Raw genomic sequence first — 134,338 nt, 5'->3', positions numbered from 1 at the left:
AAATACTTTAAGAAGGGAATTTACATAGTTTTTCTAATTTGGTTTAATATTCGATAACGTATTCTTATTTTTATTCTTATTCGTAACCGAATACGTTTTTACATTGTTTGAAACAAAATTTAATTTCTCTTAAGATACTATATTTGTTTAATTTTTATAATGACGAGAACGAGTTAAATGTTTATTAATTGTTCCTATCGTGGACAAACTGGGATTCGCGTAAAACGCTAACGGGCTATAGCTTTTATTGTATTAATTCTGATTTTAAAACGTTCCGGTTCCGGCGGACTTTCCCATTTCTCTTTTCTAATAATTTAGATATTTCCATTAAAATTGAGTCAACATTTTTTTATTTATTAACATTCTAATTTTAATAATTAATTTATAAATAGGATGTAGGTTAATAGTCTCTAATATGTATGGAATAATATATAATATAAAAATCCGTAAGATCTCAGGGCAAGTAAAATAATATAAAAATATCCATAATTATGCGAATTACTCCGTTTTTTTTTGGTATACACAAGACGATTCTGTTAATATTTTTGATGTTAAGCGCCAATCTGTATAAAATATATAAATATATATATATACATATATATATACATATATATATATATATATTTATACTATATTATATATTATTATATGTATATTTTATAATATATATATATATATATATATAATATAATATATATAATACGGTCAATGTGTATAATAAGCAAGTATTTTACAAATGGACCCGAATACGCGCGATACTTCATTGGTCAATGTATTGAACTCGTAGTTGACATTCATTTAACCTTTATCTTTTATCGCTAGCAATCTTCCTATCATTCCTAAACATTTTTCTACTCTGATATGATGTCTCCGTTGTCTTTGACTTTTCATAATCAGTCCTGGTTTATTTTACTTATAATAACTTGAGATCACTTTTTTAAACACTTTTTTTAACGACCGATAACGTTTGAATATTCTACGCGTTACTCACCGCTCATTTTGCCGTGAATACAATGTTGACACCATCTATGTTTGTACTTGACACTAAACTTATCGAACACTTCACGTATATGTACCTGTTTCTTCCGGTCCAAATAACCGCTCCACAAAATGAAATATATATCTTAAATATGGAATGAGATTTTAATTGAATAATGAACAAAATATTTTATTTTATTTAAAAATGAATAATGTATATTTTATAGGTTTTCACCGCATTATTTACAAAGTAGAGGATTTTTATAAATTACCAGATGCGGTCATTTGATCGCGCGTCCATAAAAAAAACCGGCGGTACACGCCGCTCGGAACTTGTTAAATTGTTCAATAAGATTAAGTTTGTAAATAATACGTTTCTATAATAATTATATACAAAACTACACACATATTTACGAATATAATTATTTTTCTGATTAATTAAAACGTGACAATCTGTCAGACATAAATTACAACTAATCGTAGATTATTCAGTTTACCTATCAGCAGCTCATATAACTATTTGTTTTCCAGGTAACTTTTGTCATCTTTGATATGCAAAAATATCTTCCGAAACAAAATAGAGATAATGCATGATTGTAAAGTTAGAGTCAGAGTCATTAAGTATAATATCCATATTACCTAACGTGAAAGATTAATCGTTAATTAAAAATCATCACGATAATTATAGGTCATTTGTATAGCAAACAAAATTAACTTCTTTGTATTCGAACGGCTACCTTAACCCTTAATCAATGTCCTAATTGATGAATTAAATTAGCATTTCAATTTTCAACAGGATCATTATCATCAAATAAAATTGGATTAATTTCGGAAGAATATATTAGCTTAATATCCACAAAAGTCCCATCAAATCTTCACCCAGACAATATATTACTTATATTGATTGTACATTTAACTTAAAAGTTATTATTAATGTAAGGTTTTTATTAAACATTAATTTGACTCTTTCAAAATTAACAGGTCTTTATACTTAATACGAATTTTTCTCGATCGTGTCAAGAATTTCAAAATGACCTAACAATAAGATTGGAACAGTTGCTATAAACCTGGACGTTAAATCTGTCTTTTAAAACTAAATAAAGGGCAGGAATAGACAGACGTTGAAAGTAAGGGTGGTGGAAGTGCAGAAGCAGCCAATACGTTTTTTCTGTTCCTTTTTAGTCTAACATGTTTGTAACACTCGTCTCCACTTACAATACAAAAAATCAAACAGTCTATTCTGGTATCTATAAAATTGGCAATTCACCGTAACTCACAATTTATAAGGGAGAACAACCACGGTTAGTTACAAGAGCAATACCAGGATTTATAGTAGGGCTTCTTTAAAATATTGTACTTTACAAGAGATCCCAATACCTAACCGTTTCCAATAAAAAAAGTTTTACAAACATTCTCTTTTTACCTGCTTCTTTTTCCTAAAAGACTGAGTTTTTGTTATTATAATTTTATGGAGAATATAATAGAAAAGAAATAAATTAAAACACACAATTCATTAAGCAAATAATATAATAAATAATTATAAATTAAATAACACCAGGTGTGCATATAAATTATATTATTACTCTCGTAGAGTGCAAAGCAATGTTCTAAACGATTTCTACAACCGCGTAAAATTTAAAAAAAATCAAGGACTAATATTTTTTTAAAGAGCTCTAATTGTAAGTATACGATAAACCACGACGCGCTGAAATTAAGTTCAAATTGTTCATTATATCTGTAGCTAACAAAAAGTACAAAAATTAGCTCATCGTTTGTCCCCGTTGAATATTTATCCGGGAAAAAAAATAACATTAGGTTAATAATTAGCGACCCCTAAAAGCGCTTAAATACCAATTTTCAAAAAGATTGAATCAATTTTTAAAAAAACACTCCGCCATTTTACGTCCGCTATTTTGTTTAAAAAAAAAAACATCAGATTGATAATCAGCGATCCCAAAAACACGCAAATACCAATTTTAAAAAACATTAAACTACATCTTCATATGCATGTACGAATCATGACTCCGTATGAAGTTTGCGTAACTGATAGTAGAAATCGCGAATTAACAATTAAAGATTTTTCGATAAAAAAGAAATAAAACTTTTTCGTACGTCAGTAATCGTCATAAGACAGTTTATCTCGAATTATATCTTTTTATCGCAACTATAATGCATATTTTGTATAAGAGAGTAATTAAAAATATACGAAACAAATAATTGATGTATATAGAAAATCGTTTAGAAAAATAAATATTAAAATTGAATTTAAACATATGTTTATATAACTTTGAAATCTATTATTATTTATGATTGTCACTAATATAAACTGATGATTGAGTTCATAAATCTTCAGTCACGTGGCTCAAATTTAAGGTGGGGAAATTCGTAGTTTATTGCTGGTATGATTAACATTTATAGACATTGTTTATGGCGTTCACCTATCTCATAATACGAAATTCCAACATTTATACTTGCAACGACATGCACATTACATAAGCTTACAACATACAATACTTTTGACTATTTCTTCAAATATGTACTTAAACCATAATACTATGATAAACAAATCTGACACAGAATCTTAAGACGATTAAATTCATTCTTACAATAAATCTATTAACTTGTTAATATTATCTCCTAATCGTTATTTGTTAATTGATTTGAAACATCATTTTTAAGATCAAATTATTTATATAATCAACTTTACAATAGAATAAAAAAGAAATTTTTAAAACAATTAAATTTTCACAGATTCCTCGCTTCTTTTTTCCTAATCTTATCTTTTATTTGTGTTGTTTTAACTAATTGTAAGAAAAGAAATATGTTTATAAAAGCAGTATGTTATTTGGGTTTAATTTATGCTACAAATTACAGAGATAATAAAAAATCATGTAATTTCTTGGACCGTAGATAATCTTTGAACGGAAAGGCAGCTGAGAAGATCAATGACAAAACTTTTCAGTCACAATATTAGGTTTTGGAAAATATAGCTACTCCTACAGACTAATTTTTCTTTTTTCCTATATTTGGAATTTATCCTTGAGTTCTTTATACCTTTTTTATCTCTTCCTTTTCTTTTGTAACTTTAAAAAGTAACGCTTCCTTTCCTTTCAACACATATCTTTCTTTCTTTATTCGAACGAAAACTTTATCCCAAAAGTTCTTGGGACCGTGCCTACCTAACCACAAGCAGTGCTAGTTCGTGATCCTATTATAGGTCTTCTACTATTATACTTCTGAATTTTGTATGCCGTGAACAAAATTTCTCCATATTTTTCTAATACATGCCTTTAAGTTCGCATAATTCTTGTAATAATTATCAAATTTATTAGTAATACTTCTATGCGATTGAATTAGTGTCCGAATGTTTTTGAAAATACGGCATAAACTTGAATAAAATATCAAAATTATGATAAAAATTAAACTAAACAATTATGATCGTCATCTATAAAACTATATACAGTTTAGTATAATTCAAAAATTATTTAAAAATAAGATTCACATTCTTCTTATTTGGTTATGATCAAAAAGATCAATAACTTTTCTTTTGATTTTTCTACAATATTGATATCAAAGAAAAAGTGAAATTACGTATCGAACAGTGGAACATTACACTAATATAACAATTCACATCTGACACATATGACTTACATATGTGTTTGCTCTTGTAACAATATGGTAACAGTGGCAAACACAAATGCTACTGGTATCCTTCGTTCTTTTAAGTATTACCCGATAGATTTTTATTCGTTTTTATAGAAAATAGGAAAATTGTATAGAACCGTCGAATAATAAAATTAAATTAAATACCGAAATATATATATATAACAAAAAATAATATAAGTAAAAAATAATATAAATAAAAATATATAAAAACCAGAATAATAAAAAATTAAATATTACTACCAACTACAAACCAAAGCAAAATAAAGAAATGAAAAAATAACTTACATTAATATATCGAGAAAAATTAGGATTGTCGTAATTCCTTTGGCAGCAGTGCCTGTACACGAGCCGTCCCTGTTGACCAGTCATCTTAATTAGCCGACAGACGATAATGAAGCAGTAACATAGCTTTTAATCTTTATGTCTTTGGGGTTCGGTTAAAGATTCGTTAAAAACGAACAACTTTTCTAAAGGTAAGTAAATATTTGCATGTGAAATCTTGTTTTAAATGAGCATCCTATAAAAGTACAAAATACTTTGCCGTTTTCATACTATCAAAGTAAGCCGAAGAAAACAAGTCTAACGTTTCGTTAGATATTGTATCTTATGCTAAATTGATTAACTCGTGATTGTTGCTTGGTTTTTTCAATGGTATGCGTGTATGTGTGCACGTGTGACGTTATTTCTTAATCCCTGTGAAAATTTTTAATAGGTATTGCTAAAAATTCTTTAAATAACTTTCTAAAAAAAAAAAAATTCTATCTTTTTAAATAAAACATATAAAACGAAAAAGTTAGTCAAAGTTTGAATAGTTTCTTCTCTCTAAAAGTTTTGTAAAATAACGTAAGATACCTGAGGATGTGTTATGGCATACCTAACAAATTATGGCAGAGTTTCTCTTTTTTTTTTCTATCTATCCTATTGTTATTATTTTCATTGCTAAAGTTTTTTTGCACCGTGTGAATGCGGCATGTGCTCTACAGCACCTCTCCTTCATTTCCCTTTTTTTTTTGGCTAAAATAAACATTGACCTGGTCGAATATAATGAAATACCTTGAAAAGGTTAGCAGAAAAAAAATCTTTGAGAATGTTTCTCTCATCAGTTTTAAATCTTGGACAAAACATTTCTATTTTTATTTAATTCTTTACAAATTGTTATATAATATGTTGAACAACATGGGGGGTCGGATTACAGCAAGTAGTGATGAGTAGTAAACGAACAATACATTTTTTTTAAATCAAGTAATAAAAAAAGATTAACTGTGAACTACTGGGGTCACTACCTATTGGTGGTCGGGAAGTATGTTCTCGAAATCTTTTTACAATAGAAATTTAAAATGTTTTGTCAAACTACAATGTTCTAAGTTTGTAAGGTATCTACCTCAGAAACTACTATATTCCGATTTTTCTTAAATTTTACGTTAATGTTAATGTAAAAATAATGTAATTCATTATTCCTGTTCTTGCTCCTTTGATCGACAATCAATTTCCCGCATAACCAATCAGAGAGCAAATAGCAACATACGCACAAGCAATGATTTCCGCAAACCAACTAATTACGCGCGTTTATATTCTTCCCCACAATTTCTGACTATGTATAATTCCCCTTTCGATTTGGAAACCATTTTTAAGTAATCTCTATACGCTGTGTGAAATTTAAAAGTAAAATTAATGATTTTTGCGAAATTCTAAAAGATTCATGGTATTGGTTAGTATTAATGGTCAGTTTAATGAGTTTTAGCTCGATATTTCTGTGGAATGCCGCTAGCTTACGCAATAAATATAAAAAATTAACACTTTTTCTAAAATCCGGATAAATCTCGGTAGCATTAATTACAAAAACTTGGTTTCAATCATCAATCATCCGATATTATAAGAAATATCGAACTATAAAATCGTTCGCAAGGACAAAACATCATTCAAAGGAGAAGAAAATATAAAAAAAAATCAAGTTGACCTTCAAAACTCTCTAAAAAAAGATCTTGAACAAAAATTCTTTCAACCATTGGATTCACACTTCACACTCCCCTTCCGTTAAAATAGTAGGACTTTTTCTTTTCCTTTGAAGTTTTTTCATAGAACAGTTAATGGAGAAGATATTTAGGTGTTTCCATTTATTTGGTCCAAACTTGTATATATTGAATATATGAAAGTATGTATGTATTGTATATAATGAAAGAACATTTCTTAAAATTCAGATAAATACAAAAGACATTAGAATATACACAAATTCGTAACTAACATCCAGACTTCTCTACGGAAGAGACAATGTCATATCTCTGCCATTTATAAATATTTTATAAACAATTGCTTAATTTTTAATCAATTAATAACGTTATTAGGAATTTGATTATTTCAAATTGATTATTGAAACGAATTGGTCTCTGAATTAATTTGAACAATAAATGCTCTACTGTATAAAAGAAAAAAAAAGGAACTCTTTTTATTATTAAAATTATTAAAAATTAAATTACATAAAAAGCATAACTTATGTTTATACTAATTTATTGAAAGAAGAATATTTTTACTTTAAAAAATATTTGTACAACGGTCTTAATACTGAAAATTTATGTTAATTTACATTCGTGGTTGTTTGACTACTCGATCATCGTATCACGTTTTAGACAATAAGAATGTTTTCCTTGCGGTATCCCTTCTACATAAAATTTTATTGCTGCAAATAAAATTAGTGATCTGTTAACAGGATTGTCTAAATAGTTTCCACCCACGAAATAGCCCATAGATTTACTGAGAAACAAGCTCATGAAATACGATTGTCACTCTGTGGCGTTGTTACCTATCAAAAAATATTTAAAAGTCTATCTATAAAGTAATTGCCCGCTATAAAATAATTATAAAACCGACCCTTACCTCTGACCTTAAACACAGAGTTTTATACTATGTGTATAAGCACAGTTCAAAGCTTTTCCTTAGATCCTTTTTCTTTTTTTTTCTATTTTATTCTCGAACGATGTGACATCTACGTTAAACGCGTATTTAACCTTAGGAGGAACATTTTTTTCAATATCTTCCGCTAATCCTTTCCTAAACCCTTTTCATTTTCCTCCCCAATAAACTCAACGTTTTCTTTTTCTTTTTATACACGGGAAATACGTTCCTCGGAAACTCGTAAAAATCTAAACCCGTGCTGAAAAAAAAAATCGTAAAATGAAAGATACGTTAACCGATATTCAAAGAAAAAAAAGTCAAAGACGAAACGCCTGTCTGTTAGAAATGGTTTTATAAATTATCAAAATTTTGAAAAAAGAACAAAAATTCGGAAATACTGTTGGAGGAAATAAGCCGTTAAAAAAAAAGTCAGTCTTTTCCTTCGATCGTGTTGTTCTTTTCAAAATCGTGAGAAAAAAAAAGTTAGACTCTTATACCTTCTATACCTTCTACAGCTAAAAATAATCCTACTTTCTAGTCCTTTCTTCTATTCAATGACTCGAGAAAGTTCGCAAACGATTTTATTTGGAATTAAAAAAAATTTTGATTAAATTTGGATTAAAAAAAAATTCATTTAATAAACGTAAATACGTTCCTATATTTAATGAAAAAAAATAAAATATTAGTATCGATAAATCGATTCGGGATTAATTTATGTGTTTCTATTTATTACACAATACAAACAAAATCATAAAGTATGATAATATTTAACACTTTATACTTTACATACATGAAGTAGAACTTTTGTTGAATATATTATATGTAAAAGCGAGGACCGCCATTTTTAATACGTAAGCATGCGTGAAAAAACTAGACGAAGGGTCTGGATAGATAAATAGATGGAGAAATGGCTCAAAAAAGAAAAAGGGATAATGGTTCCTCTAGCTCCGCCTATTCTCGGCCATTCATTTTATCAAAACATCCTAATTTATTTATTTCAAATCCTGCAAATTTAAACTTCATCTAAAATGAAAACTAACGTTATTTAAACACTGGAAAATCGTGCAACAACAGATAAAAAAATAAAATTAAAAATCAGGAATCATAATATTTTCAACAAGAGTGAAAAGAGCAACGAGAACGAAACGTGAAACTTGAATGAAACTGTAAACTTTTATAAATAAATGTGATTTTGTAAACTTTAAACTTTTAAATTATTTCTTTATTCCTTTTTAAATTAATTCTATACATTAACATTTGAGTTCAATTGTAAAATTTCAATTTAAACAGTTATTTTATATTTGATTAATAAAAATTTTGAAGAAACATTTGTTTCTTAACAGATATTTAAAAATAAAATATAAAAATTTAAATTATTTTCCACTTATTTTGCATTATCAGGAATTGAAAATGGATTAAATATAGATGAATAAGAAAGTCATGATTTTCATACAAATATTGTATTAGACTTTTACGTATTCTTAACATATGTAATACTAAACGATAAATTTGTTTGAAAGTATTTTAACCCTTTGAGTGCTATGAGCACATATATTCGTCCAACATCCATTTTTTCGAACTTCCTTGACTCGAGATTCTTTACCTTTTTTTCCTTTATTTTATCAAAATATTTAAACATTAACAAACAAATTATTCCGTTTTTGGTGATTGCAATCGTTAGGCGAGTTCCGCATTCCAACTGTTACGTCCAAGTACCAATTGAAAAATTGAAACAGTTTCCTTGAAGCCCTACACTACACGCGACACTTTCTAAAATAACCCTGGCTACTGCCACGCGACGGACTGTTGTCACTTTTATTGCAGGTCTCATAATTTTACATTAAATATAAGAAACAATGTAATAATACCTATCATAAACCTTAAGCCATAAACTTCAGCCACAATTGAACAAACCAAGATCAAATTCATCGTGAAAACCGTGACCAATCGAGAATAGTAAGAATTTGTAAAACATTTTTCGAATAAAGAGAAGATATTTGTTAGAAATAAATTGTCATTAAAATTTTTCAATTGTGGAAATAAATTTTCTAATAAGCAAGTATTGTAAAAGTTTGACCGAAAGACATACAGGTAGAATCGTAACAATAGTTTCCGGTAGTCGGGAAGTCGAAAATTCTGATTGAAAGATTCGTTTCGGTATTGACAACAATATTTGGGCAATTGTGTCCAAAAATGTCACAGGGATTTCACGACAAACACGGAACTTATCGTCCATTGATTTTCTGGATAGTAACTATTTAAGATTAATGTGGTTAGGCAAAAAGTGGACTTGCGAGCTTCTATGTATTTCTGTATTCTTTGATGAAGTGATTAATCCAATTTATCAATAAAATCAACTGAAAATGTTCTGCCGATAACGAAGAATTTAGTATCGACTACAGATGGCACTCGTATACGCATAATTTGGATGACGGATATATAAAGCGTCTGTACCCAGGGGTCGTCCCGTGAATAATTGCCTATAAGCGACGCTCGAAACGAAAGGGTTAATGTTTTTATTTGATAGATTGAACGTAAAGGCAGTAGGTTAAAAAAAAATAAAACAAAAAAAATACAAAAATCGATCTCATTGAAAAGAAAAACCGTATAATACAACATATAATAATCATAGAAATTGAATAAAGCAATCGAACCGAAACGTTTCAAAAAATTAATTATCGAAAAAGAATAGGAAAGAAAAGAAACAAGAAAAAAAAATAGTTTCAGAGCAATGTCTTCTAACGTTAAAAGAATCCTCTCTCTCGCACAAATAAAACAAGAATTTATTGACCCCCATAAAGAGTAACATCCGTCATCTATGGACAATAAAGAGTGTCGAATTATTATACGCTCATTATGTGAGATACTGGTTTACGAACTTCATAATTGAGAATCTACTTTGCTGATCATACTGTATCCATCGACTACCGATGAACTTATCTATTATCTAATAGATAACAAACAAAACAAAACAAAAAATCATTCTAATCAAAAATATCGACAAAGTGAACAATTAACGTTTCGTAATGAATATGCAGTATTGTAAAAGAATAATTATCTTCTTCTTCTTCTTCATTCTTTAGTTTAGGCAAGTTGCCTGTTTCGTAACGACGTTTTTCTGCCTATTGCACTGTTAAATTGTCGCGCCATCTTTTTTGTGGGCGCCCCGTACTTCTGCGGCCAATCGGTAACTTATCCCGTGCAATTCTGACGATTCTTCTGTTGTCCATTCTGCTAATATGTTCGTTCCATTCTTTTTTTTACTTATTCCGAGGCAGAGTGTCGTTTCTATGAGCCGCAATTTTTTTTTTTTACGTTGGATAGGGGGCTAACCTGATCCAACAACCTTCCTCCTTTTCCCGGGCTTAGGACCGGCAACATGATCGCTGATCTCGATCCGCTCAGCGATCATGCAGGCGGAGTTAAGAATAATTATAATTACTTATAATTGTAATAATTTTTTTCTTTTTTTTTTGTAATAATAATATAAAATATATAATATTATGTTTTAATAATAACATTTAAAGTAACATTTAATATACGTACGCCATTTTATACATCGCTGCGTTTCCTTCGTTTGTAAACTTCTTTTTGCTACGAATTAATGTAAAAAAAAAAAAGCAAAAAGGAAGAGGAAAAGAAAGGAAGAAAGAAAGAAAGACAAGAAAAAAATATATGTATAAAATGTGAAACATGCAAATCTATTAGATGGCGGCTCGCGACTCGAACGTACCCTTTTGTCTTTTTTTTACAATTTGCAAAAATCGTTGCTTGACTTATAAGTTGAGCGTGCAGATACATTAATGGGCAGACATCTTCTTCGTTCTCGGTTCGCCTTGAGTCGGACTTTAATGATCAACTCGTAAATATGTTTTCTATTTTTATTTTTTTTTTTATAGCCCCATAAACACTTCGTCCCGAAAGAAATGCTCACGCGTACTTTCAGCGTTGGTTGAATCGCCGCATTTTATACACGTTTCTCTCTTTCTCTCTCTCTCTCTCTCTCTCTCATTCTTACAGTTTTTTATTTTCTTTTTTTTCAAGTAGGTATCTAAATGATTATTTCGAAATAAAAGTCTTCATTTAAATTTAAATCTTTTTTTTAAGATATATTATTATTACGTAAGAATTATTAATATCGTCGATAAAAGAGAAAAAAAAGGAATCAAAAGTCTAAAGAATAGAATTAATTTATCGAGAAACAAATAAATTGTTTGTTTTTTTTTTAATATTCAATTATTTTCTTTGAACTTCAAGTAATTACGATTATTACGATTTAAGAAATTCTCGTAAAACTAAAATATATATTTTTATTTTTCTAATATTTAAAATACTTTTACTAGGAAGAAGAATATAAATAATAAGAGAAAAATGATTACGCTATATTTCCGCATGGAAAAGAGCGGAATCTAGTTTTATCAAAAGTCTCGAGGACGATTCGAAATTTCTCCCCGAACATTTTAGTTATACTGCGGGCATGCGACTACGAATCGCAAACCTTCTGATTATTGCACCTGCGGGAAGACGTGATAGCACATCGGGGCACCGCAACGTCTCATAACTTTACATAAAATTAGTACCTAAAAGCCCTTTGCCTTCATAGGCTCCATCAACCAACCGTACCATAAGTTAACACGATGTTATATAACACTATTTCGTCAGTATATTTTATCAATTTGCATTATTATTATTAATTCGTAAATAAATTTTGTAACAAAACGAAATCGATATATTGAATATAATATTTTATCAATAAATTAACACATTTATAATCGTGCAACATATTAATATTTAATGAAAATGATTTTATTCATTTCATGCAACTATCGCATTGTTTTTCTTATTTTATCAATTAAAAATAATGAAAATAAACGGAATCAATACTATGCAATTCTCAAATAAATTTCTTTACCAAATAACGTCGAAATTAATTAAATTTAATCAAAAAAATTCTCAATGAATAAACAAAAATTTATAATCGTATTATTTAAACCGTCAAAAATCGTACAATATAATTGAATTCATGCAACTATCGCAATTTTGTAGAATATTTTATTTATTAAGGAATGAATGTTAACAAATAAATAGAAAAATCGTAGCATGGAACGAATATTTATTAAATCTTCGTTATTGATCTTCGATAGCCATGTATTTCGTGATAAAGACGTCGAGTAGATGTATAACATTTGTACTGACTCACAGATAACGTTTGTAGTATTTACTTATAGTTAGACGTAATCATTATCTTATGAAATATTACTAAAGCAATCTGTTCGTATGGACCTATAAAAAAGCTTTGTATGTATGTATGTATGTATGAATGAATCAATGTATTATGAATCAAACTTCGATTACCGACATAAATCGATGATAGTGTTGTTAAATAATATTTGAGTACTAAACGCATAAACGGTAGCCGAAGGTGTGAATTACGGTGGACTTTTGGCAGCAATCTTTATATATGATCGTATACCTTCTCTTTTAATAATGTCATATATTGAGTAATTATTGTTTCATTATTAACTATTATTACGAATAAACATATTTATTTCTGAATGCTTGTTGAAAGTACTTAAAATGATTAGCAATAAATCAATATACTTTAGAAAGTACAAATTATTGGACTTGAGTTAAAAATTTCTTTGTATTTTAATACAAAGTTTCGTGCCAAGCAGTTTTTGCTCGACTTTTCATTCAAGTGATTTGATGTTTTGATGCATTAAATATGTCAATGTGTACAACCGATGGTACCCAAGCCTTGAATGAAAAGTTTAACGTGTACCACCGGTAGTAGTACACGTTGCACGGAACATGTTAACCCTTTGAGTGCGGAACGCGCCTAACAATTGCAATCGCTAAAAACGAAATGATTTCATTGCTAATGTAAACTATTTGGATAAAAATAAACGGAAAAAAAAGAAAAGAATTTCGAACCAAAGTGGTAGGTAGAAAAAAAATACATGCGTGCACCTAAAAAAAAAAATAATAATGCACCTAATTAATAAAATTTAAGATTATAACATTTTAATTTTAATATTCTTGTAATCTTTATGTAATTATTTAAACTGAAATATATTTGTTTTAATGTTCCTGCGCAGTAATGACTTCGAGGATAAAATTTTCATCTAATAAAACATAAGATCGAAATAAATTACTATTCAAAGTACGTTAATAGATTTGTAATGGTTAAGTCAATATATATGTGTTTAAACAATCTTAAATATAAGTAGAGTACAGTAGAGTACTAAAATAATTTTTAATTAATCGAAAAAAATGTGTATTGCAATTTAGAAGCACTGAGTATATGTTCGGAACACCGTCCTCCTCGAAATTCACCTTCAGACTGGCACGTTATCATCAATGAAAGTTCTTTTATTAAATATTATTTATATGACTTTCCGAATGTTGCGCATGTGTCTAAAGGAAATAATGCATCGAATTAATAAAATTGAATATTATAATGCTCTGATTTTAGCATTTTTAGCATTTTTATGTAATTATTTTAACGCTCCTGCGCAGTGATGACTTCGAGGGTGAAACTTTTAATGTAATGTAAGTAGAGTGTATTAGAGTATTAAAGAAATTGTTAATTAAACGAAGGAAATGTGCAGTGTTGTTTAAAAATACCGCACACCGTCCTTTTCGAAATTCACCTTCAGACTGGCACGTTGTCCTCTATCAAAGATCATTTACATTGTTTTTTAATCAATTCTCTTATTATCATATTTTATATGTTCTGCATTCCATTACAAGTAAAATTCAGCTAAAAGCCGCTTACAATAAACGTTATAATTGTAATTGGTTTCTTTCGTCTTTCTAATTAATTACTTATTACTTCTTTTCATTCTTTCATTTATTCCATGGAAAAAGAATATAAGTAAAGATTTATAATTATATGGTATTCTATTTTCTCTTCTAGGTTTCGAGATATTTTAAACATGGTATTAACTGTATTGATTTACTTTTTAGCAACTCTAATCATAAACATTCTTCCAGCCATTTTTGACGAGCAGTGCAATAGGTAGTCATATCGTGATAAAAAACTTGCTTATAAGCCGGAAATGCTCGGTCATTTTATAGAATGCCCGGTGTATAGGTCGGGCAATAAAGGTCGGCGATAAAAGTGAACAGTACATCTTGTATATATTTCACATTTATATTATAGTAATATTAATTTAAACAATGAGTGAAAATACATATAAGAATACAACAAAGTTTAATATAGCGGTATGCAAACCTACCATAAAAGTTGATGACAGTGTATACCAATAAAACATCATTTATATCATTAAAACACTTAAATAATTTACTTTACAATAAACTAGACATGTTAATAAGCCGTATTAATTATAATTTACTAGAATATGTGATTTGGAAAAAATTATTTCCATGTGAAAACGTATACGAAATAGTATAAATTGTTTTAATTATTTATATTGAAAAAAATGAGTTCACATTTTTGTAGGAACAAGTTTGTCGTTAAATCTGACAATCATATACTTGCCATATTTAACTACTTTGTTAACCTACTGACTTATCTTTGCTCATTTGAAAGCGTCACGTATACATTATTAGACAATTGTACAAATCATTGTCTTTTATAATAATAAATCATAATTTATTACACAAATTTGATATCATATTTACATCATTTTTATTCTTCCTTCCATATTAGAGAAGAAAATATTATCACGATAATGAACAAATTAATATAATTTATAACTCATACTATTAATTTATATTGATGACATACATCGATTAATTTTCATTAATTTTTAATGTTAAAATACGAAAAATTAAAAATATGTTATCTTCTAGAAATGAAATTTTCTCTAAATACATTTTCTATAAATGTTACTGCGTGTGTATATGGTTATGTATGTTTGTAGTAATGAAAAATATGAATGCGTTGAATACTCTATGTAGAAGACAGCCATGTGAAAATATTACCTTCAATGATTCGTTTTGTGTAGAATTACACAATTCGATTGTATATATGTACAATTACAAAGATAATTATTGATTATTAAAAAATATTATAAATAAATATTTGTGTAGAATTCATCTAAAAGAGCATCGTATAAATGTAGAGCTATCTTTCTTTAATATTTCCTGATAATAGTTAAAAAATCTACACGGCCTTTTTTTTCTTCTTTCTAATATTATCTAATCTTTACAAAATTCAATAATTAGATTCATTTATAAATACTATCTTTAAAAAACGTTCCATTCAATGATTAGAAAGTTTCAAATCATTTTCTGTTCAACTAGAATAATTTGATGAAATAATGTGTTTGCTGTATTTTTTTTCTTTTTTTTATACTTTAATATTAATATTAATTAGAATTTTTCGCGATATATGACGAGAGAAACGATTGATGAGTGCCTATTATATTATACTTCGTTGGTATAAATATTTTGATTAGAACATTAATCATCCTTAACCCCTTAGTCACGATAGCAGAATATTTTGAAAAAGCAACGCCTTGTTTTTGTGCGATATAAGATAATAGCATTTTGAATAATCCTATTAGTTATGAGCATTAAGATATATTATTAACACAGTCTTCCTATTTCCTTTTTACCGAACACTACCCAATGGAAACCATTCGATTATTTCGTTCGTTAAATCCAACCGATCGAGTGGTAATTTAATACCACCTAGAAATTCATTTTCTTGTAGAGTATCGTGATTCCAAATCGTTGCTTCTAAGGCCCTTTCTTTGATAACATCGAGTGGCATTCGATACTCGAGCTAATTAAAAAATAAACATTAAAAATATTCATGAAATTTAACAAACAATAATTGCATACTTCAGTGGTTCCGAAAGTGTGCCCCTCGACTTTTTCAAGGAGACGTTGCATTTTTTTAAAATCTGAAACGTATTTTACTTATTTTTATCTAACTATTGCAAAAAATGATTAGCCATTTCGCAAAATGTACTTGATAGAATTAGATATAGTGCGAAAATCTAGATTCAGCAATAGTGCAGAAATTTGAATAAGTTTGGAAACCACTGATATACTTATTTAAGTTGGCTTCACCTAATTAAGATTAAAGAAAGCAAGAGACACTAAAGAGCGCTTTGTAAACTTTTGATTAAATAGGTTGACCATCAAAATTTAGTTTAATAATAATTTAAAAAATTAATTGTTAATATAGAACCGTAGGTGGTTTACAAAATTTTTAGTTCAACAAAAGAAACTTTTATTTTTATATTTCTAAACAAAAGCGAATTTGACAGAAAAAAAATTGTTTCTATGTTAGGCTCAAAACTTCTCAATCCATCTGTGAGTTTTTGTTTAATAATTGTGATTATCAACTTATGAATTTTGATAAATAAGACAGATTTACGTAGAAAAGAAGAATATAAAATAGTTAGATTTGTAGAAAATAATTTTTAAAAGAAAAAAATTATGCTGTCGAGAAAATATATAAGATGATAAGATTTGAATATAAAATATAACTGTTATATTACGATGTGAAGCCACCTTAAATTATATATCATTATTTAAATTATTGAATATATATATACTATTTAAATAATATTATTACATGTAAAATTTACCATTTCCATGAATGAAGGATAACAACTCTTTTTAACAACCTTAGTTTTACGTTTAGTGGCTTTTGTAGGATCAGGTTTGAGATAAACTTTGACGTATGTATTTGGTTCTTGATTATTAGCAACTTTAGGCAAACCTCTAGCATGATAAACCATTACTGATAAAGTGCCACGGGTATAATGAAGGGATAATTTGATTTGCCCACATTGTATGTTCTCTCTAATTTTTTTCTCAGCCCACCAATTGCCGACTAAAATAAAGTACATTAATTTTGTATTATTTAACTCATTACAAATTTTAAACAAGACACATACGTATATAAACCTGTAGATATTATAGTACATGAGGTACTAAAGAAAAATTGATATACATGCTCAATTATATACATGCTCAAAATCAAATCATTTTCCCTTATTTAAACTTTAAAACTGATATTCTCAAAAACGAAACTTCACATGAGAAAATGTTCTATCAAATTGTTTTATTTTTTTTACACAGAATCATTCCCTTGCCTAGTTGTTCTAAAATGAGATTACTTGAAACTCATAAATACAGAATCATTCCCTTGCCTAATTGCTCTAAAATGATTACTTGAAACTCATAAATGATCTTAGCACATGAGTTTACAGTTTTTAAGCACATATAAAGAATGTCCTGTAAGTGTGGAGGTGGTGATTCTACGTCGAACAATTTTCAAACTTATTTTTTTTTCAGAAAAAAGTTCTTATATAAACAAATTATATTCTACAACTTTGACTTAGCTTTTCATGTAAAATCATGCCCTACTTGCTAGTACCACTAATTATGACACCCTGTATGAACCCCAATCGATACCCTTCCGAGTAAAAGGGTTAATTAAATAAGCAAAGAATTAATTATTAATGACCACTCAAATCAGTCTCCAATTATTAATAATCATAGATATTACCTTTTACTTTACGTAAATGAATATCTGCATTTTGTTGATCTCGTAACAAAGGATGGAAAAATGTATAAACCAAATCACTTTGTGATATTTCCGGAGCCATCTTGAATAAACTCAAAAGAAACTTTTCTATATCTGCTCGTCTTTTATCCGCAACTTGTTTTATGTTCGATCGACCAACACTTCTACCGCTTGGTAAACTAAAAAAAATTAATAAAAATAATAATTAAATACGTATAATATATTTTATGGAATATGTTAGTAACAATGTAGAAAAATTTTATCTTTGTACACACATATATATATGTAAAACTGTAATTAACACCAAATACGTCAGAAAGATTTTCGATTGATTAGATATAAAAGAATACAAGATAAGGATTTCTGGATAATACAGTCATTTCTGTCTACAGAAGAAAGGTGTTTCTTAAATTAAATTATCGATTCTATTAATTGATCCTATTCGAAAGTAAGTCACATTTACTTTAATTTACTAAGTATAAAAATAAGAGAATAAATAATAAATTTAAAAATAAGAGAAGATATATTATTAACAATAAGTGGATTTGAGATAAGTTAAGCATTAATTCAAATGACTTTTTTAAATTTCGTAGGTTAAAAAGAAGAAAATTACAAAATGGGTTTGAAAAAGTTTCGTGCTCATTTGAAGATAGAAAAAGCAATCTACAATACGTCTCATTATGAAACTTATCGTCCAATATCTCAATCAAATTTAATTGAAAAGCATGAATCAAATAACTCAAACCAATCTACGACAAAGAATGAAACAAATAAAACTTAAATTGACTCAAGTTCTAACAAAGCCTCTATCAGAACATAATCAAAACATCATATTGAAAGTATCATCTACAATATTTCCCATAAACAAGAGTAGAGAAATTAAAGGATGAGAATTTTAATAAGAGTATAATATTAATACTTATTACCTGGCTACTTTAGCTAGTGGAAAGTGTATACATAATTTTTGATAAAATTCACAAAACTCTTTATAAGAGCGAAAAAGATATGTAGGATCTGCTTGTCCCTTTCTTTGTATACGTAAAATATACATATAGTATTTTTCTGGATCATATCGTTTCTGATATCCATGTACTTGTACGCTTTTTAATTGACCTTCTTGCTGCATCCTATAAAAATAACGATATTAATATTTTTGTTTTAAATTTATATTGCATTTATTGTTAGATATTTTGTACAAAAAATTAATTCAAACTTACGTATATGTACGTGGAATAAAAGATAATAATGCTCCGTCATTATGATCGCCAGAAAATCTTAGTTGCGCTAAATTATGTAAAAAGAAATTAAACTGCGTAAACCAATTCTTAAGTGAGCTTTCTATCATCCGTGCAAATGTTGCTGCTGCTTCAGGATTAGTTTGTCCTGGAAGCAATGCTTTTTGCACATAACTAACAGCATCCATTGTAACACCAGAGATGCCAGATGAAGTCATCTGTAGAGTTGTATATTCATTCATCTTTGATTTATTCACCAATTCTTTGAGCTCAATATCGCTTAATTTTTGTTGTATAATATTTTGTTTATAAAGTTGCATTATAAACTCATTTTGTGATAATAGGTTTTCCATCGTGAATTACTGATTAATTTGAACGTGCATACGATATAAAATATATTTTGTCAAGATTTAAATTTTACTTAAAATTATTCATGATGAAATTTAAATTATTTTACGATAGAAACATTTTTACGATAGAAACAAATACCATTCAACGACTAAGAAATAAATTTAATGCTTCTTATAAATGAATTATTCAAACTGTTCTGGCGAGGCAACGTTATAACGGTTCGAACGATAAACGTTAATTAAGTACAATGCGGATAATTTAGTATGATAACGGGCTGCTTTCTGATAAAACATGTGGATAAATCTTTCCGTTGCGGTTTTGTTGTTTTCATAACAACGTATATAACTCATAAGAAATGCGGGAAAGAGTATATTATTATCACAAATAGAACATATCATTTATTTTTAACGAATTCGAAATCAAAATTAAACAGTAATTCATGTATGTGTACTTAAAAAAAAAAAATAAATAATTTATATATATAAACTAATAATAATATAAAATTTATTTCTACTTACTAATCCAAAAAGATGAAGGATAAGATTGCCATGTTTACGTACAACATTAAATGCTTGACAACATAGATCAACAAAATGATGAAATTTAGCAGATGGCTTGTCTCCACCATTTATAACATAAGCCATATCAGAAGTTAGAACAAATGGTGTTCGATCTCTAAGAAAATAACAAAATATATGTATGTATATATTAATTGCTATTGCTATTATTATTATTATTATTACTATTATTAATCTATACCTTTTGAAATTTCCAAACATTTGAGCATCTCCAAGAAATTTTCCAAAATCTATATGAAATAGATGACCAGATGTTTTTAACATAATATTATCATTATGCCTATCACAAATTCCTAAAATGTAAGTAGCAACGCTATAACCAGCACACGAGGCAGTAAAATTTTCTACCGCTCTTTCGTATTCTAATTCAGAAGGATTATGCTTTGCTAGCCATTCCGCGATAGGTCGATCTTTAAAAGATCCAGTCAAACCAAATTCAACTTGAATTTTTCTAAGCGTTTCTGCATTTGTGACCATTTCTATCATTCCACGTTTGTGGCCAGTGGGTACGCAAGCAAAAGTAACCATTTTTAAATCAAGACCTTCCTTTAACCACAATTTATCCATAATGCGCATCATTTGTAAGGTCAACATATCTTGTTGTAAATCATCACCAACCTGTGATAAAAAAAACATTATATTTTAACCAATTCAAAAATATTAGAAGAAAAGTACTATTGTATAAATAAAATACCTTAAAGATTGCAGGACTTAGTACATTATCACAGCTAATAAAGTTAATTTTCAATGGAAGTGTAAAAGATGGGAAATATGAGCAAATTTGTACATTTATACCATAAACTTGTTTACTAGGAGACAATGGTAAACATGTACCATTATCTTCCATTAATTGACAATGTATATTTTGTAAACCAACTCTGAGTGTATCCATTCTTAACGACTCTTTAGTAGTTTTAATATTTTCTGCCACCTCATTCAAATTCTGAAAAAATGATACATTCAATTGTATTTATAATGAATAACAATTGTTATATGAAGTAAAATATTTAACAAAAATAAACACCTTAACTAATAATTGTTGAGTAAGAAAACTATTTCTTAACGCATCCCCTATAACTGCTAGCAAAGCTCGCAACATTAATTGTAATCTCCTATGATATCTTGCAGAACTGATACCTTTCTCATCTTCTGGTACAATTTCTGCAGAATTCTAAAAAAAATATATTATATTAATTAATATGTTAGTGCATTTTTTGTTTTTATGGAGAGCATGAAATTGATGGGACAAGGTTTAAGCTTTTTGCTACCACATATGACTATAGAGGTAGAAATATATTAACTTCACAAGTGACATTAACCCTTTGATTGTTATGGACACATGTATGCATCTAACAATCTTTTTTATTTTATATACCCGATACACACAAGTTATGGGATTTTTAAACTTGAAACGTACCGAAAATTGATACTGCATAAATTGTACACTTCAACAGTGAAGTTTTATTGGCCAGCTCCATTACAGTGAAAAAGTTAAAAATAAATGATATATGATGATAACTTTCCAAACTGTACCTGAGGACTTTGTCCTGGTAATGCTTGCGTTAATAGCCAATAAATATGATGAGCTACTCTCGGTGATATCAAAGCTCGTTCCAATAAAAATTTAGCTAAAGGAGAAGCTTCATATGTTTCATGTTTCAATGCTTGAAGCAATTGCGGTAAGTAATCAACTAGTTCATCGTTACTTAATTCTTTGATCCATCCAACAGCCATTTCTCGAACTTTCATATCTGGAAAACTGAAATTAATATTAACTTACAATTAATGAAAAATATTTCTTAATACAAAAATTCAACTTACCATGGCAGAAGTAATTGTAAAGCTTGTACAGGTGGTAAAGAACTCCAAACTCTAAGAGATGCATGCAAATCTGGCAAACATGCCCAATCCCAACTATGCGCAGCTAATAATACTTTAGGTAAAGCTTCCGGTTTATCATGTAAATAATGTCTTTTTTCCCATAATATTTCTCTTTCATCTACAGGAGGCCTAAATTATAAAAATAGAATAGTAATCAACTCGAATATCATTATATCATATAGTTTATATATTTAAATTAGTACCTTGAAAATGTATCTTGCTGTGTAATATCCAATAACAATTCTTGTGTATTTTGATCCAACGAATTAAAATCTAATGATTTAACATCATGATCTCTTAATTCTGTTGGAAAAAAGACATTTCCGCCATAATCTGGTAACTCTATTCCTATGATAGGATGCGTATCACCATGAGGATGAGTTCCGGGTGCTGGTGCAGGACCTAATCTTTTATCAGCAATAGCAGGCCAAAGAGATAAAAAATAACTTCCTTGGCTTATAATACTAAAACAATATTAACAAATTTATATAATTATAGAATAGAGCAGCAACATATAGAATTAAATCTTGCAATATGTTTTCTCTCTCTCTCTCTCTCTCTCTCTCTCTCTCGCCTAAGATTTGATAAATTTATTTACCCGTCATAATTAAAGAATTGTATAGCAGCCCAACCAAGTTCTTCTTTTCTCATAGCACCTTCTGATACGGAATTTGATGATTCGTGTTCAGTAGGTTGTAACGTACGCCCATAAAGAACTAATACTAGCCTGGCTTCTCTCGGAACTTGGCATACACTAATCCCACGGAATTCCAACCTATGTTAATATTAAATAATACAATAATAATTGTATAAATAATTTTCGTATATATTAGAATACATAATTGCATTACTTACCAAGAATTAAATAAAATTCTGGAATAAAAACTCAAGCTTACTGTTGTGGGTTCTGATAAAACGGGATTACCAACGGGTCTTGTACCGTGAAATATTTGAGCTGCAATAATGTAATCGTTATGCTTCCAATGTCCTGGTAATCTGTGTAATGATCCAACTCGTACAAGCACAGTGTCTATAACTTCTGAAGATACTACCCTGTCTATTAAATTATAAATAAATAAATATAGTCATACGTATATAGAATTCGTGAAAAAAATTGAACCACTGGACTCTGACTGTACCAGGATTCAAACCTGGGCCTTTCGTCTTTTGAACGACTGCTCTATCCATTGAGCTATCCAGAGACCTCGGTCAACTTTCTCACGAATGCCTACTCTATTTAACATGGAGGTGCTCAATCCAACATGTATAATCTGTATAAATTAGTTAAATAATTAAAAAATTTGTATTTACTTGCAGAATTTTCTCCTCTACTGTTCAACTGAAAATCGACTCTAAAAGCGTGACAATAAGTTTCTACGAGATCTTGAATCGCATCACGAATTTTATGACAATAGGAAGTGATAACATCAGGAAACTTCGTTCGTAACGTTACAACCGAATAATCTCCATCTTCATGCACTATTTCAGGTTTCTTGCACTCTATATTCGTAGTATGAACTTGAGGCAAAAATTGGCAGCAAGCATTCACAAAATTATCTACTGCTTCTGTGATTTCAAAAGTTTCAATATTTCCCATCAATGCACAGACTGCTTTCACAGCTTGAACGACACCTTGTGGTTTGAGCTGAGGCAAAAGAATAGAACCGTGATTTGTTGTCACTAATTCCATTGCAGTAATTTCTACTCGCTCCATTTCCTTTTCTACTGTTTCTGTAATTTAAAAATAAAATATATTATAACTATTATCATCAAATGTAAATTCAATTAATTTAAATAAATTTCAAATGAGTATACCTAATAGAATAAGCAATGAATCATAAGAAATTGGTTGTAATGGTTCGTTAGGAAGTATATCTTCTAATTTAAGACATTGATCCTGATTATCATCTTGAAGCTGAAAATTTGTTAAAATTATATTTAATACAAGATATGTTGAATAGTACAGAAATAATATTGAAGTCAAAATATTTACTGTGCGAGCTATAGATTTTTTTATTTGTGCTCTTGTCATGATAGCTAATTCAATATCTTTTTCCAACTTAATACACTGATGAATATATTCGTATTGTGCTAACGTTGTATTGGGAGCTAAATATTCTGCTAAGCCCCAAACTCTTAAACAATATTTTTCTACGTTTACTGTATCTTCATTATCCAAAGAACAAGCAACATTTAAAATAACATGTTCGACGCTACAGTTTACTGCAAAACATATGACAATTAAAATTTTATTAAAACCTTAAAAGAATTTTGACGTTTCATAAATATCACGAAAATAAACACACCGTTACAAGTAAATGAAATGGACGGAATAGAATCTTTCTCATTATCTGATAATTGTGGATGCACAACTAACTTAATACTTGTGCCTTCGGGATATAAGTTTTCCATTGTTGGACTTATTACATGACCGATATTTGTACTAGGATTGTTAAATGGAAATTCACCTATAGAAATTAAAATAATTAATTTATAATAAATATAAAGTAGAAAATTAAATTTTTTCTTACTAACCTCGCACCGATTTAACCATTTGATGAAAAGCGCTCAGATCTCCATCGTTACTAGATGGTCTAGTTTTTATCACCGTTACATTTTCATATAAACGTGACTTCTTTTTCTGCTGTAAATGATAATACGATAATATAAAAATTAAAAATATAACAATTATATACATGTGTATTTATACGTATGTAAACTTACACGACGATCCAAGGAAGTTCTTCTTCTTTCAATAGTATTCCATGCAGATGAATTTCTAGGTGGCAGTGGTGGAGGTGCAGCTGGAGAAATAGCTGGAGATTTACCTGACTTTTCTACCGCTACATATACAGGATCCGAGTTTACGCTCTCATTTGTGCTATACATGTAATCGAAAGGATCAAAAGGATCATATACAGTTCCACTAATTTGTGATTGCGTATCTAAACAAAAAGAAAAACAATAAATTCATATAACATATTGATATAAAGAAATCAATTTAAATAGACAAAATTAATTACATACCATCCTTAATGTCATTCGAACATTCGCTGCTATCATCAGTCTTAACAAGTAAAGGGTCAAATGCTTCTAAAACACTGACTCTAACATTTGTTTTATCCTCTACTTCTTCGCATGTATTCAAATCTATAAGATTACTATTTGGCTTTTTTTCTATCACTTTCAATACATTTAACTGCTCAGCTGCACAAAATTTAGGTACTAATACATTACAGGAGGCTGGTGTTGCAATGCCAGGTCTGTAATTCAAAGGCAAGGGAGGAATCTGAAATAAATAATATAATTCATTATTTATCTATACATAATAATATCTTAATTATCTTCATTTTCTATCTATTTTTAATCCAATATATCAATATATTGTTAATTAAACACCTATGGTTCTAATGTAAGTAATTGTTAATATTCAATGTTATAACTAATAAATATATAATAAGCGATTCAATTTTGGAACATGCAAATGAATATACCTGTTGAAAGAAATAATTTCTAAAAGCAAGGAAATTCCATGCAGACTGTAATAAAAATAATGTATTAAAAACTTACATAATTTAAGAAGCTACCGAAATATATAAACATATCAAGTTCATTTAATACAAATAGTACGTATACAAAGTGTCTTGACTTGATATTCTATAAGTGAGAATAAGAAAAAAAGCATAATTGGTATGTGAATATAGTAGAAAAGGATAATTTTTTCCTATGAAAGATATTATGGACAAGTGAAGCGAATTTTATAAGATAAAGCATATTCAATTTTTATAATAATTATATCTACCTAACAAAGAAACTTTTAGCAAGAATGCTATTATTTATTTCAATTTCATTTGTTTATAACTATGTAATAATGTGTTTCTAACCAAACTTCAAATAGCATTTCTTATTTCCACTTGTAGAAAATATGCTTCCACAGATTGACCCGTAAATCCTAGAATACCCTGTATATACATATAAATATGTTAAGAAAAAAGTATAACAACAAATATTACTTGCCTGTGGTGTAATATCAGGTACATTGCTATTGCTACTACTGGCCCTTGACAAGATAGGACTGATTCCTGGTGTTCCAGGTGTGCAAGGTGCAGTAGAAGATCTAGGCCCAGGTGAAAGTGAATGATATCTAAAATCTCGAGATTGATAAGATCCTGCTGAACTATTACTTCTTGAAATCCTTGTCTGCTTTTTTAATAAAGCAGGATGAGTCTCCCATTTTGGTTCTACCAGTGTTTTTCTATTTATATCGAAAACATTAAATAATCATAGATGATTTTGTCATTTGAATTTTCAAATAAACATGCTGCATCTTACGGAGGTGGAGGAGGCGGTGTACAATATTCTGATAAGTTATCCTGCTTTATCGGGCTTGTAAAATTAATTAAATCGGTGGACGTTTCTTGACTCGATGGAGCAGTTGTCGAATTTCTCCTACATGGGATTGGTGGTGGTGGAGCCAACAGCGTAGCATTTTTTGATTGATTTTTATTAAAAGATCCAGGACGTGGGCGACTTCTAAATTGTAACCTATTAATAATCATAATTAATTAATTATGAATATTATATATTCTGTTCAGAAATAAAAAAGGTTTTACTCACATGCCACCTTGCAAAGCACCATCTGTCGTTGTTGATCCGCTACTTATGTCATGTGAATTATTTTGTGACGGATAAGACTGTTGTATATTACTATACTCCAATCGTTGCTTTTGTAACCTAAATTTTTCTAAAGCTAAACTTTCTAAGCTCAATGCTTGAGCACGTTCCAAATCTTCTTGAAATTGACGCTCATAGTCTATCACCGAAGATCTCTGCGCATGTGTATTTCTATTGCAATTTGACATCTACAAATAAAATATGAAATAATTAAAAACAATGACAAATAACAGTAACACAGATCTTTAATGCAATAAAAATAAAATTTCAATTAAATAATCAATGAGATAAAAATTTCTAGAAACATGAATATAACCTATATCTGAAAAGAATAAAAATAAGATAAAATTTATCAACAATCTAATTAACGCGATATAAAAACAAACGATTCAATATTCTACTATGCAAGAATATTAAATAATATAATAAATAAACAAACCTGTTTTTTATTCTCTTAAACTATATCTACAATTCATAAGTAAAAACTTAACCTTTAAAAATGAGAGGTAGAGGATAATAATAAAGTTTACGTTGGAGTATTTAGAACGTAGTGTTGATAAAGTTAAAATAGATGTGCACACAGATACACTTCCAAGGGTGTTTATCAGTGTTAGTACGTTTAAATGTCCTTATCGTGTGTCCGGACTAGTGCTATCCCGTAAAAATAAAAGTGACGGAGAGGTATATAAGAAGGGAATTATAAAGAATGAGAAAAAGAACGATATAGTTAAAAGTACAAATGACTAGTATAGGTAAGATATTTGGCAGATGCTCACCGTGGCATTATTTTAGTTGCAAGGTCTCGTTGACAATTGTAACACAGTGTAAATGGCCGTACGATTAGTTTAAATACGGGCAAGAAAATACGGATTCGAAGGCGGAAACACCGTTATGATCGGGGACGTGACACTCGTATATTTCTTTCTTCCTCTGCCCCACCGTTATCCTCATATAGTCCCCTCTCTCACTCTTTCACTCACTCACTTACTCACCACTCACTCACGCTCTCTCTCTCTTTCTCTCTCTCTATCTCTCTCTCTTTTACAGTTCACCCTACTTTGGTTCTTTCACAATGTTGTCGACAATATGTTGTGTGCCGTGTTGTGTCAGCACGTTCGCCTTTTACGATTCTCCTGCCTTTTCTTTGAAATATTTTTGATTCGAGGATGGAAATGAGTATTTCTATATCTACTTGAAGTTAGTTGTAAAAGGTAAGGATAATGGGGAAGAAGGAGAAGAAGAAGAAAAAGAAAAAGAAGAAAAAGAAGGAGAATGTTGATATGGAGAAGAAACAGTGGTGGAGGAACAGAAGGAGGAAGTCAATGACGACGGGAGAAACGCGGGTAAATGCCGCATGACCAATATTATCACGTTCCCGTACTTGTTGTAATACATGGTGCGTTGGTGGCGACTGGTAGCGGCCGTCGAGGAGAACGCCGACGCTTTAATAAAACTCGATCGGATGTGTGTGCGGCTTTGTAATTGAAAGCGGCTCAAAGCGGCTTCATGACGCTCGCGTTAACGCTTAATACTTTCCGGACGCGTTCACTGATCAGCTTCTTGATCTCGTTACTTCTATCACTGCCACATCCATAACTCTTTCTTTCTTTCTTTATTTATTTATCCTTCTTTTTTGAAAGTTTCATTTCCTTAATCGCATTAGGAGTGTTAAGTCTTGAAACACGAACTTGTCGTCACGATAACTGGGGAATACATGCGAAACACTGTAACCGTGGAAACATTTCGAAAAACGTAACTAAAAAGTTCATGCGATATTAATTTTATATTATACATCGTTGTTTGTTAATAAAACGATGTATTCTATGAACTATAAATCTCCGTTTCTTTTTTTTACTTATTACTAGTTTATTTTTTTTATTTATTATTAGTTTATTTTTTTCAAGTAAAATTTCTTTAGTCGGATTGGAAATATTATGTCTTGAAACTGAATTTTTGTTGTCAAGAAAACTGGGAAAATACATGCGAAAAATTGTAACCGTGGAAACGTTTTGCTAACTGTATTAAAGTTTCTCTCGCTATCATATTCATTGTTTTATCTTTCCTTTCTTTTTCTTTTTACTGCTTACCTTTTTTTTACTGCCTATTTTTTTTTCACTGTCTATCTTTTTTTTTTTTTGATAGTTTAATTTCCCTTAATGGCATTAGGTGTGGTACGTCTTGAAACACGAACTTGTTGTCACGAAAATTGAGAACGACACGCGAAACATTGTAACCGTGGAAATGTTCCGAAAAATGTAACTGAGAATATTTCATGTGATATTAGTTTTATATTATACATCGTTGTTTGTTAATAAAACAATGCAATATAATTTTTGTCTCTTTTTCTACTTATATATTTATTTTTTTGAAGTACGATTTCTTTAATCGGATTTGAAATAAATCTTAAAACTTGATTTTTATAATCAAGTAACTGAAAATGATATATGAAACATTGAAACTGGAAATGTTACGAAAAATTTAATCAAGATGTTCATGTTAAATCGTCGTTTGTTTAATAAAACAAAAACCTCTTCGTACGAATTATGATACTCTACATATTTGAACTTAAAGTTTAAAAATCAAAGAATGACGTATATAAACAACACTCGTTATATCGTATTAGCTATCTTCTCTTCTTCTTTTTCTAATTATATTCTTTTTTGAAATAAAATTTGTTTAATCATGTCGGGAAATATATTTTCTAATTTTTACTCGTCTTACTTAGAGGATTCTAGTTATTTTTTCATGAAAATCTGTAACCGTGATAATTTTAAGAAAAATGTAATCAAGAAATTTATGCGAAGCAGTAAAAATTGTACGTCGACATTTGTTAATAAAATAATGCGTAAAATAATCTCTAAATATTCGAATTTTAATTTAAAAAATTGATGAATATAACGCACGATATTCGTATCGTCCATGTTCTGTTTGTCTTTGTTTATCTCTTCTTTTGAAATCATATTTCTTTAGTCGTGTTAAGAATGGTTTTATAAGTTTTTTAATTATCTCAAAACTCGATTATTTTTATCTCGAAAATGGGAACAGCATTTAAATTAATGTAACTATTGAAACATTACGAAAAATATAATGAAAAGTTCTTACAATACCAGTAAGTATACTTAATCGTTTATGGATGAAACAATGCATGGCATGAATCATGCATTCGTCTAAATATTTAAATTTAAGTTTAAACAATATCGAGAGAGATAAAAAATTACTTGTTATACTCGCTGTTTGACAAACTATATTCTCTATCTTTATTAGCTTATTTATAGTAAGTGTTTTACTTCGTCGATTATTAATAAAATTATACATGACATGAATCATAATCTTTATAAATATTTAAATTTATATTTAAACAATCTATAAAAAGAAATAAAACGTTGAAGTATATATAACAAATCGCATTAATAAATCATGTTCTTTTCATATGAATACGTTTTTCGTATGCTATCTTTTTACGATATTTATAATTTAATGAAATATATTTGTTTTTTAATAACTTAATTAACACTATTTTTACCATGGTTTTGTGTATACCTATTTTGATTAAAAGGTATCTTTTGACTTTAGTAGAAATAATATTAAATTTTATAATTTGTCCTTGAAGGACATTTAATAAATTTGATTAATCATTTTAGATGTCAAAATCTAAATCCACTTTTTGTTTCTTTTCTTTTATTAATTTTGCAAACAACAAACTACTATTTTTAATGCACGTGTTGTATTATTCATCCATTATCAGTGTTTTTATTTCTTTTATGAGGTCATCTTTTTTTTTAGTTCGATGCTAAAAATTGTTATCTGAGTAGGAGTATCAATTAAACTTTGGCAAATAAATGTCCAGGAGTTAAAATTGTTCTTTACTTTTCTAAAAATAACTATAAATCATTTTTTGTTCCTGGTTTATTTTTTATTCAAGAATATATATTTAGGATTTCTTATTCTTTCATAATCACGTAAATCACAAATTACTATTTAACATATATATTGTTAGTGCATAACGAATTCGCAATTCTTGTAAAATTTGTTCTCCAGTTGAAAGATGAAGGACCGAATTGTCGTTGGTAAAGCACACGTGCTCATCACATGTGCTCCATAATTCTTTCTTTTTCTGGAAACATTTTAAAAGTATTTAACCTTGAAGAAACGTTAGACTTTCGCTAAGGGTATGCAATAGGATAAAAAAAGAACCCCGTTGCTTCTGTTTTCCTAATTTTAGATTTTCTGACTAACGATAAGTACAAGGGTTGTCTGGTGTTTATCCATGAAATATTTTTTATTAGTCATAGGAAATGTAGTCATCGTATGCGAAGGAACAATCATTTTTCGCTGTTATCAATCATTCCGTAATTCAGAAGCTGGGATGTTGGATCTTTGAATTGAGCTAAATGAATAAAACAAACAAATTAGAGATTACTGCAATTGTTTGGGCAATTTCGTGCACAAAACCGTAATTAGGGATAACAAGTGAGTCTTATATAACAACCCTAAGAGATAAAAATCAATGGTTGGCCTCGGGTAACCTTTAACTTCAATGGTAAAATCGAATATTCATTCGAAAAAAAGATTTGCTCTCTGTATGGTGGAATTTCCGAGGTATCATCCATTATGAGTTGCTTTCACCTGGTCAAATAATAACTACATATTATTACCAATAGCAGTTAAGCAATTTATACGATGAACTTAAACGAAAACGATCGTTTATCAGCCAAGAAACAAGGTATGTTATTTTCCATCATAACGATGTTAAGCCACATGTTGCTCGAAAAATATGGGACACCATTTATGACTTGGTATGAGAAGCTCTTCTTCATATAGTGTACTCTCCGAACCTGACCCAATCCAATTATCATCTTTTTAGAACCTCAAAATACTATTTGTAGAAGGAGCACTTAAAGTTAGTTGAAAAAGTTCGCAAAAAGATTTTGTAACATGAGCCTTTATCTTGTTTTTATAATAAAATTAAAAAGGTAACGATCAATTTGCATACCTAATAAATAGAAAATATTTAAAAGTATAATATAATATGTCGATAAAATTGTTTTTTATCTTTTTTTTTCATAAATTCTGTTCAAAAATCATCGTCAATGAAATATTTTTTTTTTTATTATAACAATACCAAATTCAATTTGGAGTATCAGTCTGTTATCATAAGGAGAGAATGATTTAAAAAATAAACAAAATGTGTAATAATATAAATCTTTATAAAAACAGAAAAATAATAATAATATTAAGTACATGCAATTCGATGTTTAGATAAATATTATCTAAGAATTTTCGGATTCTGAGGTAATGTTAAGCCAAAAACCATTTTCGCTGGTCGTAACGAGGCTACGTCTGCTGAATTTAATAGGATGAACCGTTTTATCGGAAACCTGAACTCCGTGGCTTCTCAAGAAGGAAATTATTCCAATTTTAATCTGCAATAATGCAAACCGGATTCCTGAAAAAAGAAAACAAAAAGGAAAAGAAAGAAAATGACGATATAGTTAATACGTGTACGTCAACGTACACATCGTAAATCCGTTATATTGCGGAACGTAATAACACGTTATCGAAGCAAACATTATTCGAGGATATATTACACGGTCATTTTATTTTCAAAGAAAATCACGGACAAATATAATATTTAAGATTGATAATAAAGTTGTTATAAATAACTGAAAAAGAAAACATTCTATCGGACATCTCTAATAACTCTAATTGTAAGCCATGTGCTTAAGTAATTATCGAGAGTAAACAAAATCATGATAAGTTTTATCTTCTTTTGGGGTTTTGGTAAAATATAAGTGTCAATGACGTAACTTTCGCAGAATCTTAGGTATGCAAAAATTTAACAACGTTATTTCCATTATCGAAGTAATAATAACGATTTTATAAAATATAATTTATTATAAAAATTTACAAATTATTTAATATTATTTAAAATTATTTCATTCAGTAATTTATATCTGATAAAATCATTAAACTTTTCGTAAAAACATGTAATTAATATCCTCGTAAATGCAGGCTGTTTTAAAAGTCGCCTTATTAAATTTTAACATAAAAATTAGAAATTATTTTTTGCCAGATATTTGGAATAGTGATTTTCTATTATTTTTTTTTATTGAAAAATAGTGATGTTTGTTTCCACATACAATTAGAGTATTTGAAAAAAAAGCTTAATTTAAAGTATAAGATGTTAAATATTACTTTCTAATTTGTTTGTATTGCAAATGTTTCATCAATCATACTTTTTAAAACATTGTAATTGGAGATTAATAATTCTATTAATTATATTAATTATATTAATCAATCATAATTCTATAAATAATCAAATTTATTATTTATAATAATTTATTAATACACCAATTCTATTAATAAACTAATATTGAGTATTGTTTTCTGTTATTTCTTTTTATAATATAAATTAAGCGTCTTTAGAAAAATCTTGTATAGTAAATGTAATAAAAACTTGTATATTAATTAATTAAATTATTATTTGTAAAAAAAGAGATTTTATTACCTATACAAGCACGTGGACCTTCTCCAAATGGAAGATATGTGTATGGGTGTCTCGTTCGTTTGTTCTCGTCAATGAATCTGTCAGGATTGAATACCTCAGGGTCTGGATAGTGTTCTGGATCATGATGGAGACCGTAAATTGGTATGACTACTCTCATTCCAGCTGGAAGTTTTACTTTGCTTCCGGGTATTTGGTAGGTGTACTCACATCTTCGAGAAAGTAAAGGAGCTGGTGGATACTTTCTAAGAGTTTCTGAGAGAATAATTAATAAACATATTAAATAAAGTCAATTGTTAATTTTTTCGTTGTTCAACGCATGGGATTCCCATATGATATCGCGTAATTAAATTTGGGTGTCCCAAAAATGTTAACAAAACTAAACAATTTCTGGACATGAAATGACCGAAAAATGAATTCCAAACGAGTTTGTTAAAACTAAATGTATAATATGTCTGTGTGTGAGTTTATAATAGTGAAAGAGAAGATAGTATAGAGTTTTATATTCGGGGTTAAGAAAATATTTGCTCGAATAAATAGGGTTGCCAAGTGAAAAAATTTGAGGAACCCTGATTTAGATAACGCGTATAAAATTTTTGAATTATTTTACGCACCGCTGGTAAGTTTGAAAAAACAAATGATTTAAAATACAACATGAACAATACCGGAAATGTAATTTTTTATTTCAATACGTAATTCTTATGAAAAGTTCAACAATTTCTCGAGGTAAAATATACTTTATAAAAAAATATAATTCTAGAAAATTTAAAAATAGTTCTACGAATTCATACAAAGAAAGTGCGAACAAGTGAGTCAATATCAGCAGAATATTTTTTTTTTCTTTCTAGATTTAAATGAAACTCGTTTACTCACCTAGGATCACTAAGTCAAGATATTTCATATCCTGTACGGCATCGTAAGTTAATTTCCCGGCTCGTTTCGTAATGGCATCGTTAATATCTCGCCTGGTTTTCTCCTGAATCTCTTCATTCAATGCCAATTCGTGCAGACAGAAGGCTATTGTGTTCGATGAAGTTTCGTAACCAGCTACGAAGAAAACGAACGCCTGGGCCGCGATGGAATTTTCATCGAGTACTGAAAATGAATTACACATATTCAGTTATAAACTCGGTTGAAGTAGGTCGTTTCGATTGGTTATGAAAAATCCGTGGAATTTTTTTATTATGTTTTTTTTTCGTATCATACATCAAAGCAAAAAGCTCGATCGGTAGGTTACAGTAAATGAGGTTGCTTCGTTGTATGTATTTACTAACCAGATATGGTCCAAGGTCTTTTATTTCTTTTTACATAATGTCTGATCAGTTATACGTCTGCAAAGTGGTACAAATCAAATTACATTAGAAGATGTATTATTGTAGTGTCGCGACCATTAATAACGTTTCTTCGACGGAAATTGTAAAAGTGTCATTTGCATAATTAAGGTCAACTTCTTATCAAACGTACGAATGAATAAAACGATGCAAAATGAGAAAACATCGTCGTATTCCTTACACACGGTATAATATTGGATTTATATTTTTATTCTACAGATAGTTACAGGAGTATTCGTACCTGTTCTTACTGTAAATAATGAAATAATTGATATTTGCTTATAAATATACAGAAACATATTTTAAAATTATTCTACTTAAAAATTGATATCAATTTTATTGTTACATAAATATCATTTTATTTAAGTGGTCAAAAGTTGATCTCATAATAGTATTTGTTATTGTATAAGATGTAATAAAAATACAGTGATTATTTTATTAAATAGTACTCGGTTAGCCCTTCTTTGTATCTTATAATGTTTTTGAGATGATTAGAAATATCTTCTTTCCAATTTTCTTGTCAGTTATGTCAAATTTTACTTCTCTTATAATAAAATGTTATTTTGCAATAAAATTAATATCAATTGAAACGTTTAATAGTCCGAAAATATATTTCTGTGTATAAGAATCGTGAAATATTGTATTACAAGAAAATTTGTACTCTAAATTGGCATGAACTAATTACTTGTTTTACTTCCCCCTACCTCTCTTTCTCCCTCTTTTAGAAGAACCACATTTTTCTAGTCATTTAGAATGCAGGTTGTTTCTATTTCTTTCTCTTTCTCTCTTGGAGAGAACGCGTAGTACAGAACAGCAAACCAGTTTAGTTTATTATTTCTTTTATCAACGGACGTGTCTTTATAAAAATAGCTTAGTCACATTTATAGTCATGATATATTAGTGTTTCGTATATCTTCTTATTCAGAATTCACTCGACAATGTACGCTAATGTCCATGGAATTCGAGGAACGTGATAAATATTTACGAGTAAAGAACATTGGCTCGTGACTCGATTAAACTGATTAGCGTTCACTCGAGAGAAGCATATTTAACACCTTGCTAAAAATATTTTAATGAACGAAGAAATTTTTTCATCGATCCATTATAATTATTTTTGAATCGAAAATATTCTCATTTATCTCTTTTCTTGATTATTTCAATGATTATAATTCAAATAATTATATTATTTTTTGTTTAAAGATAAATAATTTCACACATTTCAATTTGTTTTTTTCTTTTCTTTTTTAACACTTAAGTGTATAATGACATAATTTTGTAATTATGACGCAGCTGTGAGGTTTAAAGTTCTCAGAAGTACCGTTATAATTGCTTTATACAATACTGATGCGAGTGTTTGCTTCTTTTCAAGGTTAAATAGACAATTTTGCTCCATGCAATCTTTATTTTCTTTATAATATCAATGACATAATTGTGTATTTATACAAGTTGTCTCAAAAGTCGCTTTACCGAGCTGAAAAATTATAAATTATTGTTGATATTTGAGACTTATACTTTTTTTTATAATACTGTAATTTGAAAATCAAATCTTTTAATGATAAATCAAATATTGTAATTCTATTAATACAACAATACTAATTTCTTGTTTTGGTTTTTTTTATTCCAGTAAAACGACTTTGGATCATAATTTTATAGTAATTAAAAAGTTGTAAGATTTTTGTGGAATTAGTGCACCTATAAAACAGAATTTTTAGAATAATTTTATTTAATAAATCAATATTGATATTATTTTAATTTTTCTTTTCTCGGTAAACCCTCTTTTAAGACACCCTGTATATAACGTAACAATTGAATAATAATAACACAACAATAAAATTTAGAACTCACAGAATCTAAACAAAATGCACGATTCGTTGAACGTCACACTAAATTTTCAAATTATTGCGTACTAACAATAAAACATTAAACAATTGTATAAGTAAACGTCTTACCTATTTCTTTAGCAGCTTGTACGTCATCTTCGTTCAAGGACTGAGTTATCGATCCAGTGTCGTTTTCCAAGTTTCCTTTGTTCTTCAATTCAACTAAAAGATCCATAAAATCGTGTCTCCTCTGGTCACTGATCTCTCGTTGTCTGATCATCTGGGAGACAACGTTCTTGAAGAACATGGTGACCTCAGGATCAATAACCTGAACGTTTAGGAACTTGTAGAGCTTAGGCATGGCTGTACGGAGCATCCTCCATAAGGTTGCCTTGTAACTTGGCCTTGAAAGTTTCTTTGCAGCCCTATGAAATTCGGAGTCCTCATCGGTCAATGCATTTATTTGTATGCCGAATGCACAACTACCGATGACGTCTATCGTAAATTTAGCTGCAAGCTCGCGAACCTCTACTGCTGTTTTATTTTCACAAGTTTTGTTTATAAGTATTCGAAATTCTTCCGAACATTCGGCCAATAAATAAAACATTCGTTTGAGTTTGCCCGAAGAAAAGGCCGGAGTCAATTTCGATCTCAGGCCCTTCCATTTTCTTCCTTCCAGATTGAAGAGATGACCGGACAATGGATCCTGAATAAGAATATATTTATTTTTATTTGATATTATTTAATTTATTTACGAAATTTAATAACGACACATCGATAATTTTTATTATCATTGTCGTATATAAAATACGACAATAATCGTAAAAATATTACGAGTACGAGTTTGACGTGCTTTATTGTTTCCTGTTTTAAAACCACAACGTTTTATTACCTGAGAGTTATTGATAGGTATCCCACGATTCGCGAAACATACGAAATCCTTCACGCAGATGCTCTTCACGAGATCTGGATCCCTCAGAATTAATATCGGTGATCTGACGCGATATACTCCAAAGAATTTTTCGTTTTTGAACCACTCGTACATTTCCTTTATCCCTTCTGGTTGTGATTTTCGAAATAGTAGCAACGGTCCGAAATTACCGAGCAAAATGGTTGGTTTTTTAAATGGCACGCATAAATTTTCCCAAAAATTAAACGTCGCGGTAAAATAAAAGTACAAAATGCCTAATAATAGTCCAATTAAAACGAAAGGATCTAAAAATCCTTTCAACAATTGCAACATCTTGAATCCTTTGTTTTACTGTTTATTCGATAGCGATCTAACGCGTTTTATTTTTTTGTTTACTCGTAAAAAGAAAGATATTTCGCACTTTATTTTCGATAGTTACGAAAATTTCTTATCTACGTAATAAGTAATCTCATTCGATAAGAAAAGAATGTTCGTTCAGTAACGCGTTTAACATTCCAAACGATAACTCGTGTTCTTGGAATTATTGGAAAAGATTTTCGATTTAATTGGTGATCGATAGTATCTCGTTTAAAAATTAAAAATTCAATCGACAGGTTGACTTACGTATTTACGTTCACTTTTAAACGAGTCAAGTGATAACGTATCGATTTACTTATCACTGAAACTTTATAATCGATCCGATCGCAGCACGTGAGGTATTGCGGTTACAAATCAAAAGCCGAGGATCGATGAACATACACAACGTACATGCGTGTACGTAAACATTGGACAAAGACAAAAAGAAAAATTAATAAACATTCGATTCTCTTTCTCGCGATAAAGAAAGAAATGAATTTTGTATTATTTTGAAGTTTAAATCGATTACCGTCACTGTTATCACCAATCGATTAATATCGATTAAACTTTGATAGATTTTACGATTTTTAATTTACATTTTTTCTGCACGTTAATAACTAGTATTTAAAAAAGAAATGAAATGCAAGAACAGTTCTACAGTTCTCGTTTTCACGATAAATGTGAATTACGAAACTATTTTACAAATGAACGATCGATGAAAACTTTCTTGTTAGATCTGTACGACCTACTTTTCTTATTTTTACAACAATCCACTAACTTCTCTCTACGATAATTTCTTCAAATAATAAACTCAATACAAAATCCCCACGATAACAAACTTTCGTTTATGACACTTTTCAAATCAATCGATAAATTCGATATTCCCAGTAGAATTTTGTCCGATCGAACTGTTGCCCGCGCAAAACACTGTGTTGCTATTATCCTCGTTCATTGATATAATTTGATGATGCATCCTGCGTTACGATAAATCTCCGCGTCATTGTCAACTAAACTGTGACACGAGTGACACGAGGGAGGGAGGAAGAAAGGAAGGAAGGGAAGGTATGTATGTATATTATATAAAGAGAACGTGTTAGAGAGAGAGAAAGGAACGAGGAATTGGATTTAGAAAAAGAAAAGATATAAACAAAGATAACGAAATATATATATGTTGGTGTGTTGGGTGACAGGTTTGGCGCGTGCGTACCTTGCACCCACCAACCGACCTCGACTGGTACTCGTCAACGAACGCGCACGCATTTATAGGAGACCTTCTTGTGTGTCTTGGCTGTACGAGTAGTATGACTCTCTGTCGTAACACACTCTTTCTGAGCAACTTATGCGTGCGTGGCCAACAAGGCAACAACTATGAAACGAACATCTACTCTAACTCTCCGTTCTCGCTTATCTCTCTGACGAAACATTCTGAATTCCCTCTTCCTTTTTTATTTTCTCTTATCCCCATTCCCCTCTTCTATTATCTTATTTTCTTACACTCTCTCTTTCTTACTTATTTTATTTTATTTTATTTTGTTTTTTTTTCGGGGCGGGGGGGGTTTCTTTCTATTTTTTTCATTCTTTCTATCAATAGTAATCGCTCGACATACTTTAAACAGATGCCACGAATTCTTCTTCCGTCTTCTCCTTCTATGCTTTAATACGAATGGAAGAACTGAAAAATCTTTTGCGGATGTTTACCTTTCCTAGCCTAGGAACGTGACGGCATTCTCGTTTCAATCTTTTGAACGACTGTAACAACTACTAAACTTGTTTTATTTTTTTTAATTCTTTTTTTTCTTTTTCTTCTTCTTTTGGAAATGGTAAGTGTCGGTTCACTCGTGATAGGAATTCTGAAGTAATACTAATTATTCTATAACGATTTCATTTATCTCGGTGAAATTAATTGAATGTAATTTTATTGGATTAGTCGTTAACGAAATTAAGTAATTAGTCTTGAAATATTATTTTTCTTCTTTTTTTTTCTTTCAAGTATCATTTTCAGCTTTTGTACGTGAAATTTCTAGATAGGACAAAAGTTGTTAGATTATTAAAAAAAATAATATTACTCTTTTTCCGATAATATTTATGTGCGTTGGTAGGTATCTAGTTTTATGAGTAGGTTTGCATTTATATAATGCGAACAAAATTAGTCTAAAAAGTTTCAAAATAAAGTAGACTCCTAATCTAGGAGTTTTGAGATTACTTAGAGACTTTTGGTCTATCCTAAATGTTAATTGTTATCAGTTGGATTTAACTAAAAGTTATTAGATAGTTGTAAAGATTAATTACTATTTTTTAACAACATTTAAGATTGTATTTAAACTTTGAATTTCACAAGTAAGATTTTACATATATTTACAATTAGAAAAAAATTAAGCAACATAATTTAGGAAAGATAGTAATTAATTTCTAAAATCATTTAAAAATATTCGAACATTCTAAGAAATTTTGTATTGTCCTATATAAAACAATAATCGTTATTAAAGTTATATATATATATATTTTTGCTCGTTTTTTTTTTGATATGAATCGTGAAGATGTTGCTGTTACATAGTTAATCTTTCCTTTTTGTATTATACAATAATAATATGTTAGATTCGTAAAATAAAACAGGGTGTTTTAGAGAATATACCATTGACAGGAAATGTAAATAGCATATAAAGGTAAAGTAGAGAGTACCTTGAATGCAAGGTTGTCTCGTTAAACAGAGGAACGTGATCTTTCGTAAATGAAAATAGATCTTACTTTCTGTGATCCTTTACGACGTTGATACCTATGTATTTCTATATATGTATACTACTGTAGTTCGATTCTCGATGAGAACAGATGGTGGAAATCTGCGATGTTAGTCGTTGGTTCTGCATTTTCGTACTTTTCTCCGTTAACCTTCTTCTACTTTATTCGTTGCGCATAAACCGGGAGTAAACAAGGGCATTCGGTCGATTCAAAATAGTATTTTATAATTTCAATAAACAATTATTTAAAATTTTATTCGTTTTTAAACAAATTTTAAAGCAAATTACCTAATATTATTATCAAAGTTAAATTAAATATTAAATAATATAATATAATGTTTAATAAATATTTAACTATATAAAATATAAATATTAAGTATAAACAAAATAAATTAAATTAAATATAAAATTTATTATGTAATTATTAAATATAACGACCGGTTTTAATTTTGGAATTAAAATTCTACGTTCGATCTAATACCTTTTCTGCATTTACCTTTGGAAAAATATTATAAATATTATAAATATTATTTCATTTAGTATTTAAGTCATTATTAAATTGTTTATTATGTTTATTTATTGTTAAAAAATAAATAATATTTTTTTTAAACTCTTCAGGATCGAATTATTGATTTCAGTAATAGCATAGAAATATTTCTTTTGTATTTTAATTCTTTTTAAATAAATTAGAAAAATACGATTTAATAAAATAAAGTTAATCTTTAAAAATTTTTTTAAACAATTCAAGATAAAAATAAATGTCTACAAAAATATTCAAAAGTTATGAAGAGGTTAAAGACCGACCATTTTATCAGTAACTGCATAAATTAGTATACTCAAAGTTTTGGTAGATTTAATATTTTATCATTAATGAAATACAAATTCTCGATATAACTTGTACATTTCGTTTTTTTAATTTCTTCATAAAAACAATTTGTATACGTAAAGAAACATATATTTATCTAAATATAGGATCTGATTTTATATCAAAAGATTAATTGATGTTCATCTTATCATTTTATCAGAGAATTGTGCACGTTGAACGTGACGAAATATAATATGAAATTATATTTTATATTAGTTAAATATCATCGATAATCGTTATTCCGAGAGAGAGAGAGAGAGAGAGAGAGAGATGTGAGCTTATACTACGTATACAATAGATACCATGTGTGCGTGTATACGTAAATATATGCGTCGATAAGTATATAGGATAATTCATAAATTGTAATTGAAAAAATTAAAATATAATAAAATAATAAATAAAATAATTCTTCTATAAACTTCATGTAATAATAATTTAAAATATAATTTGATATAGTGTTTTATAATATTTAAATTTAATATAAAATTGATGTTCAAAAATATACTTGAATATATTTAGAAAAATAATACTTTAATCCAAATTTTGAATTAATAAATTCATAACTAATATACTCGAGCCATTGATGAAAATAAAATACAAATCAATTATTGTATGCATAGTTTGCTATATATATATTGTAAGAAATATAATCAATCATTAGGGACATATTTTTAGTATTTCTTTATAAAATGAATTTTGTGCTTCAATGTAAAATTTTTATTACAAGCTTCTTATTTTTACACATAAAGAATAAATATATTTAAAAAATGTAATTTTATTTATTATTTTATTTTTAAATGTTTTTGTTTCTCTCATATGACAGGATATAATAAAAAAATATATGTACAGTAATATATTGGTAAAAAGTTTGTTAAACAATGTTTGATAATATTAATGAATCATCCTGTATATGTATATTGTTATCGTTTAGTGTGGGCGATACGGTCATGTGAATTCTACGTTCTATGTGGGCCAAAATACGTTCTTAATTTGAACGTGTTACAGTAAATGCTATCGTATTTCATTCTTTAATGTTTCTAGGCACGTCAAGTCAGCACAACAAACATGAAATATGATATAAGAGATTTTGATTAAGATAAAATAAAACGTGATTAAATTCTTCTGATTGCCTATAAATTATTATACGTATATGATTTGTAATTGATCCAATGATTGGTCCTTCGAGCTGGATGTGTTCCGTACTGCACGTGGTTTCTTCTTTCACACCCGAAATCTTGGAGAATATTCTCGCTTTTTGTGAAGGGGATCCAAAACAATGATAAATATTATCTTTTGTTAAATCTCAAGAATATAGTTTCTGCCGGTTTCACAGTAACATTGAGTTTTAAGTTAACATTTTCAACTGATATTGGATCGTCTATTTGAACAATAAACTTTCTCAATACAGTAGCAGCTATTGCCTTCATTTCGATCATGGCAAATATTTGACCTGAAAAAGCGATTTTCAATAAAAATGTACTTAGCTGTTTAGAATGCTATTTCAAGAATGCATAAACATGTGCTTTTACCTATGCATCCTCTTTTTCCAAAGCTGAACGGAAGAAAACATTTAGAGTTATAATTTCCAGGTAAAAACCGATCCGGGTTAAATCCTAAAGGATCAGCCCAATATTTATTTTTCCGGTGAAGTGTAAATATTACAAAAAGTACATCACAGTTTTTTGGTATAATCACATTGTCGTTCACTGAATAAAATAAAGAAATAAATATTATTACTAAATAGGACAGTAATGTCGGTGGAAAAAGAAATAAACAAAAAATAATTTATTATCTGTAAAAATACCTTTTGTATCGCGATATAGAGTTCGCCCAAAAAATGGTGCAGAAGGGAAGAGACGTAAGGTCTCCTTGATGACTCGTTCCAAATATATCATTTTCTTTGTATCGACCATTTCAATAGGAATATCCTTTGGATCGCTAGATCCGTACAGTGCGTACAACTCTTCGTACACTTGATTCTGGAATCGAAAAAGCCAAATACATGATAAAAGTTTCGTATGAAAATATAATTCATTTTTAAAAGATAGTAACTAATAATGCATAAGTGCGCTCTGTGCCTACTTGAATGTCCGGAAACGTAGCCAGCATTAAAAATAAAAATGTTAGTGTAGTAGCAGCAGTATCACTTCCCTAAAAATTAATACAAATTGTTTTTTACTTTTACTGAAAAAAAAAAAATTTTATATAATCTTAAATAATTTCATCTTACTGCAAAAACAATTGTATTTATTTCATCACGAATAAATGCCTCCGAATATTTTCCAGTCTCGTAATAGGATTTAAATATTGCATCTAAAAAAGGACTGGTATCTTTTCCTTTATTTAGAGAAGAATAATAAGATATTATTTATTGTTATTATAAAAGGTATTTATCTATAAATTCATTACTCAAAGAATATTTTTTCAAATGATTATTCTTACTTGCATGTGGATCTTTTTCTTCCCAGGTAAAGTTATCTTCATTCATTGACTCCTTCTTTTTTCTTATAATCTTAAAGAATAAAAGTTATATACTTGAGAATAAATTATTATTTTATTTCAAACTAATATATTTAGTTAATTTTAGATGATTAAAAACAAAAATAGTTTGCTGATATTTATACCTCGTTTCTTATTTTATGTAAGGGGGAAAGAATTTCTTTTAGCCGTTTTCCCATCGATGAATTGTTAAATATAATATTTGGATGTAACCAGAATTTCGTTGCTCTTTTTGCATTTATGTCCATCATTCTAAATAAAAATAAAATTCACAATAAAAAGACAAATATGCCATAATATTAAAATGTATTATAAATTTAAAAATATTTTTCCAATTATTACTCTGACAAATATTCATCAAGCTTGCAATCCGGATTGCTCTGCAAATTTAAATCACTTTCCAATAGAGCATCTGTCAGTAGAAGAAAAAAATTTTAGAAAATTTTAATTTGCTCATACATTTTTTTTAGAATTTCCATGTCTCACCATATATTATATCCATCGTACATAAATGTACGTAATGCATAATATCTACGTTTTCTCCGTTAGTAGTTTCTAAAATATTAGCAAGTCTGTTTGAATTTTTGATTATTGATTCCATGTAGGTCAGAAATATTTGTTCTTTGAATACTGGATTTAAGATATTTCGATGAATTTCCCATATTGATGCTTTAATTAAGAGAATATGTCTTAATTTAAATGTTAATAGTGTCTTTTTTATATATTTATTAATAAAAAAATTGGAAAAAAGAGATACTTATATATACATGTGTGAATGTGTTGATGTTATATGCAACCATAAAAAAAGAAAACTATTTTTACTAGCAATCCTCTAGAATACACATTATTTAAAAATACTGTATTCCAGTAGGGTAAACATAGTTTTTTTTTTATTAATTAAGAAGAAAGCAAGTAGTTATATATTTTACCTGGTGCAGTAATTAATCCATTACCGAAATAATTTTTTAAAACGTTATATAGAGAATTTTTTTCATAACCGTTAGAACTTCTTGATAGAATCTAAAAAGGAAACAAAAATTCATATAAAAAAAGCCGAAATAAAAGATATTCTTATTCGGGGATATCGTTTCTGTAGAAGTGCAGTAAATTTGATAAATCTTACCTCAATATTTTCAGGATCATCAAAGCCAACGACTAATTTTGGGCCTATCCACACTCGCCATGGTGAAGAATAGTTTTCAGATAATTTTATTAATTTATCAGTTATATCTAATTGTAAGACAAATTCATTGAATAGAAATCACATAAATATAGATATTTTAAATTTTAAATAAAAGTATACCTTTTGTATCACCGATAAATATATTCAGGTTTCCAATCAACGGGTATGCTTTTGGACCAGAAAATTTTTTTACCATATTATATTCGCGAAATTTATTTATTATATATTTAATTATATAAGATAACAGAATTATTATCACTGTTGGAGTAATAAATTTAGTTATATATAACATGATTAGTTTAACAAGTTATAAATTATAAAACAAGTTAAAGTAGTTTTAAAATACTTCTGGATCTTCTCTTGTATGCTAAGAACAGATATTAATATGATACTCTGCATCGACTTCTTGTATCTTTTGTGTCTTATTAGAAACTAGGAGAGAATTATCAAACGGGGAGCTTATTTAAGCATGACCGAGATCATATTTTTTCTAGGCGTCAAGTGTACTTTCAAATTGTGTGGCAAAAGTAGAAAATAACCTGTATTTAATATATTCATTTATTCCAGTTGTATCGATACTAGTTTGCATACTCAGATTGTATAATCTGTTATAATAATCTGTTATAATCTGTTATATATAATAGTTTCTTACATTAGAAGAAGTTAATTCATATTGTAATCATAGCTATTTCTTAAAGAAATCTTGTTTTTTTTTCTTCCCTATATTTGACTTTTTATTATGTTAATTAATAATTACTAGATAAACGAGATACATAAAATGAGAAGCAAGAAGTGTATCGATTAAAGATCAGATTGAAATGTCCTTATTTTTTATTATTACATAAGCGAAATTATGAACTTAAATGTTTTCTTTCGTTCTGCTTTAGAAAAATAGGATGCATAGGTTAAAGCACATGTTTATGCATTCTTGAAATAGTTTTCTAAACAGCTAAGTACATTTTCATTGAATATCGCTTTTTCAGGTCAAATATTTGCCATGACCCAAATGAAGGCAATAGCTGCTACTGTATTGAGAAAATTTATAGTTCAAATAGACGATGCAATATCAGTTGAAAAAGAAACTTAACTTTAAACAGAACTTTAAAAAAAAAAGAAAGGAAACATATTTTCAATCGATCGATATATTAGATATAAAAGAAAGAATAAAAAAAAAAAAGAAAATATCAAAAAATAGATATCAGTCCACACTAAATGAATGACTAACTAAAGGAATGAATCGAGAAACATTTTCTTAACACCTTTCGGACCTTGACAATCGTACCACGAAGATACAGAGGAAAAGAATCATTCTTCTCAATCAAAAGTTATAACTTTTTATGACATTTAAAAAAAAACATATGATACTTTGACTTCTACAAATAAATTCAAATATCCTCATAATAACCAATTTACCGGTAAAAGTAATTTAAGTATCACTCGAGTTATTTAGTAATATACTGAATTTTTATTGTAATGTGCTTATTTTTAAGTTTATTTGTGAAATTGCATCTATTATATTTGGGTATACGAATACTGATATCCTAATTAAAAAAGAGATATGTATAGTTTTTAGAATTTATTTTTTATTTGTACGCTTTATTACTACAACTGTTTGATTAGGAACATAATAATGAAAACAATGATAAATATTATCTTTTGTTAAATCTCAAAAATATAGTTTTAGCTGGTCTCAAAGTAATGCTATATTTTACGGTAATATTTTCAACTGGTATTGGATCGTCTATTTGAACAATAAACTTTCTCAATAAAGTAGCAGCAATTGCCTTCATTTCGGTCATGGCAAATATTTGACCTGAAAAAGCGATATTCAATGAAAATGTACTTAGCTGTTTAGAATGTTATTTCAAGAATGCATAAACATGTGCTTTTACCTAAGCATCCTCTTTTTCCAGAGCTGAACGGAAGAAAACATTTATGGTTATAATTTCCAGGTAAAAACCGATCCGGGTTAAATCTTAAAGGATCAGCCCAATATTTATTTTTCCGGTGAAGTGTAAATATTACAAAAAATACATCACAGTTTTTTGGTACAATCACATTGTCGTTCACTGAATATAATAAAGAAATAAATATTATTACTACATAGGACAGTAATGTCGGTGGAAAAAGAAATAAACAAAAAAATATTTTATTATCTGTAAAAATACCTTTTGTATCGCGATATAGAGTTCGAGCAATAAGTAGTGCAGGAGGGAAGAGACGTAAAGTCTCCTTGATGACTCGTTCCAAATATATCATTTTCTTTGTATCGACCATTTCAATAGGAATATCCTTTGGATCGCTAGATCCGTACAGTGCGTACAACTCTTCGTACACTTGATTCTGAAATCGAAAAAGCCAAATACATGATAAAAGTTTTATATAAAAATATAATTCATTTTTAAAAGATAGTAACTAATAATGCATAAGTGCTATCTGAGCGTACTTGAATGTCCGGAAACGTGGCCAACATTAAAAATAAAAATGATAATGCAGTAGTAACAGTATCACTTCCCTAAAAATTAGTACAAATTGTTTTTTACTTTTACTGAATAAAAAGAAATTTTATATAATCTTAAATAATTTCATCTTACTGCAAAAACAATTGTATTTATTTCATCACGAATAAATGCCTCCGAATATTTTCCAGACCCGTAATAGTATTTAAATATTGCATCTAAAAATGGACTGGTATCTTTTCCTTTATTTAGAGAAGAATAATAAGATATTATTTATTGTTATTATAAGAGATATTTATCTATAAATTCATTACTCAAAGAATATTTTTTCAAATGATTATTCTTACTTGCATGTGGATCTTTTTCTTCCCGGGTAAAGTTATCTTCATTCATTGACTCCTTCTTTTTCCTTATAATCTTAAATAATAAAAGTTAAATACTTGAGAATAAATTATTACTTTATTTCAAACTAATATATTTAGTTAATTTTAGATGATTAAAAACAAAAATAGTTTGCTGATATTTTTACCTCGTTTGTTATTTTATTAAAGGGGGAAAGAATTTCTTTTAGCCGTTTTCCCATCGATGAATTGTTAAATATAATATTTGGATGTAACCAGAATTTCGCTCCTCTTCGTACATTTATGTCCATTATTCTAAATAAAAATAAAATTCACAATAAAAAGACAAATATGCAATAATATTAGAATATATTATAAATTTAAAAATATTCTTCTGATTATTACTCCGACATATATTCATCAAGCTTGCAATCCGGATTGCTCTGCAAATTTAAATCACTTTCCAATAGACAATCTGTCAGTAGAAAAAAAACAATTTTTAGAAAATATTAATGTGCTCATACATATTTTTTAGAATTTCCATGTCTCACCATATATTATATCCATCGTACATAAATGTACGTAATGCATAATATCTGCGTTTTCTCCGTTAGTAGTTTCTAAAATATTAGCAAGTCTGTTTGAATTCTTGATTATTGATTCCATGTAGGTCAGAAATATTTGTTCTTTGAATACTGGATTTAAGATATTTCGATGAATTTCCCATATTGATGCTTTAATTAAGAGAATATGTTTTAATTTAAATGTTTATAGTGTCTTTTTTATATATTTATTAATAAAAAAATTGGAAAAAAGAGATACTTATATATACATGTGTGGGTGTGTTGATGTTATATGCAACCATAAAAAAAGAAAACTATTTTTACTAGCAATCCTCTAGAATACACATTATTTAAAAATACTGTATTCCAGTAGGGTAAACATAGTTTTTTTTTTATTAATTAAGAAGAAAGCAAGTAGTTATATATTTTACCTGGTGCAGTAATTAATCCATTACCGAAATAACTTTTTAAAACGTTATATAGAGAACTTTTTTCATAACCGTTAGAACTTTTTGATAGAATCTAAAAAGGAAACAAAAATTCATATTAAAAAAGCCGAAATAAAAGATATTCTAATTCGGGGAAATCGTTTTTGTAGAAGTGCAGTAAATTTGATAAATCTTACATCAATATTTTCAGGATCATCAAAGCCAACGACTAATTTTGGGCCTATCCACAGTCGCCACGGTGAAGAATAGTTTTCAGATAATTTTATTAATTTATCAGTTATATCTAATTGTAAGACAAATTCATTGAATAGAAATCACATAAATATAGATATTTTAAATATTAAATAAAAGTATACCTTTTGTATCACCGAGTAACATATTCAGGTTTCCAATCAACGGGTATGCTTTTGGACCAGAAAATTTTTTTACCATATTATATTCGCGAAATTTATTTATTATATATTTAATTATATAAGATAACAGAATTATTATCACTGTTGGAGTAATAAAATTAGTTATATACAACATGATTAGTTTAACAAGTTATAAATTATAAAACAAGTTAAAGTAGTTTTAAAATACTTCTGGATCTTCTCTTGTATGCTAAGAACAGATATTAATATAGTACTCTGCATCGACTTCTAGTATCTTTTGTGTCTTATGAGAAACTAGGAGAGAATCATCAAACGGGGAGTTTATTTAAGCAAGACCGAGATCATACTTTCTCCAGGCGTCAAGGATATTTTCAAAATGTTTGCCAAAAGTAGAAAAAAACCTGTATTTAATATATTCATTTATTCCAGTTGTATCGATACTAGTTTGCATAATCAGAATGTATCATCTACGTAGTTTCTTACATTAGAAGAAGTTAATCGATATTATAATCATACGTATTTCTTAAAGAAATCTTGTTTTTTTCCTTCCCTCTATTTGACTTTTTATTATGTTAAAAATTAATTACTAGATAAACGAGATACATTACATGAGAATCAAGAAGTGTATCAATTAAATATTGAAATGACCTTCATTCATATTGAAATGACCTTATATTTCATTATTACATAAGCGTTTTTATTATTTTTAATTATTCAAAATGCATTTTTATTATAAGAAGTTCGAATTTATTTTTGGCTAACTATATAAATTTTATTAAGATAATTTTATTAAGAAAAAAAAATTAAAAAGAAAGAAAAATTTATTATAAATTTTACTAAGAAAGAATTATAGTTTTTCTTTTATTCAAGGTTCATTATTTTTAACAATAAGTAATAAAACGGCGTGCCATAAGCATCAAGATTCGATTTAAAAACGCCACGCTTATACGCAGATATATGTAGATATACAGAACGCTCGACATTTGATGGCCAAAACGAAAAATGCTTTCTACGCAAAATAAAAAATAATAATAATGAGATAAGAAAAACTATATATTTCATCTTGAATAATTAAAACAAATCGAAACGCTTATATAATAATGCAAAATAAAGTCATTTCTATCATTTAATGTATTTCGTTTATCCACTAAATGTTTATTAGCATAATACAAAGTCAAACGGAGGGAAGGGAAAGAAACAAGATTTCTTTGAGAAGAAACTATGTTTATAATATCGATTAATTTCTTCTAATATAAGAAACTACGTAGATGATACATTCCGAATAGGCAAACTAGTATTTATACCCACGGAATAAATGAATAAATAAAATACAAGTTTTTGTTTAATTTTGTCCACACATGTTGAAAGTGTCTTTGACACCTGGAGAAAGTACAAGTAAGAATAATCATTTTTAAAAATATTCTTTTAGTAATGAATTTATGGATAAATATCTTTTATAATAACAATAAATAATATATTATAATTCTTCTCTAAATAAAGGAAAAGATACCAGTCTACAGATACCAGTGACATTTCCACATTTGTAATTATTAATAACTAATTAAATAATTAAATAATAAAGTTTGCAATTATGGATTTTAAATAAACATTTTGTTAGCAAATTAGCGCACTGATTCATTTTTTTCTGCTGTTGGAAACTACGTTGCTTTACTTAGAAAAAAGAAAGTTTTCACATTTTCAATTATCAATAACTAATTAAATAATTAATTAAGAAAATTTGCAATTATGGATTTTGAATTAGCAAATAGATAGCAATTAAATGCATTTATTCATTTTTTTCAACTGTTGAGGTTCTATGCCAACTTTTTAATGCTATTCTTTAGTTCAAGGATAAGATTCGATTATACTATCTGAAAATTGTATTAGTTCAATTATTATTTGATTTACTGTTGGTAACTAACCGACAAGAAACCTGAGGAAGCATTGCTTTCAGTTTCATCAAATAGACGATACGCGGTAGTTATTTCAAGGAGAGAAAGATAGAAGAACTTTAAATATAATTCAAAAATTTAATTAAACTGAATAATAATTTGTATAATTCTTCATTGGATTCGTTCTTGGTATTATTAAAAGTTAGATAACGATATATTACTTACAATATTATTGTTTCTAATAATTAAAATAAATTTACAAAGCGTTTTTAGGATGATTTTAATAAATAAAAAAATTAGTCAAAAAGAACAGGAGTAACATCTTTTTATTGAATGCACCGTTTTTAAGAAAATCTTCTGTTGAAAATTCTAAAGTAAGTAAAGTATGGGTATACTGAAATATTTATTTGCAAACTATGTGAAATTTATAATAATAATTAATAAGACATGACATTGTATGAATTTTTAATAATATATTTTATCAATTTATCGTAACTTAATCGTTAATAAAAAATAGGGACTAAAAAATAGGATTTTTAAAAATTTGGTTGCTAAGAACATCGTATACACTTACAATTAGATATATCCGATTCCCCATAACTTCATCCCCAAGCGCATTAACTAATTTACGAATTACATAATTTAAACAAAAATAACAATATATTCCATACTGTATGGGTCAAATATGACTCACTGTGAAATTTTCGTCGAAATCTTTTGAAATTCTCCTATTTATATATCGGTCATATGCAACTCATACAGCTCAAACAAAAAGTCATAAACACAAACTCAACATATTAAATATAAAGACAAATGTAAATAATTAATTATCAGTAAAAATATCGATAAATAAAAACATTCCGTACATCTACAATTAGTTACATCAATTTACCAAAGTAGAGATTCGCATAATCGAGTCTCAAATCTTATACTTTAAACAAAAAGACGATCGAGTGGGGTATATCTTGTGGATCGATAGTTACGATCCTAGAAAATTTATATCGATTTATAGAAGACGATAAGAAAGTATAGGTGAAATAAAGAAAGAGAGGAAGAGAGTGATATGTAGGGAAGAGGGTGGAAAGGGGGTGGAAAAAGGAAGATACTGAGAGACTTGTCTAGTATTGGAGATGTCGGTTTGATCCCCTCTAACTGCGTCCCCGAGCGCGATTTATTACAAAGACCGAACTGCTTCCAGAGACGCATTATCGATAAAACGGGAAAGAGAGAACCGGCTTAAGGGTCTCGAAAAGCGTGGATATAATTCCACGAGCCCTGCCGTTCAAATTTCCTTTTTCTTTTCTTTTTTTTTTTTTCTTTTTTTCAAACTACTACCTCCACACTCACTCGTACGAGATTTCCCAACACTTTTCCATCCGTACTTTGCAGTTTTACTCACTCGAAAAGTGATCGCGTTATTCATCCACATTCGTTCGCATGAAACGGGGGGGATAAAAAGGATTCATTAAAAAACGTCTTTTTTTCTTTTTTTTCTTTTTCTTGGCATTTGTTTATAAGTGATTTATTGAAATAAGGAGGTAATGATATTTTATAGTTGAGTATTGAGTTGTATATTTAAGTATTTTTGAAAATATTAGATCGATCAGTAAATTCGTGTTATTTATTTAAAATAAAAACACAGGGATTTATTAGTTAACTTAATATACTTCTATTATTTTTTTTTTGGTCGAAAGATATAATATTTAATAAATTTATATATAATTGTACTAGATGTTAATTTATTATATTTATTTAATAGTCGAATTATATTTCTTTTTTTCTAATCATCTCGGGCTTATTACTTATCAAGAAATTACATAAAAACATTGATTTGTTTATGTATTACATATACACCGGAAACTGATTTACGTCAAAGTATGATAATATATGCAAATAAGTTTTTCGTCGGTTATCGTCTCGATGCGCGGCTCGGTTTGGTCATTTTTCATGAATTAACAACTTTCAGCGTCAAATATTATACATTGACCAAACAATTAACCTTTGGTGAGTAATAATTTATATGAATGTCAAACATGCGCGCAGTTTAACGATTTGTGTCTGGCTTTATTCAAATAATTGAAGGTAAATAAGGATGTTTTTCTTTTTTCTTTAAATTTTAATGCATTATCAAAATTCAAATTTTAATACTTTGAACGTCACGTAGTTTTTTTTTTATAGTTCATGGATTATACATGTTTTTGCAAAGACATTGTTTTCTCTACGAAAATAATCTTTATAAAATAAATACAATCGAGATTTTAATTTTTATATTTAATGTTATGTAAGTTTGAAGTTTTAAACATTCATGCACTTTTATTTTTTTAAGTTTTACTGCGGTGCAACCGAGAATAAAATAATATGCCTTTTAAAAAGTGGATATGTTAAGTGAACAGATGTGTCAACATTGGATTTCAAAATTTAGTACCACGTTTAAATCTTCTAATTGAAAATGAAAGAAAAATAAACTTCACTGGTGGATGACTAATGGTCATCTAACAACGCGAGAAATAACTGACAATCAGAAATCAAATTTATAAAATTCGACTATTTATGAACATTTCAAATGCCTCGGATTGTAAGTATGAGAAAATCGTCTTTTCTTTAACATTAATTGCATTCGAAGTTACATTCTGAACCATCTAATACTAGGTTATTAAATTTGAAATGTCAGATTTCGAACTGAAAGTAATTGGAACAATCAAACGTTTCATACTGATTTAATATTTGTTTAATTTTCTTCGATATTAAAAATAAATTTAATAATTTTATTTCATTGAAATTTTTGTTAATAAAATATTTACGATATAAGAAATTTATTTTTAGTTCATATCAAAAGGTTAATATTATCATAATTTACATTATAATTTATTTATAAATTAAATATCGAATTTATACAAGTCATATTAATATTTATTTACAAATTCTAGATTCAATTAAAAAAACGCGAGTAAGATTATTAAGAAATATATTTCATAAAAATATATATATATATATAGATAAAAGATTAATTTTCAATTAGCATTAAAGAGAAAACGAACATTTCTTAATGTCACTTATTTGTTTTTTAGACAAGAAGAAGAAATTGGATTAAAAAAATAAAAATAACATTTAATTTAATCGTAAAATTATTGAAAGTTAAATGATTAGATTTTGTGAGGTTCATCTTTTGCGGGAATCGAAGATGAAGTAATAGAGCTGATATGAGGAAACTGAGAAGAACAGAGAGAATAATAATAATAATAATAATAATAAGAAAAAGAAGAAGAATAAGAAGCAAAAGATAGAAAGAGAAAGAGAGATAGGAAGAAAATGTATAAGAGAGAGAAGAGCCGCAATACCGCGGTGGCCGATAAATTTGCTGGAAGTTTAATTTCATTTTATAGGCGTGATACTTTAGCGAAAGCACCTACACTTTACACTAACGATGCCGTGCCGCTATGGCAGCTCACAGGAAAAGATGGAGGGGTTGGAGTGAACGAGAGGGTTGCTTTTCTCTCTTTCTCGTATGCGCGCGCGCGAGCGCGCAAACGCGACTAGAGGCAGGGGGAAGGCGCATATACGCGTACACGGAGTCGCCCTCGTGCGCTCATGCTCGCGCTCTACCCTCGACGTAAGAATTATACATTATACCGTCCTAAATCATGGCTCAAGCGCAACCTCATGTAATTATATCGTCGTTTTTAGAGCCCACCTTAATGCACCTTTATGTGTCGCGTGATTCTTAGTAACCGTTCATTGCACCTTTACTTTATTTTCTTATTTTTTTTTTATATATTTCTTTTTCTTCTTCTTCTTCTTTTTCTTCTTAAGTGATGCTCATTACCAGTTGTGTGAAAGACTTGATATTTTTAAACATATAATTGTAGTAGGATTGTTATTGTAGGAAAATAATTGATTTCTAAGGTTTATAGTAGTTTCATGAAAGAAAATATTAGATTAAGTTATATCATGAGTTATATATCAAGGTAACATAACCTGAATTATTTAGGAAAATAATTTATTAAAATAGTAACAGCAATTTCATATAAAAAAAAAGAATATATTGAATTAATAGATTACTTATTAATAATAGTTTAATTAAAGAAAAATATCAAGTTAATATAAAGATAATAATTATTACGAATATATATATATACTCATCAACTATTACCCATATTTGTTTTTCCTAATAATCTTAACTAATATTAAATTCAATATAAAACTTATAAAAAAAACTTATCATAAGTTAACTTATTTATGATTAACGCTTTAATTTAAATCCATTGATAAACATTTATACATTATTGGGAAAATGATTTCGTTGAAATTACTTTGCACACACGCTAGAGAGTATAATATTTATTGAAGTATCAGAGATTTTTCATACAAGTAATATGTCCATACTTACAATTTAACCTCGAACGAAGCGAGATTGGTGAGGAAGGAAGACAATGAAAAGGTAGGGTGAGTCGCTGATCAAACACTTGATTAAAGAAACTTTCCGATACCTACTTCAGGAGAAAACCGACGTTGGACGAGGTGGTTGGATAAGGTAAAGCACCAGGAATTTCCACGTCTCCCTTCCTCTATTTTTTTCCTTCTCTCTCTTTCTCTCTCTTTTTGTTCCTTTTTCTCTCCTTACTTCCACATCAAGCGAACTTGAAAGTTTTTAGTTTCTCGTTCGAGATCACTCGGCTATTTTTCCTTCTTACCGATCCTTTGGTTCCTCGTCAGAAAAAAATTTTTCTCTAGCAACTACGACCGTTCTTTAATTAAATAATCTGGTTTTACGGTATCTTTCTTGGCTCATTCAATTCTACTTCTTCTTTTTATTTTTTTCTTTCTTTTTTAACAACATCGGCTTAGTTTCACAATGAGTCTCAACATGATTTGAAATCTATTCTATAGGTTTTATACAAAAAAAAATCTTATCGAATTTTTATAGAAAAAATGTAAATGATAATTATTTAAAATTATCATCACGTTAATAAATATTTAACAATAATACAAATATAATTATAATATCTGGTTAATGGTGATAAGAAAATTACTTTAAAATTGTTCCACAAATTTGGTGTTAAAAATAACAGTACCGAAAAAAAAAAAAATAAAAAGTAATTGAATTAATTATCTCTCCGATATTTTTGGCAACCCTTGTCTTTAATAGCAGAAAAGCTTTAATTGAAATCTTATTTGTATCGTAGTACTTGGCAAGGTGGCTTATGGAATTTTACGGTTATCACGGACCTTATTAATTTTCCATTTAATTAGCGTCTAATTAGAAACTTAGATTTATGACGAAAGTCTACGTCAACGCGACTAAATACTTTATTACAAATTTAACAATTTTCCCTCTTGAATCTATTTTTCGATTAATATCTATAAATTCTTTATACGGCAAACGTTTCAAAATATATCTTTCAACGATTATTATTAGGTAGATTTCTTTTTCCGAGGATGGAAAACGGTTTCTTTGATGTACTACGTATAAAGAGAGTACACACGCGTAAGAAATTTTTTTCAAGCGCTAAGCACACAAGACGGATGATATCACTTCTATAAATTGGAATATACATTGACTTTTTCTACTATCTCTAAACGCGAAATATTATCTGAACGGAACGAACGTAATCGTATTCGTGGCTAAAAGGAAGCAGATCTTTTAAGAAAAATAAAATAAAAGAAATAGAAGAAGAGATAAGTAGTAGAAGAAGAAAAAGGTGAAAGTATATACGTTGTTGGAAAAGGGTTTAAAGGAATTTTTTGTTTTTCAAAGAAGAAAAATACAGAAGAAATGTAGAAAAAGAATAAGAAATATGAATAGAAAAAGAAAAAAAGAAAAAAGAAAAAAAATTAGAATAAGAAAAAGAATAAGAATGAGGGGGTTTGAAACTGAAGTGTACTCACCGTACTTGACGTAGCCGATTTTCTAGAAGGTTGCGAAATATGAGAAGGACGACACAATACGATTTCACCAACACATTTTCCACGTGAGGAACGTACTAACCAAAGCTACGTGTAGTCAAGTAAAGTGAAGAAGAGAAGATAGAAGAGAAGTGAGGAGAAGAGAAGAGAAGAGAAGAGAAGAGAAGAGAAGAGAAGAGAAGAGCGGTGTCTTCCTCTATGCAAACGTCGAGGCAATATCGTAATTATTCTTCAGACTGTTAGCACAGAAGACGTCGTCGACTTCTTGTGCAAGGAAACGATTCGAGAGGAGTCTCGGAGTTTCGTCGTGCGTTTTATTAGCCGTGTCTTCTTGCGTTCTCTCTCTCCTTACACATTCATCCTTTCGTTTCATAATCGATTCTCTCCCCGTCTCTTTACTTTCATCCTTTCTATTACACATATAAAGTGAGAATAGATAGATAAGTATTTTACCAGTTAAAAGCTTGAATTTCAATGCTTAACCTCTTCAAGGACACTCACACATACATTGGTGAGTTACAGAAGTATTCTTTTTCCCCTCCTCTCTATCCACCCACTTTCAATCAATTCCTTGATAATGAAGTGTTTCGAAATTTTTACACGAAGTAATATACTTTAGAATTATTACAATTAAAATTGTTATTCATTTTATTGTAGGATTATGTTAAATAGTATCAAATGGATTATATTAGATCGAGTAATGTGTTTTTTTTTGTATTTTAATGCACGAGGGAAACAGTGTTTCTTATATTTTCTTATCAATTATATCTAATTATATTTCTTTAACGATAAAATGTTTTCTTTTTTGTTTTGGATTAAAATTGATATTAATTAGAAAGTTTAGCACGTTTGTTGCAATGCAAGTTTTACATTATTTTGATGTAGAGGGGGAATTTTGCACTCATAAGATAAGAACCAAATTGAAAGAGGATATCGATTTTATAAAAATTCTACACAGTTTTAAGGGTCATTCTGGACTACACATTGTTCAAGTAGTAAGATCCAATATTCAAACGTTGCAAAGAAAACGAAGGTTAGTTTTTATATACCAGTTTGTTTCATATTGAATAGAAAAATAAATTTTTTACGATTTAATAAAAGAAAAACAAGAAAAAGAAATTGTAAAAAAAGAATCTTTATACGTAGGTTGAAAAGTTTTGAGCCTAGTTCAAAGTTGGTTCAAAAATTTTAAATAATTATTCTATGCGAAGAAAGATGAAAATCTTATTGTGTTTTACATTTAATGGTTCATCTCTTTGTTCCGGTTCGTCAAATTGCTGTCGATATATTATGTTATAATATTAAAATAAAACAAAAAAAAATCCAATAAAAAAGTAACATGATAATAATATTCTTCAGGATAATAAAATTTGTTCTTGAAAAAATTGTAAGATAAGAAAGATCTTTCCCTTACACATTCATCTTTTAGTCCTTGCTAAAATCGTATTTAACAAATTAATGTATCCGTGAAAAAAAAAAATAAAAAAAAGAAACAAGAAAAAGAAAATGTTGAAATAAAGAAAGACGCGAATACTGCTTTTATAAGTCAGATTCGATTAAAAGCATTAGCACGATTTACATAAAGCCATTAATGCTGACTCTACCTACGATTCTTATACATTTTAAAAAGCCGTAGTAGCTATTGAAATTTCAAATCGTTCGGTGGCGTTGGAAAAGAAAAGAAAAGAAAAGAAAAGAAAAAAGAAAGAAAAGAGAAGAAGAGAAAAGAAAAGAGACGAAAGAAAAAAGAACACACCAGAAACGAAATAAAGGATTGTGGTTGTGTGGGGCGGGGGGTTGGGGGGGGGAAAGGAGAAGACGAACGAAAAAGAGACAACCGTCGCTTTCCTTCCCTCTGATTACATTTAACGTCGATGCATACTGCATCTGACCGTTTTTTCATCGTTCAACATAGAAATGGAAAAGGTTAACGATATGCAGATACGAAAGACCGCAGTTTTTAAATGACCGAAAAAGAAGAACTACCGCGAAGGTTTTGCTGTTGGGGGTTGGGGGGAAAGGAGGGAAGTAGGGGGTGGTAGGAAGGATTGGTAAGGTGCGGATGGGACTAAGGCGGGGGATTGGGAAAGGGGGTTGCAGTGGGCGAGATAATTTGAATGAATGAAATGTAAATCGGGAAATAAAGGTAACGTTGCGGAAAATTAAATACTATTTGAATAACGCAAATGGTAATAGAATTATCGGGCTGATCGATTAAAGCAATATAATACTGGCCCCGTCTTCTTCCTGTCCTATCTCTGACATTTTTCTTCATCTATCTCATTGTTCTCCTTCTTTTTATTCTTTTCTTTCGCTTTTCGATGTCTCTTTTTTTTTTATATTTCTTGAAAGAAAATTGCCCGTTTTATTGGTTAACCGGTTAGTTTTGCATATCGGTGGGGAGGGGGAAGGGCGGTAGTTTAATTAAAACGAAGTATTTATCGTTTCTTTTTTGTGTTTGTTTTTTGTTTAATATATTTAAGTCGAATATCAGAAATGATATACACGGGGATAATGCTGTAAATAATCCTTGAAGAACGTCTCGAGAGATTAGAGAAAAGGAAAAGAGAGAGAGAGAAAGAGAGAGAGAGAGTGAAAGAGACGAGCATCTCCTTCTTCTTCTCTTAACGAATGCCACGCAGGTACGATTGTTTAACGCAGCGAGCGTGAGGAGTGAAGCTTTTAGCCAAGACAAATGAGACGACTGGCTCAGTCTCGGCAGCAACAGCAGGAAATTGCGTTTCATTGTAGCGAAACGGTGTTTGCTTCCAAGCTACGATATCTATGCCTCTCCCCTTCTCATTCTACCAAACTATTTTCATCCTTGTCTTGACACCCCTCTCTCTCTCTCACTCTCATTTTCTCTCTCTCTCTCTATCTCTATCTCTATCTCTATCTCTATCTCTATCTCTATCTCTTTTCCTATCTCGCTTTCTCTTACTATTCTCCTTCATCGTCCACCTTCGTGCCTCGTGGCAATACAGAATGAGATACGAATGACAATTACACCCGGTAGATATCAGCTTTCCTTCTCTCTTAAACCCAACCTCTTCCCCCTCATTCTCCTCGTAGCACCTTTCCTCATTTACGGGATCTTAAAATTCTTAAGGTTGTCCTTCAGATATCTCTCGTTTCTATTGTACTATCCCCTTGTTCTCTATTTTTTCTCTTTTTTTTTCTTCTTTGTCTTAACAATTCAGATTGTTCTCAGAGAATGGAATTGAAGCCTTAAAGTGGGAATCCCCCACTTTATCTGCTATTGTATATATTTTTTGGGACGATTTTGAAAAATCGTTTACTTTTAATTGAAAATGTTTACTGGGGGTACATAAATTCAAAGTTTAATTGCAGTGCGACGGGTTAACGGTATATGTGTATGTAATTATCAGAGATTATAAGTAAAAAAAAAAGAACGATGAAAGAATTGAATTCATGATTTATTTTCTAGTATAATTAATTGTAATATGATTTTATGATCTTTTTAACAATTTTATTCATTGTAAAATACTGCTTAATTGAATGAGAAAAACGTAATCTAATTATAAGTTGAACAATTGAATAATATTAATTATTTTCTAATTGTATTATATTAATTGCAAAATCTTGCTTAACTGGATATAAAGTGCAACCCCTCTAATTGTTGTTTAAGTGTTAGATTGATTTTTGGTGACTTCTTACAGTTGAAGCCGCACGGGTCGTATATGACCTAAGTATAAATACAACAAATTTCAAATTGTCTGAACAGGCCATATACGGCTCTTGTAATACAGAACGTGTTAAAAAAAAAAAGAAAAAAAAGCGGGAACTAAAATCTTAACGATAATTTTCTTTAATAATGAAAAATGTGATTAATCATACGATAATCGGGTCTCGAATATTGACCTGTAATTGAGGAGTTTTAAGAGGAAGGATGAGCAAAAAAGAGGAATACGATCCTATAAAGAAGATTTATTTTCTTCTGAAGGTTCCTTACCAGGAAAGCCGCTCAGTTAAGTAAGAAAGAGAAGAAGATGGAGAATAAGATGAACAAGAAGAAGAAGAAGGTAGGTAGGTAGGTAGGTAGGTAGGTTATAGGAGAGGACGATTCGGTAGGGGTGCGATAACGTGGTCCACGCATTCGACTACGAAGGAAAAGAAAAGGATCTCTATTACAGTGAAGGAGGGAGGGAGGGGGGACGGCATTGGTGTACCTATAATCAGCTTACGTGGTGCGAAGTATGGGATATAAGGTATAAACCATATATAACGGTGAAAGGCAAAAAGGACTGCTGGGCAAATTGGTAAGAGGATAGAAGGAGATAGGGGTGGTCCCCCACATGGCCGAACTACGATTATTTATATTCATATCGATGCATGAGAAAAGTTGGCAACCTTCTTCTTGTTACCACCACTACCACCACCGCCACAGATAACAAACACGAATAAGAAAGACGATCACCCAGGGCAGCCATTTTTCCTGAGGCTTTCGTCGTTCGAACCTTTTCCTATCGAACGTTCGTTCGTTCTTCTTCTTTTTCTTTCACGTTTTACACAACGATATTCCTTTTACTACCACTGCATCTACATCGGACATAAATACGAAAGGCACTTCTTTCTACCTCCCCCCCACTCCACTCCACTTCACCCCGGTTACCCTTCTCGAGATTTATTGCATATGAGTTCTCGGATTTGTCAATCGTACAATAGCTAGACACTTCTCCAAAACCACACTTTTCGAACCCTCCACAACACCACCTTGCCCTCGTCTCTTTTCACCCCACCCAGAGAGGAAGGATACTACGAGAGCCACTTATTTTCAAGAACAAATCCCGTGAATCATAGCTAGGAGACTGTTCTTGCGGTGGATTTTCAACTGGAGTGAGAAGACTTCATGTACACGTATATATCTATGTGTATATATATATGTATCTATGGTTATATTCTATTCAACGTTACTTTCTTCATATTCTAATACTAACACCATTACTAATTGTAAAACCACATCGTACTTATTATTATTATTATTATTATTATTATTATCATCGTTGTTATATTATTATTTGGAGGGAAAAATAGTTGTATATAATCAATACGATTTTAATAATATAATAAAAATATTTAATCAGTTTGTTATAATTGACGTGTATACTCGTCATCGTTTTATGTACATACTTTTTAAAAAGGTTGCCACAGTTGACAGATTCTAAGGATTATTTTAATAGCGAGAGGAGTAAAAAATTACATAAAACAAACTCCTTTCCTGTAAAATCAGTATTACCCATTTTATTATTTACAATAATATATTACATGAGTATAATTAGATAATATGTTACTTGATACGAAATAGAATAATTATAAATATATTTTGAAATAAAACAAAATAGTTAAGAATAAAACAAATGACTAGATATGGGAAAATTATAGGAAAATTTGTGGAATAAATGTTTACTTCGTAATAAAATAATCTCAATATATATTTAAGAACTTAATGAAAACTATTGATTAAATATTATCCGTACATTTATAGGACATTGTCTTATTGTTAGTATTAGGGTGAACCAAAAGTTCGTGCATTTATTGTTAAATATTATAAATCGTGTTATAAATTGCATAATGGATTGTTTTTGTAAAATTTACTTTGGAAATATTAATTAAAAAACGCACGAACTTTTAGTTTACTCTAATATCAGCATTTATAAGAGATTGTCTTATTGTTAGTATCATTCTCGAAGTTTTCCTTCATTTTAGTGACACCACGTATTACGTATACGCGTCGGGGTTATCCTGCTGGCCAATCGATTTATCAAGCGAGACAATTTACGAAGGAACTGGCTTGGAGCTCATCCCAAAGCACGGAGGTGGTAGATCGAACCTGCGGCCATCCAGAAAATAGACTGTCCTGGAACGGGCCGAGCGTGTCGGCCAATTTATGACACGTAATTAAAAAGTCAAACGCCCGCGGTAAGATCGGCTCTTCGAGTCGCATTTTATCAGCTGGAAACTCGATAAAGCACGAAAGCTTCGATATATACATATACCATTAGTAGACCATCGTAACACGATCTTCCTTCTATGAAACGAATTAATAAAATTCTAATGGCGTGGCAGAAAAAAAAATAATATTTTAACTATTTATAGGAAACGAATTTATATTTCTTGATTATAAAAAATGTGAATGTTGTCTGAAACTTGAAAAAAAAAATATTCATTTTTTTTTTTAATGCAGATTAATATTATATAATATTAAAATAAATAAATTAGTATATAATACAAATGTGAATAAATATAAATTAAAATCAAGAATATTATGTTTATTGTTAGATATTTTAAGTTACAGTTGACGATAGATATAAATATTTTGTTAATGTATAGGGTGAACTAAAAGTAGCTGGAGAGTAAATGATAAGATTTTATTCGAGATTACATATACAATTATATTGACTAATGCAATTAAATTTTATTTTATACAATAATACAATACACAGATATTGAAAATATTATATTAAAAAAAAAAACACCATAAAATAATAATAAATAAATTTTATCTTATTATTTACTGTCCACCAACTTTTGGTTCATCCTTATATTGGAATATTAACAATTAGATTTGTATAGAAAATAGTCCTAAAAATTCTCGATAATTCAATGCGAAAAATATTTAAATTATAACAAAAATTATTATAAGAAATATCTTATTTTATGATATATATACAATAATAATAATAAAAAAAATAATTCTTATTATATAATACATAAATACACACACATACACACACACATATATAGTTTACTAAAAGTAAAATAATTCCACATATATTGATGGAAGGTATGATGAAGGTTTGATTAGGTGGTAGAACGTGTGAAATAATGTGTTTTAAATTTACAAAATTTCCTAGAGTTCGACGATCCTCGAAAGCTAATTTTCACGTCGGATTTGATTGGACTCTGTGCACGGTAGGTACCTATCTCGTTTTCTATCGGTGTTCGAGAGACGAGATGAAAAGAGGAGAAAGAAAGAAAGAGAAAACGAGAAAGAGAGAGAGAAAGAGTGAGAGTGGATGAGGGGGATAGGGTAGAAGATAAAAAACGTTGCCTAAGTAGTAGGAAAGAAGAGAGAGAGAGAAAGAAAGAGAAGAAAGAAAAGATAGAGAGAGAGAAAGAAAGATAGATGAGAGAGAGAGAGAGAGAGAGAGAGAGAAGATCTGCCTTCTCTTCTCTCATTAGAACCGGAACACGGTTAAACGCAAAACTCCTTTCGCACCGAACAAACTTCCTTGAAAATCCAGACTGCAGGCGGAAACTTTTTTTAATTTCATTTACTCTAATTTGTAATGTATGAGAAAAAGAGAGATCGATGGATATATAGATAGATAGATAAAGATAGATAAAGATAGATAAAGAAAGAGAAGAAAGCAATAGGAGTTGTGCGACACTACCGTTCTTCCTTGCTTTGATTCATTGTAACTTTTCGAAAAAAGGTCTTTCCCCAATATTCCCAACCCCTCCCAGACCCTTTGGTTTGATAGTATGCGTTTCTACGTTACTATATTTACTTACACATAGTTCAGTAGTTACAGTACCGTGAGTCTAACGCGTTCGTTGTCGATCTGGATGCAAAGCGACATGCAAAAAAGTTAGTAGAAATCTTCGATGTACCTAGGTGAGTATTACCGTTGCGTCTAACTTTTTACAGAGTAGGACAAAAGCGATCTCACTGGGGGAAATAGAGAAAAATTGCGCATGACATGGAGGAAACGAAACATTTCTTTCTCTTGGAATTTTACTTGACAAATTATTTAATATTATATTAATGTCGATAATGTTTATTTATATTTATTTATAAAGTTATTTTACAAATGTACATTGTGTAATTAAATGTGACTATTTGACAAGCTGAGAATATGATGGAAATAAAGTTTTTAATAAACACAATTGTGTTAATATATTTTTAAATATACATATCGGTATTTATTGATACGAATTTTTATTTAAGAAAATATAGATTTATTATTAAATATGATTATTGTATTGTGAATGATGAGAATAAGTTTAAATAATTTGCTATTGAATATTTGAAAAATTAATTTATTACAGAGTGTTTTGTCAAGTACGAGTACAAATTAAATTTCACACAAGTATACAGATTAATATTACTACAATATCTAAAATACTCAAAGAAAATCATTTTTTTTTTGCATATCCGTTGAATGACGATTTATTCGTTTCGTTTGTTTCCATATTACGACGATAAGTACAAAGTTTATTTGTTTTAATAATAATTCTTATTTAAATATAAATGAAATAATAATAAGAATTAATATAAATATATTTGATAAAACACAACGATTGATTTTCGAATGACAAGAAAATTATGAACAAATCGTTGTTAAATATTACAAAAGTTTATTTTTTGAAAAGTTTGAAACTAAAAAAAGAAAGAAAGAAAGGAGAAGAAGAAGGAGGGGTGAAGGGGAAGAGAACAGGAAAGAGATTAATCTAGACTGGCAGGCCCCGGGCGCGATTGCGGTGACAAACAATGGCAACCGAATGCATCCTCATTGTTCCATATGCGATATAACAAAAAAAGAAAAAAAAAAAAGAAAAACGACGTAAAAAATAAAAAAAAAAACTATCGTGAGGCCCCGAAAATTATACGGCAGAGTTACTACTGTCTGAGTTAGTGGCAGAGATTCAAGAATAATTTAGAAGAAGTGGGAACAAAAGATAGTTGGTTCGTCATTTAGCATCGAAATTACGCTACGTTGGGAGGGGGGAGTGGGAGGAGGGGTATATGAACCAGGTATTATACTATCCTCGAAAGTCATTATCGGTTTATTTCATTCACGATTCGTCGAAATAATTCTGGGACAATAATGTTAACGAGATCGATTTATACCATTACGATCGTTTGCAAAAATAAATGACAAAATCAATGCAATAAGTGACGAAAGAAAATAAAATAAAATACAATAAAATGAAATAAAATGAAATAAAATAAAAACATTAGCGATTAATTCGAAATCGATCGTAGTCGTTAATTATTGAATTTCTCCTATCCTCGTTAAAACAACTAATTAGTCTGTCCTTTCCATAGATAACTTTCAACGAAAGAGTGAAAGAGAAAGAGAATAAGAGAAAGAGAGAGAGAGAGAGAGAGAGAGATCGGGAATCGCGTTTTAAACGAATCGCTTCTATCTACTGGTATTTAATTAATTGAAAGTAATCCGAATTCGTCTCATTCAAGCGGCACTATTCACCGTCCCAACTTTCTACCTTTTCTTCACCCTTTTTCCTTTTCGCTTCTGTCTTTCAACTTCCTTGCCTTGTACTTTTGCGATCATTGTTCTTCTGAAAGCGTAGCTCATATTAAAGAATAAAGATATTTCATAATTGCGTGACATCTACTACTAAAGCCTTTTATACTTCGCCTATTTGTACCACTAATGTTTATTATATTTTTAAATAAAAAAATGCGTATACGTCTATATTTAAAATATGAAAATACGATTAATAAATGAATAATTTATAAGTATACGTTTAGTAATGAAATATCCATGGAGTAATATTAATTAACTAGTTTTTGGCGATTGACATAGAGAAATGATAATATTTTACGGTATGACGAGTATACTTGTCATGAGGACAAAAATAATTACACACACCATTTGTTATTTAAATTATAATTATAAGTGAAAAATAAAACATATTCATAAATTTCAATATTTAAAGGAAAAGATGAAATAAATGAATTAATGTCAGTAACAATATTATTAATTTAAAATAAAAGGAAAAAAAGGAGACAGCCATTTGATTATAAATAAATTTAATATTACAAAAGTTACACATATTTTATGGTTGACTCATCATTGTTTTATTTTGACTACACAATGTTAGATAAGCAACACTTTTCAAAGAGGCCATTGTTTAGGCCAACTGTTTAAAACACTATATTTATAATTGCGATTAAAAAAAGAAATAGTTCTTTCGAAAGAAAATAAAAATACGATAAAAGAAATAAATGCTTTATATTAAGAATTGAAGATAAAATAATAAAGATAAAAGATATTCGAATAATTACAGAAAACAAAAGACAGAAAGAAAAGTAAAGAAGGAAATAGGAAAAGAATAAGAAGATATTTAGGACAATAAAGGAAAGAAGAGGTTCGTCAAAGTATTGCTGGATGTCGGTTTGAAAGTACTCGAGTGAAACGGGGTCTGCTGTTATTCCAAGTAATGGCGTGTGTTTATGCACGCGAAGTAACTAAACTTACTTACACCTACCTTACCTACCTACTCTTCAAACCGAACGAACTCAACCTTCTTCCATCTCTTAGCCCCAACAGCATCTCTTCTCTTCTTCTTCTTCTTCCAGTAGCACCACTACCACAACCAGCACCAGCACTAACAGCAGCGGTAGCAGCAGCAGTAGCTGCAGCAGCAGCAGCAGCAGCAGCAGCAGTACCACCTTCGAAGAAGCAGAAGAAGACGGTGGTACCTCGTATTCCATTCACTTGTTCCACTCTGAATGATAATAAGATTGGACTCGTTAGAAGTTTCATTAGAGCTTTGTTTACCGCATCTAAGAGTGAGAGAAAGTGCAAGATAGTGAAAGAGGAATGAGAGAGAGAGAGAGAGAGAGAGAGAGAAAGAGTGGGGTGGTAGTAGTAGAAGGGGATGTAGAAAGGGGGAGAGTTTGAGGAAACGGAAGGAGACGAAGGAGACTGCAAGGATTCGAGAAGGAGGCTTCTCGAGAGACGTTCTCAACTACGACGAGAAGTACCTTCCTTGGTCGTGCGTGCCACGACAGTCTGTATCCTTATGCTAATTTCCTTTCTTATCCTTCTCCGCCTTGCGTTGTTCGCGATAAGATTGCGAAATTCGTTGGTTACGCGAGAGAATCGAACCGTTTCCGTAAAACCCGATTCAAAATTCGTTACTTTCTTTCTTTATTTATTCCCTTTCTCTCTATCTCTCTGTTTCTCTTCAAATTTATTTCAATACAAACAAAACCGCAGGAATAGAGGATTCGAATCGATTAGTTGAATAAAATCGAATGCTGTGCCAGTATTGACGCAGTTCTTTTTTAAAGCGGTGACTATGGAAAAGAAATGGATGTACCGTAGATAGTTGAATGAGAAGAATAAAAAAAAAGGAAACAGAGAGAGGGAGAGGGAGAGAGGGAGAGAGAGAGAGAGAGAAAACTATTGTAGGATTTGTGCTTGGCAACACGAATATCTTTTCATCCGTTGACGGACCGTACTCGACGTCTGGGTTTACCGTAAGTGCCCATTCATTCGACCATTCAAAAATACGCTGGAGAGAACTATTATTTTTTATGGTGAATGCGAAGGTGGGTTTGTAGCAAGAGTGAGAGAGAGAAAGAATAAGAGAATGAGAATGAGAGAGACAGAGAAAGAACGGAGCAAGCGCGTTTCCACTTTGCGAACTAATTACATCCTGCGTTAATCACGGTGATTATTTTTCCATGGTATAGAATACTCTCTCTCTCTCTCTTTCTCTTTCTTTCCCTTCCATTTTTTTCTCTCTCTTTCTTTTTGCGTACACCTTCGTATTACGTCCCGTCATTGTTTCTTTCCGTCGTGGTCCTTTCTTGTCATTTATCTGGTGTGTCTAGTCGACTATCGAACAAGCGTAAACCATTCTATAATACCATTGTCAAAAATGAGTCTGCGTAATCACGAATAGATGATAAAAACTGTGTATTTCAGCAGGAGCGTAATTATATTGCTGTCAGACTCCGCAATGTGAAAAGGGGAGGTGGGAAAGAACCAGAAGTCGGAAGGAAGTCTCAACATTTTTGTATTTATTATTTCTTAATTTTACTTAAATTAAAGGTATACTGACGAAAAGAAACATATATATTTTGCGTTTTTAGTATATTGTTAGAATTTTAAAATATTAACTTATTAATATTAATATTTTTGTTTTATCATATGATATAATACAAGTTGTCTTTTCTTTTTTTTAGGAATTTCAAGTTATATTTTGCGAGAGGGTGGAGAGTCGAACATTTGTAGTTCCGCCACTGTATTTCAGACTTGTAAATAGTTTTATTCCGTTATAATGAATTCTTTAATGACGATGCAAAAATCTATGAAGTAACGATCGCATAGCTTTAAAATATCGATGACACCGGTTCGCAAAAATGAACGTTCCAATGATTCGAGCTTTAGGCGTCTGAAAGTTTTTCACAATGGTTCCTACCGGAAAATTAAATCTAAACACCTTGCCAATATCCGTCGATATTTCAAGTACGCGTTTTAGGTCTTTTTTTTCTCTTTCTTCCGTTTTTTCTCTAGTTTTTTTTTTTTCTTGTCAATTGTAACGACCTCGGTCATTTGGGTTGCCAAAGATTATTGGACGTTATTTTTCTTTCTTTCGATATTCGAAAAGTTTCAAGTTTTCATTTCAATACAGTTATCAACATTTTAAAACAAAGACGTTTCGCAATTGTTATCTTTTTAATATACTGTAAAAGATTCGAGATAAATAAAAAAAACTGCAATAATTAGAATACAGTAAAATATTTATATTAGGTCGGAGAGAAAGGTTTTTTCGTCTTTTTAAACAAAAGTGAAACAAGTTTTTCTTTTTCATATTTCTTTTTTTCAATTTTTGATCGAATCTAAAACTATGCTAACTTTATTTTTAATTACTCAATAGTATGCATTCTTTCAATTGAATGTAGGTATTGTTTGATTCGATTAACATTATCAAAGTTATGCGATCCTTAAATCATTTAAATAGAAAAATACGATGAAACTTTTTCCAAAACTAAATATATAGTTACATAAAACAAAGTTATTATAAGTATGATGATTAATGAAAAGAACGAATGAATAAGATAGCCTTATCATCGTCTTAAATTGACCAATAAATCAATTCTGTATTATTTTGAATAAATAATACGACAAAACCGGAGACGGATTTATTGGCCAATCGAATGATTGGTAAATTTTAAAACCAAATCCAATTAGGGATTATGAAACTCAATAAAGAAATTATTGTTAATATTATAAAACAAAAAATATATAAAGAATAACAAAAACAATTTGATCGATAAAAGAAAATTAGACAATTATTAAAAAAAAATGTTGACTATAAAGATGTGATTATTGACAAATCAATGGAATTGAGGCTTCGTAGGAGTAGTGGTGGTAACTTTCGATGGGATGAACACACAACTGGGAAGGAACTATCGTTTTGCGATTGTACATAGATCGTAATTACGCGTACGAGAATTCAGGTTCAGAAGGTATTATTCCTGACCCTTTTGGGTAGGAGATGCCGTTGGACGTGTCAGTGTGGTAATAAATCAATTATAGGCTTTACCACCTGTGTTCGCCGCGGGCGAATTGCAGGTAGTGGTGCCCGAAGAACGATGAGAGAGAACGTCCAGAGAGAGAGAGAGAGAGAAGCAGACAGGTAGAGTGGAAGATAGAAGGAGACAAACAGACAAATAGAATACCATCGAATGAGAGTGTGAATGAATGTGTGAGAGAGATAGAAAGAGAGATAGATAGATAGAGAGGGAGCTGACTTATTATTGCGACGAATGGGTAGATTTGGCGGTATGAATGATAAATCTCGACTAGGCAAATACAGTAATTTAACATTCGCTAACGAGTCATCTATATGGTAAACAGAAGGGTTGGCTGACAACTGGTGGCCGTCTATACCGCAGTCACCTCCACAGTCACAATATCAAACATCATCCAAGCACCCAACCACCCCCCTCCTCCTCTTCCCTACTCCCTTTTTCGACTCACTTATCCCCCGTTGCTGCCTGTATATGGATTTAACCGATGAGCTAACATTTGGACGGGTTCCCAAATTCACTTTTACACGCAGCTGTAAATTGAAAAAGTCTCGCGATATATTTGTAGAGGAGTGTTGCCAGTGTTGGAACCCGAGTGATACCATTGACAACGACGACGACAACTATGGTGGATGATAGTGTAGGTGCAATTGCAATTCACCAATGGGAATGGCTTTTGACGGTAAGGTGACATAGTGAATGAAAATCGAACAGAGTCCGAGAGAATGTAATACCGGTGGGTATGAACGTACAAATTGAAGCCGTCGTGATTACTGCGCCGAAGCGATCAAACAAGATCACACGTTCGAATGTCCATGCTAGCCGAATGTCTGGATTGCCGAAATAGCTCAAAGCTAGTTGAAAATTCGAAAAGGTTTTTTTTAACGCTTTTTTTTTTATTTTCACTCCATTTTCCAACCTTCTCCTCCCATCTACCACCCCTTTTTTTCTTCCTTTTCTTGTCCCTCTCTTTTTATTCTTTTTATTAATTTAATTTATTTAGACGTTAAAAGTACGATTGTCCGTAGTTTTATGGTTTTATTTATTTTTCTATATATTTGGTTGTTCGTTATTACAGTTTCATGCTGTTGTTTTCTTGCGTATATTTGTTTATTTGTCAGTATAGTTTTATGTTCACGAAGATAGTATCGGATAGCAATGCAAATAGATTGTAAGGATTTTTGTTAAACTATATATATAATATATTATAGTATATAGTAAAGGGAATTGATCCCTCAGATCTATAAAAGGGACAATAATAAAGATAATTACACTCAATTCTGTTTTTACACGAACTTCTTTTACACGATTTTGATTTAGCACGAATTAAGAAAAAAAATTTAATTCTCTTTTTACACGACTTATTTTGATTTAACACGATCGACCTAAATTCTAAGATGAAAATTTTACTTTACTTTTATATTTATAACTGCGATATTGGAGACGAGGAATTAATTTTGCGTAAAAGTCAATAAATGATAAGTTATAGTTTTAAAACCTTTGTTTTGTTGACCCCTTAGCCTACAATATCGCCTCAGAGACGTTGTAAGTCGGTCGGGCTAAATGTAACCAAAATGTCTCATGTTAGAAGGAATCGGTCAGTGAGGCACATTTTTGATTATTTTACAATTTTGCACACTTTTAGTAGTCCATGAGAATATTCATTGTGCCTTTAAACATGGTGTATATATTCAACCGTTTGCGAAAAAACGTGGATTGGAATTTGACAATGAATAAAATCTTTTTATGCGTAGCTCATATTATTTTGCCTAATTTTTGTGTTCATAAATTAGTGACATGTCTTTTTTCTTTTCAAATGATAATTTACTTTGCATGATACATGTGTAATCTTTATGAAACAAAATGTTTAAGATCCTAACATGAAAACTCATGGTTTATTGTATTAATTTTGCTGATTTCTTAGGACTGGAACTAATCTTCTATTTTTCCATAGATGAAATATATTTTTTAAACGAATTTTTTTTACACGTATTCTTCAGGAACGTATCAATCGTGTAAAAACAGAAAGAGATGATATTAGGTGTATTTAATTTTTTTTCTTTTTATTGTTATTCATGAAGAAAATTACGTTGCGCCTTTATTTGAGTTCATTAAACAAAATGAAGATTTCAACGAGTAATGTTTTCAATTTTACAGCACGATATTGATTTTTGAAGTCTTTAGCGTGCTCCCATTGTTTTCGAGAAAATATCTCAGAAAATTGTGTTTTATCGATCTTCAAAAAAAAAAAGAAAACGAGAAGATAACAGAGAAAGAAAGAAAGAGAGAGATAGATAGAGAGAGAATGAAAGAGAGACAGGTTGGTATGCCAGGACCATTTTTCCATAGCTTGATCTATGGTATCAATTTAGCCACGGCGAATTCTTGGTTGACGTTTGAAATCGTTATTTATTACTCGCGAGTCCATAGAACATGGACACTCAAATTGAATCTGGATCGAGAATGCACCTAGAAACTTATCGTTATCCTTTTCATTTCAATGTCGTCCTTATACGAGAATGTCGAAAGATATTATAAAAGAAAATGCAAAGAAAAGAAATCAGTTTAACGATTTAGATAAGATCTCATATTTTGTGTCCTTTCAAATAAAAAAAAGAAGAAGAAGATTTACAGGGTGTATCCGAATGGAGAGTAGGTGATTTTATATATATAAAATTCATTTGAGATATTGTTTTTGTTTCGGAGAAAATTGTATTTAGAAAATTCTTCATTTATATACAAATAATACTTATAATTATTAATTGTTCCTATTTCTTCAGTGGTTATTTCTAAGTATGTTTAACAGTACGAATTTGAATCCCATAATGTTATCAACGAATACCAGGTTTCCAATTTCATATAATGTAATGCAATCCTAGAACATTGAATTGACTTATTGAAATTTTATCGAAGATTTATATTTTTCTGGAATTCTTTTAATAATTTTTATTACGCTATAAGTATAGAAATTTTTCAAAAATTAATTACGTTGATAAGGATTAAAATTTAAAAATAAAAACAATCGAAATACGAAGCCTCAAAATTACAAAACTTACGAAAAAATTGATCAACGTTATTTTATTTGTCTGAAGCAAAGTGTTAAATGAAAAAAAGAAGAAAAAAACTACTTACCTATTTTCGTTTAAACATATTTTTAAATGTAGAGATTGGTAACAACTTTTCTTTTCGCTCGGTTGGTACCAACCAGTCCAGATCTGACAATGATATAAATTGAAAATAAAACGGGGAAAATGTAACGAGAAATTTTGCCGTGATAAAGATGGAAAAGGGAAACCGAGTATACACCGCAAAACCCTATATAATTGGCTGAGAATTCAGTAACCAGTAAGCAAAGTGAGAGCACCGGACCATGAAGCCGCATCGTGCTTCCGCTTCGCGTGTTAGACTCTGAAGAGGCGTTCGACTTACCTAAGAGGTCGTTCACTACTATTTTCGAGCGTGGAAATCGAAATTTGTGGTTTTCCCTATATGTGTCGTTATACTCTATACGTCGATATATACTACGAACGAAATATTATAATTCTATTATACCCTTTCATAATATTTAATGAATGAAAATAAATCAATTAATTTATGCTTTTAATAGCATTTACTTGAAATAATAATTTTTACATCGAAGATTAGTAACGTGTAGAAATGAAAATTATTTAAAATAATTCGTGAAACAAATTGATTTCTATAAGAAAGTGTAAAATTTGTTTTAAAAAAAAAAAATTAAAAAGGAAATATTAAAAATAAATATTTGAAATATTTAACTACAGTTAACGATAATATTTTGATCAATGAAAAACACATGAAACAATATTCTTTTCTAAAATCATTATTTTATAATTGTCAACAAAATAATATCGCATAAATATAATTAAAAATATGTTAAATAAACCTTATAAAAGTTAACGTAACACGTGTTACAAAATCGTATAAAAATAATATCGTTGTAAAAAGAATCCCAGATATATATCAATCCCTTGTTCTCTATTTGGATCTTATCCAAACGTTTCCAAAAAACAGAAAACAATATTTTTGGTGTCATTTCAAATGGAAGGGAAAAAGGAAACAACATATTTCACTAGCCAATATTAGCAATTTAGAATAAAATAGATCGATGAGAGATATGATATCATCGAAATGGAACGTGTTTAAGAGTGAAACTTGTTTACTGCAAAATCTTGGCGAAGAATGACACGAAGAATTACCTATCAACGAGAGAGAAAGGGAAAACGGGGGTTTGGTGGTTTGGGTTGGTGGTAGAGGAGTAAGGGGGTAGAAGAGACGAATCTGGGGTATGGCGTACTTTCTTCGCGTAGAAAACCCTGAAGGATTTTGGGGGTTGGGGTAAGAGCAAACCGCTGTACCATGCAATGGATCGGATTAAATATTATTATGAGGAAGAACGAGACGTGTCGTGCGGCACACAGCAACGTCTTCGTCGATTCTGTTCTTCTTCCTTCTCATTTTAGGATCTTTCTTTCCATCCTGAGCCCCCTTCTTATCTTTTTTCTTCTTTTTCTTCTACTTCTTATCTGTTTCGTTTGTCCTTTACTCTTCTTTAGCCAGGCTCTCGTTCAATCCAATATCCATAGCACGAGGCTTCTCCAATTCCTACAGTCAAACCAGCTACAGCCTGAAATCGAAGTCTCGAAAGTTTGGCTCCTTCCCAGCAGAATTGCCATCAAGTATACCGCAAGGAATGCATTTTTCATATCCCCGTGATATTATCGCTTGCGCTGCTTGTATTAATCGGTCTCAGACCATGATCTGATAGAAAGATAGATAGATAAAAAGAAAGGGTAAGAAAGACAAAAAATTAGGTATACTTCTTCTGTCCGAAAATGATATGATATACATTTTAGAAAACATTGATTATTAATGGATAAAATGAAAACAATAAAAAAACCATAAATAAATCAGTTGCCACTTCGATTAAAATTACTTTGTACTTTAAATTTTGAAAACGTACACCATCAATAATCTTTTTGCACTATTTAACATATTGTTAAAATAATTTTGAAACGTATGCCACATTTTCGAACGCAAAGAGGTGTATAATATAATTTATTCGTCGAATGAAAATATTTGAAAAATTCAAGAAGGATATTAGAAATTATTTTATCAAAAGAACTTCTTTTAGTAATCATATCAAAATTAGGGAAGCTTTGATTAATTTCATGTAATTCGCTTCGACGATCATCGGAAGCGGAAGGATGAAGGGTGTAGAGTGGGGAGGGATGGATTGGTAGGGTATCTATATATTTACTATATATATATATATCATCGTAATTACCCTGAAATCTTGGTAGATCTTTTTCGAGTGGTGCAAAGGGAAAAACGGTTCGGAAGGAAAGTTTCTTTTTTCAGTGCCGTCAAAAGAAAATAGGTAGGTACGTTAGGTCGAAAATCTTTTAGAATAAGATCGATACAGATAAGTAACGAGAAGCCGTCCGACTTTCCACCATTCTTATCGTCGACATAGGAATTGAAGAGAATAGAGAGAAGGAGGTGGAGAAGGAGGAGTAGAAAGAGAAAGAGGAGTACCTTTCGAAAAGAAAGAAGTCCGAGGAATAAGAAAAGCCACGGCCAAGTAATTAAAGCTACAAGGAGAGGTAAGAGGAACGAAGAAATCGGAAAGACGTTTCCACGTCTCTTTGAGGTCGTCGATTTTTCCTTCGTTTCGTTCGCTATCGAACGAGCTGCATGACGACATCACGGAAAATACATTTCCTCTATCTGCCATTGGGAAAGAAGAAGAAGACGAAGAACAGGAAGAAAAATAAAAAGAATAGAATAAGAAAAAAGAAAAAACTGAAGAAAAAAAAAAGAGAAGAAGAAGAAGAAGAGGAAGAGGAAGGAAAATCTTTGTTCCGACAATGATAGTAGTCCGATAATCTCTTGCCGAGAATTCCGATAATTTTGATATGTAAATGTAAAATGTCTCGTGGTATTGGCCTGATTAAAATATTCCGAGTCTTCGGATTACCCAAGTAAGATTCGTAACGGCTGTCTTTGCCAGACTTCTTATCCCTGCTTAGGATCTCTTTTGCTTCGATTGCATCCTCTTCTCTCTCTCTCTCTCTCTTTCTTTTTCACTCTCTTTTACTTTATTTCTATCTTTAGTCTGTTTCATCGAATCATTGAGTGTACGGTATAAGTAAGTACGACGAGACGATTTTATCAAAGATCAATGAATACAAACAAAAATGAATAAAACAAACTACGAGTTGTTAAACATCTTATCCTGGTAATTAAGTTTGACAAATTTTGTCGGATAAATTTCATCGTTATATTATAATGATTATTTCCAGATCAAATTTACGTTTACTTTGTTTATTTGTTTCTCGTGGCCTTATTAACGTAACAATTATTATAATCGTTTAAACGATAAAATTTATGAAGTTAATAACGAGTTACGTCGTAGTTCGCCGAAATACCCGAGCAAAGATACGAAACGAATAAACGGAACGATCGATGGAGAACGTTTGTTTGTCCCAACGTAATTTCGATATCAGCAAGTAAACGAGAGGAACTCGTTTTCCCGTAAAATCGACTCGTTATGCGCTATCTTGAGGTTTCATCTCTCTCTCTCTCTCTCTCTCTTTCTGGGATTTCGTTTCGCCGTTGGGTCGCTACCACCATTTCGCGCCCGTGACTATTCTTTATCTCATAATTCTTATAATACCGAGTTTACCACTCGTCCGTTGGAGTTTAAAAAGGAAGTAGGCGACGACAGAATTAAAAAAAAGGAAAAAAAGAAAAGAGATGCTAGCGAATAAGAGAACGAGAAAAAGAGAGAGAGAGAGAGAGAGAGTGAGAGAGAGAGAGAGGAAGAAGAAAATAGAGAAAGAGAAAAGAATGGAAAAGGTCGCTCGTGCAATTTTGACGAGGGTGAATGAACAATTAACGGGAAGAAGGAAAAGAGGCTGGTTGAAGAAAGAAAGAGAAAGAAAGAAAAAAAAAGATAGTAGGACCGAAGGCTTGTGCTCGGGTTATAATGACGAGGTACTAAATAACAGCGACGACCGTTAAGGGATGACGAGATAAAAACCTTCGTGGATCGTTAGCAGGCGTCTCGGCCATTTCTTATACTCTCTTCGACTTCTTCCTCTTCTATTAAATAGACTCCTTCGCTCCTTGTCGAATACCTCTTTCCCTCTCACCCTTTTTGTCTCCTCTGACCTAGCTCTATCCTACTTTATCCCGAGAAGGGCCACCACCACCACCACCACCACCGCTACCACTACCACGTTTCTTCTTCCTCTTCTTCTTCTTTATCTTTCTTCTCTTTCGGGCCGATTCCCGCGCCCCTTTAAAGAAACTTTTAATGTAATTGCCGGAGGACGTGAAAACCACTGATACCGTTACCGTTACCCTTGCCACGGAGAAATCCGATCCGTGGAAATAAGTGGAGATAGCGTTCCTTCGAAAAGATTTTCACTACTACTACTATTACTATTACCTATAATACCAATGGGAGTATCAGGATCTTTCAAAACCTTTATGAGTCAAGCTTTCGTATTTTCTAAGATTTTTATACTTTACTCGGAAGTAAAAAAATTCTTTCTATCCGTTTCCTAGAGAAGTTTGATTTTTAATTTATATTTTATTTTATTCGAGATAATATATTGTTCATTTAGGTTAATGGTCGAGTTATTTGGAACATCGGTACACCGAAGGTTATGTTTTACGAGTGTATTTATTCAGATCTTGATAATGAAAATCATTTTCTTACGATAATTAAACTCCAATTTGTTTGTAATAACATGTATTGTAGTTACCATTTAAGAAAAACGTTCAACTATAATAACACGCTAGGAATGCAACATCCCTAGGACTTGTTAAGCTCCATCTGCAATTCATTCCGGACGATATCACTAGTGGAATCGGTACGATCGCAAAGACGGTATTATAAACGATACATTGGAGTCGTCATTTATTAACTCAAATGACCGAACTACCTAACGCACACCAAATAACACGTATATACACTAATATACACTAATATATAGGAAGTTCCGATAGGTACATTTAACAGTGGCACTATCAACGGTAGAAGCAGCAGGAGCTGTTGGAAGAGGCCTCGGTGAACGGAACTACCGAAATGCTTCTAACGATATTATTACGCGGTTCATTTAAGTTAGATAACAACAACTCCATAACGTGAAGCAGCAGCAGCAGCAGCAAGCAAGCCAACCAACCAACCAACCAGCCAGCCAGCCAACCCAGCCCAGTCAAGGTAGCGTCCTACAATATCCGTTACATCTCTAGCCTCCAGCCTAATTACTTCTTGGTCTCCAGCACCGATATCAACACATACACACTCATACGTGGATCTCGATCTCTTGAGGGTGCAACTAGTAGGAATATTTCTCGAGGTAAGGTCCACTAATATTGTTAAACATCTTGTGACGTCCTGCAACGCTTATAATTTCTTGATATTATTTTTTCCTTTGTAATATTTAAATTCTCTTAGTACTTTTCCACTACGTGGCATACCAGGAAACCTCCTCTCCGATTTCTTACACGTGTGCGACCTATTTGTCCTCTACGGCAGTGCACGCGCATTCCAAAAGTACAATCCAGACGTAATCTTAGATATACATCTGCTGGACGTTAGAATAAGTAGGGCGGATGTACGTGACTGCAACATTGATCCTGTCAGCAGAAAACAAATATTCTGCGAAAGAGTAAAGCTAGAAACTATGGGTGCCGGAGCGACCCAATTAAATAAAAAACTTATTAATTGCTGCAACTGCGCGAATGATGCGAGTGCAGCCTCCACCGGTGCGACTTCTTGGAATGCTCGTGGAACTGCTTAGGATTGCGGAATGCACCCGTGGGAATGGGTGCAAGCGAACCCCCACCAAGGTGAATATAGGCCTATATAAGGAGTTTCTTTTTGATCTGTGTTCTAGTATCTGGATCTTAATCGGTCAGTCTTTATTGACAAGTGTTTTAGTGCGTTAATTGTCTTACTTTGTGCAAGGTACTATCGAGTCTTATTATTTTGAGTCTTATAGAATTATTGAGTGTTTAATAAGTTGTGTTCTTTTATTCTTCTTTGTCACAAATCATTTATAGTCAAGATACTGTAAGTTTGTGTGTGAGTTTGTGTGTGAATTTGTGTGTGACTACGTATGCAAAATAATTTTGGCAACTGCCGATCAACAAAGAAACAGCGGAAAAATTTCATAAATCTGATAATTGCAAACCACTCGATAAGAGTAAGCTATTGATTAAATTTAAGGATCGATTATTTTTGTCTCCACACCATTTTTGTAAGTAAATGTTTTCAATATTAAAATATCTTTAGAACCAGAGCTACGGTGAACGGACATTGGCCTTTATTCCTTAAAATCCTTTAAATTCCTACTTGTTTCTCTTAATATTCGCCTATATTTCAATATTCTTTGCCATCTTTATTATTGTTTAACCTTTGGGAAAAACGAACCTGCCTGGTCCCGGTCATACTCGGTGCATGCAGAGTGACCAAAACAGGCTTTAGTTAGTAAGTATAACGTTTTACGTCTTCGGATGTAATAATCTCTTATTTCGAACGATCTAACGATCTACGGCAGACGACAAAGACATTAAATAATTTTAAGAGAGAAGCTACGCTTTACTTTTCCTATAGGAAAAGTACCCTCCCCTTGATACCTTATAGTAGGAAAAGTATTAAAGAAAAATGTGGAGAATGAGAAAAAAGTCCGATGTTCCGGAAAACGATAGTCCTCTTTTCTTCCACCACCATCGCCACCAACACCACCACCACTATCATCACCATCACCCAACATTACTACCCTTCTTCCTTCACCTTCTTATTCTACTTTACCTTACTTTTTCTTTATTTTCTTTTTTATTTCTTATACTCCAGTTTAATTAGTTTCCCAATAATACCCGCTATCTCTCCTGGCTAGTGAAAAATAAAAAACTGCTAGTTAACCTCTTCCTCTTACAGATTTCTATTATATCACTCTGCTTCTAGTTCGATTCGGTTCTTGGATTCTCCGATACGTTCTGTATGATTGCTTTCTCCTCTTCAACCCTCTCTCTCTCTCTCTCTTTTTCTCTCTTCCTTTCATCCTTCAATTTGGAAAGGATAGGAAGGAAGTATCAGTAAAAAGATCGATGGCCTGATATCGTTCCAAAAGCAAACCCCGAACAAAGAAGAAAGATCCGGTGGTGGTTGTAAAGTTGATGTGTTAGAAAGAAGATCAACGTTATCGTTTGAGTGGTATTTTTGTAAAACGAACGAAAGAAACGAAAGAACGAAAGAACGACAATGTCCGGTTATGTCAATCGATTCGTATGAATATTGGCTACAAACATAAGCCACGTCTAGCACCCACCCCCCTCTCCTCCCACCGCCTATGTTGTTCCTCGCGATGATCAACGCGTCGATTTCCAGGCAGATTTCCAAGCAGGAAACGATTCAAGCTCCGGGACCAAAGTCGTATGTTTGTTTTGGAACGGCCGCAATGTCGCTTCGCACCGCCAACCCCTCAACCCCCCAACCCCCGGGACCCTTTTCGGCGCTATCTCGCACCGCACCTACCCCTACCAACCAACCAACCCTTTTCGATGGTGGCCCGGGTGAAAGAGCACCCTTTCGGAGTTTGTGATGCGTGCAGATGGTCGTGCAGAGGGAAATCACGCGTGGTTGCGCTCAACTGCACGGCCGCTGCGTCGAATGCATGTCGACCGCCAAATGCAACCCCTCCCCCTTTTTCGAGGCCCCGCTCTCTTCCCTTCTCTTCCCTCGTCGCAGTACCGACCTACCCCACCCCCCTGACAAAATGTTCACCCAACCGACACCAATTAGGCCAATGATGCTCTCCTACACCGATGATAATGGTAACGTTTTCTCGTCGATGCAACGACCTGCAGGCTCCCAACAACACGCTAAACGGTAAAGAGAGAGATAGAGAGATAAAAAGAGAGTGAGAAAGAAAGGGTGTGAGTGTATGTGCGCGCTCGTGTGTGTATTTCTGTTCGCCTGCTCTGTGAGTGGGGGAGAAAAATAGAGAAGAGTGATAGTTGTTACGCCCCGTGTGAAATGCGTTGAACGTGGTCACCTGAAATTTTCATGGGAATCTGTAGTAGGTGGAAATGAAAAAAGGGAGAAACGGGCAAAGAGAAAGATGGAAAAAAGAGAAATATTTCCTTTTTTTTTTGGTTTTTCTTTTCATGCTACCGTAAACCTTGTTACTTCGATTCGCTTAATATTGATTTTTTAGTAATTGCTCGAGTTTGTAACTAAATTAAATATTCGGCAATTTAGAGAGGTTGATATTGTATACTTTATTATTTTGTTTAAATTTTTATCGATGAATTTGATGTAGGAGTGGTTTTTTTATTTCTAAATTCTAATTTATGATTCAATAGTGAATCAACGTAGAAGTTATTAGGTGGCATATTTACAGTGTCGCTAATTTTGTAAAATTTAATTTCTGTTATTTGAATTTTTGATGCAATAATGATGACAAAGTTTTGAATTTATCGCGTATATATAAATATGTTTTTTAATTTTTATTTATTTTTATTTTTGTAGACATCACACAGAACCATTATATTATTATTTTATTTATAATTTAATCAAATTGGAGGTATATCAAGGTAAGTTGATACATTTTTCAATATTTAATTTTTGAAATATTTGAAATTTTTGAAACGTTTGCCTTAATTAATTATTATAATTAATAAACATTTTGTTAAAATACTCTTAGGCGCTTTTACTTTTCTGCATTTTTTTGGAACGAAAATTTATTCAGAATACTTTGACACGTCATTATCATAATTTCCTAAATTTTCTTTTACAAACAAAAACCAGAGTGATTTTTATTACGAACGATGCTATAAGTTGCATTAGCAAATTATGCTTATAAAAATAGAAAGCACACGCGTATCACCTGTTGCGTCAGATCGAGCCTTTATCGTGCCTTGTCATTTGCCGTGTGTTTTCCTTTTAGCATAAACCCGAGAATATAATACATTCGACTGTGAGTTTTTAACGTTTGCACGGAAAATTTTACTCGGGTAAATGTGAATATTCAAGACACCCTTATAATAACATCACCCTAGTGATTCATTTCGTCTATTCATTTGTGAGTCTAATTCATAAATATTTTTTCTTCGTGATTTCGTTTAAATATTTGATTTAGAAAATAACCAGAAAAAATTCGGAAATTTCCGAATTTTTTGAAGCATGAAACGATTGTTCAAATAAGATAAGGATTCGATTTAATGAATAATATTGAATTATTACAGAATTAGTAAGAAAAGTAATCTAACATTTAGTCTCTTAATAAAAAGAATTAAAGAGTATTATTATCAAAGTTGTCATCAATTCGAGGTAAAACTTATTGTTCGAATCGACTTTGTTCAAAGATCCCATTTTCTAATTGAACTTTTTACTCATCCTACGATAAACTAGAAAATTCTACAAGACGTGCTCTTTAATCAAGATAAGAGTGTCAGTAAGTAATCATCTGTAATGTTCTTTTCCTTTGTCGTTTGAAAGGACAACAAACAGCATTAAAAAGGAAACTTGCTAACTAGTCGCACGATTTATTATACGATTAATTACAAATATTTTTAATGATGAAAAGATTATGCGTCCGTTGTTAGAATGTAAGATGATTTTGAGATTTGGAGTAAGGTTAGGAATCGGTAAACGCGATAAACAAAATTTCTGTACAAAAAAACGAAATTACTTTCCGAACAACCTAATAATTTCTACATACTAGTATGTTGAAAAAATACGTACAACGGTGACACCTTGCCGTTCTAAAATGTTAAAAATATAAAAGAATAAATTTTGTTAGAAATAAAATAAGTAAATTACTTAGCATTTGTGTCTTTGAAACAAGTAAATAGTTTTAAACACACACGCCCCCACACTAATACACAAACACATATACTAAGAAAGAATCATAATTATTTTCGAATATCCATGAGGTGATGGTCGACATGGTAGAGTCGTACCTTTCGATATCAACGAGCCGCGAAATTGCTTTACGCGATCGGCCATTATTCGGGTGAAAATTTTGTCGAGTATCCGAGATCGAGTCGGCGTTTGATATGATACGAATATTATTAATGTTCACTGGCAGTCGAGCACCGTTTGATCTCGCGGATCCTGCAATAATTGATCCTAAAACGGAGGCCCTTTACAACGTTGGATAACAATACGTGATCGTTCATTCGACGGAACATACCACTAACACGTACTCAAATGCCAGGGAACAAACGCGATAAATTTCTCCTGTGCGTTTCGATGCGTTTCCATATATACGTTCGTATCATTCCGCTCGATGATTTTTCAGCTCTAAACCGCACGACCTGTAAATATGTATATTCGAATAACGTGTGTCACGTTAGAGAGTCCAACATACGTTTAAAATATCATCTGGAAACAAAACAATAAAAAAAAAAAGAAGAAGAAGAAAGAATATCATTTAGAATTATCGACAGTTATTCAATTTGAAATAATACAATACCTGTCATCTTTTGTTAATAAAATTACACGATGAAATGTAGTTTGGTATATATGTTATCGGGAAAAATCGAAATTGGAGAATGTCAGGATTCACATGGTCCCTTGGTATGTGTCCGAAATATAAATGTATAAGAATAATCCTAAATATTCGGTTTTTCACCGACGTATTTGGTACGTGAATCTTAACATTTTCCAATTTCAGTCTTTCACGATAATCTAATACAACAGTTATAGATTTTAACAAAAATGAAATAAACGAGACTTTTTCATGCATTACAATTGTTGGATTGCAAAGTGTAAGAACGAAGTACAGATAAAGTACGTAATACAATACCAATGTCATCTCTTGTTAAATATAATTGTCGAATAAAAAGAAAATATTTTGATTTATCCAACAGTTGAATTATGCTTAGAAAAACAAGATTAGCGAAAGACTTCTACATACGTTATAGTTGTAAAGTTGTACATGTTAAGAACGAAGTAAGGATAAAACAGAATAGGAAAGGAAAGTGTCTTCGTCTGGTGGTAGAAAGTTTGAAGTCGAAGACAAGAGAAGTTGGAGAGAGATGCCAAAAAGATAGATAGATGAGAGAGAAAGATAAAGAGAGAGAGAGAGGGAGAGAAATAGATAGTGAGTGAGTGAGTGAGTGAGTGAGTGAATGAGTGAGAGAGTTTGTAAGGGAACGGTGTGCCTGAAAGGGGCGAGTACCTTTTAGGAGCTTAGAGATTACACTTGGGACGAGCTAGTAGTAATGTAGAGGTGAGTCTCGCAGGCGCAAGCCGCCCATTCCCACGAAGGATTCGACTGAACTTATAATACCTACGATGTGGGATCGGTTGCGGCACGCTCGAATCCACCCCTTGGTTCCACCCTCTTGACACCTTCACCTTTAACGCCATTTTCCCTTCCACTTTTCGCCAGCACACACATTCATAATTCAATGTCAGATCGGCATTTATAACAATTTTCCTCAAAGCTTGATCGTTTCCTAGCGAGATAAACTTTATCGATTACGTGAGATCTGAAAACTGGCTCGGAAAACGCGTAAAAAGGCGACCTTCCTAATCTTAAATCTTGTATTCTAGACTTATATGGTGGAAGGAAAAGGAAAGAAATTAATCAAGCGACATGCTTAACTGTCGAATCTATCACTCGTGTGTGGCAATGTTGTCTTTAATTAAATTGAGTTCTTATAAATCAATTGTCGTTAAGTGAGTGTATAAAAATTCATCATTTTCAAGATTTATTGGCTCCAGCGTCAATCGTCTTTCACATATACGTATTAATTGTCGAAACTTCAAACGTGTTTATCTCAAAACTATATTTGTCAAATCGGCAAGCACTATGATTAAAATAAATTTTGATTAATTAATCTTAGATTTAAATAATATTTTGGTAACTTAATTTTGGAAGAAAATATGTAGGATCTTTTTAGTTACAACTGATTTTATTCGATTTTTTAGCGAAAATGCGATTCACGTACCTCTTAAATATTATGCACGCCTATTTAGCTGTGTCACAACTTTTTTGGTATATTTTTATGCCTTTGTCCTACTTAAGTTTAAAAAATTTAGTTTGCTATATATGTTATCGTGAAAGATCGAAATTGAAGAATGTCAAGATTCACGTGATCGCTTGTCAACACATACCAAATACGTCGGTGAAAAACTGAATATTTAGGTTTATTCTTATACCTTAATATTTCAGACATATATACCAAGGGACACCATAAATATTATATTAAATTATATATATAAGTGTTAATTAATTCAAAAATTTATATATACGAGTAATAAGAATAACAACAAATTTTTAATTAAAAAAAAAAAAGAAAAAAAACAGAGAAAAATTAAAAACAAACATAAAATAAATTTCAAACAATTTCATTTGATCTTACGTAATACGTTTAGCGTTAATGCCTATGAACATGTTGAATAGCAATCTCCGTATTATCGAAGAGTTACACACGAGCGGACACCTCTGATTGATCGGATCAAGTCTCCAATGTGAATAGAAAATAAGAGATAGAAATAAATGAAAGAAGAAGAGTCCCCCTCCTCCTTAGTGTAAAGCAAGGATGCATCAATTCAACTCCAGTTGAAGTAAGTACTTAGTTCTATCGCTTTAATCTTCGTAGAAAATATCTTGTAAATAATCGAAGTAATTATTCGCCTCGTTGAAACTGTGTTGGATGGAATAAGGGAAAATGCGTCGTCGCAGTAAAAGGGATCGTTCCTTTTTGGCTAAAGTTAAAAGGAAACTCGAATAAGGAATATAAAAAGAACGAAACTTATTTCATTTGAGAAGAAGGACATCGAATCGATAACACGACATTGCTTTGTATAATCAAGTTCGAACGCGTTCGCCTTTCGTCAACTACAACTCGTTTAAAGGAAAATTCTCCTGGCGGAAGTCGAGGATCCTCTTAACCGTTTCAAATCGTTTTCCCTCTGTTTCAGAATAAATTATCTGACTGCTATTATTCGATGTCGGATATCATTCACGATGACTCTTTCATTCTCTACCAATTAGTTACTTAATTTGTTCATCCATAATAGAATCGTTCAACGAATCTAATGGATAAGCTTTGCAATTAATCCGGTTGTTTTTCTTTTTTTTCTTTATTTGTATTTAAATGACGAGTAGTCTACCATTTTGTATATTCATCTGTCTCAGGTATCAGAGATTGAAAATAGTCAGGATAATTGGGTTTTGTTTTTGTACCAGTTAAGAGAATTGAAAATATGTTATAGTTGTTATAGTAATGCAATGATTTTTGCACATACTGGTTTTAAGTTCGGTTTTGATAACTGATATGAATTTTATGTTCTATAATTGTTATTTTACGGTTCTGTATCGGTTACGGTTAAAGTTTAGTTTCATACAGAGATCGAACTAGAATTGAAAAATAACGGTTATAGAAACCGGAAAATAATAGTCATAGAAAGTAATAAATATAAAAACAATATAGAGCCGCGAAAAATATAAATTATTGAACCAACAAATAAAGATTATGAAACCGAACCATAATGTTTATAGAACTGATATAGAACCAAAAAATCACAGTAATAGTACCGAAAAAGAAAGTTATGGAACTGAAAAATAAGTTATAGAAACAATACTGAACCGAAAAAAAAGAATTATAGAACCTAAAAAAATTAATAATTATACAATCAACACAGAACCGAAACATAATATTTATAGAATTAAAAAATTGATTGTAAAATTGATATAGAACCAAAAAAATCACAACAATAGAATCAAATAATATCATTTATAAAATTTATTCTCGTTTTCCCGCATTATGTATTTCTAAAAACATAAATACTCTTAACTATTTCAATCAGAAACTATATTATTATAGTTACCAAGCATTTTTGGAAGCATTTGAACCCCAAGTATCTAGTATAGGCTGGTTCTTTAGGTTCTAAGACTATTGTCGTCTCTCTCAACGAATCGCAACAATCCCGGATGGTGTAATGCGCCGAGGAAAGCTTTCTCCACATGAATACACAAATATGCAAATAGCACCGTTAGACGTTTCTCACCTTCGAGCATTAGTCGAGGGTCCTCGCTGGGGTCTCCTTCATCTCTCATACAGTTCTCTTCTCTTCTTTGTGTAATTCAACCTGTTCTTTTATATGGAATATAAAATTAAGGACATTAATTAAAAACATATGAAATTACAGTAGAAAAAAAAATATAATCTTGTCGAATAAATATTTTATTTTCTATTTCATATAATTTCTTCTCTTCTTCTCTTCATCCAACGGGGTCCTATTTAAATGAGACTAGTACTTTTCCTCTTCATGACATACCGGAAAACCTCCTCCCTACTTCTTGCATGTATTCGACTTAATTGTCCTCTAGGACAGTTCACGCACCTTCCAAAAGTGCAGTCCAGGCGAAATCTTAGATTCGCATCCGCTAAATGTTAGAATAAGAAGGGCGGATGAGCGTGTAAGACAATACCAAGTCCGTCAGCAGAAACTGAATATGCTGCGGCGAAATAAAGCTAAAATATAGAAAGAATCGCTTCAAGAGAATTCGTCAAGTATAGAAAGAATCTGCTTGATCGCGAATGGCGGTATCATTGACACGTGGACAAAGTACGCTTTTGATTTTACCTAAATAGGCTTTCGTTTGAAGATTCTTTCCTAGTTTCTGTTAAGATACAAAAGATAAGAGAAGTCGCTGCGGCGTATCAACTTAAAATCTGTTCTTAGCATACAAGAGAAGATCCAGCAATATTTTTAAACTATTTTAAATTGTTTTATAATTTCTAATTTGTTTAACTAAACATGTTTTCTATTACTAAAGTTATTGCTCCAACAGTAATAATAATTCTGTTATCTTATATAATTAAATATATAATAAATAAATTTCGCGAATATAATATGGTAAAAAAATGTTCAGGGCCTAAAGCATATCCCTTGATCGGAAACCTGAATATGTTTCTCGGTGATACAAAAGGTATACTTTTATTTAATATTTATAATATCTATATTTATGTGATTTCAATTCAATGAATTTGTCTTACAATTAGATATAACTGATAAATTAATAAAATCATCTAATACCTATTCGTCGCCGTGGATATTGTGGATAGGCCCAAAATTAATCGTAATCTTGGTAGATCCTGATAGTATTGAGGTAAGATTTATCAAATCTATTGAAGTTCTTTAGAAATGCTTTCCCCAAATTAGATTTTCTTTTATTTCGGGTTTTTTTCTATAAATTTTTTGTTTCCTATTTAGATTCTATCAAAAAGTTCTAACGGTTATGAGAAAAGTTCTCTATATGAGTTTACAAAAAATGCATTGGGTAATGGATTATTTACTGTGACAGGTAAAGTATACGTTCACATGCTTTCTTCTTAATTAATAAAAAAAAAACTATTTATATCTAAATATAATACAGAATTTTTTAAGTATTTCTTCCAGAGGATTGCTGGTAAAAATAGTTTTCTTTTTTTATGATTGCATATAATGTCTACAAACCAACTTATGAGTACATAAGAATCTCTCTTTTTCTATTTATTAATTAATAAATATATTAAAAAACACTATCAAAATTTAAATTAAGACATATTCTCTTATTTAAAGAATCAATTTGGGAAATTCATCGAATTATCTTAAATCCAGTATTCAAAGAACGAATGGTTTCGACTTTTCTGGACTCAATAGTAAAGAATTCAAACAGACTAACTAATAATTTAGAAACTACTAAGGGAAAAAACGTAGATTTTATGCATTACGTACATTTATGTACGCTGGATATAACATATGGTGAGATTTGGAAATTCTGAAAAATATGTATGGAAACATTAAAATTTTCTAAAAATTGTTTTTTTTGTACTGACAGATAGCCTATTGGAAAATGATTTAAATTTGCAGAGCAATCTGGATTGTAAACTTGATGAATATTTGTCAGAGTAATAATTGGAAAAATATTTTTAAATTTTTAATGTAAATTAATATTATTGCATATTCGTCTTCTTATTGTGAATTTTTTTTTTATTTAGAATAATGGATATAACTTTACAAAGAATAATGAAATTCTGGTTACATCCAAATATTATATTTAAATATTCATCTATGGGAAAACGGCTACAAGAATATCTTTCACACTTTAATAAAATAACAAACGAGGTAAAAATACCAACAAACCATTTTTTTTTAATCTTCTAAAATTAACAAAATATATTACTTTGAAATAAAATAATAATTTATTCTCATGTATATAACTTTTATTCTTTAAGATTATAAGGAAAAAAAAGGAGTCAATGAATGAAGATAACTTTACCCAGGAAGGAAAAGGTCCACATGCAAGTAAGAATAAACATTTTAAAAATTATTCTTTTCGCAATGAATTTATGGATAAATACCTTTTATAATAACAATAAATAATATATTATTATTCTCCTCTAAATGAAGGAAAAGGTACCAGTCCATTTTTAGATGCAATATTTAAATCCTTTTACGAGACCGGAGAATATTCGGAGGCAGATATTCGTGATGAAATAAATACAATGGTTTTTGCAGTAAGATGAATTTATTTAAGAGTATGAAAAATTTCTTTTCATTCATTAAAAGTAAAAAACAATTTGTATTAATTTTTAGGGAAGTGATACTGCCGCTACTACACTAACATTTTTATTTTTAATGCTGGCTACGTTTCCGGACATTCAAGTAGGCACAGAGCGCACTTAAGCATTATTAGTTACTATCTTTTAAAAATGAATTATATTTTCATACAAAACTTGTATCATGTATTTGGCTTTTTCGATTCCAGAATCAAGTGTACGAAGAGTTGTACGATATGTACGGCTCAAGCGATCCTAAAGATGTTCCCATTACAATGGAAGATATTAAGAGTATGAAATATTTGGAACGTGTCATTAAGGAAACTTTACGGCTTTTCCCCCCTGCTCCATTTTTTGGGCGAACACTACATAGCGATACAAAAGGTATTTTTACATACAATAAAATATTTTTTGTTTTCTTTTTTTTACATAGACATTACTGTTTTATGTATTAATAATATGTATTTATTTATTTTATTAAGTGAACGACAATGTGATATTACCAAAAAATTGTCAGGTAATTTTTAAAATATTTTCACTTCACCGAAAAGAAAAATATTGGACTGATCCTTTAAGATTTAATCCAGATCGGTTCTTGCCAGGGAATTATAACTCTAAATGTTTTCTTCCGTTCAGCTTTGGGAAAAGAGGATGCTTAGGTAAAAGCACATGTTTATGCATTCTTGAAATAATATTCTAAACAGTTGATCAGCAAAGTATATGTTTATTTAATATTACGTTTGTAGGTCAAATATTTGGCATGACCCAAATAAAGGCAATAGCTGCTACTGTATTGAGAAAATTTATTGTTCAAATAGACGATCCAGTATCAGTTGAAAATGTTGCCCTAAAATTCAGCATTACTTTGACACCAGCTGAAACTATATTCTTGAGATTTGACAAAAGATAATATTTATCATTATTTTCAATACCCCACTTTTCAATTTCTTAATCAAACAATTGTAATAACTAACCGTACAAATAAAAAATAAATTCTAAAAACTATACGTCTCCAGTTTTTGATTAGGATATCGGTATTCGTATTTCTAACTATAAAATATGCAATTTCACAAGTAGACTGAAAAATAAACACATTACAATAAAAATTCAGTATATTACAAAATAACTCGAGTAATATTTAAAGTACTTTTATCGATAAATTGGTTATAATGAGGATATTTGATTTTATTCGTAGAAGTCAAATTATTATATATATGTTCATTTTTAAATGTCATATAAAGTTATTAGTTTTTAATGAGAAGAGTGAGTCTTTTTTCAGCATCTTTGCGGTAAGATTCTCATATCTGCTGTATAACGAGTATTAAAATATATCTTCAATTTATCACAATTGAAGTGTGTTTTTCTGGATCACCTCTTTCCGCCTTTACAACGTGGAAGTGGAAAAAGATAGCATTCCTTTTTCAAACAGTGTGAGAAAGTGAGTGCACGAAAGAGTGCACAGTACGGATATGAATAACCAGCACACAACCGTACAACCACACAAATTCAGTATTACGATTTAAAGTTCTTAAAATAAGATATAATAACGTTGATTGTGGAGAATAGCAAGTTATTGTAAATAACTGGCAGGATAAATAAAAATAAAATAAAAAGTACAAAGGGAGTGTTGTTAAAAATCAAAAGAAATTCCGACCACGAAACGATCGGCAAAGACGGAAGTTCTCGCTCAGAGGCGAACAAACCAACAACGGCTTTGGTGCATCCAAAGGTTAGGAGATAAAAGTGCAAACAGCATGAGTGGCCAAAAAGGATAAGGACGGCGGCACCTGGTACGAGAAAGTCGACGAAAGAAGAGACGAGAGCGACCGTGTGCTCAGCAGCGTTAAGACAAGATAGAGGGAGGGATATTTATTTTGGAAGAAGAAGAAGAAAGAGAAGAAAGAGAAGTTCAATTCGAAGGATAGCAATGAGAAAGATAGAGAAAGAGAGTAGATAAAAAAGGGAAAGAAAAGAAGGAAGAAATGCATCGTGGAAATCGACGATTTCCGTAATCCAGGCACGTCTCAAAGGACGAAAGAAACATGGGAGAGGGAATCTGACGCGTGTACGATGTGCACGCGTGGTCCAGAACGAAATCAGGAGGACGAAGAAGAAGAAGAAGAAGAAGAAGAAGAGAGAGAAAAGAAGATGGTGATGCTGTATTCACGTTGCTCGAGGACGAGGAAAGCAGATAAGCAAGCTGCTAACGAGACGAGGTAGGAGAGATCACGTCCAGTGGGCCGCTTAGAAATAGAAAAAGAAGATCAAAAGATAGAAAGAAAGGTAAGGAAAGAGAGAAATTGTGGAGAAGGGTGCAGAAAATCGTAGTAGTAGTATGAAAAAGGCGGCGATTCTCCTACCCGATAAAGTAAATAGGAACGTACCGACACGTACACTGCGTCTTCTACGTGCGCCGCAATAACAGGTTCTGTACCTAGCGACGAATATTTTCTATTGTATTCTCCTATTCTCCCCACCTCCACCCCTCTCTTTTTTTTCTTTCTTTCTTACCCTTCTTCTTCTTCTTCTTTTTACAACAGCAACAACGTTAGGAATCGAAAAGTTCTTTCCCGCAATTTACGCATACCGAAATCGTCGATGCGATTTCGGGCCTCGTATTTCTATACTTCTCTTCTATACTCTCAGGTATTTTTTTGAAGTGAAACTTTTTTTTTAGAAGGGTATCGAAAATTTTTGAGACAAACAGAAAGTGAAAGGTTTTGAGTAGCGGGGGAGAAACGAAGAAATTGGAACAGATTTGTGAGAGAATACTGGACGGGGGGAAGGAGTAAAAATATTTCTTTCCTTTCTTTCATTTTAGAAATTAATTAATTTCTAAATGGATCTCCAACGCAGTAACTTTCCCATGAGATCCGGTAACCGGTATTCCTTACGGTGTTTGTAAAATTTGTATGGTACAACGCAAACACTGTCGGGTGAATACACAGAAAAGAATAATTATTAATCGAATAATTCAATAAAGTTACCAACGTGAAAAACATTAAGAAATTTCACTTGAATCATTTTTAATTTTTTTTTCTTATTTTTACTCGTCTTATTTTTTTTTTATTATTCTGAAAAATATGTGAATGCAGAATTCTTTATGAAACTTTGGAAGGATGAATTTAGATTGGTCACTGAAGATCAGAAATCTGGAACACGAAATTACTAGAGACGGTACATTCTTGGTTTATGAAGAGCCAAGGTGGTTCAAACTCCTGAGTCCTTAGAATCTCAAGGGTCCCGTTCCAAGCCTTCGCTTATGACCACGATCTCGCGAAGCATCGTACTCGAAATTGGTCCGAAGTGATCCACGGAAGGTCGTACCGTTCGCGTTTCGACCGTTTCAAATTCCTCGGACGTTCGTGCTTCACGTTGGCTATGCAATTTTGCGGCGTCATACCTGAGAAAGCGTATAACCAGATAACCCCGCACTCGTCGGGGTTCCTCCTCCTTCTCCTTCTCCGACCGTTTCTATATTTCCCGTGAGAATTCTATTGTATAATTTCGTGTGTCTCGTTACCGCGCGAAACGCACCGCGAAAGAACCAGAAACAGAAATAGATAGACGGATAATGAGAAAAGCGAAGGGACAACGAGATCCACCCGGTTATTGCCGGATTTATAACATTTCTCATAACGAAGATAAAATTATTTCTTATTCGCTAGGTAAAACAGTTCTAAAGGTTTTCTAAAGGATAACTTGGTGTCAATATGTTTTACGTAAACTATAGGAAAAGGTATTAATATTTTATTTACTGATTATCGATTAATTCTGACTTTCAACTTTCATCGTTTATCGACTTATCTTTTTTTTTGTTGTGAACTAAATTCAATATTTTTATAAAATGTTTCTTTCCTTTTTTTAATTTTAGAAATCTATTATATTTCCAAATGGATCTTCGGTTCATCTACTTTCCCGTTAAAAATTAAATATGTTCTTATTTATTAAGAAAATGTTGTAAAATATAAATAGAAAAATTATTTACAATCTAAATTACATTATAAAATTTATTTAAAAATTTTGTCTACTTACTTACAATCAGATCACTGTCATATATTTACCTGCACAATTATAAAAAATCCAACTTGTATTACTTGAGCCGAAAAAAAAATAGAAATGAATTAAAATCCGAACACGAAATTAGATAAAGAAACAAAAGTTTGTTTGTCAAATACATAAAGATAATCATAAAATTTCTCTTCTAAAAGGGAGATATTTTCTTGTAAACCAGTCATGATACAACCGGGGTAAATCTACCGGACGAGATTTTAAGGGTACGACGTTAATTGAACGTTGGTAAGGTAATTGTACGAGGACGTAGGTTAGACGTGTACGTTGTTAATACGTCACCGTTTATACAATTTGTCAAAATGTTTGTGCGCGTGCATGAGCGCACATGACAATGAACCGGACATAAACGGCGGTAATTAGTTTCAATGTAGCTGTCTACGTAAACAGGATAACCATGGGGGAGAACGGTTAAATATGAATTATGACCTAAGAACCAATCTTTTCGTTTAAATTTATAATTTGCGATGCATTAAAATCGCACTTGCTCATATGGTGTTTTTACAGGACAAAAAATAAACAAATAAAAAATAATTAAAAAAAACATTGAAATTTAATGATTTATATATGCATAATACGTTTTTTCTACTAAGGACGTAATTTATATATATAATTGAGATTTTCATATATAGTTATTTTAGAAATAAATTGAAAACATATTGTAAATGGATCAAATTTTCTATATTAATAATACAATAGATGTTGCAGGTATTGAAAAAATTGTATATTACAACTTATTAAAAATCTTATAATTTTTGACACTGCAATTACATCTATATTACATTTATCCTAAATATAATTTTATTATAAAAAGATGTTCTTTTACCACGTAATAATAATCCAAAGAAATTTACAAAAATTATAACTTAATATGAACAAAAATTTTATATATATATATATTTAATTCCTGATTAGTTTTTTCTTTTCACGAATGAAAAATTTCGAATGAAGTAGAAGAGCAAATAACGAATCTTCATTGAACAAACTCATTTCTCTTGAAAATCTCGTTAAACTTAGGGCAAACGTTAAAGAAAGACTGTAGCTAGGAGGGCCTATCTTGAAAAGGTTAATTCGCGAAGAATATTCCGAATCGTAACGTGGAGATCTGCGGTAATTAGCGCTAACGAGGGGCATTTGACCATAGGATTTCGAACATAACGACGCGAACTTATCGACTGAATTTTAATGACGTACTCTAAGCTTGCCAACCTCGATCTTTAGTCGCTTCCTGTCGTTCGTAATGAGATCGACGAGCTTTCTTTCCTTTTTATTCTTAACGATCACTTGATGCATATTGTTCATTGCTCGTCTTAGTCTACGTAATTCTTATTTAGTTAAGAATAGTTTTAATTTTCGTTGTATTTTCGTTTAATTCTAGCACGAAAAAAGATATCCTTTTTGGTTAGGAATTACCATTGATTTTTAATTGATTAAATGGTTTTGTTTTCTCGCTTTATAGGTTCTGTTGAGTCATAAAGTTGTTCATATTTCGTATTAGAATATTCGATACGTGTATTTAAGCAAACGTTTTTGTTATGTTTTGTTATTAACATTTGACAAAATGTGAACTATGAGGAAATTTGTAGAAAATTTCAGTCAATTGGGTTTCCAATTGAACAATTCTACTGACGAGTATCTGGACATTGGGTCAAATTAGACACCTACGAATATCCGTGATTAGTATTGTCTCAGTGAAGTTACCGTAAAGGTGCCTGAGGATTATTTAAAAAGGCACATGATCCTGTCTGGTAGAACTTTAGACTTGTTGAGGATAGGTCGAAAGAGTCGATAAGTGAACTTTACTGGGGTATTTGCGTCCCTGCTGTTTGCACGCCGCAGGACCTCGAGGATGTCGTCAGTAGAGTGCTTGCGGTGGCTTTCACTGAATCTCGATTAAAACTTACACCAAGGATTCCGAAAAGATTTTGCTCGGATAAAATTGTGTATCTTCTGTTAAAACTGTTAATGTCTTATATTATATATGTGCAGTAATATTAGAAAAATTTGCTTATTAAGCTTAATTTTTTAAAAATATTTTATTTCGTTTGTAACTTCTTTTCATGGAAATATTTTTATTTTATTTCATTTCTATTTAAATGTGTGTTAATTACTCTCTTCGATTTTTATAGCAATCGGTGACATTATATTTAGTAAGATTTATTTAACAAATTACAGAACAAATTAATTAATATTTTATTGTAATATGTTCTATATTAAATAGGTTTAGCAAATGAAACTGTACATTTCATATCATCTGTTTACTCCTGAAGTGGATCCCATGTATTAAAACAGACAGTGTATACGTTACCGTGAAAGACCGAAATTGAAGAATGTCAAGGTTCACGTGGCCGCTTGGTATATGTTCGAAATACAAGTTGGATTTTAAATTATTTTAAAAAATTCATAATTAAAATATCAAATTTTCTAAAATGTTGGATTCTTCTAATGCATGCAACCAATAATTCGGGGTATATTTTTTTAATTAATTAAAACTCTATAAAAAGTTATTATCTAAGTTACCATAATTTTTCCCAAATCAATTGGAAGTATTTTGGAATGACAATCATAGTTCTTAGTAGGCTAACATATACTGCATAGTAAATATTCCCATCTTATCATACTAATTGTGAATCATATTGTTAATTTAAATACTATAAGATGACAAGAGCAAACATTGGATGCCTATTTGTATCAGAGCACTTTTATTATCGATAATGTTTGAGTCTTCTATTATAACACTCAAACAAATCCTCTTATAATTTAGCGAGTAAAATTCATTCGAAACTTTATAAAGCAAAAAAGAATTGTAATGAAAATATTAATTTCATCTTTAAAATAAGCAAAATACGAAAAAGGGTGCTATACAGAAAACAAGTGTTCCAAGAATGTGAAATGTGCAAGCTATAAATCACGTGTAAGGGGATGTTATCGTTATTTTCTTTTATAGTGTGGTCCATTTGTAATTTATTAATTAAATAATATAACGATTGATATAAACTTAGCTATCTGTTTATTTATATGTGCATATACGATCACCGATAAACTGACTTTTTCCCAGAAATGCGTTAGCAGTTCACTCTGAACGCGTTTAAAACTTTTCTGATCATTCTTGAAGATTACTTAATCATCCTTGCACAATTCTACGATTATCTTATCGTCAAGTTTCTTCCTCTTCCCAATCCCAATTAGTTTCCATTGATTTTCTTCTTGGTCCCGTCTTATATGTCTCAAATTGTTCGTCCTCGGTTGGCCAGACGAATTGAGTAGTATCTGAATTACTTTCTGAAATAGAACAGGGTCCACTATCATCAACATCAGTGTTGGGTGATTGTCTTACTGAAATCGAATCGATATCAGACCCTACTTCAGATTTAGAACTCTGTGGATTATCTTCAGTATCGGTGCTTCTGTCCTGCCAAGTTGATAATGTTCCAGTTTCTTCCGAAACCGTATCTTCTAAACTTTCAGACTTTTCACCACTCGAATCTTTCATGCTCGTCGATGATTCATCGTCTTTAGTTGTTTCAGATTGGCTTAACTTTTTATCTTTAACTATATACGCTAAAGCATCTTCTTCCGATCGAGACTTTTGCATCTGCCATGCCTTTTTGAACGGATGTTCCTGTTCTTGCTGGACCAGTTTCGGTCTCTCCGGAAGATAATATTCTGGATCTTCTTCACTGGCCTGACTCTTGATAATAGATTCTCGTTTATATAATCCTAATGACGATTTTGGTAGCGTTTCTACACCCTCTTCTTTAACAAGACTCCATCCAGATTCCGTCAAATCTGAATCATCCTGAGACAACGCAGAAAGATCTTGAACAGATTTTCTCTTACTGTCCTTGGTAAGAACAAAATTGAAATGGGTAACATTTTTGTCGTCCTTGACCGAGGATTCTTTTTCTTCGGTATGAGGAGTTTCTCTAAACGGAGGTGCCTTTTCACGATATTCACGACGCTGATGATAAAAAGAATCATCTTCTGGTTCGCTAGGTTCCTGAGAGGATCCAAGTTGAGCTATACGAGGACCAACACTTACAGTCCAAGCATCCATATTTTCGTTACCCGAAGGATCCTTCAACAAAGCTATTCTTCCTTCGGCTGAGGATCTTCGTCTTAACGACGTTACGTCTCCTTCTTTCTCAATTGAATCACTTTTCTGGCCAGCGAGTTTTTCCATAAATTGACGCCTTCGTATCCTCAACTCTTCTTCCCATTCTTCTTCGTCGCTTACTTTTGGTTCAACAGATGGATATCTTCGCTCGTGTTTCGACTTACGCTGAACTGGTGGTTCATCTTCACTTTCCGATGAAAATGTTCTTCTCGAATCGACAGATCTCGGTAACGAACGTCGTGAAATTCTTGAAACGTATTCTTCTGGTTCGTTTAAATATCTCATCGAATCTGGACCGGTTGATGCCGAACGTTCTTTATTAATAAATTCCCATGAACGATAATCGTCAAATTCTCTAGCAAAAACTCTTTCTTTGGATTTTGATCTTCTATACTGATTCACATAATCCTCCTCGTTTCTTCGTCGAATATAATCATCCTCGCTTCCGATTGGCACCGATCTTTTCATTTCTTTCGTTCTTGAAACCGAACGTCTGTTTCTTATTGTTTCTTCTTCTTTTCTAAAATATTCCATAGCTTCTTCTTCGGAATCAAACGTGTACGGTGTTCTTTGACTACTTCTACTTATTCTATTACGTATCTCATTATCATCATACCCCGTAGATGATCTTCTCCTTTCATCTGATCTTCTTGTATGCGGTATATTAACAATATCTTTGTCTTCTATATTTTTGTTATTTAATTTCTTACCTATATCAATTTTTTCGTTTTGCCAATTGTCGTCCTTAAATACATTTGATCCGTTTCCTATTTTCTTAACGGATTCTTTTGCATTTGTTTCTTTCGTTTCATCTGTCTGTTTTTCTTTTGGTACATTAACGATTAAACTATCTGTACTTTCCATTATGACGTTCTTTACTTCTTGCATTGGAAAATCAAACAATAAAGTTACTACAATTGACGCGAGTATCACTACGAGTACTTCAATCAGATCGATCTATAAAATACGATTTAAATTAAAATTATTATTTTAGTTTGATACTTTTAAGTGATTGTTAAATGCTTTTTTTGGTAAACTTACAGGTCTATGTGCTAAAAATTCTGTCGTATATCTCGTGGTCCCAAGGTTGTAGAAAAATACTGCGAATTGTGTCAAATAAACCGCATATGATATTCTACTAAATACTATTAACCAATAATTTGATAAAAATTTGTTTACAATTCCTAGAAATAAATGTATAGTATGATTAACTTTTCAAATTTATTAGAAGTAAAGAAAGAGTAGGATTATGGGAGCCCTTGCTAATATATATTAGATATATAATAGCTTTTAGTGTTTCCTTAATGATAAGCGTAAGTAACATAACGTCAAAAACCAAGGATTTTCCATACAATTAGTTAAATTCAATGAAATCATTTTTATTTTACTTTCATCTTTTATCATAGATACCCTTACCAATTTATCAATGTTTAAAGAAGAATTTTTAAATGAAAAAGTTTATATCATAAGTAAGATTTTAGCAAATAATATAAAACAAGGGGTCGCCATATTACCACTTATTCTTTTAACCCTTTGCACTCGGGAATTATTTTTATATTTTCTTCTACCAATATGATAATTATAGATATAAAATAATAAAATTTATTATTTATATAATAATTTATTGAAAAGAATGAAAAATAAATGTTTATATCAGCCATTTCGGGATTCCAAGTAGCTAAAATAGATCATCATGTCAAAGATATTGGCATTTCGACTGCAAAGGGTTAATAATATAATAGAATACCTCCGTGATCAGTAAAACAGGCAAAAATTGTCCAGCACAATGATAAAGCCCATAAGACTGGACCTATCACAACGTAATAAGTGGATTCTTCAACGTCATACACGTAGTCCCTTCTGGCTGAACGCCAAGAAGAAAATATCGACCATGTTCCAAAGGTCATCGCGATCAACCATCCCAAGATCACGAACACCTAAAAATAATTCATAAAAAAAACTTATCACGATTATCCTAATTATTTATTATCCCTGATGTTTCAAATTACCTTGTGAATTTTCACGTTTTTTCCTGTGTAATGTATTAATACACCAAGCCCTACACCAAGAGCGTAAGGTGTTGCTCTGTGTAATGGTAAAGCGTAACTTAAATTAGCAACTTTGTAAAGGTTTTTTACCCTGAAAAAAAAAATAGATTAAATATAACAAATATAATTTTTCTAATAGAATTATCGATGAAAATAAATATTATACTTACGTAACTCCGTGATAAACGACCATACTTAAATAATTGTTAACTGTGGCTATGTAACGAAGCGTAGCTGAAACTTGTATCAGGAAAAATAATAAAATGATACCGATAATCGGTTTACATTGAAGAAAGAATACTAAAATTGGTGCTAATAGAGATAATTGCATATCTAATGCTAACTGATGAGTATGAGTTGCGCACTGTAAGAAACATAACATTATTTAAACAATATTAATATAGAGTCAAGCACCTTCGTTTTAAATAAAATAGGTATACGTGAAAAAATTGATCGAGTAGACTCCGGATAGTTCAAAACTTAGAACAAACACCTGGAAAACAAAAAATTTAGGTTCGTGTGCAGGTGTTCCAATCAGTCCAACGATTTAATTTTTTCACGAATCCTGCATTAATAATTATTATTCCGATCGATACTCACCATTTCTTCGAACGGAAAGAAATTCTGAATGTAAAGTAAATTGGTCCATGCATTTTTTTTACAGAGTTCCGCATTACCTACAATAATACTGTTCCATTGTGGTCCGGAACCGATATGCTCCATCACAAAAGCATACCAAAATATCATCACGATTAAGGCAGGTGTCAGTCTAAATTATAATACGAACTCGCTCGGTAATTACAAACTAAGCAACATGCTCGAGACTTTAACGAACTATAGAGCAGGCTCACCTGATGAATCTAACGATAAGACGACAAAACCAACGAATTTCTCCCCTGAACGTTAATTCCTTCGCCATGTTGTAAGACGTTAACAATCCGCTCAAAAGTAAAAAGGCATCCGTGTAATTTGAAGATGTCCTCAGAATTGAAGTGAATGGATGACTAGTTACCTGAAATTATTTAAATGATTATTTAAAATTAATATTAATTATCTCATTGAAATTAATTAATATTTTCTCTACCTCGGCAAGAGAAGTCCGATTAACAAATGGTGTTGTAGCCAATGGTACTATTTGATGACCAAAATAGAGAATAATCATAAAAACTGATCTTAATCCATGAATGCATGTAATATCTGTGCTATTGGGTTTGTTTTCTTTAAACAATGATTTAACGGTTCTTCGTAAAGAAAATGACATTATTATTCTTTCAGAATAACTGCCTGGAAATTATTATAATAAATATGTTAAAAAAGTTCGAATCTTTGTCCTCGTGCACATTGTTGATTTAAAAGTCAGATGACCTCAGATAAACTCAGTGACCAAATTTGGCATTTCGAATTTATCAGTATAGTAACGAACAGAATAGAAATTGAAAAAATAATTATAACAATTTTTTAGCTTTCTTAAATATTACATTTTCATATATTTTAATAGTCATCGATGACTATTAAATATTCATAATCATCAATATGCACAAGATCTTATGGTTGATATAAAATATTATTAGACTTAACACCTTTTCCTTCTGAGGTTATCCAATAATCTCTGACAGTTGCAATGATAGCCAGACAAACGACAGCTGCATAAAAGTATCTGCAAATTTGCAAAATAAAAATAAACATGTTTTTTTGATAAATGGAATATCTCTTGGGGCGTGGAGTTCAATACCATGATAATAGAAAGAAAGAAAGAGATCTTTCATAAGTCTCAAATTTTTGAAATTTTGTTTCATCATCTCCGGTTTAAAGTTCACGATAAAATTTCAATAACTCCGAAAATTTATTCTTGTTACTTCTCGTTCGAAACCACACGTTCCAAGTATCAATTCCAGAATTTTATGTTGTAATCAAACGTGATTAACATCACGAGTTTAAAAGTGTTTAGACAAATAAAAATAAATATTTACAAATACGTACAGAACACCGATCGTTTCTTTCGAATAATTTTGCGACTTTTGTTTCATGTAACACATGTCAGGATTGACGCCCACCATGAATTTAATTCCAGTCGTTGAATTATAATAATTCAATGCGTTGATCAAAGTCATTTCTGCATCTTTAGCTGTACACGCTGCTGGAAGACATAAAGCCCACCTAATCGTCGTAAATTTAGGTACGAAATGTCCTGGCTGAAAGATAGAAATCAATGTCTTATCAAGAATTGAAACTTGGGATTGATCAATGACACTTACATCACGCATATTTGATTTAAATAATGTACGAGCTTGCATCAAATTAACCGGTAATTTCATTTCCGCTTGTGTCGCATGTATGTCTATATTTGCAAGACAATATTTTCCTTGAATTTTGATCGTTCTATTACCCATCTTGACATGTGACATGATACCTAAACATTGATCGAAATCACCTAGCTGATTGACGTTTCCACGTAAAATACTAGATGATATCTTAGCGCTGGAATCCAACACTAGAAATAAAATATTTTTGAATGATTCGGCGAATATTATTTAATCTAAATAATATCAAATATGTATTTAATAATGACTAGGAGAAATTATATCAATGAATCTTTCAGCTTACTTTGAAAAGCCCACATTTTGTAACCTCTCAGTTGACGTAAGAATATTTTGCCATGTTGTTGACAGTTCGTGTTCTCAACGGCTGTGAAATTGGGCACGAAGGTTGGTACGCTTAAGATCTTATCATTTAAATCTGCTAAACTTTCGGTCGCGTCTTTAAGTTTCTTCGTTTTCGATTTCGTCTCGTTTCCTACAAATACATAAATACGTCAAGATTGTTGAATTATTAACTTCCTCTTTTTCTTTTGGCTCAAATCTTTTGAAAATTCACAAATAAGCACCAGGATTATAGTTCACAGATGATACCAACTTCATGTTTAAACACGACGCATACAGTAAGCTTTCAAAAGACAATGGAGTCTCTTTTCAACACATAAAATACTCACTCGCCGTTTGTGGAACTTCTATTTTCACTTTTGCTTTAATAGATTTGTCTACTTCGTTTTTAGTTTTCGTAGATTGTTTAGTGGCTTTCGGTGTTTCCGTTTTTGCAATAGGTTTTCGTTTTTCTTCCGATTTCAATGAAGGTTTCGATGATTCGGGTTCAGTTTTCGTAGCTTTTACAATTTCTGTTTTCTTCGTTTTCTTATCTTCGTCTGATTTATCTTTGGTTGGTTCAATACTTTCACTCTTCTTCACTTTTTTCTCTTCTACTTTGATTTTCGTTACTTTGGTAGATTTTGTTTCCTTTACTTCCTTCTCTGAACCGGCTGGTTCAATTTTTGTTGGCCTTGGAGTTTCTATTTTTTTAGGTTCCTCTATAATCTGTTGCACTTCTTTCTTCACTTTTTCTATTGGTGTTTTCGTTTCTATCTTCATTTTATTTATAATTTGTTGCATTTCTTTTTTGACTTTTTCTGTTGGCGTTTTCGATTCTAATTTAATTTTATCTATCGATTTACTAACAGGACGTTCTACCGATCTAATTATGTCTTTATCAGCGTGTCTAATTTTTTCTAATTTTCTAATTATCGGAGGAGTTTCTTTTGATTGATCTTCATCTTTATTATCGTTATCGTTCTTACCATCATTTTTATCTTTACTATCGTCCGTCTTATCGGACTCTTCAACTTGTCCTAAATCTTTTCTTTGCATTTTCTTCTGTTGCTTTCGTACAATGGAATTTTCTTCTTCGATTTTAACATTATCTTTAACAATATCTTTCTTATCATCTTTCTCTTTTACAATGCCGCTCATTTTTTTTTCCTTACCATCATCCTCAACAATAACCTTTCCATATTTCATTTCTTTAGTGTCTTTAGTAGTTTGACTTTTGGAAACACTACCTGCACTATATTTAAAACTCCAACCAAGAACGTTCATGGTATCGTAATCATCTTTCTCCTTGTCTTTTATTTCCGCTTCTCGTTTCGTTTCCTTTCGTTCGATACTTTTGGATTGTTCATCATCTTCGTTAACATCATCGTTGTCCTCGCTTTGATCATCTTTGCTGAGTTCTTCGCTTTCATCATCCTCATCATCTTCAGCTTGTATCTCCTCTTCATCCTCGTCCTCTACTATAACATCATCATAATCATCATCATCATCATCATCATCATCATCATCATCATTGTTACTAGTATCCTTAATATTATTCCTTTCCTCACCTTCGCTTTCACCATTCTCATCATCATCATCATCCTCATCATCATCATTATCATCATCCTTCTTATCATCTACAATATTTTCTTTTCTTCTGACTAAAAAGCCAGGTAATGATTTATCCGCATGCTGAGTACTTATCAACCTCGACCCAATTTTCTGAACATTGGTGTCCCCCTCAAGGTTAGAGGAAATCGTTTCGACAGGTGGTTTTTTACCAATCGAAGAAACCTGCGAAGACGTGGCCGTGTGCCATCTTCGTGAGGAAGACGTCACCGTTGCACTGCTCGTCGTCACCGTTTTCTCTGGGCACTTACCGAACTTGGATCCGATACAGGTGGCACGTTGGGAGTGTTCACCGATCGTAGATGAGAATGGATGAACGACACTTCCATCGCGTATTCTGAATGCGTATATGTAACAAGTATAAAGAAGTAATATCAGCGCCAATCGTGTGACGTACTTGCCCAAAAGGGCGAGAGCCATGATATGGCCACCGTTCACATGTGAAATGAAAATCAGATTATGGGGAAGGGGGGGGGGTTTACCCACTAATTCGGCGAGATCGAATTTCTTTGTTATCCTTTGATTCTTATCTATATTCTACTTTTTTCCTTTCTTCTTCTTCTTTCCTTAATCTCTTTTCAGTTTTCTTTCCCTTCCCCGTTGATCAAACGAACAGCACAATAATGATCTTGAAATGCTCGAAGAACTATCGAGTACACTTTCTCGGACGTGGCAGATCCCGGGCTACCACGTCCACAGCCGGCCGTGCTTTTGCGCAAATTAGAGCGCGTGGCAGTTTCCCAAGCAGCTAGGAGTTTTATTTAGCATCAACATTTCCGACCGCCGATCACCGCGCGGCCTCACAGTAAGTTCGGGAGACATGTATGCTTCTTCTTCTTCTTTTTCCTTTCTTCCCTTCTTCTCTCTTAGTCGTCACTCACTCGCTCGCTCGTTTACTCACTCGCTCACTCACTCTCAAAATTCTTTTAGAATGTTACGTAATTTTAGAAAGAAAAAGTAATAAAAAATATATTGGTGAAGTTATCTTATAGACGATGAGACATTGAGAAACATTGTTAGTTAGTTAGATTAGAAACAAATAATTATATCTTTTTAACATTATCTCTATCACGATTTTGTGTATATCTATTTCAACCAAAACGTGTCTTTTGACACCTTTGCATTTGACTGCAGATGATGTATTTTTGAGGTTATATTGTAATATATTTTATAGTTGCTGAAGAAGTCCCAATAAAGGAACGAAACGTTTAACAATATCAAAACATAGTCTTCTGATTTTTTTTACCTTGTCCTACTTACCTGTGATATTTTTTTATAGATATATACCATGTATGCTTAAATAAATATTCTTCAATAATACAAAATTTATATTATATGTCAGCGTAGAATCATATAATTCAGTCAATTCATGAAATAACTAGGCGTTCAAGGAAAAGTATGTAAAAAGAATTTTATTATATATTTTTATTAATTGTTTCATGAAATAACTAAATATTATATGAAATAACTTTAAGTATCTAATATTGTGTCAATCATTCCAATATGCGTCAAAGTTTTGATCTTGTCAACGAAAAATCATATATTGCAACACGTTTGACAGCCGTGACATTTTGAATTACACAATATTCCATTTTTTAAACAAAGGCTGTATTTTGTCTTACATTTTTGGATACAGTGACAGCGAGTAAAGCCCTGTCTATTACTCAGGGCTTGTTCTGACGTTACAGTTAGAAGGGAAGTGTGTTCGTTAGGGACGGCTTTCAAATAAAAATTAATTTTTCAACTCCTTGGACTAAAATTACATCATAGTGCTTCAGCAATTAAAAATCCGTTAGTTTTCTTTGACCAGAAAACTTCATTCATTCAGGATTTATAGTATTTATCAAGAAGGGTAAAAAAAGATCTAATTAACATGGGTCATAAAATCAACACCTTTTCGATGTAAATTAACTATTATTATTTATAAACATTCGATTTCGTGAGCGAGTCTCTTAGCGATATATTAAATGTATGCAGAAGAATATTTTTATAAACTCAAAGTTCTATATATATATATATATATAGTTTGTTAAAATAGATTTGTTAGGAAATTAAGCAAAGATTATTATTAATATAAACATAGATTATCGTTACTGTGGACATAACATTTAGAAATCATAAAGAATTAATATGTTTTTCTTCCATTTAAATGAAACTTTGATCTCTACGGATCATTGATTGACAGAGTCTTGTATGTGTACAGTACACGTGCGCCTTTATCATTGTTGCATAATAACGCAACGATAAGAAATAAAGCGAAGTTTTCGATACTAATTCGAATTGTGGGAATCGTATTCGAAGATGCAAAGGAAACATTATGGCACATTTGTTAAGAACATATAACTGGCAAACAAACTCATAAATTACTCGAGAGATAGCGATACGACGAACCTTTCAGCCGACAGATCTTTCAAGTGGTATCAACGTGCTGAGTAACACATGCGTTCCTACCAAGAGAAGTCCTTCATCCTAAACTAAGTTTTTCTCGTTGCATAGTTTTTCCACTGCCACATCCATTAAAAAACGTTAACTTTTTACATCCATGGACTATGGGGGAAAACTTGCTAGGTTGACAATCAACCTAGGGAAGGGATGACAATAATCATCTTCCTATAAAAACCTTTGAAACAACAGCACAAGAGAGCATTCAATACCCATTAATCGACTCAGTCAACATCACGAAGAACGACTTTTCGAAGTGGCATCAGCTCTGAATGATAACGAGAAAGATTACGCATGCATCGTAGCAGCAAATCACGAATCTACAAGCAACGAAGTTATCAAGCAGCACATCGTCAGAGCATCATTCAACACATCACGACGCAACAACAAACGACACGCAATAATAATCGATATCACATATACATCGGCATTATTTTGCGATAAATAAATAACGCAGTACCGAGCAAGGCACCGGTACCTTAACAGTCATAATAACAACAAAATAAACTATACAAATAATTAATTAACATGGTAAACAATGTGTTTAAGAATTTTTCTAAAATTTAAGATACTTTGATATCTAACATAAATCATATAAAATATTATTGGATATTACATTAAAATAAATCAATATAATCCAAAATAATTCCTCGTAGATATTTTTTATTATATATTTTTATTTTATTATATATATATATTTTTTATTTTTGCACGATGCGTACGGAATATGGACAAATTAACATGATCTCGTTAATAGAAATAAAAATGGTAATTTGAAAGAAATAAATAATATTAAACCATTATGGGTGTGTTTTCGAAAAGATCTCACGTTAAGTGCGGAGACGAGTAAGTGTCATAAATTTAACCATAGTAAGAGATAGGGAACACTTTAAATTCCTTACGCAAAACGCATAATATTTCGCAAGCGTGAAGTTACGTCCACTCATGTCACATCGTAATCCCCCTTTTACCTCTTTGCAGAGTCAACGTGCTTCTTCGTCCGGTATCACTTATGTGTTCTCCGCAGACAGATAGAGAGAGAGAGAGAGAGTGGGGGAGAGAAAGAGAAAGCAAAAGAGGCCACAGAAAGAGAAAGAGAAAGAACACGTCGTAATGAAATTTTGAAAACGCGCTGTGCGTTCCGCCGTATGCCGTCCAGAGCGTGGCTAACTTTGGTGCTTTTCATGCCGCACTGCCACACTAATTCGATTTCCTCGAATTATCACTCATTTTACAAAAAGGATAAATGCGAACGTGAGCCGAATTCAACGTTACATGCCTACACTATCGCGGTACAATTCTACGAGAAATAGAAATGGCCGATCATGGCAAATACACGTTTTCAAAGTTCTTCAATTTTATTGGTGGAAGAGGCGCTAATATATCCTCCGCACCTCCCTCCCTCTACTCCCATCACGTCCCGCTCTATATCTTTTGCCAATGTTCGATTAATAATTTAAATTACTTTACATTTATATTTGAAACGTGGACAATTTAATAAAATAATCTATGGCAAATATATAGACGTGTTTAAAAATTTTAATTCTTTTCTTTTTTATTTGAGCAAGAAGCGCAAATATGACCGCTCATCTCCCTTACTAAGTTTTCTCTATTTCTTATTTTATATGATTTATATAATTTAAATTGTTTTGAATTTTTTACTCGAAACGCGGACAATTTAATATCATCGACAACAATTATCTAACCTTTATTATCACTTCTAACAATTTCTAATGGTGGTCATATTATTCTTCATAAAAGGTCAATGTTTAAAATCGCATAATTTTGAAAACTTTAATTTCATGTTTGAAAATATTCAAAATTAATTGATATTACTTTTAATTTTATCAATTCTATATTATTTTTATCAAATATATAATCATATTGTGAGAAATATAATTTAACCTTGGCCTGCTAGTTATGTTTCTTAATCTTTTTAAAACAACTTTTCAACAAATGACGTCATAAGCTTATATATGACTTATTTTGTAATTATAAAAATTACAAATTATACGTTGTAAATCATCAACAGAATGCTAAATACTTATATTTTAAAAAAAAAAAGGAAAACACATAACCTTTCAGCTCGTGCATCGAACGAAAGGTATAAAAAAAACATCAGAAGAACAATCGAATTCAGTGTTAGTTCTCGATAAGGAAATTGAAAAAGAACGCAAGAGAGTACGATAGAGAAAAAGAAAAAGAGAGGAGAGAGAGAGAGAGAGAGAGAGAGAAACTAGCAGGTATCTCGTAATCAATCTCAGTACAACCGTTGTTCTCGACGCCTCGTACGTTACGAACGGGACAGCCTGCTAGATTCATATTAAACGATATAAAGAAACGGGACGGTGATTTATGCGCACAAATTGTTCTGTCACCATCTTGCTCCTCCAGGATTTCCGCACTTCCTTGGCATACACCGAAGAAGAAGCCCATTTTCTCCTTTTGCCGACATCTTATTGTCCCCCCCTCTCGGTCTCTCTTCAATATCCGCTGCATTAAATCCCGCTTTTTCGCGATGTGCTCCGCAATATGGTGTTCTCCTTTTCTCTCTTTCTCTTTTTCATTTTTTTTTGTTTTCCTTTTTTTTTACGTTCTGCTTTTTTATATTTTGTTTTCTATCCAAAACTCACGCGCGCAATCACTTCTCCAACAGTTAAAATGTCCTTAACATATATAGGTATATGTTAACATTTATTTATTAATTTATTCTTTATTTTATATAAGACATACATATTAAAATATATCCTTGGAATTTACGAACTAAGAATTTTGTTCGCTTTGAATTTTGACCTAAATATTCTCTTTTCTTCTCTCTCTCTCTCTCTCTCTCTCTCTCTCTCGCGCTTTTTTTTCTTTATGAAAGATGAAAACATTTCAAGGAGAGAAAGATAGAGAGAGAGAGAGAGTTTTTTTCTGCTAGGTCGACAATTATCTACTTTAATTACGCGAATGTTGATAGAATTACATGCTACTAGCAGATCGCAGAATAATGAAACGAAATATTTTCTAGAAATATAAGGAAACTTCGAGTAAAACTTTGTTACTTGGTATACCTGGTTTTAATGAGCACACGAAGATAATGCAAGCTTCCGTTGTCTGGTCTCGTCTGGAGATAAGCACTTATCGTAAAATCGTATTTTATACGTTAATGCATCGAGCTTTTTAAAAACTCGCTGTAAAACACGGTGCCTGTTATATGAATTTTTTAAGTGCATCTTATCTTATTAGATTATATACATAGATATACGGGTTTGTAAAAAAATAGGTCCTATATTTTAAGATCTTATAGTATTTATCAAGAGAATTATAAATATGTGTAATTAACATGGGTCCTAATATTAATCATTTCGATGTAAATTAACTTTTATTATTTATAAACATTCGATATTGTATGCCATGTCTTTTGCCAATATATTGAATGTATACAAAAAGAATTTTTTTTGAAATATAATACATTAGTTCATAAGTAATAAAAGTTAATTTACATCGAAAGGATTGAATTCAGGATCCATGTTCATTAGGCATAGTTTATTAATCTTAATAAGTAGTATAAATTCTTAAAATTTCGGACATATTTTATTACCACCCTTTATACAACAGGATCTGGAAGAATAATCTAAAAGCGTGTTTGAGTTTTTTTTATTCAGTTTTTTCCCAGCCTAATATATTTTATATCATATTGTATAAAAATATTATAATAAATATAATAATAATATAATAATAAAAAAACTATTATAGAGTGTAATATAATATGTATTTCTTTTTCTCTCTCTTTCTCTCTCTATATATTTGTTACATTTTTCGTTTATCAATTTCTTTTGCCGTCTTCGAATCGTTTCGGATGTTTGAAAGAAAGACTGAAGGCCACTCGGCATTCGCTTCATTTTAAGAGCACGACTTTCTTTCTGATTCATTCCTACGGTCTTCTGAAGTCCGTTAAACTTTCACAAAGGGTAGATTGGTTGAATTTCTTTTTGGGAAGTGGCTCTCGTGCTCGGTGTCCTTCAAATTTTCTTTACATCCTTTCGTCCTCAGAAAGAAGAACGTAAAGAATTTCTGATCTTTGTCTGTCACAAAGGAAACTAATTTACTTGCGGAATGCTTACCTTTTTCCCCGTACGAAGAATGTAATTTTGTAATAAATCAAATTGTAATATATCCTAAACTACTATTACAACAAATATATTCAAAAGTTTTCTCAGTCGAGATTTACAATTTTTTTGTTTCGAAATGTTTAACCAAATTGTTCGTTGAAATGTGAAAGCTTCTGAGGATGGGGTTGGTGATATCGATTGTGAAAGTATCGAGCAATTTGAACAAGATTCTACGGAATCATGATTTCCCGGAGTGACATCGGGACAAGGCACCTATAAAGTGTACGAGCTACATGCTACGAGATATCGAATATAGGGAGAACTTGGCAACATCTGCAGAAACACAGGGACTGACAGGTCTTGGCCATTTAAAATGAAATTTAATACCTACGAGGTTATCTCTCCATTCTATTCTTACCCCTATTTCCCCTCTCCACATCCCTCTCTCTTTCTCTCTCTCTCTTCTCAGTATTCTCTTTTTCTGCTGCTATACGTACACACCATCTTATAGAGAGGACTACTACTTGCCGAATGTTTTATGCATTTTTGTCGGTAAAGAATTTATTTATGGTAGACGAGGGCAAATTTAGGGGAGAGCGATAGGGGCTGAAGTCCAGGGCATTTCATATGAATTTTACAATAAAGTATAAACGCGGAGTTTTGAAATTAATAATAATGAAATGAAGCTTTGTCTGACTTTTATATAATAATTAATTCATAATGATCATCATTTTTGAAATTATATCAAATAATTAAGAGGGTAGTAACCAAGTTCTGTCCTGATGGCAGACATTTTTACGTTGTCTATTATTTTTATTCAGACTTATCGAAATAGCTTGTATATTAAATATCGCTTCTATATTAAATAAAAATTAATTTTTAATAATGTAAACAATTAAATAAATTATCGAATTTCTTCGTTATATATTTGGATATTAAAAATTATATATTGGATTATATATAATATAATATTATATATTGGATTTTGAAAATTCAAACAAAAGAATTTAATTACATGTGTATATGTATGTATAAATGTTAGGTAAAGGCGAGAGAAAGGAGTCTCGAGACGTTGAGTAATAGAACTTAATAATTTACGTTAGAATCACGAGAGTTATCTCGTCGTTAGCGAGAAAGTGTGAGCGTAATTCATAGTAGTTGTAAAACCTGAGCTTAAACGAGCCACCAACTTACTCTGCCATTGTCGTCGCTCGTTAAATTCACCACCATAATGACGTGTTTAGTATTCGGTAAAACACCTGACGCATTAGAAACCGTTTCACGATCTTTCTTCCTAGATCTCTTTCCGCGACCTCCTCCAAATCTACTTTTCATCCCCATTAACCTATTTCTCGATTATGATTGGAATTACGACGAATCGTTATTGTCCATAATATTTTTCCACCCTTACGAATATCCGAATTCTTATCTAATTAATAAATGTTAATCATTTTGATTATTTAACCAACGAAATTAATTATTTCAATTTTTTCTTTAATTACTATGAATTATTTATTTAAAACGTGTGAAGTTTTTATTTGGTTTTTATGGTAAAAATGATAACAACATCGCGATTCACATAAATGAAATTGAGAAAGCCATACTTTTTCTGTACGATGAATATTAGTTACAACAAAATTTTTGAGGAAAAATGGGAATAGTTCAAGATTAGTTTCATATTGAAAATTATATTTTTATCGCTAACACATTATTTTTATTTTATGCGTTTACGAAATGACTCCGTGATAATCTGAACAACATAACCTAAAAAAAACCGACATTAATTACTACTAATTGTAAATCTTATATATGAATTCCACTTACTCTGTCAACGTACCGAATCCTCCAAAATTCTGTAATATTTTTATTTCATAAATTTCTCGTCAAATATTCACGAGAATGTTGGTAATTAGTAGATTTTAGGTAAAATTCATAAATCTTTGGGAGTGGTTAGAATTTCGACGAGTCGGCAGTATATCCCATAGAGGAACCTGTCAAAGTGTAAAGAGTAGAGTTAGAGAAGGATGGTTGCAGAAGGGAATGGAAGGAGGAAAGGAAGAAAGGAAGGAAGGAAGGAAGGAAGGAAGGAAAGAAGGGAGAGAAGTGAAGGGAATCAGGCAAGGGCCAAGCATTAGCCACGAAACGTTGAGAATGAGATAGGAGGACGAGAGGATTGGAGATGGTACCGAGGAAGAATGAACAACGAACGAACGGCGTTATAACAAGGGCTAGTTAGCGACAGTGCCGTATTACCCTCGTACAGTTCTACGTTTGCACAATGGCGACAAATTTCACGCGCTATATCACCCGTTTCCGTGGCTTCTATTTCTCTCTCTCTCTCTATCTATCGTTCTCATTTTCCCCATCAGATTTCTCTATCACCCTCTCCGACCGCAGGGAAAGACGAGAGGTACTAGGAGAAAAGGAAGGAAGATGTTGCAGAAGGGTGGATAGGTGGTGGTGGGTGGCTTTTCCTGTCTTCGGGTGCCCATAAAGCCGTAATAACTGCTAATTCGTGGGGTTTGTTTTGCCCGTCCTTGAATTCTCCTCCTCCTCATTCTTTGTTTCTTCTCTCATCGTGCGATTCAACGAAATCTCGATTCACCGGTTGAATCGGTTAAATGTCACTCGAAACAACAATAATAATCGTTCTCCTTTTCATCGTGTTAAATCGTCTCGATCGATGTCTCCCGAATTTCGATCTATATATGAGAAATTTGTCTAAATTATTTTCTATAGTACTAGGACGACGATTACGATACGCGCAAGTTGAAAATTTCGTATTTATAGAAATACGATTGATCGAACGAGACGAGCTCGATAACTCTATGTAAATCCTTGCTGAAAATACATAAATACATATATAAATACATACATACATAAATGCATACATAGAGACGTGTGAAGCAACAAACTGAATTTGCGACTTCGATCGTAATCCCGGCGTCTAACGTCGATTGCTTTGAGCCCGAAGTTTCTATTCCCTCGTCCGATATAATGCTGTTTTGCACGTTAACTCCGGTAACATTCGATTCGAGGAAATTACATCGTCTTTGGCCCGGTAGACCTTTCAAGTATTTTACATTTCTTGCCAAAAGTTGCATTTGATTGCTTAGGAAGGAGAAAAAGAAGAATACGTTGGAAAAAAAGAAAAAGAAAAACTTGAAAAAAAAGAAAGAAATACATTTAAAATGTTCGATAGATAGATGAAGGGAGAACGAAAAGAAAGTAAAAAGAAAGAGGAAGTGAAATGTGACGATGGGGTCGAAGAGGGTGAGAGAGTCATGGAAAAGCATTGTTTGAGGGGTTGGAGGGTGCACGCTGAAGAGTGTAGAATGTATGAGAGTGAGAGAAAGAAGGAAGAAGGAGGTGGGGTGGTTAGAGTAGCGCCGTTGCATTTTGCCCCGATCGTCTCTCCCACCAGCAACCACCCACCCATCAGCGACCTACCGGATTCTCGAGCAGGTGGGTAATGCATTTTGTATTCAATGAGGCGAGAGGTGCCCTTCGTGCCAATGGCAGTGACTCCAACCTCCGGAGAGTCCAACGGAGCCGTCTCTCGTCTCTCATCTCTCATCTACTTCTACGACTACGTACTTATACTATTCGCAGATATACACACACACACACACACACACATATATATGTATATAGAAAGTTACATACATATAGGAATATGACATGTATATAGAAAACATAGATGTACATCACAACTATGGAAGTGAGTTTGTTGCCGATTCGCATCGACGCCTAGTAATAACGTTTATTGAAGTGTAAATGCGCCTCTCTGAATTTCCAATGCGTCTACTACGAGAAATCTTCTCCCTCATCCAACATATTCTTTCTCTCTCTCTCTCTCTCTCTCTCTCTCTCTTTTATTCTCTTTCTGTATCTATCTCTCTTTCTACTTTACAATCGCAAGACCCTTATTCCCTTTCGTTGGCTCCTCTAAGCTGCGTGTACGCGTCGAACTATCTCCTTCTTCCTCTTCCTCTTTCTCTTCTGCTTCTTTTTCTTTTTCTTTTTCTTCTTCTTCTTCTTCTTGCACTATACTGTATCTGGTATGCATACAGATAAGAATTTTTGAGAAGAATGCAACAGGCCAATACTGTATTCACTATACATTCGTATACCACTGATTGTGAAACAACACTCTTTCGTTTTCCCTTATTTTATTTTATTTCTGTTAGTTTTTCTTTTGGTTTTCTTTTTTTTCTATTTTCCTTCCTACACATACATCTTATCACTCTTTTTCTTTTTTAAGATTTTACTTCGTTTTGTTTCCTACATCTACCGTCTGTACTTATTTACTTTTCTCTTTTCTTCGATAGGTTTTATTTTACGTTATCGTCCTACCTTCGAAACTGAATCTCGAAAAGTACTCGCTGATATACGTCGAAGGATACGGGTATCGAAAGGAAAAAAGTTTCCTTTTGTTCTCCATCAGATGAATAAGAAAGTGTATTCCCCTCGTTATTTTATTTCTCTTAAACATTGTAATGTCGTACAGTAATATTTCTTTACAGAATTTTATATTAATTTTAATAAAATATTTGTATTTGTTAGAAGGCTTCTGTGGATCGTAGCTTTTTACAAATGATTCTTATGTATATAACACGTTGTCGTATTTCAAAAGGGAATCTATTTTTTCGTATTGCACCGGGAAATCCCAGCACACGCTTATTAATTACTAGATATCCCTAGATAAAACGCGCCATCTATATTACGTTGATGCATTGATTAGCGCCAAATTTAACAGTATTGTTATTACAAATAGTTGAAAATAATCTATTAATGTTTCATACTATTTTGTGTCTTTTGAATAAATATTGTCTATGCGAAATAATTAATTTTTCTTTTTTAATAATTTTAAATAAATATTTTTAATGCAATTTTTAACAAATAATAAAATACATTTGTCATTGATATATTCTCTTTTTATTTTTTAATGTATTCGTTTTTGAATTTTGTAATTATAATTATTCGCAAAATTTTTATATTATTTTTTCTTAAACTTTATCAAACTACATTAATTTAAATTTTTCGTATTTAATTAAATAAAACTTTTTCGATTCGCGCGCTGAAAGGGTTAATTTCTATTAATACTCTTCTTTCGCATCACTTATATTTTTGTCTAAGATAAATAAACAAAATACATGTTATAGTTCTCATCAATTTACTGTTAGATTGAGAGTGATCAATTTCTTCTCTGTTGCGAATCACAAGTAACAATCAATCAATCTGTTTTCCCACTACTTAAACCACTCAACCACTCATTAACCTAATCAATTATCATTAAATAGACAGAAACAAAAAACCTTGCGATTTACGAAGCATATCAGTCTCAAATAATGTGTTTTTTTTCAGATTCCCTCCTCTTTTCAAATTAACGAAACAAACAAATAAAAAAACTGCATGCATTCAGCCAGTTGTTCACCTCTTTAGTAGATAATATCACGAGAAGTGGCAACCTTTGTAGGAGTATTCAAAGCATTCATAGCACTTCCTATCACGTATGCTATTAACCTCGTGTGTGTGTGTTTGTGTAGTATTATTAGATAGATACTATACAAGAAGGAATTACATGGAAACATTTGGAATTCCGTGTGTACATAAACCTAGAAATTTTCCCGTACTGTGTAAGCAAGTGAACCTCATTATCGGTCGTTTCTTATCCCCCTCCCCTCTCCTCCCACTACTACGAAAGCCCTTCCCGAAAACTGGCTGGCAGAGTAAGGCGACATTTGGTATTCGAGCAGAAACAAGAAGTTTTAATACCTTATCTAGCTCTGGGGTTAATAACGCCGTTGTCGAGCGATAAATCAGGAGACGATGCGACGACGGTGAGAGGAAGAGAAACAGCACGCGTTAAAGGGTGGGAAACAGAAATAAAGGGAGAGGGAGTGAAAGAGAGAGAGAGAGACAACCTGTACTTTACGCAGATATGTATCTTGTTGAGGGGTTGGAAAGAGAGAAGAAGGGCGAGGAGAAAAGGAAGTGTATATGAGTAAGAGAGAGAGAGGGAGAGAGGGAGAGAGAGAGAAAGCGGAAGGCAGAGTTTGTAATCTACGTTCTCGTGAGTCCAAAGGGCGAGGTCCACGGCATCCCGACAATTATCACCCTCTTCGACCTTCCTTCGTTACTTAGCTTGGCCCTTTAGACCCGTTGCACCCTTTCGAGAATCTTTGTGATCGTGCCCTCGTAACTGACGTATCCTTACGACACTGCGTGCCGGAACATTCCCTGATACTGTTACCTAGACAATAGCTATTGTGCACATTTTGTACTGTAAATTATGCGACCGTATCTGTTCTGTATAGGTGAATACACGTTTGTGTTAAAACACCAGAAAGAGGGGCTTACCATTCCCTACCATTAAGGGTTCTTCTTATTGATGTTCAAGTTGTTTGATTATACACTTTCAGAACGATGTATTCAATTGTTCATGATATAACCATTTAGATCTTACAATTAATTAAAAAATGTAAACGTTATATGTAAAAAAAGCAAAAAAAAAGAAGAAAAATTGAAACAAAAGATAGTATTTTTTTTTACTCTTGAGTGATTTACGATAGTAGAAATGACCATGAAAATGGTACACGCGTTTAACCACGTTGCAGTGAACGTTGGGTAGAAACGGTGGTGCGTGAAGGATCGTAGGAAGGTTGAGGCTTACCTTCGAAACAACACCAAGGATATCTCGAAAGTCCCACTAGTGCATTTAGAATAACTTACGGCATCATGAGATTACACGTCTGTAGCATAAACCCTCCTCCGTTTCTATACTGCAGAACCTTCTTCGGCGTTCCTGTGCCATTAATTAAGAGCTTCTAAGGGCTGGAAAGGGTGCAATCTTCCGTACCAAGACAGTACCCTCAACGTGAGTATTTTGTACCGTCCCTGAAAAAAGTATCATTCGATTGAAACGAAAATTTTCCCTTCCCTAATTTTAAAATCGTTCAATGCTGCGATTTTGTTAGAAATAATTTTTATTCGATGGGTATAAAATATAGTTTAAATGAAAATAATTCTTATATCCAAGAATGAAATAGAAGAAAGTTTATCAGAAATGATATACATATATATATTTCAAATAAAGAAAAATTCGTGTTCCTAAAATTCTGAAGAATCATCATTAGTCCAAAAAAAGAAAAGAAACAAAAAAAGGGAAGAAATGTATATATATATCAACGGGGTCAGCGCGTATTGGAGTAAAAGAAGAAGGAGAAAAAAAATTCGTTCGTGTTCATAGAGTTGCCGTGAAGTCAGACACCGAAGCATCATCCCCTGCAGGCCCGTGGACCTGGCGTCAGAACCCTTCAGCATTCAGCACACTCGATCACACAACAGTTACCAAAGGAACTCATTTGAGCGGCTGAATGGATAGAAAGGAAGTCAATCTTGGTGAGCGGAGATAAGGCGGCCCCTTACCCTCTCTAGTTCCACCTTCCACCACTCTCTCTCTTCCTTCTTTCCCTTTCTCGCTTTCTCTCTCTTTCTCTCTCTCTCTCTCTCTCTCTCCAATTCTCTAGCTTCTCTTTTTATCAGCAACATTACCGCTTAGCTAACCGTCCTCCTCTCCAAGGAGTCTGCCTTTTTCATAGAAACGGCAGCCACCGTTGACGACGCATCGACTTCGAAGTATTTCCCCTTCTACAATTTTCTCTTCCTATTTCTTTACACGCACATACACACATATACACATACACGAACTAGCACAAACATATACGCAGCCTCTTCCTTCGATCTTCCACTTTCAAACGTCAATGGTTTACAAGTATTTCAAGCAAAACAGTATTTTCCTTTTCTTTTTCCTCAATCGATTTTTCAACGTTCTATTGTTGCATTAAAAAGAAAAATAACAAAGAAAAGAAAAGAAAATAAACGTATCGATGGGGAAGGATTTAAATATTAGTATAAAATATTAAAACAACGTATTCTCTGTTCTTAATACTCGATAAATAATTCTCAAATGCTTTTCTCCAACCCCATCGCCCCCTACCCCAATCACGTAGCTACTTAAACTCCTAACCAAACCCCTCTTCTTTCATACAAACCGTTCGAAAAGATCGATCCTTATTATAGCGTATTCGCTTCCACGATCAATCCTCTTTCTTAGGTCTATAAGCTGCTGCTGCTGCTACTGCTGTGAGAAAGAGAGGAGTATGAAAAGTGTCGTCATAAATAAATTACGAATTAAGGTATATAGCTTATTTTCTTTTTTAGGGATCGTGAACCTATCGTACATGTTTATTAGTTCACACCGACTCGGTATGGCTAAGGGGGTAACGTAATTACATGTAAATAAATGTATGGGTCTGGATAGTTGTCGGCTTGCTAGACTCACTTTGGTGGGGGTGGATGAGAAGAAAGGAGGGAGGAAAAAGGATAGGGATGAGGAAGAAGAAGAAGAAGAGAGAAAACAAGGATAGGCGTAGAAGTAGGCGGTTGAAAACACTTTGGTTCACATCTAACCTCATCTTCTTTCTTTCTTTCTTTTTTCCCCACCATCTTCTACTTTTCTTTTTCTTCTTCTTCTTCTTCTTCTTCTTCTTCTTCTATTACTATACTCCTTCTTTCGAAAGGTGGACGTGGACGCACCTCCCCCGGCCCCGCACTTACCTCGAGACGGTATAATTTTCGCGAGCACGTCGCGGAAGCACGGCACGAAGTTTTTCTTTAATATATTCTTACATGCGCTCGCAGATTAGATTAAAACGGCGAATGCATAAACCTCCGTTCCTAACGGTCTCCTCTCCTTTTCCTTCGTTCTCTTTCTCATTCTCTCTCTCTCTCTTTTTTGCCAACGTTTATTTCTTTTTCTTTCCACTCCCTTCAAACCATTTTCTTACTCTTCCCTATACTTTTTTTACCGTAGCTACGAATGACGACGAACACTGTCGTATTTGTATGATTTATTTGAGTATCTTGGGAAACAAAAAGAGAAAGAAAGAGAGAGAGAAAATGAGGATTTAGCATAAAAAGGTTGAACGCGATGAAATTGGGATTGCCGATTTAAAGTGGGATGATAGAGAAATGATATGTAAGTGGATGAAATGGTCGAGAATAAAGGGGAAATAAATGATTATGGTTGTGGTTGGTTATTATTATGACATATTATTGCTTTAATGAAAGATTATCATTCAAGCAAGAGTTTCTAATAATATAAAAATCATATAATATCTTTAAGCTCATATTACTCGATTGTATATTTAAAAAAAGAAACTAATCGGTAGATAAGATAGAAAACTACCCTTACACAGTTACGATAATATAAAGTCAAGAGACAGAAAAAAAGATTAAAAACACAATTATATAGAATTATCAGCCTACCAGCTTTAGTACATACATTTAAAGAATAATAAAATAATTTTTGATTTACCAAATGATTGCACGAGAATCATTTGGAATAATTGTTTTCCAAAAATCCATTAGTATAATACATACTCTTAAGTAAAACTTTAAAAATATGTACAACAATTTTATTATCTTTACTATATACATTTTCATAATAATTTATTAACGTTTTTGTGATATTGAAAAAAAAATCATTTGGAATAATTTAATAACAAAAAATTGTATAATTCATAAGCTTAATAAACTTTTGGTTTGAAGTACTGGTATTAATTATCTCAATCTCTTTGATATCCTTAGATCCCTTAGATTCCCTTAGATCCAAATGACAAATCACTAGGAAAACTCATTACCGGTTACAAAGAGTAGACCAATGATTTAAGGTTAAGCACTGGGCGAAAAGCAAGAGAAGATCGTCCGTAGAGATGTTGTGGTTTGCTTGGTCTCTTTTGTAAAGCGCGTGTATACAGAAGCCGCCGTCGCGGTTACGTGGTAGCTGCGATTACACGATCCTCTTTTCTCTCTCTCTCTCTCTTTCTTCCATTTCTACCTATACACATCTCCTTCCGTCGTTGAACTCTCGAGAAAGCCAACTAGGAGAGAATATTCTATTTGTTGCTCGGAAGTCGAGAGTCCGGAGGACATGTTCGCGTGGTGAAATTATGCGCTCGTTTACTTTCGCGCCTCGGGTATCATGCAAACAGTTACCACCGAGCCGCAAGCCGCAAGACCGGCCCGGTAAAATTACATTTCCAATTCATGAAATGTCAGTTATATGACCAGGGGCGCTATGCTTGGCTAGGCACAGCACTGTACTACTACATAAACTCTCTCTCTCTCTTTCTTTCTCTATCTTCTTTCACTGCTACCGAAAAGAGCACACGTAGCTTGTTTCTGTTCACTTTCTCTTTCTCTATCGGTTTCTACCATTCTCTCTTTCCTTCTACTTCCTTTCTTCCATTTCTCAACCCAACAATTCTGCCTTTAACACTCACTTCAACCCCTTTCTACATATCACCGACACCTCTTTACTCACGTGCACACCAAAAGCACAATGATGAGGGCGTTCACTCTAATGCTAGTCCAATTTTGTATAGCTATCCGTTCTCGAAGTTCCCAAATTGTACCAGATCTACCTTGCTATTATAAAGCCTAACTGCGAAACTGTTGGTCTGCGTATTAGAATGAGTAGAGTTTCTCGAACGAATGGGAAACCACGTAATTTGATAATAATACCTTTATTCATTAATCTTTTCTTTTGTAATGTGAGATCTTTTGTTTCTATTTGTAAGTTGTAATAACTTTTATCAATATGGAATGTCAAAATAACTAATGGTCGGGAAGTAATCAACGTAAAGTATTGGAAACTATGAAAAATATTTTATTTATAATAGATGTTAACAATTAAATTTTTTTTAAAAGTCTGTTACTAAAAATGTAATCTAATCAGTTAACTGTGATTAAAGAGTATGCTCATTATGCGGATAAAGTAGTGTAATGGTATGGATGATCTAATCAGTGTCGCGAGCGAGACAGCGTTGTATGTGAGGTACGATAAGCATGCATTTGATAAGAAAGAAAAGACAAAGGAGCTATACAGGAATGCATACAGAAACTGAGTGCAATAGTATGAGAGCTATACGTATGCAACGGAAGGATTATATACGTTTATTTTGAAAAATATCGAATGCATGAAATAAAGTGCTATGTTTGAATAATTATTTTAATTTTAAATTAGAATTGTAAATAACATAATAAATTATTAGACAATATTCTAGAAACTCTGAAGAGTACCAGTAAATTTTGTTAGATTTTTTAAATAACAATAACATTAAAATAACATAATAAATTATTAGACAATATTCTAAAAACTCTGAAGAGTACTAGTAAGTTTTGTCAGACTTTTTAAATAACAATAATAGTGAAAAAATCCACTCACTGCGACGTTAGTAAAGTCAACCTTGCCGACAGAAGATTATTTGACAATATTTGAGTATATTAAATTTGATATTTAACAAAACCAAGCCTTGTTTCATCCACGTTTCTACAGTAATTACCATTTGTTATTTAAATTGTCATTTTAATTGATATTTAAAATACGAATAAATTATCTTCCCAACCCAGTATATATGCAGATAAGAGAAAGAAAAGTGGATCAAAATAAGTAAGTTTGTCTATATAACGTATTCAGAAATAAATTTGAAGGCTTCTACCTATCAGGATCTTGATATTTACAAATGTCGATGACTATCGATAGCAATATCAATAACTTTACTAGAATCGAACGGTAGTAAGTTACACAAGCAATTTGTGGACCCCTCCGAAGTTAGGAATCGAATATTCGACTTTCGATATCGGTCACATTATTTAACCTGATGGCAGAGAAGAAAACGATTGAAAATATCCTACTGGCATCATCGATAAAGGATCGCATCGTAATCAACATTCGGCCGATAAGATTATCGATACTCGAAACATATGGTTCTTATTTTGAAGGGCTCAATGAGAAGAAAAAGGTCAAAGATAAGAAAGTATTTTATCTGACGTTTATTCTCTCTTTTCTTTCGGTTCAGTCATTCTAATGAGAGCGATCGTAAAAGAATACTAAGTTATGGGAATACACAAAAAAGTTTGATATTTGTTTTTTAAATAAAATAATCTCCGATATTCTACGGGGAATCCTAAAAGTTGCTTTATTGACAAAAGAACAAAATGAATCAATATTGGTTTTTACGTATAAAATTGTAATATTTTGTTAGTCATTTGAAGATATGAATATTTCGTAATTCAAAATTTTTAGTAAAAATAAATGAAGAATTTTATCAATTCGTTAGAACATTCTGTATTCCTATTTTCTGATTATTTTGATAAATATTTGATCAAATATTAATATAACAGAAACAAGTTTGTTATTATGACGGGAAGTTGACTATTTGATTGCTTACGATCCGTTATAATCTGCAGGCCAAACAAATCCTTGGAATGTCCAATAAGCTCGTCCAGTAAACGTCAAGATAGAGGTTCATATCCGACTCAACAAGTTATCTTCTCGTTCGTTTTCGAGCATTTTGCTGTTACCATCATTTTCCATTTCCAGCATAATCATCGTTCCGGTTAATTATAACTTTGCTTAATTGCCTTTGGTAAAATCCTCGGCAAATAGATCCGGAGGCAAAAGAGTTATACCGAAAGGACCAATGGTTTGCGTCATAGTCTCTGATTACTCGCAATTGATTAGAAAGCAAAGAAGATTTTCAACGAACGAGTTAGAATTCAATGAATACATCTAATCTGTTAATACAACTTTTTATAGGATTTCTTTTGTATTTTTTTAAATCGTAAATTGTTGTTAAAGTTGTTCGTTGTTTAATTTATTAATTCTTTTTTTTTATTTTTATTCTTATTTATTATTATTTTAGAAGATAGCGTGGGATACATGCGATCCATGTGGCCTGAACCCTAGAAAAAATTGAAAAACCTGTTTAACATAGTACATGATAATTAATAATTTTGATTATTATTATTAGTCTTATAATTAGTAGTAACACTAAACCTACCGATAGTTCACGTATACATATTCCTACCGTGAGCGTTCAAATGATTGTTTTAAAAAAAAAATCATATATCTTAACATAGAATGAGACTTTATCCAATTGAATAGTAAACAATATATTTTCTATAATTTAGAACTAAATGATGTACATTCTGAACGTTTCCACTGCATTTTTTTACAAATTATCTAAGCGCGTGATAAGTTTAGCGTTAATTCTTAATTATTCTTGTAACGTAAAAACCGTAATACGAGATAACGATATTTCATTCATAAGAAAAAAGTCAAGTATCACGACAACAACAAAAATAACATATAGAAAAAGAAGAAGAAGAAGAAGAAGAAGAAGAAGTAACTAAAGAACACAGTAGAAAAATAAACAAGAAATAAAAATAGAGAAATGGAGGAAAAGAAAAAATCGTAGAGGAAGAGGAATTTGTCGTGTGTGTGTGTGTGTGGGTGTGTGTAGAATGAAGGAGTAGGAGAACAAATTTAGTGTCTCGTTGGGAATCTGCGTATAAGCGTACGTTTCCGCTACGGTTTATAAAATCGGAAGGAAGGTTTGAAGTTGGGGAAGGTACGTGGAAGAGTAGTAGGAGAAGGTGAGGTATCAAGCGTTATGTTACCAGGTATACTTTTTCGTGTTTAGACGCATGTACAAACAAATACATAGATATACGGGGGGAGAGAGAGAGAGAGAGAGAGAAGGTTTGGTAACGTTCTTTTACGGTGATTTACAGATGCGTTGTCCTTCCTGGCGGCTGGATGGTCGTCCTGGGTCCATCGAAGCTACGTTGCTGAGCTCTTCGACGCCGGGACAGCTTTACGCCGGTATAGAAACGTGCTGGGTAAAAATCGTCGTGTTTTTCCCGTGGGTTTATTCTCTCTCTCTCTTTCTCTCTTTCTGTATCTCTGTCCCTGTCTTTTTTTATCCTTTTCTTTCTCTGTTTCTTTATTTCTTTTACGTATAAACGGAGGTTTCGAGAGCGTGCCTCCCCTAATTTATGACCCAGAGACGAGGGAAAAAAAGATCACGCGTTGGAAGAAGTTAAAGGATGAGAAGTAAAAGTAACGGATAAAGAAAGAATGATAGAAAGAGTGTATTCACGTCTATATATCTACTACGGTTGGTAAACTATAAAAATAAGAACGACGAACGTTCACACACTTGTTTCTTTTATTGTATTTTCTTATGATTTCGATAAAGGATAATACACGTAGACGCTTAAGTATTTTTCCCTGAAACGATTTTCAATGCTTGTTAGATACAATTGTAAAGGTTTGAGTTACGTTTACGAAACTGGAAGTAAAAGAAATGGACAAAGAAAGTATTATAGAATGAGATAAAATTTTTCTACTGTACCACGCAGTTAGTAAACTATAAAAATAATAACGAGAAATATTCACGCTTGTTTCTTTTCTTTTCTCATGATTTCGATAAAGGATAAAACACGAAGACGTTTAAGTATTTTTCCCGATACGATTTTCAAAGTTTGTTAGATAGAATTGTGGAGGTTTAAGTTACGTTCACGAAATAGAAATAAAGGAAACAGTAAAAGAAGAGATATAAAGAAAGAATGATGGAAGAAATATACACTTATATCTACCAGGGTTTGTAAACTATAGAAATAAGAACGACGAACGTTCACACTTGTTACTTTTCTTTTTTCATGATTTCGATAAAGGATAATACACGTAGACGTTTAAGTATTTTTCTCGACACATTTTTCAATGCTTGTTAGATAGAATTGTGGAGGTTTGAGTTACGTTTACGAAATTAGAAGTAAAAGAAATAAACAAAGAGAGTATTATAGAAAGAGAGAAAATTTTTCTACTGTACCACACAGTTAATAAACTATAAAAATAATAACGGGAAATATTCACGCTTATTTCTTTTCTTTTCTTGTTATTTCAAAGAATGAGAAAATAGGAATCCAGGGTCTGAAATGAAATAAGGGAAAATAAAGAAGTGAGCTATAAACAAATATCTTACCGATTAAAGAAATCTAAACAAAAAAGTATAATATTAAATACACGATCGTTGTGATACTGTAAAAAGAATGAGAATACAGAAATCTAATATACGAAATCCAAAAGAAGTGTCCGAAATAAAGAGAAAAAAATATTATAGAAACAATAGATTGATACTCTAATTGACAAATTTTTTTACCGATTAAAAACAATCTAAACCAAAAAGTATAATATCTAACATACGATCGAAGTGACACTGTATAAAGAATGGGAAAGTAGAAATCTAATGTCTGAAATAAAGAAGAAAAATATTGAAGAAACAATAGATTGATACCCTAATTGACAAATCCTTTTACCGATTAAGAACAATCTAAACAAAAAAGTATAATATCTAACATACGATCGAAGTGACACTGTATAAAGAATGGGAAAGTAGAAATCTAATGTCCGAAAAATGAAATAGGGATGAGAGAAATAAGAGGAAAAATAAAAGAATAGTAGCAATAGAGACTAGCAGCGCTTTAATGCAGAATCAACGCAATATTTTTCAATAAGGAACCTTTAAGAAGACGCATTAACGGTCCACCCTAGAATATATATATCACGACGGTAATGACGCGCTATACGGCAGCCAGTTCGGCAGTAGCATAACGGACCCCGGAAGCCTGGGATGAGTTTGGTGGTAGAACTTACTTGCCAAGTCGAGCAAACCTTATAAATGCCATCGTGGAACTATAAACCTATGATGCACGAGCACCCAGAACCAGCTTGAGAGCTCGACTCCAACCGTGTCCTCCCTCATTCGTTCTCTGTCTTCGTTTATCTCATTTCTTTTTCCTCCTTTTCCGAACCCTTCTCCTCCCCCCTTCCTTCAACCCCACAACACACCTAGCTATTCTTCATTCCTTCTTGCAAATCGGCTGATTTTAGACTCTAACAGTTCGTTTTTCCATTTTCTTGTATGGTTTCTATAGAGACGGAACAAAAATAATCGAATAATAAATAAAAAAATAAAATGCATCGTAACGAGCCGTAAACAAAAAGAAAAGGTAGAGTCGAATACTCTTTCATGGAAAGGTACTGGATTTTTCTATAATGAAAAAAATCCTTATTAACGATATGGTGGTTCTTTCCTTTCTAACAGGTTATTTCTATTCCTTTTGGTAATAATAAAGATAAGAAGAAGGTAAAAATAAAAATAAAAAATGAACCGATGGTAATAAAATAAATCGAAAGAGTATCTGTAATTTATTATGCTTCCTTACTAAAGTACGTTTTTACCCCATTATCTTTCCCGAAACCGAACCGAAGAGATGGAGGGTTTTTAGATTCGAATAAAAGGTTTCACTTCGAGATGGAGAACGAAAGGAATCTTAAAGGATGAACTAACTACTCTCGGCCTACCGAATGGTAGTAGTACTTTCTTCTTCTTCATAAGAAATTCCGAGTGGAAGTAATTAGTGGTACTACCTGATTATCAAGCGAATACGACTTTTTCTTTTCCTGTCTAGACGAATTATATTTGAATCTCTCTGGAAAGAAAGGAAAAAGAAGAAAATTTGAAAGAAAATCATATCTGTGAGATAGAGAATCTTTTAACGTTAATGAAACGCCAAGTAGATATTATCTATTCGATTTGTACGTCTTATGTATGAAGATAAATTACTTTTTTTTTATTACAATTTATTCGTGTAATTTAATAATTTAATATATAAGAAAATTTTAACGTCATTTAGGTTTACGATAGTTGAAATATTTAAGCAGTTAAAAAATCAGAGGAAATAATTTATAAATAAAGAAATAATTAGTTATTTCTTTCTTCTTGTTTGTAAATAATGTTTGATGAAAAGTATAGTTCGTGTGAATGAACAGATGAGAAATTTTCAAAGAACGTGTTATAAGATCCAATAAAGTTGGCACGTGACAACAATCTCTGAGTACGTGGTTATTGTCCGAGATTGAGGGAAGGGTCGTCAGTAAAAAAGTGGCAAAGAGTAAAGAGTCAGAACAAAGCGTTCAAGGGTGAGTAAAGAACTAAAATGTCTAAACGTGAAAACATTGTACGGCAAAGTATTTAGAACAGTAGTCTTCAAACTTTTTCGGTTTACGGAACCTTTATGAGTGTTGAAATATTTAATAGAATTCTTCTTTGTAAACAAATCAGTTTTTAATTTGTTCGTATTTCTGTGTACTGTTTTTTATGCCATTTGAAATATTTATAAAAATGTTTGGTTTAAATAATAGTTTCTGAGATAAAATATTTCAAATATGACAAATGATATTAATACAATGTAATATATCTAAACGACAATTTGTGGAACCCTTGGGAAGGTTGCATGGAACCTCAGGGTTGCGTCACGGTTGCATTTTCAATTTTCAAATTGAATTATAAAGACTATTGTAGATTAAACTATATGCATACTCAGGAGAATTTGCCTTATTAAATTACGAAAAGATATAAAATTATTATAAATATATTATTTATTATAGTATATTAATACAGTATCCTATTATATTTTTCTGTCAGAAGAATTTTGAACACAATGAATGAATGAAATGACTACAAATTTGTATTAGAAAATTGTAAACCGATTCCTGTCGTTTGCTCTGAAGTAAAGCAAAGACACTATCATTATTATTATTAATATGTTTTTCTTTTATTTTTCGCATATACATATATGTATTATTATATATATATGTATATATAAATATGTATATGTGTATTATATTGTTCAGAAGAGATTAATACAAAAGATGATAAAGAAACAAAAAATGCTAACTGAAAACAATTTTCAACGAATAGAGATAAAAAACGGTAACGACGAAGGTTACGTTCTCGATCGGGCGAATGGAAATAAAAATATTCATGGTACGTGAAAGTCGATCGTTCAGCATCGTTTCAGGGGTTCCAGACAGGTGCATACTCGTGTGTAACGAGACAAACGTGGTTGTACGTCCGTAGCTTTACGTGCCTGCAGTAGGCGACGTGGTTACCGCTTTGACAGTTCGCACAGTTCGAAATCCAATAAAAACCTAATTGAATCTGTGACGCCGCCTGACTTCACTAATGAAATTTCAAAGTACCAATTTCACGTTACACCGTTCTGGCCTACCTGTCCGTAGAGGGAGAACAGGTGGAGGAGTTGAAAAAGAGGAAGAGAGAGAGAGAGAGAGACAAGGGGTGAGAGGTTCAAGGGTGGAGGTGGTGGGTGGGAAACACTCACTGCTAAAGTAGAAATACTGGATAGCATCGTTTAAACTCCCTAAATTGAAATAAAATGAGTTTTGCAACTTAAATTGTCCTATCGGCGTTTGATCGTAATTTTCGTTTGATTAACATTTAACTTATACTTGAAATAATATAATATAACGATAACTAAGTACTTTGAAAAATCATCGGTGGAAAATGCGACGAGTAAACGGGTGGAAATGGAGAAAATTATAAAACGTAGAGTTACGTCAATTATATATATTATAGTAGTTCGGATATTATTAACGTCATCAAATAGTGTCGATTTAGATGGGCAGGTCATGTAGCACGTGGTTAAAGATCGAATCGCGTATATAATATTAAATAGTAGATCTAATGAGAAAAAACCATTGGGTAGACCAAGACGTAAGTGGGAAGACAATATTAAAATAGAACAATAGATTCGTGAATGGAGGAGCGGGAACAAGAACATTGTCGAGATTTGGGTATTCGCGGTAATGAACTTTCGAGTTTCTAACCCTAGCTAATAATAATAATACCAACAACTAATTTAATACTTTTAACAAAAGTGGCGGATAAGGATAACAAAATCTTTCTTCCTTTCTTTCTCAGTAGGTACATTTATTTGTAAAGGTAATGTAGCAATCACGGAATTAGGCTGTTTTAACGATTTAATTTGTGTGAGAGAGACACAATAGGGTTGTTTTTAATTGCAGAGTGAGTCAAGCGGCGGCACGTTTCTTCTGCAACGTTGAAACGACGTAAGTTTTGTTCAAGTTTTTGGGGTAAATCTTGGAGTAGGAGGAGGTTCGCTATATCCACACCGTGCTGCGACGATATTTCATCAGAAGCGTGTTGCACTCGTGTGTCTTGTTTTCTACCGTCGAATGGATGGTAGAGAAGGGATGAAAGAAGTAAAAGTGTCGAGAAGAGTACTAAAACGATGAGAATAAGGACGAAGAATAAGATTATATACGTCTGGCCATTCATTCGTATCGCGAGCACGTGCTAGCCGAGGTTAATTTTAAGAAACGAATGTCACTTCTTAGTTAAACTCTCGTCCGTTAGTCGGAGTCCGAAAAACTTTTTTTTTTACCCCAACTTCCCGTAATTGCGCCTCTATCTTACTCGAGACCGCATAATTTCCTACTTGCGAGGACTGAAATTATTCTAACTATGAGAAAAATAATAGGATGTAGGCACAGTCCTCCTCGTTGCTGTTGTTCTTGTTGTTTCGTATAAGTTTCTTCAGTTTTTACGAGGAACCGTGCCGTTCTTCCTCCCTTTTATATCTCCAACTTTTTCCTCCGCCTTTTTTTTTTTTACTTCTTCTTCTTTTTTATTTTTTATTTTTCCTAGAGAGAACAAAAAATTGTCTCTATCTCGGTGATGGAACGTCTCGAGGGAGAACTCAACGATGAATCTTTGCTCGCTACTTTTTTCCTTCTTTCGTTCTTTTGATTATTCTGAAATGTTAATAATAAAAAAGAAAAGAAAAGAAATTTGAAGAAGCTATTGGTTAATTTAAAATATATTCTAATACATCATCAAGATATTTTATTTATGTCACTTAACTCGTTTAAGTATAATCGTTTCATTTTTCTTACTTACGTGTTTTAAATAATTGTTGTATTTATAGATAAGATATTGTCGTTAAAATAAGGAATTATTATTTTATAGAGAATTATTTTAACTATTACTAAATTGTTTTCATTAATGTATAATATATAAATCTATATCATAGAAATAATGAAATTTAGTTAATAGAACATTTGCTTTATTTAAAATGTAATACGTACCAGTAACAATTGATACATAATAAAAACTATTTTTACGATTATTAAATTTTGTTTATCCATGTTAATAATTTTAATGTAAAAAGAACTATAATTTTTATTTAAGATCTAGTTTATAAATTTAAATTTATATTTTATATCTTATGACTGCACGTGAATCCAATTATCAGAAAAAGTGGACGTTTCCTTGTACAAGAAATAAATACTCGTGGATAAAAATTAAATGTGCAAACTAACGTGATTAGAAAAATCTATCTGTGGTAAAAATGATTACGGTGTCCTCAAGTTATTTGTGAAATAGTCCTATCTTCGACGAATTGCTATCGATATCCTAGACTTAAGTTAACGATGTCTACTTCAATAACCATTTTCCTAGTTTTCTCTTTATACCCCCATTTAGAATCCCATCGACACGTTCGTTATCTCTGGTAAGACGAAAATTTTGCAGCACGAACGATCGCTGATATTACCTGGATTATACTAAACGAATTCGTGCTAGCCGAAACCGCGTGTTCTATATTCTTTTCCTTTCTCTTTCTCTCTCAATTTTTATTTCTCTCACAGGTTGTTTTCTTTTTTTCATGACGTTGTAAAGCTAGGTCCTCTCTTTTCATTGTAGTCTCCATCTTTACCCTCATTCTCTCAATCTCATTTTAATTCCCCGTTCACGTAGCGTTATATTCTTGTCTCTTTTACCCCATTGTCGTAAACACGACGTTCCCATGGGATATCAGGCTTCGTCGTAATTGTATTAAAACCAGAGTCGAGTAGCCGGAAAGTTGTGAGTTACCAGGAAGCCAAAACGTTTCCTCCGTCGCCGGATGATGAATGAATACCGTGACCGAGCTCTCTACGGTCAAGGTCGAAGGTCTTCCTAATTCTTAACCAGGGATGAAACTATCAAATGAGATTGAATGAAAAAGATATTTTCGTCGTTTAGACTTATACGAATCATATTAATTCCTATTTAAAATTAATATAAATCAAATATCTTATTTTTTCACATCGATTAAATTTGTTCATGATTAAAATCAAATTGAAATAAAACGGTGATATGAAGAATTTTTCTTATTTTTGAAACATAGGTAGATAATAGATAACTTTAGAAATCCGTTATCAAGATTAATGTTTCAAAAGTGTGTGTGACATAAAATAAAACGTAACGATTAAAATAATAATCATAAGTGTAATAAAATTTGTTTTCTATAGAACATTATCAAGATGACCCTTCTTTTATAAAATTGCAATACAACGTTAAAGTTGGAAAGATATAATTTAATCTAAACGTTAGGCTCAGCATTAATGTTTGTAGTTTAAAGGTAAAGGTACTGTCGGAGAACGATGTGAAATTGCCTCTAATGTCCGGGGGATAACGCGTAGAATGTCAAATTGCATCCTCTCAACATTCGTGGATCGCCTAAATCACCGGTAAATGAAATTAATTTATCCCAGCCAATCTGTCGCTTTGCCGTTACACTCCTCGCATCCGGGACCGTATATATGCGTACGCGATGCGTGCGACAGACAATATATTTGCTGGTAGCTTCCTCCTATACTCCTCCCCTAACATTTCCCTACGTATAGCAGAGAGGAGAGTAGTAGTCACGTGACACCGTAATGCAACACCATTCGGGAGTTCATTCGGTCGACCGACTAGATAAAGAGCTCACATCATTTTCTACGACTTTTCAATTCGATCACATACCACCACTCCCATACTTTCGAGAATTGAACATATACGTTGCTTCTGGCTTTGCGATATTACTTTGCCGAACATGGGGTCGTGTCGTTCTTTCTTCCCTTTTTTCTATTTTTTTTTTTTAAAGCATCAGGAATACTATTTTTTCATTATAGGTAGGTAAGAATGGAATAAAGGAATTTAATTTATGAAAAATGTGTGCTAAAATGTGGAGGATGATAAATTTTGTATTTTAATAACGAATGGATAGTATGTTATTATAAAGATCATGGTTTTGAAAAAGAATTTTATTTTGGATCCTTAATATTGCATTTAGTTAACATTGTCAGGTGTTGTTTAGGAAATTAAATTATAAAAAATAGATATATTTATTTTTTAATACACAGTAGGATTTCGATCAAACAGAGTGATCGGAGGATAAAGGCGAATCGATTAATCGAGATCTTATACTGCATATATTTTTTGATAAATACATACTTATATTTTAAATACGTATAAGTGTTTTTTATAATTTATATTTATATTAACACCATTCTTCGACAATATATTATATAAAAATAGAAAATCAAACCTCTTCTTTTTTTTTATATTATAAATAATGAAATAATAATTAATCTCTCTATCAAAAAACATTCTACTTCCTTATAGCAATTTAAAATTTGTTCTACACATGAAGTTAAATCTTTAGTGTGCATAACGTTAATAAAAAATTAATATTCTACTTTTCCGTAGCAATTTGAAATTTTTTCTATGCACAAGTTTAAATCTTCTGTGTTCATAACGTTAATAATTAATAATTCACTTTTCTATAGTAATTTAAAATTTTTTTCTATACACAGGGTTAAATCTTTTGTGTGTGCATAACATTAGTTAATATTATAAAAGAAGAAATAAAATAATATAGTTTACTTTGTCTGTACGAACACAGCATACTTTTACAAGTGCACTAGTCTGAGTACAGTAAGTGCACTACTACTGATGGCATAAGCAGTAAACTAAAGGAAAGCACAGTGTGTGTTGCTACCTTCGAAAGTTTTAAAAATAAAGCTGTAGCTAGGATATGCAAAGCCGTCCGCTTCTTTACTTTCTGCGTTGATTAATATTGCAATAACAACATGCGCATTATTCAAAGGATTATCCCTTTCGCTTTCCGGAAAACGTCGACGAACGCGTGAGCCAACCCCCAACCCATACTCCTATTCACCCCTTCATGCTCTTTCCCCTATCTATCTATTTCCTTCTTCCTTCTACTTTCATCTACTAAACGATAATCCTTGCATGAAATTGTTATCAGGAGTGACGTAAGAATGATACATAGACAGATATAACGTATAATCAAGAAATATATATTTTAAATTGAAAATAATAAAATTTGCTTAAAATTATTATGTTAAATGAAATAAGAAAAATAAGAAAAAAATAAATCTTAAAATCAAATTACGATATTTAAATTAACCTTAAATACAACTTATTTTTTATGATAGAACATATTTCATATAAAAATTAAAGGTTTCGCATATAAAATGAGAAAAAAATTAATAGAAAAATTTTAAGATCAAATTACGATACTTGAATTGATCTTGAATTGAGCCATTTTTTTTTTTTAGATACAAAGAAAAAGATATCAATGAGAGGTTGAGCAAGAGGAAGAAAAAAGGAATAAAAACAAGCGGCTCGAACGCCAATTCCGCTTGATTAAAGCGCGGCCGAGCGTTCAGGGGTGCAAAATTGGCTATTCGCATTGGATCACGGCCGGGCGTGGGTATTTTGGAAAAATACAAGGAAAAAAAAGCGGCCCAACGTTTGCTTATAAACATGCAAATCATGGGAGGCAGAGCGAAA

General features: G+C 31.4%; 5 protein-coding genes across 8 annotated transcripts; 1 reads left to right on the top strand and 4 right to left on the bottom strand.

Annotated features, from left to right (window-relative positions):
- Positions 1–15,692: 15,692 nt before the first annotated feature.
- On the bottom strand, positions 15,693–28,778 carry LOC122524077 (phosphatidylinositol 4-phosphate 3-kinase C2 domain-containing subunit beta). Of its 3 annotated transcripts, none has more exons than XM_043646146.1 (26): positions 27,542–28,778; positions 26,709–26,953; positions 26,424–26,636; positions 26,109–26,346; positions 25,586–25,630; positions 25,119–25,380; positions 24,816–25,036; positions 24,627–24,735; positions 24,398–24,559; positions 24,085–24,314; positions 23,907–24,006; positions 23,403–23,822; positions 22,947–23,148; positions 22,690–22,866; positions 22,295–22,555; positions 22,032–22,220; positions 21,744–21,969; positions 21,235–21,381; positions 20,905–21,153; positions 20,392–20,828; positions 20,151–20,307; positions 19,264–19,499; positions 18,973–19,173; positions 18,029–18,225; positions 17,103–17,350; positions 15,693–16,288 (listed from the first exon to the last, which is right to left on the bottom strand). In XM_043646146.1, exons 2-26 carry the CDS (start codon positions 26,951–26,953, stop codon positions 16,115–16,117), a joined length of 5,346 nt encoding a protein of 1,781 aa, XP_043502081.1. In that variant the 5' UTR covers positions 27,542–28,778; the 3' UTR covers positions 15,693–16,114. The 3 variants fall into 3 exon arrangements, with proteins under 3 accessions (XP_043502081.1, XP_043502082.1, XP_043502083.1); XM_043646147.1 differs by having other exon boundaries at positions 24,627–24,732; XM_043646148.1 differs by lacking the exon at positions 25,586–25,630 and having other exon boundaries at positions 24,627–24,732.
- A 3,213-nt stretch (positions 28,779–31,991) lies between these two features.
- LOC122524299 (cytochrome P450 6B5-like) lies at positions 31,992–38,084 on the bottom strand. Its single transcript, XM_043646461.1, has 5 exons — positions 37,314–38,084; positions 36,551–37,127; positions 34,144–34,365; positions 33,274–33,525; positions 31,992–32,211 (listed from the first exon to the last, which is right to left on the bottom strand). The coding sequence occupies exons 1-5, from the start codon at positions 37,662–37,664 to the stop codon at positions 32,036–32,038; spliced, it is 1,578 nt and encodes a 525-aa protein (XP_043502396.1). The 5' UTR covers positions 37,665–38,084; the 3' UTR covers positions 31,992–32,035.
- A 4,411-nt stretch (positions 38,085–42,495) lies between these two features.
- Positions 42,496–79,754, bottom strand: LOC122524230 (cytochrome P450 4C1-like). Its single transcript, XM_043646370.1, has 12 exons — positions 79,737–79,754; positions 56,935–57,039; positions 48,765–48,855; positions 48,322–48,504; positions 48,176–48,245; positions 47,959–48,085; positions 47,777–47,846; positions 47,565–47,671; positions 43,371–43,439; positions 43,093–43,267; positions 42,818–42,994; positions 42,496–42,738 (listed from the first exon to the last, which is right to left on the bottom strand). Exons 1-12 carry the CDS (start codon positions 79,752–79,754, stop codon positions 42,575–42,577), a joined length of 1,356 nt encoding a protein of 451 aa, XP_043502305.1. The 3' UTR covers positions 42,496–42,574.
- Positions 79,755–81,081: 1,327 nt separating this feature from the next.
- Positions 81,082–90,779, top strand: LOC122524229 (cytochrome P450 4V2-like). Its single transcript, XM_043646369.1, has 12 exons — positions 81,082–81,194; positions 81,837–81,901; positions 88,201–88,295; positions 88,542–88,632; positions 88,890–89,072; positions 89,149–89,218; positions 89,554–89,615; positions 89,721–89,827; positions 89,907–89,975; positions 90,079–90,253; positions 90,352–90,528; positions 90,616–90,779. The coding sequence occupies exons 1-12, from the start codon at positions 81,082–81,084 to the stop codon at positions 90,777–90,779; spliced, it is 1,371 nt and encodes a 456-aa protein (XP_043502304.1).
- Positions 90,780–96,933: 6,154 nt separating this feature from the next.
- LOC122524151 lies at positions 96,934–105,459 on the bottom strand. 2 transcript variants are annotated; one of them, XM_043646249.1, is made up of 14 exons: positions 104,316–105,458; positions 103,095–104,225; positions 102,710–102,898; positions 102,361–102,596; positions 102,086–102,297; positions 101,686–101,762; positions 101,190–101,389; positions 100,957–101,117; positions 100,706–100,874; positions 100,276–100,469; positions 100,067–100,196; positions 99,805–99,994; positions 99,099–99,241; positions 96,934–99,014 (listed from the first exon to the last, which is right to left on the bottom strand). In XM_043646249.1, the coding sequence occupies exons 1-14, from the start codon at positions 104,794–104,796 to the stop codon at positions 97,098–97,100; spliced, it is 5,430 nt and encodes a 1,809-aa protein (XP_043502184.1). In that variant the 5' UTR covers positions 104,797–105,458; the 3' UTR covers positions 96,934–97,097. The 2 variants fall into 2 exon arrangements, with proteins under 2 accessions (XP_043502184.1, XP_043502183.1); XM_043646248.1 differs by having other exon boundaries at positions 103,095–105,459.
- Positions 105,460–134,338: the final 28,879 nt, after the last annotated feature.

The sequence above is a fragment of the Polistes fuscatus genome, unplaced genomic scaffold (assembly GCF_010416935.1).
Source record: "Polistes fuscatus isolate 324 unplaced genomic scaffold, CU_Pfus_HIC Scaffold7, whole genome shotgun sequence".
Lineage (NCBI taxonomy): Eukaryota > Metazoa > Arthropoda > Insecta > Hymenoptera > Vespidae > Polistes > Polistes fuscatus.
Note: the sequence above shows the minus strand (reverse complement) of the source record. Positions and strands in the feature narration are given on the sequence as shown.

Excerpts from the sequence above, each read along its gene's own strand:
- LOC122524077 (XM_043646146.1), bottom strand. The coding sequence starts at position 26,953 with ATGTCAAATTGCAATAGAAATACACATGCGCAGAGATCTTCGGTGATA. Across the intron at positions 21,970-22,031 it reads TTACAATTACTTCTGCCATG|TTTTCCAGATATGAAAGTTC; the intron begins GTAAGTTGAATT and ends TATTAATTTCAG. Across the intron at positions 16,289-17,102 it reads ATCCTTCATTCATGGAAATG|CTCGAGTATCGAATGCCACT; the intron begins GTAAATTTTACA and ends TTTTTTAATTAG.
- LOC122524299 (XM_043646461.1), bottom strand. The coding sequence starts at position 37,664 with ATGTTGCAATTGTTGAAAGGATTTTTAGATCCTTTCGTTTTAATTGGA. Across the intron at positions 34,366-36,550 it reads ACAAGCTGCTAAAGAAATAG|TACTCGATGAAAATTCCATC; the intron begins GTAAGACGTTTA and ends ATTCATTTTCAG. Across the intron at positions 32,212-33,273 it reads AGGTCCACGTGCTTGTATAG|GAATCCGGTTTGCATTATTG; the intron begins GTAATAAAATCT and ends TTCTTTTTTCAG.
- LOC122524230 (XM_043646370.1), bottom strand. Across the intron at positions 48,505-48,764 it reads TGGATTAATTACTGCACCAG|CATCAATATGGGAAATTCAT; the intron begins GTAAAATATATA and ends TCTTAATTAAAG. Across the intron at positions 42,995-43,092 it reads TCTATATCGCGATACAAAAG|TGAACGACAATGTGATTATA; the intron begins GTATTTTTACAG and ends TATTTTATTCAG.
- LOC122524229 (XM_043646369.1), top strand. The coding sequence starts at position 81,082 with ATGTTCACCCAACCGACACCAATTAGGCCAATGATGCTCTCCTACACC. Across the intron at positions 89,073-89,148 it reads TACGCTGGATATAACATATG|ATAGCCTATTGGAAAATGAT; the intron begins GTGAGATTTGGA and ends TTGTACTGACAG. Across the intron at positions 90,254-90,351 it reads ACTACATAGCGATACAAAAG|TGAACGACAATGTGATATTA; the intron begins GTATTTTTACAT and ends TATTTTATTAAG.
- LOC122524151 (XM_043646248.1), bottom strand. The coding sequence starts at position 104,796 with ATGGCTCTCGCCCTTTTGGGCAAGTACGTCACACGATTGGCGCTGATA. Across the intron at positions 102,899-103,094 it reads AGAAGTTCCACAAACGGCGA|GAAACGAGACGAAATCGAAA; the intron begins GTGAGTATTTTA and ends ATGTATTTGTAG. Across the intron at positions 100,875-100,956 it reads CTTATCGTTAGATTCATCAG|ACTGACACCTGCCTTAATCG; the intron begins GTGAGCCTGCTC and ends ATTATAATTTAG.